The sequence below is a fragment of the Puntigrus tetrazona genome, chromosome 25 (assembly GCF_018831695.1).
Source record: "Puntigrus tetrazona isolate hp1 chromosome 25, ASM1883169v1, whole genome shotgun sequence".
Classification (NCBI taxonomy): domain Eukaryota; kingdom Metazoa; phylum Chordata; class Actinopteri; order Cypriniformes; family Cyprinidae; genus Puntigrus; species Puntigrus tetrazona.
Window position 1 is genome coordinate 11,295,341 of NC_056723.1, and position 119,908 is coordinate 11,415,248.

Genomic DNA, 119,908 nt, shown 5'->3' on the forward strand with positions numbered 1-119,908 from the left:
AACTATAGTTGCTATATTGAACTGCTGGGCTTCACAAGCATATATTTAAGCCTATGTTTCTCAGCGTTACCTTTAGGTGGCGTAAACGAGTCACATATTTCCTCATTGCTGCCGTTTGCAGTTTTACCCCACGTGCTTGTTTTACATATTTTGATCATACGTTTTGATATATGTGTCGAAACGTCAGTTCGTCTGTGTCACGTTTACAGCCTAATTACAGTCACGGGACCTGATTCCAGTAAAAACCGACTCTGGGAGATTCCCGTATCACTCCATCTGCTGGTATTACACGACACACAGATAACACTAAACACTAAAACACACGCTGGTCCTGCGGAAAGAGACGCGAGCGTGAAGAGGACTGCAGCTCACGCGACTCACGCGATTTAACGCTAACTCTGACCGTTAGCGGAAAGCCTGACACACTCCGTATCCGACGTTCAGCTGTGCGCACTTCGTCAAAGTGATGAAATATTAACTCTAACCGGCTAAACGGCGCGTTTCCACGCCGACGCGAACGTCTGCCGTTGCCATGGCTGCGTCTCGGTTTGATCGGAGATGAAAGCGCGCGAGGGAAACACTTTGTTTCCTGCGCTCTCTGAGCTTTCCTCAAAGTGACATCCGTCACGACCGACGCGGGCCAGGTTACCGTAACAAAGCGGCAAGAGAAACGGGACAGCGATTTAAACGTTTCTCATTTGGCATAAACAGTCCGTTCGCGGTATCACATTCACAACAAGAACGGTAACTATTACGACAACGCGCGATGGCTTTCCGGCCCTTCAGAGTAATGAGAAAGTAAATAAGAAAGTCGTGCAGAACAGCCTGTAACAAAACGCGACCAAGGACAAAACCAGTCAGAAGGCTCGCTTTTATACATCTGACAGTTGAATGAATAAGCTTTCCACTGATGTATGGTTTGTTAGGATATGACTATATTTGTCTGAAATACATCTAGCCTATTTGATCATCTGGAAACCGGTTAATAATAATAATTGCATTTAAAGTCGTCCAGATGAAGTTCTTTGCAGTACATATTACTAATCAAAAAGGAAATTTTGATACAATCGTGGTAGGAAATTTAGATCTTTACTTATTATCTCAATGATTTTTTACATTTAAGAAAAATAGATAATTTCGACTAGTGCAGTGTATTGTTGGCTATCGCTACAAATATATTCGCGCTGCTTATTATTGGTTTGTGGCCCAAAATTACAAATATACCCTAGCACGATGTATTTCTGTTTTTTAATGCATAATTTAATCTAATACCGAACTATTCTCGGCTTGTATTTCTCGTGATTGTCGTCTTAAAACGATTGCGATCTTTAAAAGCTGGCAAATCTTCAGCAAACAGACCTAACCGTCGCTCTGACATTCTCCGTAAACACACGTCTGTCTGACCTTTGAGAAATGTCACTGTCTGACTTTTATTCCTCCACAGTGTCTCAGAGATAAGTGTGAGTTTCCTTTTACCTACATGTCTCAACATCTGGCCTCTATCTGCGGAGGTTCAAGCACGCATGACCTTTTTGAGCTTTCTGACCCTGCATAAATGTTCAAAAAAACGTAACGTTAGTAAATACGTCGGTAAAACATGTCACATCAGTAGCTCAAATGGCTTTTGCCACACTACGAGAATACTTTTTTGAGCGTATACGTAATTTACTCTTGGTCTTCGGCCCCGAATTACGTCTTCCGCCATTTTGAAGTATCGCGACGCGACGCATACGCACGCTGTAACGCGTTTGACGTAATCTGCGGCCGTTTACGTCCATGGGAAAAGCGCGCGCGTGCGTTGTGATACTCTCAAAAATGGCTTAAGACGTAACTGGGGGAGGAGAATGATTGAGTGAATTCTGTTCTTTTTGTTTTCTTTGCGCAAGAAAAGTATTCTTGCAGAGTCGCAAAACTGAAGTTGAGCTATTGATGTCACATCCTGTTTGACCGATGGCTTTATTACTTCCTGGGCCCGGATTGTCAAGGTTACTGTCTCAAATTGCCTTTGAGTCGACTTTGAATCACTGAAACGAGTCATTTTTAAAACGAGTCCTAAACCGCTTCATATATGAAACGATAGCATATTGTGAAAAGACAATAAGACACATTGACATATTGTTTTTTCAAGTTTGTCTGAATGAAAGTGCACATTTATTCTTTGTCACTCTCGGAGCGTTAAAAGCTCACAAACGCTGCTTTAAATGAAATCGACCGAGCGTCGGAGGGTTTGGAAAAATGACTCGTTCAACGAATCGTTTGGGAGTCGTTGAACAAATAAGGTCAAAATAAATAAATAAATAAGTGTTTTGTGACCTCGCGTGCGTGTCAGCCTGTTGTTTGGGGCTGCCAAAACCAAGATTTGAACATTTCATAACCCACTTTAAATTATCAGCCATCTAAGGTTCAAAGTCGTGATGATTCACTAAACCGATTCGGCTGAAGACAGATTGTGTCAACAGAAAAATCCTTCAGAGCAACTCCTCCACAGCAGCTTTTTTTTTTGAAGCAGGGCTTATTAGTCACAAGAACAATTCCATTTTTTCAACATTACAGGAAGTTAGGAGGAATGTAGGTGTCTGCCGTCACACAAATCACAGTCTTAAAGCTAAAAACGAAAGGCCTTTTTCTCCTTGTGCCTCACGGAAGAAAGAAAACTGGGGCTGAAATGATACAAGGGTGAGTAAATGACTGGATTTTAATTTTTGGGCCATGGTGATTCACCGACACCAAACAAGGAGATTGAGTACAGTCCCTAAACTGTGACAGATCAGACAGCGCTGGAAGGAAGGTCTGAGGAAAACCCTGTCCACGTTATTTCTGAGGAGGCTGCTGTCCCACGTGTGAGGGGTGGGGAGAAGATCAGACCAAACCACAGCTACAGTACACCCTGACTCAGTTACCGATGCCGTCCTGCCACCCTCTTGACCTCTGTAACAGTACGGTATTGGTGACACTGATTTTCCCTCATACTGATTTCAAAAACTGATTTCAAGATTTAATTAATCACACAAAAATTTTGAAAATAAGTAGATAAAATATAGAGAAGTAAAATGATATTTAAATATTTTATTTTACTACAAACAACTGTATTATATACATTTTATAATTGTATTGTATACATATCTATACAAAATGTATTTTTACATTATGAAGTATTTTTTTATTTAATTTGTATTGTAACTATATGATAATTAATACATTTTAAGTAATTCATATATTGTTATACATTATATTAATTACTTATTATATGATAATTAGAAAAAAATATAGCAATATAAATAAATCTGAATTATATTGCAATTAATTTAGATCTGTATATTATTTTAGGTTTCTGAATTTATAAAGAATAAATATTTATAAATAATAGATTAAATCGATTAGATTTCAATTATGCAATGACTAATACATTTCTAATTTACATACTGTATATTATATTACTTTTCTGAATTTTAATTTTTCTATATTTTAAAAATATACTTTATATACACTTTTCCTATTATGAAACGATTTACTTTAAAATATATATTTTGTTTATATATTTGTTTTAACACTTTGCGCAAACACTTTAACACTTTGTAAAAGCTTAATTGTGCAAATGCGTTTCATGGCCACTGTATCATGTTATTATTACTTTTTTAAGACGTCTGCTACTATGCAGCTTCTTGAAGTCATGACTTCCTGCGTGTACATAACCCACCATACAAACAGAAAGTGTGTGTGTGTGTGTGTGTGTGTGTGTGTGTGTGTGCGCACTCAATGAGACCACATTTCTTTCCTCTGTGTGTTCCATTTCTCTTCAGGAAACTGTAAGCCGTGATCTGAGCGAGATTGTTTGTGTTTTTTTCCTCCCCTCCCTCGCGCCGTCATTCATACGTGAGCTGAGCGTCTTACCCTCTCTGCAACACTGTTTTTCCAAACCCTGCGTGGAACAACGTGCGAGGTGAACGTCTGCGAGGTATAACAGTCCACACACCTTCAGAACGTCCTCCTGCTCTTCAGAACTATATCAATCGCGTGAGAGGCCGAGGACACTTTTAATCTCGAGCAACATGACGCTCAAATCACACTGCGCTCATCAGCACACACCAACAGGTACGTATACGGCTTTCAGTGTCGCAGACGGTTTAAAGGATTTTTTTAATCAGCGTTTTTTTATTAATTGTTATAGTAACTAGGTATGATACTACATGTAATAGCTTTTGTTTGTGAATATAGGAATAAATTGTGCGGTAGCGTGAGAAAATCTTCTGAATTTTAATTATTAGTAAATAAATAAAAAGTAAAAGTAACAAAAAAATAAATATCGCTTAATCCGTTCTTGTAACGTTTAAATAAAATGAACAAACATTAAAAAGCATCCTCGTAACTTTAGGGTTTTAATTTAAATAAAAAATACAAGTTACTAAAACACTAAAATAGTTAATATATATAGAATTGTATTAATTGAGTTGAAACATTAATAAATGAAGACACTAAAAATCCACATAACATTAAGTTTGTAGTTAATTCAGTTAGGTTTAATTTAGTAATTTAATTTAATTAGTAAATAGATAAAAAGTAAAAGTCACTAAAAATCTTAACATACTGTTTAATTCAATTTAAGCATTAATAAATAAAGACACAAAAAAAAATCCACATAGCTTTAGGGTTTTATTTAATTCAATTTAACTTAATAGTTTAATTTAATTAGTAAATCAATGAAGTAAAAGTAAACCAAAAAAAATCTTAAATAAATAATATGACATGTACATGCAAATGTATTATTTAATTAAATGTAGATACTACAAAATACTCAAATGTATTAATATAATTTGAATGAATGTTAAAGTAGAAGTAAAACTACTTTATGGTTACTTAATGGTTACTTTACTTAATGGTTCATAAAAGTATATAAAATGTAATATGAGTATTGAACTAAAAAAATACTTAACATACTGAAAAAACACTTAACTTTAAGTACATTTACATATGATTTAAAACTGTTTGTACACAACAGTTTTTATTTTGTGTACATTTAATTTGTATACATTTTAATGCAATAATTTAACATAAATAAATACAAAAAAAAAAAAAAAACTGCTTATTTTCTGTGAATGTTATATTAAAAATATATTAATAAAAATATAAAAATATATTAAATGATTAAAAAGTCAAGTCAGTCAATTTATCCATCAGTCAATTAATAATAAGAAAATGTAAAAGAAATAAATAGAAAAGGAAAAATAGGATCTGTACTGTCAACAAAAAACTTGCAGAAAATAAACATTTTCTATGAATTGATTATGTTATAAATATGAAATAGGAAGTAAAAATAGAGAAAAGGAACCTAGAACAAAATAAGGTGAGCATATAAATTAGCTGACTTTTTACATTTTGTCCGTCTGTAGGATCTCTATGGACCAGCAGACACTGCAAAAGACAGCACAGCTCTAAACCGCAGCACAACTACCTTACAAGAACACATCTGATGGAGCAGAGGAGACCCAAACCTCACCGCTTCCACTCCTGCCTGATGTTTCGCCTAAAGGTACATGCGTGGAATTCACACACTTCCAAACGCAATGGAAACCAGCAGTCAAAGTGGCTTTTCCCATCAAGCTCAGCCTAATCGAAACTTCCGAGACGCTCTAAAATGCCAGTAGATGCGAGTTGGCGAGCGCAGACGTATCGATACGCGAAAATTCGCGGGAAATTTACATGACCTCAGGCCGTTTTGATTACCCTGCCAAAGGTACCTGGTACGGTAAAATGTAACCATGCCAAACTGACTCGGCTCTGGCATGATAAACACGAACAATGGCTCTGTTGAAACAGCCGCGGGCGTTTTATGACGTCGCTGGGGAAATAGGCAAATGAGACTGTTAGTGTGGACTTGTATGTAGTGTCAAAGCTGGTGGCGTCGTCTCATCTGCCCTTCTATATTGACACAGGAGCGTGTGAGGATGGACCACAGCCAGCCTGGAGGAGACGTCCAGGAAAGCACAGAGAGCAGACTCAGGGAACTGGCCCTCAAATGGTTTACAGAGACCCAGGCGCCTCTGATCCTCCACAACGGCAACTTCCCCGAATGGTTCCAGGGATTTATCAGCAGAAAGTAAGACATTCAGAGGCCAAATAGTGATAGCACCTGCTTTACTGCTGTCTCTTGAGTTTATTTGAGTCTGTGGATACTCAGGTTTGTTGTCGGCATCTGGTTCCGTAAAGAACTTTTTTGCATGAAACCTAGAAAGAGCTCGATTCTTCATACCGAAAAGTTCTTTGGGGAGCCAAAATCTTTGTGAAATCCTTTATTTTTGAAGTTTTGAAAGCGCTACGTTTGTACTTTTTGGTTTTATAATCTAAGCGATATTCAAAGTTGGACCGCTTTCATTATTGCCTGTGGTTTTGTGTTTCACAGGGACGCAGAGGAGCATCTGAAAGACAAGGAACTGGGCTGTTTCCTCATTCGGCTCAGTGATAAAGCCACTGGATACATTCTGTCATATAAGTAAGTGCGTCTTAGAAACAAAATAAGGGCTATGAAGGTCATCGGTAGCGTTTAGCATTGTTTTTTTTATGACAAATGACCCTGTAGACTTATTTGCGTTTCCTTCGAGCCCAGATGGGAGCTTTTAAAATGCAAAATTTTTGGTTGAACGCCAGTGTTCCTGAGGTTAATATTTAGCTTGTGATGTTGATGCTTCTTAAAAGTATTTATTGTGTTTTTGAATCCATTTTAACGGTTTAAATCATTGATTTTTTTCCAGAGGGCGCGATCGATGCCGCCACTTTGTCATCAACCAGAATAAAGACGGCCGTTTTATTGTGACGGGCGACACAGAGATGCATGATACTCTCACCAGTCTCATCGAATATTACAAGACCAGACCCATTGAGCCATTTGGAGAATATCTGACACTCTCGTGTTTTGAGGTGAATTTATGAAAATCGTATTTTACAGTATATTACTGTTTTTACCATTTAAAAAAAAAAAGAAAAAGAAAGAAAGCAATTAACCATTTTAATGTCAAGCATCAATGATGCGTAAAATTGATGAAAAGTGACAATAAATATATTTATAATGTTACAAAATGTAAAAATAAAAAATAAATGCTATTCTTTTGAACTTTCTACTAATCAGTAAATCCTCAAAACTATATCACAGTTTGCACAAAATGTTAAGCAGAAACTATTTTAAACATTAACTATAATAATAATAGTTTCTTGAGAAGCAAAACATCATATTAGAATGATTGTGTGACACTGAAGTAATGAAGTAATGGAAATGGAAAACAGTTATAAATTATAAAACTGTCACAATATGTATGTTTTTACTATACTTTTATTTAAATAAATGCATCCTTGGTTTGCATTAGTTTTTTTTTTCAAAACTTTTAAAGAACCATACATGTATTTAACTAATGCTATGCTTATATTAATTTTATAAAATGGATAGTTCCGGTCCTTAATTCTGATTGGCTTAATTCAAACATACACCTTTGTTAAGTCTTCGTGTTGCTCGGCAACCACTGTGTTCCAACCACAACCGTTTCTGAGGGACTTGTTTTGCAGAAGAATAACTTTATTTGCCGTTTTATTTTATTTTATGAAACTTGAAACACTCTTACTATTATTATTATTTATTTATTTATTTTTGTCTGTGTCATATCTGATCTCAAATGTGCTGTGTTGCAGTCATCCACAAGCGAGCTCTACGATGTGATTCATTTTGACCTGAGGGAGAAGCCAGGAGTGAGTGTTAAAGCTGTGAAGGATATTTGGGACGATCAGAGGAAAAAACCCCACGAGACACTGCAACCTCCCGCCCTGCCGCCCAAAGGACACAGAAACACACCCGTATGTCACCGCTGCCATTTAATTTAAATTATTTAAAAAAATAAATCAATTATCATCAATTTATTAAGCATTATTTATTTATAGTTTGCATATTGCACATTGTTTTTATTTTTTTTTCTATGAAATACTCTTATTTATTTAACAGGGGCCAGTTTTACTAAGCAGGGCAAATCGATAAACACAATATACCAAGCGCAGTGCAAATTATTATAGTCAGAAATAAAGAAATAAAGAAGCCACAGTACATTGAAAACAACTCTGAATACTCTCCTCTTATGAATTTTGCCTGAAACTCCTACATATTCATATTCAATAAGCACAAAAATAACTGTGCCCACCCCTTTTCGGCGCTAGTCCGTCACGGCGCGTCTTTAGTAGAAACCTGACAGTGCTCTTTTAACAAGCTGTTAGTAAAGCTGCCCCCACGTGTTTAAGATCTGCCCATGGCCTCACATCTGCATAATTATGATTGCTTTCCACAGGCAGTGCCACCAGTGCCAAGAAAGTGTCCTCCTCTGAAAACCTTCTCCTTAGAAGTAAAGCGCAGCCCGGAAAACGTGCTGTACACTCCAATAGACCTGCAGAAGCCCAAAGAAAGGGCCAGAACGCCCACAGAGGGCAAAGACATTTCACTTACAGCTTCCCGAGGGGAACCCCGAGCCCCGAGACTACACAAAGGTCCCGCCTCGCACCAAGGGACCATTTACTCCGAGCTCTTAGTGCACAACTGCAGAAGCCAATCCCTGCCCTTCCTGGATGACAGCAGCGAAGAAGAAGGACACTTTAATAAAAGAAGCCAGCCGCAGATCTCTTCCCTACACGCAGAGGGAACAGCTCGGCAATCCAGGCATCAGCAACAGCCTGGAAGTACTGTGCAATTCGCCGGTTTATCAATTAGCCGGAACACACGGCAGCCAAAACGCGCAGGAAAGCGATGTTACGTACGCCGAGGTGCCTCTCGAACCCGTTTCTAATCACTTCCCGGTTGACAACACGTACGAGCAGATTCCCGATTCACGGCCCGCGGCGAGAGCAGAGGAGACGTCGCACACTAATACTTACGAAACGCTAACAGACTTAAAACCCAAGCAGATTTTACCTGCCCGGCCCCTTAAGGTGAGTTTTGATGAAACCGTCGAGCATAAATGTGTCATTTTTCCATCGTTACGTTTCGAAATGCTTTAGGAACATAATATTTTATATTAAGAAACACTGATGATTATGACAGGTTATGTGATAACTTTAATGACCCACCTTGTTTCCTGTAGACTGAGAAATGGAAATGGCTCTCCCCCGAATACTGGAAAAAATAACCACTTCAGACGAACATCATCATCATCATCATCATCATCATCGCTGACATGAATCATAGCATTACACTAATGAAGAACAGGCTACTTCCGATCACTGAATACTAGAATAGCACAGCTTTATTTTTCACTGCATTTTTGTATGTCCAATTGTGAAACTTTGTTGCGTTTAAAACACTTTTGCGTGTAACAAAAATATTTATTAACTTAATTAAAATATGTATTATGTATTGATTTCAGCAACAAGCTATAATCACAGTAGTTTATTGAAAATGTTCTTTTAAGATAATTAATTTCATGTATATGTAAAAAAAAAACAAAAAACATGCATACTGCACAATTTTTGTTTCATCTCGACTTCATTGACTGTGAATTAATTAATTAATTAATTAAGACACAGAGCGGGAATTAAGCTGTTAAACTTTACAGCCTTCAAAATGACATAACCTGCCAGTAACGGAGACCATCTTGATGAGATTCGGTGCAACTTATAAAAGAAATGATATAATCGTGTCCTGCTTTTATGGTCTTTCATATCATAGTGCCAAACAACAGATTTCCTACATCTTCGAAACATGTAAATAAATGCTATTTAAAAGAGGATTCAATGGTAAAACTAAACAAATTGAACACATAACTGATTTCAGAGTAATTATGATTCGTGCGTAAGCTAATAAAAGTAGTAACAGTGCAAATATAAGGTGATGACGAGATATTATTTGTAGTGAAGTTTAATGTTGTTTGCTAAGCTAATCTCATAGGCCTATCACAATATGAGTAGATGGTAGCTCTGGTCAGCAAAGACCAGAGCTACCTTCTTAAACTCTTTTCAGGCTCAAATTAGCTATTAAAAAAACAAGGCTAGCTATTATATGTCACATCCTGTAGAAAAATAAAATTGGCTAACATGAAACAACAATGACTAGTCAATCAGAGATAAGCAACATTAAAGCTCTGCTTCGCCTGGCTACAAAAATGTATTAAAAACAAACAATAAAAACTAAAGAGTCTATAGTGTATCTATGGATTTAAATCGTATGAATACTGGTCATAGCAATGAAGCGCTACAACTACCAATTAGTTGTGTTCAAGAAACTTCCACACATCACAAAGAAACTTCCCGGCTCCCTACAGAAAGCAGGGGTGATATCCCCCGCATGTGATTTATGCCTGGAGGAAATTTATAGCGGCCTTTCTGACTCCTTGGAGAAGCAAGACTGTGATTTGCACGCCTACGCACAAACTAGAGGGACCAAGTGGTGTCGGACAAGATCTTCATGTAAAAGGGGACAATAAAGCTGTCAGCAGTGACTGATCTGGTTTTTGTGGGCTGCAGAAATCGTAAATAAGAGAGTCATCACACAGACAGCGGAACTTCAGGCAGATTTGAGCAAAGAAGAGAGAAAACGTGAACTTCTCTATATGACGCATCATAGAGAAGCAGAGCTATTGTGGCTAAATTAAAGTATTCATAAAACAGGTGCTGTAAAATACCCAGATAATCTCATTCTGCTAAACACATTAATACTACTAAACTAACTAAACAAACAATCACGCTATATAGAACAGTTTGGTCCAGTTTGTTTTGAGGCAAGTGGATTTTAAATGCAGCTTACAAAACATTATAACCAATCATATTAACGACCAATCAGAGGCGTCCCAATAAATCTTCTTCACTTCTCTAGCTGAAAACCTCATTCTGGTAAATTCTCTCGTGAGAAACAACATGTGCTGTGGTGGATACTGTAAGTCACATGGCCATGATATGAAAATGAAGAGTAATTTGTAGTGGTGTCTGAAAACAGTGGACATTACTGAGTGTACTCAATCAATCCATGAAAATGCACTGCAATAAAAACCACTTTAGACTCAATGGCTAGAAAATTCCCATAATGCACCATTAGATTTAAAAAAATTCCCACATTTTGGCAGTAGATGGCATCCATAGTTCAGATGTATAGTAAAAGTTCAGCAATAACTATGAAGATGATAATAACCAATGAATGCTAATGCTGTTTATTATTAAGTTTTTTCAATGCTGTCAATGTTTTTATCATCAGTTATCAACTATCATTAACATTTAAAACTAAACATCCTTTGCATAAACAGGCCTAGAGTTCCTTTTTAACTGATTATCAATTGTTTAACCGCACTTCATACAAGCATTTGCGCACTCACTATTGTTTCTTTCAGCGACTGGTTAATAAGAGGGCGATTTCAGATGCTAAAACTCCCAAATTGGATGTAAAAGCACTGCGTAAAACCTGGCATGTTGCGTTTGCAGACTCGAACAAACGTATTGTCTTTCCTTGTTTATCGTTATTGATCGGGAGATTAGCTTAGTGTTCGCCTGACAAAAAAGCCATTACTTGAACACATCCAGTAATACTGACACATACCCTGCCTTTGCTATCGACCGCCCCTAAAAAAAAACACTAAAATGGATTGTTTTGAAACTCTTGGGATGCCATACTGGCAAACATCACCGGGCTAATAAGATTAGAGGGCAGCCAAGGCCGGCACAGCGAGTGTGTGCGCGAAATGTGTGCGTCACCCACGTCCCGTTTTATGCCCAGCGTCCAGAAGAATCAATGCTCTAATGCCTACATTACTGTCAGCAGCCTGAGTGGCTGTATCAGACTGGAACAGAAGCACAACTAAATCAGCAGATGCTCAGGGTGAGAGGCGTAATTAACGGAGGTGCATCATCAGCACTTACATCCCACTGGAGTTTTTAATACAGTCCTCATAAAGGGAGTTGGAGGTAACGGGATGAGGAATTAACTGCATATTAGCGCAGGCTGCCTTATCCCTAATGACTGCACTTCATCCAGGCATGCCTTGTTTTATGTCTGAAAAGCATTTTCATGGCTTACGTAAGCCCCGCTAACGGGACCTTTTGACCATTAACAAGCGCATTTGTATTTATTTTAAAGTGCATTTTAGTTGTTTCTGTTTTGTGTCAAAATACTGATGAACACAGTGTGAGAAAACGTAACTGTTTCAGATGTGGGATGCTTTTTTTGTCATTCAAAGGCACCGTTTACCACCAAGATGATATTTTTTTTTACACCGGCCCTGTTGACTTTAATTGAATGGGCAAAAAACTAAATAAAACAAATACATCATAAAGGTTTAGAATAACATAATGGATAATTTTGTTGCTGTATGGGTGTTTATATTAAAATTATACCTCTAAATTATGCGGTTTGTTGAGGTAAGGTGGTCTATAACTTCAGATTATCTTTAATTCAGATTTTCCTTTAGAAGATGATATAATGGATCTAATATGTTAAACTTATATTATGACGTTTTCATTAAAACTAATAAAAAAAAATCTTAATTGAGAGATAAAAACAACAAATCAACGATGAAAGTTTCAATTATGAGGAAAAGGTCATAGTCAAAAGTTATGACAATTATAACTATAAGTCAAGACAATCATGATGACAAGTCAATTATGGCAAATTTGAAATTGAGATGCAAAGTGATGAAAAAGTCTGAATTAAGATAACCAATTATGATATGTCCAGTTATAATTATGAGATAACATCAATGACCGTAAAAAATTGAAATTAGGAGATTAATTGGGACACATCAAAATTATAAAAAGCATTCGTTACATAAGATAAAGGGACAGATTTACTAAATAGGGCAAATTAATGCCATAATGTCATTCTAAAACAGCATTGATGGGCGTGGAAATTTCTGAAGGTGACTTAAGGACATTTACAACACGACATAATTTACAACCAACGCAACTTTGATATCAGATATCAGCTACGTCTATTGACTTGAGGTGAAACTCTGACCTAGCAACCCCCCAAAACAGCCTAGCAACGTCATAGCAAACTCACAGAATATCGCTGCAACCCAACCCCATATGAAAATAATAAAACAAAACAAAGCATTATAAAACTTAGACGTGTCAGTGTATCACTGGACATCATGAATTGCATTACAAGACCAGCAGGATCACGTACCAACCCTGTCGTTCCCAAAAAAGAAGCACTGCATATACATTTTCATCTTTAACATTCCCTTGAAAAACAATCTAAAGCACCCGAATCAACGCTGAACTCTCTTAAAAGGACAGAAATGTCTAAGCCAGTAAATCATCAGCTGAACTAATATGGCCAAGGACGGCTCTGCGCATCTCTGGGTGGAGATTTAGCGAGCGGTGTATAATCATACGAGTGCTGAGGCAGCACTGCTCCTAACGATCTCATTCAGCTTAAAAAGTCATTAAAGTGGAGTACGACAGGATAGGCTGAAGAATCATTGTTGGCCCATCTTTATTGTTAAGTCTTGGTGGTTCGCAGCTGCACGGGGAAGAGGACAAAGAAACAGACAGGGCCATGATTGGAGAAACAAAAATCTAGCTGAAATTATATTCAGATATGCAACAACATGAAGCATGAAGGAAGACTTGAGAAATACCTGTGTGGTGTTTTTGTCCCTTTAAAGTTATGTTTTTTCCAAAATATGTACTTTAAATGAAAGTAAATGATGACAGAATGTTCAGCTATCCCTTGAACTCTCAAAATTAAGCACAAATTATATTTAAAGGGATAGTTTACCCAGAAATGTTATTAATTGCAGTAATCACCTGTTATGCCATTAATTAAGACCTTTGTTCATCTTCAGAACACAAATGAATATAAGAGCTTTCTGACCCCGCGTGAACAGCAATGCAACTGTTCGAGGCCCACACTTTTATGTGCATAATATATTCAGCAGTTTCTTCTCCTCAGTGTCTATTTTTCCATTTCTGGACCACGAACATGTCGGTTACGTTGCTGTCACAAAATCGAGCATTAACCCCAAAATATCAACAGATGCGCTCAGTCAACAATCAACAGAAAACCTTTATTAAAAGTGAAGTCAAATGCCCTCTATCACATCAAATACTGAAAAAGGTAAGAGACAGTTTGACGCTAACACCTCAAGTTAGGACAGAAGGGATAGAGGGATCTGCGGGTGGAACAAATACTTGGAGAGCGAATGACAGAGAAGACAGTTAGAGAATATATGATGACAGAGCCCTTCATTCAACTGGAGAACATTTAGATATGATTGTCGTCATGCTCCAGTTCTATAAGCAATTAGATTGTGAAATGGCAAAGCTGTAGGGACATTAGGGAATGGGAAAAGGTAGGGAACGTAATCTAATTCATGCATTTTATGGAGAAAGATTGCATAGCTGTAGAAAACACTTCTCTCGGTGGCGCTGATGCCAATAATGTGCTTGTAGCCCTCGCTCTCACTCTCTTGTCCAGCTTGTTTGTCCCTTCCTGAATGAAAACTGTCTCATGATTTATTTGATCCCAAATAAGAGTCTTAGAAGTGGGAGAGTGAGTTAAATTTGTGTCCAGTGTGCCACGGACATTGGTAGAAGCCCATAAAAGTGGTTTACAATCCACATTAGTTTTACTCCAAGACGAGGTGTGTGGGTCAAACCCACAAAAGGCCTCAACTTTCCATTTCCTTTCTCTGAAAACCCAAGGAATTTCTGATCCAAACTTTTCGAAACAGCCCCGAATTTGCCAGCAATCCTGTCCAGTGTGCTTCCAAAAATGAAAGGAAAACAACAGTAGACATTTATCCTCCGACGTGGACTTGTCTGTTCGAGGAACATCAGTATTGGTGTCTTCCACTGAAGCCGTTTTAGATTCGTATATGGAAGGTGCTGCGGTATAGAAAGATGGCAGACAGAAAGAGCATATTAGACGAAAGATAAAAACTCGAATTATGTCTTTTCATGTCCCTAAAACGATGGCATTATTTCAAAATCCAAAAAAATCCAAAAAGCCCAGGATATAGTTTAGGATTTGCGTTTTGTGGTCTTGAGTCGATTTTTGCTGTCTCACTGGTAACTGTTGAACATTGTTCAAAGAGTGATATTAAAAGGTATTCGAGAAGAACCAGGATGAGGAGCAGATGGCTTCTGATGGCATTTTGATAATAAAATCGATTCTAAAATGAATTTGGAATTCCACCAGATCAAATAGCAGAAAGAATTGAGTTCCAAACCTTTGTTATAGATCTTCAACAGTAGACATTAAGCACCTGTGCACACGACACTTGGGGAAAGTGCTGTGTCTTTTTGCTAAAAGCAGAGTTTTTAGCATATGTCACCCTTCACTGTGAAGAACAGTGAAGAAGCAATTTACAAAAATTTAATTGTACAAAATGTTTGTTTTTTTTCCTCCCCACAACAATTCGCTAAAGAAACATGCATAATCAGGTAAATGGCACAAAACTGGCCAAAAGTGTTTAATTAAAAAATAATAAATCACTGAATTACGTTTTCTTCACAGAGGCTGCATTACTCTGATAAAAAATATTTTTTTTCATTTTTTTTTATTTAGTTTCCTACTGTAATTTGTATTTTAAAATGCAATTTATTCATGTGATTGTAACATGATTACTATTCGTTTCCTTGATTCTTGTTTCCTTTTTGCTAATTAGGTCCCTCAATTTGCTAAATCGCACACACAGTTTCCCTTGATTTATAAATCATGTGCACAATTTATAATTCGAGGAAATAAAGTGGTAAATTGTACACACAAGAAGTAAGATATAAATATATATATATATATATATATATATATATATATATATATATATATATATATATATATATAAAATAAACTTAAAAGCGTCTCTTATAGCACTGTTTATCCTTAAAATGTGTCTATAAGATCTGACTGATCTGGGGTATCTCTGTTTGACTAGATTTGTTTGCCATCCAAGTCTCCAAATGATGGTACAAAACCTTCCTGTCCCTCTCAATCGTGTGGTCACTGAGGCAAAAAGGCCTGTGAAAGCCAAGGAGAAGAGCTCTTGCTCTATAAAGCATTTTTAAGCGCACTGCAGCCAAATTCTAGCAGCGTGCCTCCAGAGAAGAAAGCTAAACAGGACTTTAGCCACTAGCATAAATTGCTTTACACTGATTTAGTTTATCTGATGTGAACACATGTAAAATGATGAGCATCATTTCTGTGAAGTACAAACTAGTAAATAGCGCATAAGTGTAAATACATATGGCTTCATGCTATCCAAATAAAAAGCTAATAAGCAAATGATTTTGGGAAATTCGACACAGGCGGTAAATGTATATACATCATACAAATTGTGACTAAACTAGCAGTTTATTTTAGAAGATTCAATACATTCAAACGAATCTGATTTTAGCATGTTGCTATGCTAACACTACAGAACACTGTTGTGAATGAAATTACATGAATTGTGCCCGCATTCTCCACCATTCGGGAAAGCTTGACATATACCAATACCGTAACCTTAAAAAAAACCCTAATTTAAAGAAAAACCTAAACTCTAGTTAGAATAAATCTGTAGAAAAAAAATATTTTATTGCATTTATTGTTTGTACCTTAAAAAGTCAGGAGCCCTGGAGATCATGTTCTCAAAGTCGGCATAGGAGAGCTTGTTGTCTCCATCCAGGTCGGCCTCTTCAATGGCCTTCTCACACACCAGATTTACCTCCTCTGGTGTTAGCTCCTCCTTCGTTAACTTGTTTAGAGTCTTTTCCAAGTCCTCCTTGCAGATGTAATTATCCACATTGAAGTCTAAGGACAAGAAGATAAGAATTAGCTACAAAAGGCGTTCATATTATAAAACTGCTGCAGCGTTTATGAAAGTTGCAATATAAATGTTTATTACAAACCCTAAAACTGAGCACTGCGACAATAAGATTGTAAAAAAAATATCTTTGTTCTTATGGACTACATGAGCTAATAAAAAATGACTTTTACCGTATATTTTAAAAGCGTAAATGGCTTTCAGTTCTCTGGGAGCCATTTCGCTGAGAACTGAAAACATGTCCACGAAGTCGTTGAAGCTGAGGTTCCCCTGGCCGTCTTCAGAGAATGATTTCACAATCTGATCCCTGAACGGATTCTCCTAGAAAACAGAAATTTCATATGTTATTAGAATAACACTATAAAAAGAACTAGAGAGGCTGCAATATTAGTTTACTTTTAGCTTGTTCTATCTATTTGCAATTACAGTGTTTGTGTCACCACAACTCTCCGAGAGTTTAGCATGGTAACGTACACGGCAAGGTAAATGTTATTTGGTCTTGTTGAAATAGATCTACTAAAGCAAATACTGACTTGCTACTGCCCATATATCCACAGACATCTTACTTGAGAGCACGAAGAAGATAACATACATAACATACATGAAATAATCTCCATATATAACATACATGAAATTATCTTGTAACAGATCTATACAGGTGGAGCTGGGGAAGGAGGAGGGTTTCTGAAGTGTCTGCTGATGCAAAAAGCAACCAATCAGTAATAATGTGATCATAGGAGAAGTAAAAGATCGGTCTGAGCCATGTAGAGTTTTATGACAGAAATGTGTGTTTACTAATATTTTATTTATGTGTCAGTTTTAGCTAATTTGTTATGTGATTTCTTTATTATTTTTTTATTTCAATTCAACTTAAATTTTTATGTTCATTGTAGTTTTAGTATTCTCAGTATTTCAACTTTTTTCCATCATTTCAGTGACCGTAATCGTTTCCGTTAACAGTGACAACACTGTGCAGAATTTATCTGGATATTTTTAGATATTTAACGATTAATGGTGTGGTGGTGCAACCATAAAAATACCATGGAAACCATATAATACAGCACGTGACTTGTGGCTATGGTGTCATATATTCAGAACTTGTGCTTTTCTCCTATCTATGTGCTCATAAACAGCAGTAAGTAGTGAACACACACACACACACACACACACACAGAGCAGTATAGATTATTAAGTCGATATATTTTCCTTTAAAAATCAACGTAGATGCAAATAACATCAACACAAGATTGTATCTTGGCTATAGAGTGCAAATGTATGGCTGTACATAAGCATGTGTCGGGGTTTTGCTGAGTGAGTCATGTATAAAATGTAAAAAGGCTGACTCCCCGAACTAGTGCCTATATATTTCTTACTGGCTATTGGCCTAAAGGAATTTTTATGCCCTGTGCTACCCGCTGACTCAACAGCTCTGGGAACAGTAGCATGAACACAGAAGAGCAAGATCAACCCTGATGTCTGTGCTCTATTCTAAACAACTCAACAAATCCTGTGCACAATCAGAACTACAGCATGCCAGGTGATATTTTTGTGCCGTGTTACCAGTTGCAAGGTCAAAATAGCAAGCTTTACACATAAGATTCAAGTTATGAGTATAAGACATAGCACGCACCACAGTTCACCTCGAAGGAACTTCAGGCATGATTTCAGAGTAGCTACATTTACATGCAACCAAATAATCTATTGTTGTAATAAATTGTTGTCTATGTCAAAAAATGAATGAGGCTTTTGTATTGGCAGATGTCAAGTAAACAGCCCTCTAGTGCTCTGGTTTTGTAAATATTTCTACTTCTGCACAAAAAAAGCTAATTATCAGACTGAAGATTTACGTTTACAAATGCTGAGAGGATCTTTGCAAACTGGAAGCTGTCGTAGCCCCATCAATCCCAGCTTGAGTGGTCTCCATCAGTATCTTCCACCTCCTAGGGTTGGGTTTATAGCTCCTTCATCCATCTGACGGCTTTAGAGGGTGGTAAAATTATGTCTCCAGCAAGGGGGACATAATGGGGCTCATTCTGGAGCCATAACATCCAGCAAATTTTGACTGACTGAGGGTTGGGCTAACTGAGCTATTTTTTTTTTATTACATTTAACATTTCATGAAAAGGTGAATATGTCTTATTTATATCAAATAACTTGTATAATGTAAATCAATGTGATCTTTATAACTGTAGTCTACAGAAGATTACATAAAATCACTTTAACAACCTGAAGGATGTACTTACAGTTATATTAAAAGTAGCTTAACTTCGTAAAAAAAGCATAACCTATACATCAGTTGACATACAGTAGATTAAAAAAACAGGGTTTTCATTTTTGATCATTCTGATACTTTAGAAGCCTCTGTTATTTGCATATCAAATATGATGCAGTAGGCTAGAGATCATCTTTGAAAGGAGATAATCTGAAAGCCTTGTACTATAATCAGCTCAAGAATGGCACTAATAATGTGTTACCTCTTTAACATAATTATTACTTTAATACTAGCATAATGCTAATGCTCTTATTGGCTAATCCTATAAACCATCTCTTGACGCTGTAGCCCGATCAAACGTATGCGTCTTTACAACCATGGAATATCTAAAGCGCTAACATAATTTGCTGAAACTGCATCATCTCATGGAGCGTTAACTTTCACAAGCATAGTGGTGTTATATTCCTCGCTCCCACCGCTTGTGCTTTGTCATATAAACAGCCCAGCCAGCGTAGCCATTAAAAAACAATTTTGTCCTATAAAAACTAGTGTCTATTATATCCGATAAAAACTAAAAGTGCGGAGAGGACATCACGAACAAACATCATGTTGCTTAAACATGATTTCTGCCCCCAGGAATGCTGCTGTGTGCAGAGTGGAAGGAGAGTAGGTAGTTAGCATTACCTTCAGTTCTGGCATGTTGACTATGAGGGCTAAAGGGACTTTAACATCAGGGTCGTTGGTGTAGTCCATCGGAACCAAATGTGGAGCCAGCTCGTGGTATCTTCCATGCAAGCTGCAATGCAGAAAAAAAAGTAAGAACTTGTTACTGCAGTTCATCGCTGTGCCTTGACTTCTTCTTAGATCACCTTAAGAATCAGACCTCATTGTTTTATTCAAACAAAATGGCTCTTGAAATGTAATAGAGAAGAGCACAGATGGTATTCCAAATCTTCTGATTTACTGAGAAACAACGTGAGTATGAGTCAAATAGAATGCTATTTTAATATCCTTTTATAGTTATTTTTGTTCTTGTCATTTTAATAGTTTACAGTTTTTATTATTTTATGTACTAGTTTTAAAGTATTTAGTTTTAGTTACCTCAAGTAATATATATAAATATACATATACATATACTGACTTTATTCTGTATACATATGATTTATTTGTATATATTATTAACCTTTTTGTTCATTTTAAGAATTTATTTTTTTTTTTTTAGTTAACTACGATATTTCTGGTCAAATAGCAAGTTAAATAAATAGTTTACCCAAAAATGAAAACTACCACATATTTTACTCACCCCCAAGCCATCCTAGGTGTATATGGCTTTCTTCTTTCAGACGAACACAGAATTTAAAAAAAAGTATCCTTCCAAGCTTGATAACGCTGATTGATAGCGGCCATTATTTTGAAGCTTCGTAAATCAGATATATCCTCAATAATGCAATGTAAAACCAACCTATACACCTTCGGGGGGTTATTACAGATCCTCTAAAGCAGATCAAAGGGTTTTTGTAACAAATATATTTCTAGCTTCTAAATTACTGTTCATCCGAAAGAAGAAAGCCATATACAGCTATAATGTCTTTGGGGGGAGTAAAATATGTGTTAATTTTAATTTTTGGGTAAACTATTATTTTCAGATGAAATATTTGGTGAAGAACTATAATCTATAATCTATAAAACTATAAAAGTAATGAAAAAAAGCAAAAACAACATGAAAACAAAAGAAAAAACAAAAATAGAAAAGTTTTTATATATTGTTTAATGATAAAATGAGAAAAAAACTAACAAAAAAAACCCAATCCATTTATTGTTTTTTTCTTTGTTGATGCAATGACAGCAAAAATCAAATAAAACAAAAACTAATGTAAAAGGCAAGTTGACAATTTGCACAAAATAACATTTAGTGCAGCATTTAACCCTGAAATCACCAAGTGGTTAAAACTAAATGCATTTCCCACATTCTGTGAAACTCAGTTGTTAATTACGCCAACTCATCATAATTAAGCACTCAGTATGAGAGGAATTAGTAATGCTCTTGACTAAGCAGGCAGATTTCACAAGGCTGCTCTGTCTATTTGTTCTGCACAAAGAGTTCTGGAGGCTTGCCAGCAATCGGTGAACTGATGACTCATTCTGAGCATGGCAACAAGACAGAGGGAAACGGACACTGTAATAGGCTTTTGCAGCAGTAATAAAAAATAAAAAACTTGCAGAGATGATAACAGATGTTCAGTAAAAATCAGGGCCGCAGAGACACAGGACGATATAAAAAGTGGATGAAGCTTTGTGTAGGAAAGAAAACATTTAATATTTTGCATTGACAGTCATATACAAGTATAAAAACAGCTTTTTTGTTTGCTGAACACCCATCAAAATGAAAACAAACAAATTAATAAAACACATCCATATCTATACAGAGATAGAGAAGTAAACGTAGACTGCTAAAGTGACCTACTGCAAAAAAACAAGAAGTACATCTCTATTCATGACTGTGAAAACATGTTTCATATTATATAGTACTTTAGTAAACTACAATGAGGTAATTAAACACGCGATTACTGATTGCTTAAGCTTGAAGGAGTTGCAGAATAACACACACATTACAATAACCTGCAGCTTCAAGAAAAGAGACAAATCTCATGTTGCACCACAGGAATCCAATCAGGATGCAGGGAAATACAAGCCAATTCATAACGATTGCCGATAACCCTACGCTAACCTTGCATAACAGCCTGGCGGATTGTGAGGGTGCGTGCGGGGAATAGGAGAAACTGAGTGTTTTATGAAGGTGATAAAGTACAAGACTCCATTAGGTTTGCCAGTGATTGTCCATTTTGTTTCTCGTGCTCCACTGGCCCTGTTATCAAAACCAATCTCAGTGTCATTGCAGCGGGACAGTCCATCCGCATGAATCAAACCGGGCTGACGCATCTTATGTAAGAGCTGGAAGTGCTTACGAAACATTGGATGACAGCACGGAACTAGAGAAATGAAAAACAACGTCTCTGAACGAGCCATTGGAAGTAGGAGTTCTTATGCAAATGTTCGTTTGCAAGCTGTCTGACAAAACGGAACTCAAGTGGTAGACATAATTCAAGTTGTGCATTATATACTTGAGTGAGCTATAAAGAAAGTACATGACTGAAAAAGCAAAGAATGTGGAGGAGAGATTCATGTTGTTTTTTTCTAATTCATCGGGTGTACAATTTTGTCTGTTGAGCAATAAAACAGCCAACAATTCCCTATGCTAGAACCCCTATACTAACAGAACGTAAACAACTAATAGAATACACCTTAGCAGCCATATATTAGCAACACTAACAACACAAAACATACAATGAGGTAAACACTCTAAGCACCTTAGCAACCACATGGCAACACACCTAAACACTAAAAATACCTTATCAACCACTGGCAACCCTGTTGAAAAAAAACAGCAAATGCTGTTTAGGTATGTTTTGAAGCTGAAATGCTGGTTCGAGCTGGTTTATGCTGGTCCTTTTGCCAGCACATGACCAGCATAAACCAACAAAGAAGCTGCAAAAGGACCAGCTTATACCAGCATCCCAGCTTCAAAACATGCCTAAGCAGCATATTCAGATTTTTTTTCAGCAGGGAACACACCTTAACACTCCAAACACCTTAGCAACCACATGGCGACACACCTAAACACTCCAAACACCTTAGCAACCACATGGCGACACACCTAAACAATCAAAACACCTTAGCAACCACATGGCAACAAACTTAAACACTCTAATAATTTAACAACCACATTGCAACACACATAAACACTCAAAAAATCCAGAAAGCACATTGCAACACTCAAAATACCATAGTAACAGCGTGGTAACACATATATACACTCAAATTATTTAACAACAACATGGCAACACACCTAAACAATTAAATAACCTTAAAGGCTTAAACCACACTCAAAATGGCAAAACTGTCACTTTAATAATCATGCAGCAACACACCTTAACACAAACAGCAACCACATAGCATAGGACACCTTAGCAACAAGAAAGAAACACCTTTAACCAATCAGAATATCCCCTAAACCTTGGTAAGCAGACAATACTAGCATACTAACACCTTTGAGAGCACATGGCAACACTCAAACCATTCAAAGCACCCTAGCAACCTCACAGCAACGTGCTAAACCATTCAAAACAGCTTGAAAACAACACAGAAACAACTATCAACTACTTATCAACATGCTAAACCACCCAGAATACCCCAGCAATCACATGGCAACACACTAAATCATTAAGAACACCGCAGCAACCAAAATATCTAGTAACTAACAACACCTTAGCAACCAATTAAGCCACTAAATTATTCACAACACCTTCAGTACACTATAGCCACACACCTAAACAGTCAGAACACCTTAGCAACCAAAAGCAACACACTAAGAACACCTTAGCAACTACATAGAAACACTCTTAACCACTTCAAACACCTTAGATACCACACATGAACACCATAAAACACCCAAAACACTTTAGCGACCTGGCAACGCTCAAACCATTCAAAACACCTTGACAACCAGAGAGCATCATCATAAATCCTCTCAGAATACCTCAGTAATCACACAGCGACACTCTAAATCAATTTAAAACACACAAAACAACACTAAAACATATAGAAAACCTTACTAAACACACAGTACCATGCTAAACCACTCAGAACCACGCAGCGACACTCTTAAACATTTAGAAACCATTACATACTGCATAACAAGGCACCGAACCACTAAGGACCCCTTAGCAACCACACAGCAACACTCTAAACCATTTACAACACCTTAGATACCACACATGGACACACTAAAACATCTTGAACTCCTTAGTGACCACACAACACCACTCAAACCATCTTAACAACCACACACCGACACGATAAACTACTCAAAACACCTTAGCGACCACATGGCAAAGCCTTAGTAACCACCCACAGCACTCCAGCTGTGGCACAAGTAAGCGCAATAAACACCAACAATCCCATTCTGATAAATGATGCATTGTCAGAGAGAGAAGGGTATAATATTTTACTTGACTTAAGCAGCAGTAGTGGCTCTAGCATGGCATCCAGAGACCCATGTGTTTAACACCATCAAGCTAATTTTTATGTGGAATATGTTGCCGTTTATTTCAAAACATCACGGTGCATTAAAGCACCCAGTGAATGGGTAATGGAAGCAAAGGGTTGCAAAGCGCTCTGGGGACACGAGATAAAAGCCAGTAATGGTTCATTGCTGAAGAATAAGCGGAGCCTATAATGGCCATTAGAAAGTAATGCATTAAACATCTCATTAACCCCTTTCATGGACGCAGCCACTATATTATGCTTCAGCCCAGTTAATAAATGCATCGATTTTTCATCCCCCCCCTACATGAAACATATACACGGGAACACAGATACTGTGCATCAGGAGAATTCATTACTTTCTCTGTTTGCAGTTTAGAAGGGCAACAACTTGTCAGTACCTTGACTATGTGCGATAGTGATTAGGTCACTTGATATGTTGATATGACAGGAGGATGTTTCTTCACCTGAGACATCACGGTGAGGCTTATTCACTCTTGCAGGAAAGTCCATGACCCATCATGAGTCACCAGGAGACCGTAGGATGGGTTTCATTATGATAACTGAGGCCTACCATCATTAGATGGGTATTACAGCCACAAAACAATACCAACCAGCACCGACCAAAAGAAAGATTTTCACCAGCTGATCATGTGATCTCAGCAAAATACCCTTAAAGAAGGTATCTGGGTAATATCATAAGGGATTTTCCATTAACACTGAATAAAAGAGGTTATGAAACACCAAAAAAAAGCCATTATTAAGATATCATTTAACTTTATACAGTCAAAATCCAAAAGTCCGTAATCATGCTTTTTCCAGTGAAAAAGCCCATCTCACGTTGTCCCTGTTTTTTTCTGATTCAGATTCAGATTTTGTCACTGATATTATTAATAGAGGACTATTCAGAAACCAGAAGCGATGGTTTTAAATTTAAAATGTAAAATCTCAACTATGTGTTTATGTCTTACAAACATGCAGATTTTTTCTCCACATTATTTTAACAGATGAAGTTGTCGATTACTTGTGATGTTTTTAATCGGGTGATTGATCAATTAGTGAGCAAGTGATGCAAAATTTCAGCAGATGTTCATGTTTGGATGAACTAATCCTTGAATTAACTTGAATTAAAACGAGTAATTAGACATATTAGAAACACTTTATTTTTTTAAATGTTGGATGCAGTTCAGGAGCAACATGTTAAGTGTTAATGTTGTTAATATTTTATATAACATACAGAACCTAAAAGGTCTCAAAGATTTACACTGCCAAGTTAACAAGTTACTGCCTTTTTATTATAGTCATTTTCATTATATTTTTAAAGTCTGCAATGCGCATGTTTTTAAAGACTTCATTATGGAGGAGCAATCCAATAAATGTCTATCAGAATGGTAATAAAACCTTTGTTAACTGTCACTGTCCACAACTAGGGACATGGACAGACTCGGCCAAGAAAACAGCAGTAAATCATTCATACATGATGCAGCGCAGCATCCTGAATCATATCTTATTATCCTTTCAAGCTTTACACACCAGAGCAACCATCACTAGGGGTCATCGGCTAATCTATCAATCTCACATCACACTGTACGCCCCAAAACGGCCGCTGGATTGAATATAATCCACTCTGAAGTGAAAGTGACTTATTTAGTGCGGCCTGACAGTCTCGTAAATGACAGAAGATAACATGCTATGAGTAACATGCAAGGAACTTCAAGAGAAACGGTGTGTTGATGATTAAAGAAAACACGTACTTCCCATAATCAGTAAGTCATAGCCAGTAATTTAAACATCAAAACACTGATGCTTTCATACCAAATAATAAAAATGAAAAAATCTGAAGGCTGAGTCACAAGTGAAAAACAAAGCAAAGGAGGAAGATACCTACTGAATTTCCTACACAGCAATATGACAGACAGAAAATGTAAGTCGTATATACAGCACTGGAAATGTCCTGGCTGTGAGTCAGACTGGGGGAAGTACACTAGTTACAGCTCAGCCAATCAGAGCCTGATGTTGGGCTTCTGTATTACCGTAATTGGGTCATTTGACTGTAAACTGACACTGTACCCCTTTCTCCTGTATCTGCTTTTAATTTCTTAAAGTAGACACTTGATCTTCAAACGACAGCGATTAACAGCATATCCTGAAACCCGAGAGCAATATGTCAATCCTATTAGAACAGAAAGCAGGCAATTTGTTTTATTTATACCTAATGCACATAGGGAATGGACGGCAGCCAGGTCGGATAACAAACGCAAGGCTTTATTTCTTTATGTTATCGTGGACAGGAAAGAACCAGACCAGACCTGATGCGACACTTTTCAAGTCTGTGCCCAATCAAGAGATTGGGTTCCAGGTCTTTTGCAAGGTTTGAAAAGCGATCCCACGCTGTGAGAGAAACGATGGTAACGGTGGTTACGCAGAAAGCCTAGGTTTCAAACATTTAAAGAACATTTTAGAAGCATCAAAAATTGTATTAAAGGATTTATCATTCTCAAAACATCGCATGCAGTTCGGATCTTGCTAGCGTTTGTAGGTATTTCATCACGTTCTTAAATTATAACATATCGTACATTTTCGAATAATGATAAAAACCCTGCTAACTAAGAGATGGATTTAGGAGGCAAGATTAAAGTTTCATTTTTGTATAAATCATACATTATGGTTTAACGCATGATTAAACCATAAAACCTAAAAACGTAAGATCACGTTGGGATTTGTTATGTCATGGTCATCTCAATGCAAACCCTTTAACAAATGAGCCTGTTGCCATTGTTTACTTTGTTTATATGATTAATAATTGCGATTACATAATATTTAACAGTATAAACAAAGATTTAATCGAAAGCTAACAGTCCCTAGAAGCTACGTTCAGAAAATTCTGGTTTTGGAGGGCAGCCACATTGTCTAATTGAGGCTGGCAGAGAAATTGAGTGATGGACTCTAGTTTTAGCCCCAAGCTCATGCTGATTAATTGTAGGAACAATCCTTTCTGATTGAAAGCCGATTAGTACGGCTACACTAAACGCTGCTGCATTGGGCCAACAGAACAGTGTTATATATGTATATACCAACGGCTTACAGCTGAGGCAATGCCGTGTTGGAGGCTAAAGACAATTACACGCTTTGCTGCTTGCTGCATGGCCTGTCGGGGAGAGATTCTGATAGAGCCACAAAAACCATGAAAGAAATCACATTCTTGCAGACAGAGCGAGGCTGTAAATCTCAGCTGGATGGGATGTAATCTCTCTCTCCCTTGTTTAGCAGGACAAATGTTTCTTGCCCAAGAACACAGGCTTCTGATTCGAAAAAGCGTGGTTTGTCGGTAGAAGGCAGAATATCGTGCTAATAACGAAAGACGTACTCTATCGCTGTTAAGTAAAATATAATTAAAAATGCTTTACGTAATATGTGCGCTATGTTTGTCTGCTATCACAGTAGGTGTATTTCCACTACAGATCTGCGCAAACACCTGCGATATTTTGTAAATGGCGTTAGCGAATTGTCGGCGTTTCCATTAGCAGATGTCATGCGACTAAAATGTAATTTCTTCCTCTCGCAATAAGGCGACAGACGTTGGTAGGTTTATGCATATCACAGCCGTACAGTATGTGAAGGTTTTTGGTGATATATGGGAGTTTTTGTGTTTCATATTTCCAATTCTCAATTTTGATTTGCGCAATGGAAATGCAGCTGCAGTTAGCTTAGCTACATGCTAATGTCAAACAGCTGAAATCAATCGTCAGTCGAATACTGAAAAAGAAGTGTTCGATTTAATTAAAATGTATCCTATTTTAAAGAATATTTTTTAAACAATAGCACACTGTTAGATTAGCTCTGCTGTCGACAAACGTGAAGTCGAGAAAAACGCTACTATAAATGCAATATAGAAAAATACTGCAATGATGAAAAGTGCAGTCTTATTAAAGATTGATTACTTTAGCCTATATTTGTGTACTATGAATTTTTGTACTATATGCTAAAATCAAATCAAGTACGCATCCTGGCCAGGATTTCTATATTGCCTTGCAGACCGATTGTTGTATGACATCGGTTTCTCATGTTACCGAAACGCTCTCTAGGTACTTTGAATCAAAGCAATATAAAAATACCGGCCAGGACGAAAACTAGCCAAGCTACACACTAGACATGTGCCGGTATTCAGTATGACAAAAACGTAAAGATATTTGGATTAAATATACTTTTATACAACATATATTTGATTTATATTATTGTTCAGTACCCAAAAGCAGAGACAAAAACACAATTTTACACAACGACAATTTTACTAAATATTTGCAAGGAAAGATGCCATTAGCTTAGCTAATCTCTTTGTGTTTTACATTCATTCGTTTACAGTGGTGCCCACAGAGCGAAGTCGAAAAATGACGTATACCCAATATTTGGTTTGTTGACGTAAAGACGTAAATTTTCAGTTTCTTAAAAGGCCTCTGTCCATGCAAAGCAGGTTTTGAAACAGAGATTTAGAGTTGAGTTTAGGAATCAGCTGGTCCTATATTTGCATAAATGGTGGCTCACATAAAGGACGATTCCCATAAAAAGAACCTTCATAATGGCCAGTTTCTCTTTATTAGATCTCAGGTCTCATCAGAGCAAGCGTATGAATTTCACTCAAACAAATGGTGCACAGCCTGTGAATGGAATACTAATGAAGCCAGCGGACTGTTAAATGCAGACTGGTCTGTATGAATGAGCATGGATGAACATCACTGGAGCTGAACTGCTGACAGGGGAAAAATGAGTTGTATGAATGGGGCGAGAGAGATTTATAGATCTTAGACATGCTTGGTAAGAGCCAGTGGAGTGCAGTAGAGTTGAATGAACTGCGATACCGTGACACAATAGATGCAAAAGGGAGAGCTTTTCTTATTCATATTGGACTTTTTTTTAACAAATTGCACCATGTTTAAAACCATTCCACTGAATACTACCTAAATACATTAAGAAAATGGCAAAAAGGTCTTTACTCACCGAAGAATTTCCTTTCGGGTGAAGAAGGTGCAGTCCTATGATCGAGGTAAAAAAAAAAAAAAAGACAAGAACGTTTCACTGAACACATATATAAAAGATAATTCTAGTTTCATTATAAAACATTAAAAAACAACATCTTGATTAAACTTCAAGCAAATTCTAGTGTCTTAGTGATGTGTAATGGGACGGTTTTTAGCCTAATGTTTAAAAAATATCACTTTCATTATTGTTTAAAAGGTTGGTTTTTTTTTTTTTTTTTTAAATGTCCATGAAAATATATATAAATATATATAAATAAATAAAAAAGCAAAATGATTTTATAATTTATACCACCATTCAAAAGTTTGGGCTATTTTATTGGGTTATAGCAATATTATTACAATTTCTATTTTTATATATTTTAAATGTTTACATAAATGTATATAATTACATACTCTGTGCACATGACCCTTCAGAAATCATTGTAATATACCGATTTGCTGCTCAGAAACGTTTTTTTAGGTTTCTTTAAACAACTGAAACTATTTATTTTAAAAATCTTGAAATCTTTAATAACGTTATTAATATTTTTACTAGCATTTTCAAGCAATTAATCGTGATTAAACGCATCCAAAATAAAAGTTTTGGTTCACATAATATATGTATGTGTACTGTGTATATATTTTGTATATGTGTATAAATGTTATGTAGGTGTATTTTATGTATGTATATATATATATATATATATATATATATATATATATATATATATATATATAATACACACACACACACACTACATATACAAAACAAACAAAATATATTTATACATATATTTATATGAATATAATTTATATTATATATAAATTTAATACATTAACGTAACATTGTTCTTAAATATATACATGTATGTGTGTGCATTTATTATTTATAAATATGCACAGCACACACAATTTTCTTATTTTAGATGTGATTAAATTAACTAATTTCATAGCACTAGATTTAACTGTCACTTTTGATTAAAGTGTCCTTTTAAATATTAATCTGCAATTATTAAATCCCCAGACATCTGAAAGGTAGTGTACAGCACCTCTGAGGTACTCTATTGTAAATTAAACAATAAAAGCATTTCAAACAATGTGCCGAAAGGAAGCGCTCCACCTCTCCGTGGCGTCAAACAAAGGTTTTGCGTTCACGCTGCATGACTGCACGTGGATCAACACCTGAGCTCCTTGTCGGCTTTTTCAGCACCTTTTTGTATTAGCACACAATGCCTCTTAGGTTTCACTGTGTTTGATAAGTGTTACCCGTCACAAAAAACAACACGCCAAATGAGGCCTGGCAATATGACCGCGGGGAACGACAACAGCTGTCGGCTGACTGTAGCACGAAACGCCTAAAAACCCAGACCTGGGCTTCTTTTACTTCACCGCACTCGCTGTATAGCCGACCTGAGCCGACAGATTTATTAGCCAATGATTAAGCTCTCTTTTATGATGTTTACCCGAACACCGGCCACTGTTACGCTAAAAATATCCATCCCCCAAATCAGCGGAGCAGGCCGGAAGACCGTCCCGTGATTTATGCGCATTAGCCTTTGAGTGCTGTTAATTGCTCATTAATTTGAAATATTGAGGCTTGAATCTGTGAGATGTGAGGTAAGGCCACAGCTGCGAGTTATTAGCACGGAGGATAGACGACCCGGTGTTAAATTATTACCAGAAACGTAAGCCCACATATCTAATAATGACATTACATGCTCGGAGAAAGAAATGGCTTCTTCATAACTTCTTATAATCACGTCATACAGACATAATATAAAGGTACGAGAGCAGCTGGGATTTGCTAAAATCATTCTCACCGCTTCAAATCAAACATGCCAAATAGTCCTGAACTTTACAAATATTTATTTATGTGAAAATAGATTGAAACAATTCATCAAAATTTCTAATTGCAATTCGAAACAATTATGAATGCCATATTTACGCAAAATTATATCGTTCAAAAAGCTCATAATCGAGTCTACTTATGTTGTTCTGAGTGCTTAAGATGTGTTTTTTATCTTTTCCACTGTTTATAGTTTTAGTTTAACATCATACCGTGCATATTTATTTATTTACATATTTTTAATTAAAAGAAGACACCAATTCAATGAATAGTTGGCATTTGAGGCTTAGCACTATAGAAAAGTTTAAATTTTCTTATAAAAGTATGACATGAAGTTGCTTCAAACGATGGTATAAACATCATTCGATGCGTTTAATAATCATAATTTCAATTTCAAGTGAATAACTGACAATTATGACTTTTGTCCTAATGGTGCAAAATAAAAGACATCTGGAAATATTTTACAGTCTAATTTTTGGCAGGGATAAAAGAAACTACAGCATGTCACCATTTTTTTGCTTCACATTAACAGAAATTATATTTTGCTTGAGTTATGAAGGTGAATGTGCAGTCTGTGTTGAAAGAGATGGAACAAAAAGACTATATTCAGCAAAATAATGGCACAAGATCGACCAATAAACCGGCTTGTTTTCAGTGAATGAAAAAGTGCTACAACAAGTGTAATCTTGAACGAATGATTCTTATGAACTGGTTCTTTTAATGATTCATTCACAAAAAACCCTTTGAAACCATTTAAAACACTGTCCTGTATCATTACAGAAGTTGAGAGGATGTCTTTTATACGCAAGAAAAACAATCATAACTGAAACATACCGAAATTAATCTAAACTGTTTTATTACGTTTTTTTGAGTGAATGAAGTGAATGAAAACATCCTGCGAAGTTTTGAATCTGTTAAGTTATTGTCTCTCAAAAGAAAAAGTCGACTTTTTCTCAAAATGAAACATTAGTATATTGCCCGGCCACTTGTTGGTCTTCGGCATTAGATGCTGCTTTTAAAGTTTGAAAAGTCAGAGTCGTCAAAAAAATAAGGTAAAATAAATGCATGAAAAGTGTTTTTTGACGTTGCATGCATGTTAACCTGTTATTTGGGACTCCCAAAATATGAACATTCATAACCCATAATAAGAGCGCTTTAAATTGGAATCGATTCTGCAAAAGACCCTCTTTTTTGTTTTACATAAAAGTCCTACAGATTTGGAAGCGAAAAGAAATAATGCCTAATCTTTGGATGAACTATACAATAAAACACAAGCTCATTTTTACGGCAAAACAAATGTGTCTCCAAAACAAACAACTACATTTCCCACTATACCCCCCCACCCCCCATGAGCCTGGCTCTGTTTTACGGCGTGAAGAATGACTTGATAAGACTTGGCCGCTGTAAGGAATGAGTCTATCAGCCAAATGGCCAAGCTCCACTGATCCAGGTAGACTACAACCCAGTGATTAAAGAGCACAGCGAGCGGCGGCCATTGTTGATAACAGTCATCCATCTTCATGATGCACTTTGTTGATTGGCAAGAGGGAAACTCAAATGCATATTATTCAAATTTCCTTAATAGCCAACTCAATGAATCTAATAATATAGATAGATAGACAGACAGATAGAGAGACAGATAGATAGATAGATAGATAGATAGATAGATAGATAGATAGATAGATAGATAGATAGATAGACAGACAGACAGATAGATAGATAGATAGTCAGATAGATAGATAGATAGACAGACAGATAGATAGATAGATAGATAGATAGATAGATAGATAGATAGATAGATAGATAGATAGATAGATAGATAGATAGATAGATAGATAGATAGATAGATAGATAGATAGATAGATAGATAGATAGATAGATAGATAGATAGAAAGATAGATAGATAGATAAATAGATAGATAGATAGACAGACAGACAGATAGATAGATAGATAAAGCTTCTGGGAAGTGCAACAGCTGACTAATCAGAAAGAGGTTTCTGGGTATCTTACACTGGTATTAATATTTAAGCCTCTCTGAATGAGATGATGTTTCGCAAAAGCCTGACCGACTGCCGTTATGGAAGACAAAAGCAAGACCTTCTCACATGTTCACGCGGGAGGAGGGTAAAGACCAGTATGATCAGATGTCCTCAGATGTGCCTCAATGCTCAGACCTCAAAGAACTAGTGCTACACGATAAAACTGTAAGAAATTGTGATTACTTCTGTGCCTTTGCCTCTGTGTGCACCGTGAAGATCTGTAGAGCTGAACTGAAGCGTCTGAAACAGCCTAAAAGCTCAAGCATGAAATCTAGGATCCATATCATTATATGACAAATTCTTTTTTTTTCTGAACCTTACAAACGTTGCACTGGGAAAGACAATAAAGTCCCTTGCATGCCGCAGACAATAAACTAAGACCAAGGTGAAGCTTCATAAAACCATACAGAGTATCACTGGATTTCATAGCATATACATTATATCTATATCTATATAGCCGTTTACATATATCTTAAGCAGTTTTCTTTAAGAATGCACATTAAAATTAACAAAATGAACAATTATTTAATTTATTGGACTACGAAACACAAATAGAAGTAAGAAAGAACCACATATCTGTTCATTATTGAAAGAAAACTTGATTTTGCTGCTGCTTGACGTTAAGCTGAAAACTAGAGTCTCTTACCTGATAGGCGTCTAGCTGTTCATCAGTAAATATCGTTTGCTTATTACCCATCTTACTCGAATGATTTTCCTCTCGTGCAGATGCATCACATTGGTCTTCTCTGTTCTAGGCATTTATGTCCAGGGTTCGGCCAGCCGAGAAAATTGGGAGGCAGCATGAAATTTCAGTCCTTCCTGAAGTAGCCTATGCGTGTCGGCGGTAAAGGCGACACTCTCCATAAATACTTTAACAGCTCCAGAAACGCTACACTTGTTCCTGACGCGCGCGGCATATAGCGTCCTGTCGCTGTTCGCTCTCGCTCCGACTGAACGGTCAATGAAACCGAGCCCGCTAACTCTTCGGTCCGGCAGGGGGCAGCGTTACACGCGGAGCGCTCCGGACACGCCGTATCAATCTGGCGCAAACGAGCGCGTTACTTTAACGCCATAAAAGCTTACGCCTTTTATCCAATAAGAACTGTAGCGGTATTGATGCAATTATTAGTTACTGGTAAAAGCGCCATTTTAAAACGACTGAAAAATAACTGAAATTATTTGAATGCTAAAACAGCATGTAGTCATTTTCATAATCTAAAAAACATATAAGATAAACAGGCTATAAACAGTTAAATTACGTTTTTTTTCTTGCCTAATGTTTCTTTCTTTTACTGTACTGTATAAACTGTAATTATACTGATATTTAGCATATATAAAACTATTAAAAAAAATGTACACACACACACACACACACATATATATATATATATATATATATATATATATATATATATATATATATATATATATATATACACACACACACACACCATATAAACTGTAATTATACTCATATTTATATATATATATATATATATATATATATATATATATATATATGTGTGTGTGTGTGTGTGTGTGTGTGTGTGTGTGTGTGTGTGTGTGTAAAAAATTATAAACTCTTGAATCATCGATGTCACTCGTGGCTAAAAACAAATAGACTAATAATATTTCGATTTTCAGTTAATTTTAGTTTTCCATAAAATGTACATCCTGGCAAAAATTGTAGGTTCCTTTCCCTGTTTCCATGACAACATCCTAGTAACCACTGCAAGCGCGCAAAAGCACCGAAAGGGCAACTTCCGGCTGCGCCGAACTTTAAATAATTAATTTATCCCGGCGTTAATTAAACCGAGGAAACGCTTGAAATGAATAAAACCGGAGCGATGAAACAGCAGGGGGGCAAATAACGCCCGCGTTAAAAGCGTGAGTATCTAGGGCAGACGCTAAGTCGAGGCTAGCCGCGGAGCTAGCGGTCACGCCTGCTCGGATCTGTCGTGAGCACCGCGTCCTGTACATGCCCCACCAGCGTTCATCAACCACGCACCCGTCCCGTGCTTTAATCGGCGAATGACTGCATGAACCTCAGCGACAATGGACTCGAAGAGGGAAAAGGACAACGGTGAGTTAACGTCAGTTAATAAAGCGGTGTTTTGACGTTAGCGCCTGCTAGCAGCGGCAGCTGTCCACGCGCCGTGGTGCTGATTCGGAAATACGCCTCTGTCGTTAAAACCCGCGTGCGGTTTTATTTCGAAGGATATTTATTTATTTTGTGCGGCAGTCTAATGAGTGCAGCCTTGCGTTATTGCTGGGGTAAAACAGCATGGCGTCTCCTTTAGGGCATCTCTCGCTTGTTGCTCGCGCGCTTACTTTGGTTCATTAAACGCGGGCTTTGATTGCGTTGATGAAACCAACTGTTGGGTTGCGACAACTTTTAGCGTGTCTACACAATGACGGCTGTTTTAGTTTAGTTTGCGAAACTCTTTCGAGCGGGTGCTGTGCGAGTTGTCATTGTCTTTATCGTAATTCAGCGAGTTTTATGATTCTTGACTTTTTTAGAAGAGCAGATTAAGAAACAACTCCCTTAACATTGCTTTATTATTGTTTATATACTGTTATGGTATTATTAATATTCTGAATTTCATTTATAATGATGATTCAGCTTTATTTCAATTAACACACACATACACAAACAATTTTACATTTAACATTAAATAGTCATGTTCATCCCTGCAATGTTTTCACAAAAGTTTAAGGACATGTTTTTTTTGTTTCTTTTAAATTAGAGGTTACCTAAATATACCAAATGATTCATAAATAAGGTATATAATGTTTAATCTAATACAATTTAGAATCTTTAAAAATAATAATAAATAAATAATAATTATATTATATATAATAATAATAAAATATATATATATATATATATATATATATATATATATATATATTGCATTAATAATAATCTGTAAAAGCATTATAAATTTAATCTAAATTTATCTACATTTAAAATGCAATCTGCATTAATTAGGTAGTTTATTTAGTAAGTAAATTTACTTCACTTTATTAAAGTAAAACAAAAACGAGACCAAAACAACTAATTATGGACGGACGCAGAGATGTTGTTTAATAGAGCGATAAAAATGTTTGATTATACCCTAGAGGAGATCTGCAGCTGTAATACGGTCTTTGAGAGGTCACGCGTAAAGCAAGATTAAAACTCTAATCACCGTTTGAACCTTTGGCAGCACGGAGAGCTGCGTTTATAATCTCCCCTCAGCCGCAGGAAGTGTAATGGCGCTCATTCTCCTCGTATTCCAGAAACGGAGTGCGCAAAGATCACCACTGTGCTTCTGAAGTCCCGCACCGGGGAGTTCGATTTGGAGTCCATCATGTTTCTTAAGCTTAGGAATTTAGGTAAGACCATGCTAATATTTTACTGTCTGCAGAAAACATTCCACAAATGCACAAAAATGCGTGTGTTTTTGCAGGAATTTACGATCTTGGATGTATAGGAGAGTGCGTAAACCTGGAGAGGCTGGACCTCTCTGGAAATAACATCACAAATCTGGGGCCTCTTTCACCTCTACGAAGACTTCTCGTTCTTAACTTGTCAGCCAACAGGATCTCGAATTTAGGTAATGGCTGCATCGATGCAGTTGTAACAAAAAAGGACATTTGCACAAGTTTTCTCGCCCGTGGCTCACGAAGCTAATTTCGAGAAATATAGTACTGCATCACTCGCTCACCAGATGCTCTGCAGTGAATGGGCGCCATCAGAATGAGAGTCTAAACGGATAATAAAAACATCCAGATGTCTCCAGTCCATCAGCTACCTTTACCTATCCAGAATATGAGTCCATAAAATATGCATAAGGACGCTTTCTCCAGTGAAAAAGTCCTTTTGTTGTTGTCCTCTAATATCAAAATCCGAAAACATGGTTGTTTGGAACTGTTGTTTTTTACAAGAGAAAGCAATATTACGGATGGAGGACTACAGAAGCTTTCCGAGATGTCAACTAATGGACTGGTGTGGATTACTGTGATGTTTTTATCAGCTGTTTGGACTCTCATTCCGACGGCACCCATTCACTGCAGAGGTACCATCGGTCAGTGTTCCAGTTTGTGTTCCAGTTTACATTTCCAATTTACATTTGTACATTAACTATTCCTTTAATGTGATTGCATATCTTTAAAAAAATCTGTGATATTATATCTGGCTTTCGGAGTTGAACATGAACGCGTTTCTTCTCAGAGCCTCTTTCCAGCTGTGAAAGTTTACAGAGTTTGAATGTTGCTGGCAATGTGATACCGAGGTAAGCAGTCTTTGTAGCCGCTCGCGTTCATCTGCATGTCTGTCCACCTTTTTTACGTCACACATGTTGCATTGCACCTACAGTGTGGAAAATCTTCATGCGATGAAGTCTTTAAAGAAGCTGGAGAGCATCAGACTGAAGGACAACACTTACAATTATACCAATCCAGGTTAGTGGTTTTCTGGGGGTTTTTTTTAATGAAGTGTTTTTGGAGATCTAAAACTAGTCCTTAAGACTTATTTATTTTGCTGCAGTCTGCAAGAATTCTTCATACCGGACTCTTATTCTTGAAATTTTCCCAAACATGAAAGTGTTGGATGGTGAGTTTTTACGTAGTATTTTGCTAATCACATTTCATTTGCAGTTGTGCGTGAAATGCTATACGTGTTATAACTGTTTTAAATGTTCTCGTTTAACGTTGCATTTCAGGCGAAAGGGTGGTGGGACGTGGAAGTGACTTATACCAACTATGCAAAGATATTGATGATACTATTAAAGGTATTTGCTAGATTTTAAGTAGTGCTGTCAAATGAATAATCATGATTAATTGCATCCCAAATAAAATTTTTGGTTTATGTAATATATGTTTGCGTGCTGTATATATTTATTATGTATATATAAATACACATGCATGCATATATTTAGGAAAAATGCTGTATATTATATATAATATTAATTACATATTAATTATATGAACATAAACGTGTGTGTATATATATATATATATATATATATATATACACACACACACACACACACAATATATATACACACACACACACAAATATTGTGTAAACAAAAACTTTTATGTCAGATGCAATTAATCGTTTGATGGCACTAAATTTTAAGAGAAAAAAAATATATGCAATTATATTATAGTCTACCATGCAATTTTCTGTACAATACTGTTGCTAAAAAACAAGTTTAATGATACGAACATTATGTTTGATTTACTACTGCATGTTGATTTTGACAGCTCTAAAAATATACTTCCATTCAACAGTTTAATTATCAGTAATTTGCTTTTATTTAAGATGCATTACATGGATTAAAAGTCCGATTTTTACGTTGTTACAAGCTGTTTTATTTCAGATAAATGCGTTGTTTTGACGTTTCTATCCGTAATACTAAAAAATTGACTGCAGTTTCCACAAAAACATAAAAACACTTTTTAACGGAGGTAATTTTGATAATAATAAGAAATATTTCTTGAATCATGTGACGTCGAAGACTGCTTAGCGTTACAGGAATGCGTTTTAAAATATATTAACAGATAAAGTTATTTTAATTTAATATTTAAAAGCTATTGTCTTATTAGGTAATATATTTTATCAGTGACATATTATTTAAATGCTTTTTTAAATTTATTTATTACTAACTAACTTATTTTTTGCAGCAGGCATGTATAAAAACGGCCAACTGTCTGAGTTGCCAGAGACCAAACCTTGGGTGGATGACGGTTTTTGGGAGATAAAGAGATCAAACAATGCCATAGTTGACGAAGCCTACAAACAATTCAGCGGTATGGACTAAAATCATCTTCATTAATCAAAAGCGCTTTCTTTCGGTCACATTTCCAAAGCCCTGATTTAGCCTCCTTTTTGGTAATCATCTCAACAGATGTCCTTCACGAGTGCAGGCTGCTGAACGGTCGGGCAGCCCACGTGATCTCGCAAAACGAACGGACCATCAGCCTCAAGAGCCAACCAAAGCAGTATGCCGTTTAAATCCGGGAATTTCTCGACCTCATTGCGTTTCCATAAGAATGCATACGTTTCTTTCTCCCGCAGCTTTTTCTATGTCTTTCTTAAAGTCCATAAGCTTGATGCATCGCCGGTGCCAGAAATCCGACATGCTCCGTGTTGCCTGCAGTGTGAGGGTTTCAGTTTTTTTGCAACTACGCTTGAGCTCTTTCTGATTTCCCACCGTTTAGAGAGACCGATGCTGTAGTTAGCCCTAATCCGATTTGATCACTGTCTCAGGATGTTCACAATCAAGACAATTCCTCTTTGCACTCCTAACACAATGCTGTATTTAACGTTATGCTTTAAATTACGCTTAAAATGCTGCTATTTGTATATTTCATAACGGTAAAGCACTAGTATTGTTTTTCAACCACTTCTGAAGCTTTCCCATGTTGCTCTTCTTGTTTACAATTTTTGGTGAATGCTTTTTGCCTTTTTATTGTACGCCTAACGTGGATGATTTTTAAATCGCTTGTTTCATACTATATTGTTTCTTTTTATTCGCTCAATCAGCCTGTTTGTTTCAGAATACATCTAAATTGTATGATACATGATCGGCTTTCCATCTTTGTATTTACATTTTGTTGGATAAAGTACATTCATGCCAGACGATTCCTATTAAATAAACATTTTGTCCTTGTTTACTCACCCACGTGTTGCTCCAATAGAAAGATATCCTTTCTTCCATTGAATGCAGCAGGCAGAATGACCTGAATTGGGTAAGAATTTCAGTTTTGAGTGAGTATACCTGATGTTGCACGAGTAAAGTATAAAATATTGTTCTGAACTCATTCAAGAAAAACAACTCCATCTTCTGGTCTTTACATGAATCGGTCTAGTAGTCGATACAAGTAACACATAAACAATTTACCCACCTCTTGAAAGCAAAAATTTAATTTTGAAGTTGAGAGGGTTAAGTCGTATCGCACAAAGGAGTATTTTCGTCGAAAATGTACTTTGGCATCCCGTGCTGTAGGGGAAGTGCAGCGCTCAGCCGAATGCAGAGAAGTGGGCTGGCAGTTGCCAAGTTCTTCTTTTCAAATCCCCCCTCTTTGGAATCTCGCATGTTGATAAAAGGCTAATCTAAGTTGTAACATGTTAAATAAAAAACCTACACCTGCATCTTCTAAATTTGCATCATTATTTTTTTTCTCGTAAAAATATATTTTGAAATAATTTTAATAATATATATATATATATATATATATATATATAAATAAATAAATAAATAGCGCGCTACACACACACACATATTATATATATATATATATATATATATATATATATATATATATATATATATATATATATATATATATATATATATATATATATATATATATATATATATGAGAGGTCCGTGAAAACGATTGCTGCTCTGCCTTAACGCAACGCTTAGCTTCCTAGTCGTGCCGTTACAATCTGGCAACCCCAGATGCTCATAGTAAATGATGAGACACCGGATAGCTGCGTTCACTCAGTAGTCGCCAGAACACGGTTAGCACAGGATGGCTGGAAACGCGTGGAGGTCAACGGTAAGGACTGCGCTACACGACAAACATCAGATCACAGCGGTCTGCGCAGTGTTTTGCCAAATATGACCGTATAGTATGAATGCGAGTATGTACTTAGCTTGCGCTGAAAACGCTGCGTTGCAACAGAGATGCCACGGCGGCCCTGTACTGCATGCCCTTCACACCGGCACTTGCGCGTTTGACACATTTAACAGCCCTCGGTCGACTCATCTACTAGTCTTTTGACAAGTATAAATGAAGTTAGTTCACCTCGTGAATGAATCACGCCGCAGATGTTCAACCTCTGCAGTCCCCATCGCCATCCACGCAGTGCCCCGCTTAATACCCCCCCAAGATAGCACGTAAGCGCAAAGAGGACGGTGTGAGGGCAGCTTGTGGAAGTTACAACGACGTTCTTGTTTTTTTCCAGCTCTTAAAACTTCTCGAGAGATGCGGCGTGCGGATAAATGACGCGAGCGGGACTCCGGAAGTAAGGCGCGCGTCTCGGTTAGCTTTAGCGCGCGGCGCCTTTTAGAGTTATTAAAGATGGCAAATCTGACATGGACATTAAAACAGACAGGGTCAAATAGAGTTGCGAAATGAGCTCAGTGAATCGGCTGATTTGGGTTTGAAAGGAGAACCGTGAACACCAGCTAACCAACCAGTCCGGTGGATGAAGGTCACCTCGACGCGCTGGATGATGTCCAGACTAAATTTAAATTATGGACTGAGTGATCTTTTGGAAAGAGGGGGAAATAAGTGATAAGACATTAGAAGATGCAGGAGAGCCTTTTGTGTCCTTGAGACTGTTTTACATGTAATCTCTGGTTTATGAAGTGGTTTTGATTTATCTTACTAGTATTGGAAGGATGAAATGGGAGGGGGTCATATATTTATGAATGATTTCCACGTAATGGCCCCCGAACGCTTTTGGACAATTAAAGACTGGGATGAAATGTGTGAGTGTCACTGGGGGGGAAATATAGGAGAAAAGGAAAATAATAAAAGATTTCAGCGAAACTGATGCATGAGTAAATGAGGTTAAAACCCGTTAAAGCACTTTTCGGGTTGAAAAGACAAAGATGTGCTGGGTTTCAAAAGTTTGGGTATTATTGGATATTTTGCTGTCTATTGAGGTGACACTCGTACATTAAGTGTCATTTGTGAATTTAAAATTTTTTAAATAATAATATTTTAGGCCACATATCTTGCTTTATGGAGCCGCTCTCACTGTACACATTGCTTTTTGAAGTAGTAGAAGTAGTAATGTCCCCATCAGATCTGCTGTCATCTTTGAGGGCTTTGTTTCAAAACATCCATCTTGTGTGTGACCTTTAGTGACCACATGACCGTAGCCTTAAGCGTCTAGGCTTATTTAAACTCCACTTTTTTGTTTGAAGCTACACCCCTCGTTTTACACCAGGGATAATCCTTACCTATTTAATCATTTGCATTTAATCGCATCTAATTGCTTTGCATTTGTTTAATCTTTTGACCGCAGGACGATCCCTGGAGTAAATCACCTTTTACATGCTTGTTGTTGCCTTATTTGCAGTTAACTGTCACATTAAACGCTTTTTAAAAGCATGTTTATTTGCTTGCATTTTAATAAACGGTTTGGGCTTTGTCTTTGTGTGTCAGCTTAAATTTGTCTTCCGGTGTTATTGATCTGTTTGCACCTTTGGAAATTGTTTCGGCAGGTGTCCCGCGTAATGGGAGCCATAAAGACTCAGAGTCCACAGCCCAGAACTTTCTCCAGAGGGGTAAGTTCAGACCGCGACGCTACAAAGTTATAACTCTACTCAACTAACATTTTTGTTGATGCTAAAGAAAACTGTAGTAATGGAATTATTACAATATATATGGAAGATGACACTTGCTGTCATAATGTGTATGTATGTATATGTATGTATGTATATGTAGAGAAAACAGCACTAATTTTAATGTTACAGATTTTAGGATAATGGGTTTTTCTACATAAAAGGTCAGTTTTATTTGCCCGAAAGGCAAGTACCTGGAAGAGCTTAATACTCAGCCTTGGATATTAAGCTTCAATCAAAAAATCATTCTTAAAAGCATTTATTTTGCTGCCTGCGGAAACTATGTAGTTGCGCAAGTTGAGTAGTAACTTCAGTCAAGATGGTTGACTTGAAGGCGTTGGTTTTTTGGCACTAGTAAAAGCAAAATGAGTCAGACCTACTCAAACAAAAACAAATGGACGTCTTTGTTGTTCTTGCTATTCTGGAGACTTTAGTTAAAGCAGACAGCGGTGTTCAGACTTCATGACCTTCTTGTACTGAAGTTCCTCGCCTTAACTTTATGTAGACAGCCTCAGGAAAGTGATGCTTGGGATCAATTTCCAGATTAAATGAATAGTTTACATAATTTAGTCTAGTAGTCAAATAGTTGTAAACCTGTATGAATCTCTTCATTCTGCCGAACCCAAAGGAAGGTATTTTGTAGAAAGTTTGTAACCAGGCTGCTTTGGGTCACCATTGACTTGCATAGTACTTTTTTTCCTACTATGGAAGTCAATGGTGATGAAGAACAGCCTGGTTACTTTCTACTTCCTCAAAATTCAATAAATGATGACAGAATTAAAAGATTTTTAAAAAACTTTTAAGTCTTAGTTTTCCATGCTTTATTCTGACAGATTCAAACTGTAACGTTAATTCCTGGAGATGGAATCGGTCCAGAGATCTCCACTGCTGTAATGAAGATATTTGAAGCGGCTAAGGTAAGTGTCTGTCATTTTACTCTTCGGGAATGCAGCATAGGCTGCAAGTTTCAACAAGTGCGTTATCCACTCTTTCTGCACGTGTCAGGCTTAAAATTGAGCCACTTTTATGTATGTTTTTCACCCTCTTGTGCATTTTTAAATCTAAGTTGTGATCTTTTTTTTCTTAACCAGGCCCCTATTCAATGGGAAGAGAGAAATGTTACGGCCATCAAAGGTCCTGGAGGCAGGTGGATGATCCCTCCTGAGGCCAAAGAGTCCATGGACAAAAACAAAATTGGATTAAAAGGTCAATTTTCTGACTGCGTCTCGCATCAGGCAGATTTTCATAGTATGTCTGAAGCTCACATGTTCAAATTTGAATTATATTTCAGGACCGTTGAAAACACCAATTGCTGCTGGACACCCGTCCATGAACCTGCTGCTAAGGAAGACCTTTGACCTGTACGCTAATGTGCGTCCTTGTGTGTCCATCGAGGGCTATAAGACGCCTTACACCGATGTGGATCTGGTCACCATCCGAGAAAACACAGAAGGAGAGTACAGTGGGATTGAACATCTGGTACGTATAAGTGCTTATTCTTTTGATTTCCATTTCAGAGATCTCCATTTGAAGGGGAAAAAAGTATGTGAACCCATTGAATTGAATGGATTTCTACATCGTATGGTCATCAAAGTTGTTCTGATTTTATAAAGATGTACTTTTTCATTGGACATCATTAATAACTAGTTTAGCAGTTTTTATGTTAGTGTGACACCAGGATTTAAGGGGTTCGCATTCTTTCTTTGCGCTCAGACCTTTAGTTCCAGTGTAGCACAATAGGATGACGTTTGACTTTCGGAGCCCTCGGCAGCTGATTGGCTCCTTCACAAATGTCAAAGGTCGTGCTATTGTCATCTAATGCTGTCTTAACCAGTTTCTCATGCAGCGCTAGCGGGAATTCAGTGGCACAGCTCATATTTCAGTGCTGTTTATTCTTTAGGTAGGTGCCACTTGGCTGCTGTAAATCAGTTGTCTCTGGTCCTAGTCCATAGTGTGTCTAAGCGTTATGTGAAATGACCTTCGGGTCGTCATGTTCCATTCATGCCATCTTCCCTTTGTCCGTTCACGCTATGAACTTGTACACTAGAGTTTAAGAGTTTGGGGTCAGTGAGATTTTTTTGATGGTGATTTAATGCTAAATTCAGCAAGGATGCATTAAATTGATCGAAACAGCAAAGGCATGTATAATTGAGATTTATCAGCAAATCAATATATTTGAATAATTTCTGAAGGTTCATGCAACACTGAAGACTGGAGTAGTGATGCTGGATTTTCAACTTTGCATCACAGGAATAAATGCATTAAAATAGAAGCTGTTGTATTAATATTTCACAGTATTATGATTTTTACTGTGATTTTGACCAAATAAATGTATTCTTTGTGAGAGACGACTTACAAAATACACTTAAAGAAATCATACCGACTCCAAACATTTGAACAGTGGTGTAAATTTAAAATAATTTCACTTTTCTCAAATTTTTGTGGACATTAAAAAAAAATGTTTCAGACCCCAGTGTTTTTGTGGTAATGTACGTGATGTGTTTCTGTACATGAAGCATTAAAGGCCAAGTCCACCCAAAAATGATAATTCTGTCATAGATTACTCACCCTCCTGTCGTACTAAACCCGTAAGAGCTTCGTTCATCTTCAGATGGACAGTGATGCTACGGACACATTGAAGTCCCAGAAAGGAAGCAAAGACATCGGTAAAATAATCCATGCGACCTCAGTGGTTCAACCTTCATTTTATGAAGCTATGATTTTAATGAAGCTACTTTTTGTGCACAAATAAAACAAAAATAATGACTTCATTCTTTAGTTGTTGTTTGTTTTTTTAAACACAAAAAGTATTTCCACAGCTTCGTTTAAATGTCACTATCATCATCTTTACGATCATTCTGGGTCTTGAACGTGTCAGTTGTGTTGCTGCCTATGGAGGGTCAGATCTCATCAAAAATATCTCCGTTTTCGTTCTGAAGTTAAACGGCGCTCTTACTGGTTTGGAACGAGGGTGAGTAATTAATGACAGAATTATCATTGTTGGGTGAACTATTTCTTTATGCTGTCTTAAAGTTAGATCAAGTCCACCATGTGAAACTTGCTGTGCAAACTTAAGTCTGAGTTTGTACAACAGTCATTATATTATATCCTGCCCTTGTTGTATGAGCTAACCTGACCCTGTTTTTTGAAACCTAAACATGGTTTGGTCAATATCTGGTTATCTCCGTTATATTTGTGCTATTTTGTACTAGATTGTGGATGGAGTTGTGCAGAGTATTAAACTGATCACAGAGGAGGCCAGCAGGCGCATCGCGGAGTATGCATTCGAGTACGCCAGGAACAACCAAAGAGCCAGTGTCACAGCCGTTCACAAAGCCAACATCATGTGAGAAAAACACACTAACTCTGTAGCTGTGAAGAATTTCTGCATAACAGGTTTTTACCGCTAACAAATGGTTTGTTGGATCTAATCACAAAGATGCTAATTTCAGCCATGTCTTCTAGGCGAATGTCTGACGGTCTGTTCCTGAGGAAGTGCAGAGAGGTTGCTGAGAATTTCAAGGATGTCAAATTCACCGAGATGTATCTGGATACAGTCTGTCTTAATGTATGTTTGCGAGAACTACATCACTGTTCATCTGTGTAATTCGTTCACTTTATTAGCGCTATTTATGGCTTTATAGATCCATTTTAAATTCATTTTAGCTTATTTAACCTTTAAATTAGACACTTTTCATAAAAGGTCATCTATTTAATACATTGCTTATTACATATACATTATATATGTAGTTAACAATTACTGCATGTGAATATAGTTACAGTTTAGCCTTATACTGCTAATATGGAAACACAGAAATCTTGTGCACTGTGTTCATACCTAATCTACTAATAGGTTTATATAATAAACATAGCATTTTTCTTCAGTATTAGCTAGCTCACATAAGTCTCAATAGTAGCCTCACAGGACAATAACACTCAGCACCTAATCACTCGCAAGATGTTGTAAGATACAGATCTTAAACTGTGAAGATATGATATAGTTCATTATAGAGTAGCACATATAAGTAAATATTATAATTGTTTTTATAATTGTGATGTTATAACGCATTCTAAATTGTATTCATTATAACGCCTTAAGAATACCTGCTCAGTATGGTCAGCATTTTACTTTTATACAGTCTTTACAATACTTTGTTGTGATTTATCCACTAGATGGTGCAAGACCCTTCTCAGTTTGACGTACTGGTCATGCCTAATCTTTATGGCGACATCTTGAGGTGAGACTGTATGAAGCATCGTATAATGATAATATATGTGATATGATTTATCTACAAAGTGCAAGTCTCACCAGGCTTTGATTTGGGTTTCAGTGATCTGTGTGCCGGATTGATTGGGGGTCTTGGAGTCACTCCCAGCGGGAACATCGGAGCCAATGGTGTCGCCATATTTGAATCAGTATGTATTGAACTCTTGAGGCTGATGCAGTAGCTTTACAATGGAGCGATTGATCAAATTGCATATACCATAATGCATTTTTTTTAATGTGTCAGGTACACGGAACCGCCCCCGACATCGCAGGCAAAGACCTGGCGAACCCCACTGCCCTTTTGCTGAGTGCTGTCATGATGCTGCGCCACATGGGACTGCATGGGCACGCTAAAAAGATTGAGACCGCCTGCTTCGACACCATACGCGAAAAAAAGGTAGGATCAGTCATTGAATATGAATTTAGCTTCTATCGTCAAGGCAGAACTTATTTTTATGTCTTTTACCCATCTAATATTTCAGGTTCTGACCAAAGACCTCGGTGGAAACTCTAAGTGCTCAGAGTTCACAGCTGATATCTGCCGAAGAGTGCAGGACATGGATTGAGGATTTTCTAGTGTCTATGTTTGGATCTGATGCCTAAAGAACTCACAGTCAAAAAAAAAAAAAAAAAAAAAGAAATTAATCTTCGTATCATTCTGATATCTGCGCACAATTCTACTAAGTGTCTGCATTTTCGTTTCTCCAGAACCGCAAAGCACTGTCTTAAATTCTTGTTCTTCAGTGACTGTATTTGTGAGCTGTTTTAATCTGTCAAAAAGGAACTACATAATCTAAGATAAACTGTATTTATTGACTGGACACTTTCTCTGGTTTGATGTGTTTTGACAATTTGCCATTCTGTCATATGACAGGAATAATCTTGTCCAAATTGTAAGGGCCTAAATACATAAAGGGTATTTTCAATTTATATTTTTTTTCTTTTTGTTTTGCTTCAGAGTGTGGTAAATCCATTAAAGTGAATATATATGTTTCACTTTTTTATGCTAAAGCTTTTACTTCAGCTATGAACTTTACATTATGGTTAACAATTAATATAATTCAAACAGTTCTTGACCTTTGCTGTGTCAATTGTGAAATGACTGTACTATCAAGACATGACTGTGGATGGAATATATACGTCTATTTTTATGGACAAGACAACCCATGTCTTTATTTTTACAGAGCACTATTATATGATCATTATAATACTGCATAAACTAGCATTACCATATACAGTAAATACATAGACAATATTTATTTGTAAGATCTGGTCAAAACAGGAATATTAAACATCCAGCATATCCAGACGATTAAACTAAAATTAGGTGACTTAGTGTTTTTTTGCTTATAAAATAACTCTAAAATATGTTTGGCCAAAACAGCAGTATCTTTAACAGAGACACAGCCAGTCTGGAGGTTGCCTATTCTGTGTAAAAGCACTCTATTTCACCTTGATACATCTGCAACACCACTGGGCGACGTAGTTTCATTGTAGGACCTGAAAAGTTACATAATTCTGTTATCTTTTGGAAATCTCTATTCCAGTTCCAATAGAAGTAAAATTGTATCCCCATTGGACAAAGGATACGTGTTCACAGCACTCACCTAGTTCTCCTCCAACAATTGAGAAATCTTTCCTTAAAATGGTCCATTTCTGAATGCGCTGGGCATTTGAGGTTGCTTTAGAGTTGACACGAGCGATGCCCTCTTCGATGGACTGGTACACTATCTTGTCTTTTCCTCCAATGATGTCTGACACCTTTGTCGATTGGCTGCCGTGCCGCTGACAGAATTCCACAGCCTCCAAGCTAAGAATGTCAGTGGGTTCTGTAGTCTCTGGATTGATTGTGCACTATCCAAGGAAAGGGATAATAGATTAACCTAAATGGTTTTGGAGCCACCGAAGCCAGAGTCTTTCTCAAGACATAGTTTACCTTTAGTGTTAGCAGCATGGATAGAAATTTCCTCTTGTCTCCTATCAGCATGGCATTGCTGATGATTGGCAACTCTTGTTTAACAGCGTCCTCTATGAGAAGTGGTGGAACGTTCTCTCCTCCAGCTGTGATGATAAGCTCTGAATGGACAGAGATAGAATGGTAATACCATTTTTAGATAATATGAATCTAATTATAGCATCAAAGCTAGTAGAAAATATGTAGGATTCAAAATAGCATCCTTTACCTTTTATTCTTCCAGTGATGTAAAGAAAACCATCTTCATCAACCTTTCCCAAGTCTCCAGATCGGAGCCATCCATCTTCATCCAAAGCCTCCTTTGTTTTATCTTCCAGGTTGAGGAATCCCATGAAGACATTGCGGCCCCAGAAACACACCTCTCCAATGCCATTAGCATCTACATTCACTAGTTTGTATTGGCAGCCTGGAACCACCTTTCCACAGCTAGAAGAGTTTTGGGAATTGTTACATACACAGTGAACTTGTTAACTTAATCGTTAGCTTTCACATTGAAGGTACTCAACCTCTACGTTGAGGCACAGTTAGAAGGCTTGCCTTGAAAATCGGTACGCTTTCGGTCCAGACATAAAATGAGGTCCTGAGCTTTCACTCATGCCGTAGGCTTCATACAGACGAATGTTGAGGCCAAGGAAAAACTGAAGAGTTTCACTTCCAATAGGTGCTGCTCCAGAGAAGAACTTCACACAATTAGAGAAGCCCAGCTCAGCACGAAGCTTCTGCAAGACCAAACTGTCTGCAAGAGTGAAGAGGAATGACTTGTCCTCATCCCTAATTGAAAGAAAATGATCATAAAATCATAAGAAAAAATTTAATAACTTGAATTTAATGTGGGTAGTGATATACTGTAAAACAACTGACATACTTGGCAAGCCTTTGATTAGCCTCCAGACTAACAGACATGGCCCATGTCACCAGTTTCCTTTTCATGTATCCACACCGTGAAATGCCTTCTTTGATCTTTTCCATAACTTTCTCCCAAACACGAGGAACACCCATGTGGGCTGTAGGGGTTACCTCTCGAAGCGTGTCTACTAAAGTCCCCTAAAATGGAACATACAATTTCATGTAAACACCAGAGCAATGTAAAGCATAATTCGATCCTTTACAACATTTGACAGTGCTATAGTAGTCTGGTCTCAAGTCTGAGTCCAAGATCATTACCAGTGGCAACACTGTTGCCATGAATGGGTGCACTTGGTCCTTACTAATACAGTACCTCATAGCTGTCAGGAATTGTGCTATTGAGATAAATGGGCCTAAAGTGCCCCAAGAAAACATTTCCCACAGCATAACCAGAGCGGTGTCCACCCAACAGTGCATTCAGGTGCTATAGCCTCTGTTGGTAATCGCCATATTCGGCTATGATGTGATACACCAGGAATCTTGGTTGGAGGTTGATTATAATGTACATAATCAACAAAATGCAGGTCTCGGACTTGATTTGAATTGATCTACTTGTCCTGTGCTGGGGCCTCATTTATAAAGTGTCTATTCTTGCAGCTCGCTGCTGTAAATTATGATTGGTGATATTCTATGTTCATGACATTAATTAGGAGTCGTATACAAGACTGCGATCTATGAATCACACGTACGCATATTCAAGAAATGATTGTAAGATCAAATGTAGGATGGTTTCTGCTCAACATTTTATAAATGAGGCCCCTGGTCTTGACAACAACACTGATATTTGATGATGACCCCATTTACAGCATCTAAAGCAGGGTTTCAACTTCCAGTAGAGTGTGTAAGATTGGAGGAAAGTGGAGGCATACTGGAGCTAACTCTGCAGCAAGGTGGCCTTCCAGGAGTAAGACTGACTGGCCTAAAGCTGAACAAAAGTTCTGTTCTTACCTTTAGTGCATCTGGCTGAGCAAATGAAACTTGCTCCCCCCACTGGATCCCTGTCCAGAGATCATAGATCTGGGCGGCAATATGGCTGAGAGGAAGGTAGCTAACCAGAGACTCTTGTCTGATTTCAGCTGGCTGCATATCTCCAGCTCTGCTTGCATGGTGGGCTGTCCATGTGATCTATAAGATTCCAGAATTTAATATCATTAAAGGAACACTCCACTTTTTTTGAAAATAGGTTAATTCTCTAACTCCCCCAGAGTTAATAAATTGGGTTTTACCATTTTGGAATTTATTCAGCCGATCTCCAGGTCTGGTGATAGCACTTTTAACATAACTTATAATAGATCGTTGAATTCAATTAGACCAGTAGCATCACATTAAAAAATAACCTATTTAAAAAATGATTCTGTAGTTCTTCTGTAGTTACATTTAAAAGTTGCTATTTATGTATGATATCACTACACCTGTTGTGGCCATGGAACGACAGCAAACTTCCTTGATTATTAAGCCCGAAATGAGAGTATAGTTCCTAATCATATCAGCCTAGAAAATCGCAACTGTTTATTTTCCGCCGGTCTTAGTACACAATGTAACTACAGAAGTGTACTGGTTATTTTTAAATGTGATGCCACTGGTCTAATTGAATTCAATGATCTATACTAAGCTATGCTAAAAGTGTTATCGCCAGACCTGTGTTCCTTTAATCCAGTGGTAAACCACTGCTTTAATCTGCAGCAAAACATTGTGATTGTATGTAATTTTCCATAGCAGCTTACGTTATCATGGCTTAGCATCACTCCTTTCGGGGATCCAGTTGTTCCAGATGTGTAAATAAGTACACAGCACTGATTGGCTTTCTGATTACTGATGACTTCATCTAGCTCTTGATCGGAAACTTCCAGTCCTAGTCCCATGAACTCTTCCCACTGTTCAAAGACAAACATGTACGGTAACTCTTTGGGTAACTTTCGCCTACATGCTAACTGAGAGAGATCTCTAAATCATACACTCACCGAATAGAGATTGGGCAACTTCTCCTTCAAAGATCCAGAATACTGTACTATGGCTTTCAAGTGTGGAAGCTTATCTTTTATCTAAAAAGACACAAAGGAATATTAATTAGCTTGCTCTTTGAGTATATGAGGAGGTCCAGGTTGAGAACATAAAACACAATAAATGTTACCTGTAAAATCTTATCCAGCTGTTTTTGATTTTCCACAACAATGATATTGGCTCTTGAGTCTTTAGCAACATAGAGACAGGCATCTGGTGAGTTTGTGGTGTAGACACCTGCGATTATACCCCTATCACAAACGAAAATATAGATTTGATAGTTGATCTAATACTCCCTTCCCACCTTAATAATTGTTAAAGTTGTTTTTAGTGTTTAAGGCCCCTGCAACAGCTTGACCAATGTGTAAACAAGCTTTCTACCGTAAAGATTGTTAACTTAGGGTCCTTTTTAGTAATTCTGTTCTGTGTTTCACACTAAGTACATGTACTGAAAAAGTTAGATTTGTATGCTTTTGTGATATTTGGACAGGCCCAATTTAAATAATGCATTTTTCAATACGCTGGGCTTCATCCAGCATAAACCATGGGTCCTCAAGATCCACCTCCCTGCAGAGTTTAGGTCCAACCTGGATCAAGGAAGACTGATTAGCCTGTTTAAGTGAGTTTGGTTAGAGTTGGAGCTAAACTTTTCAGGAACGTGAAGGTCCAAGTTGAGGACCCCTGTTATAAACAGTATGTCAATTGTCATACAGCTGATCTCTGCATTGTGCCTTTTGATCCGAAAGACAAAAGGTGATGCATTTAATCCTTCAATTGGATTTAAGCATTCTGTCACATATTGGAAAGAGTAACTGATGCAGTTTGAGTACGCCATAAGCTGCACTTCGATTTTGTAGTACAAAGTGTGGAATTTTTAAGCTTGAAGTAAATAAAATCTATGGGTATTTCTCACCCTGCAAAGACAGCTCCAACTGCAGCGATAAACCACTCTGTAGAATTGAATCCCAGGATGGCTACACTGTGAAACCGCTCCAGACCAAGCTAGGACAATTTTCAAATATCACTGCATAAATTGCATGAGAATGAGCTGTGCAAGTTAAATTAGCGTAAAAAAAAAACGCTTTATGATCACCTTCAAATAGCCTTTGGCAGCAATTCGACTGAGGTGATAATATTCAGAGAAGGTAACTTTTTCCCATTTGTTTCCTCTTTTGCTTGCCAAAGCGGTCAGCTTCCCGTACTTCTGAACTGAGTTGGTAAACATCTGATGCACAGTGATGGGCTGTTCTGGACAAAGTTCATCCATTCTCAGCTGAACTGATCCGCTGGCCTCTGTAGTCCACAGGGATTGGGCTGGGGCCAATTCTGCACCTGCCAGAACCTCCTCAATGCTCTTTTCCTCCGCTGCATTGAATCAGAGAGCATCACAGTTCAATGACTACAGATTTGATGATGTGAACAACATGATTAGAAGGTCAGTATACAATCCTGATCTCTGAATGTACTCAACAAAATAACAATTACTCTACTTACACGATACAGTCCCAACATCCTGCTGCAAAACCTCTGTCATGGGTGAACAGTCCGAGCTGAAACACAGATTGCCGGTCTGTTAGATAGCATTGGACTCTGGCTCTCCCTGCAGTCAGACCCAGCTCTTGCTGCTGTACCCATGAATCACAAGCACTCAACAGCATTGTAGGCTCCCACAATGACACGTTTGGGTTACTAAGTACTAAAGCCCCAGCAGCTTTGTTGACATAAGGGAGCTCACAAAATGTGTGAATTTAGTTCCCATCAGTCATGGAAACTTCTACTCTCTCTTTCAATTCAGTTCTTGACGTAACAGCCACAAGTGAGAGGGCACATTAGGTTGCTTTAAAACTGGCATCCCTACAAAATGACAGATTTGATGCTCTTTGTGAGCTAGAATGCCAGCACTGCCAGCTGAGCTGATTTCATTTCCGCTGCTCATTTTGATTCAAAGAGCGCTTGGTCAAAAGCACAAGTTTTTTTTCCCAAGTAGCAATTCTGCCAAACTCTTTAGAAAAGACATCACAGCTCATTCTTATCTGTGGCAGCCATAGTTGAACATAACACAAATTCTCACAATTCTTTTAAGAACCAAAGGTGTCGCAATGTTAAAATAAAATTCCACTTTTCCATTTTTTTAGAGAATGAAATGGCAAACCTTAAAATTACTGGAAAAAATTGACAAAATAAGCATTACAAACTTTACTTTTTAAAATTGTAGGCTTCAAATAGAAATGACCCTTTTACTTAAACTGTATACGCATTGCCATAAAATTCAAATGATAATAAACACATCCACATACCTTTTTCCAAGCTGGTTATTGGTTGGATCGGTTTGCTGGTGTATTTGAGTGTCTGTGCTCATGCTGACCGCAGGACTGGTGTGAACTGCTCAAAGATTGTCCAGTTCTTGGCATAATGAGGACAGAATGACGCAATGAATAGCTCCACGAGGCTACCAGCACAACTCTCCAAACGAAAAACTCCAGCTACGTGCTTATTTTTATGATGCTCTGCATATGCTGAGTTTCTGGGACATGTTGGTCGTGAAGTTTTTGTCTTGAGTTAAGTTGGCAAAAATTTGCTCTGTGTGCAATGTCTTTGGGTGAAAACACATAGTGCATATTAATGAGTTTGTGGGCTTTCATATGCAAATGTCTTACAGTCTTTTCAAGAGGAAGAATCATAATTTGTTCCATGCGCAGAACTGCTCTTGTGTGAACTTTATATTTTCATACTTATTTTCAGGTTCTTTCTGTTCAGTGCTACAAAGCAAACAAGCTTGCAATTTATGGGTCAGTTACAAATAAGAGTGTCCGTGATAAAGAAAGGTCAAAAGTTCTTGGCAATGTTCTCTTTGTGTTTATGTTGGTGTACGTTTTTTGAAAAACAGTTATACATCATAATTACTCTAAATGCAGCTAAAATGCCATCGATAGAAAGATATTTATTTATTGTTTGTATTTTTTCAAGGTAACAGTATTACTTATATTGGGTTTTGGTCCTCTATTATTATGTAATATTACTACATTATGTGTTTTTTGCACTGCATGACTTTGATTGTGTTGACAAAAGTTTTTGCTTAATAAGGTTCTTTTTCTAAAACGTCTAATGCGTTTTTTATGATATCAGAATGCCAGCCTGGCATTTTATGTCATCTCACCAAAAAAACAAAATCACCACTTTAATTGCACTATTTATGTTTCATGAAGAAACGTATAGATCTAAAAATAATGGCCAGTTACAACATGACGTGACATAATGAGGTCATGTTATCCGACCAAAAGTCCTCTGCTTGCCAAACAATGCGACACTGTTTTTGTCAGTGTTTTCTCTCTTGAGAAGGAAGAACCTGTCTTACCTGTATTAAAGTGAATTGAGGTAAAGCTGCACGCGCGGGTGGTAAAGACCCCCTTCGCCTCTGGCAAACGACAGGACGCTTCCGAGGGTAAATTATAGGTAAACATCCACGTTATCAAACGGTTTGATTTCTGTGTTCCGAAGTAAAACCGTTAGAAAAGATCGCTACAAATGATTCAGTGGGCGAGCAACTCATTTGAACCTATTCATACAAAAGAACCGACTCAAAAGAGTGAATCTTTCATAAATCGGGCATGACTGATTCATCTGAAACATTGCATTTAGTAGTTTTTTTTTTTAGAAACAGGAATCCTGCATTACATATATTTGACGTAAATATGTATACGAATATAACAGACAAACCTACCATAACAATTAATAACTAGCTGTTTCAACGAAACTCTTTTTTCAATATCTAAATAGACAATGATAATGTCCAACATATAGGTATACAATAAATTCAGTGACCAGTTGTTTTGGACATTTGGACCGTCCACCATTGTATTTGATTTTTCAGTATTACTTTCATTTGATCATCTTCTGTACATTGAAAATAAATGAATAATAGGCTTTGTGCATTTCTTTAGAATGCATTTAAGGGTTGATTTTTTTTTCTATATGGCTTCATAAACAGCGTATTGTGGCTCTCTGGTGGCCAAAATGAGAAATGGATGGAAAACATAAATTCATATAATAATTGTCACGGTGTGGTTTAGCGTGAAGGAGCACTCGACGAAAATAAATGAACTTAAAGAGTTTAAATCCTCTTCTAAAGGACAAAACAATAACATGCAGGCAGGCAGGCAGAACAAAAACCAACACGTATAAACCTCGACGACCGAAACACACAGGACTTAAATATACGTAATTTGACTAAATTAACAAAAGACACAGCTGAAGACAATGATACAATTAACAAGAACCGAATGTAGGACACACAGAGCACATGGCACAAGACAAAAACAACAACACAGAGTCCAAAGACGTGACATTAATCAAATCTGCAATCTCTGTATTTTAATCTCGCTTTCGTCATTTCATATACGAACAATGGCAGATCCAAAAATATATATATATTTTTTAAAAAAGGTGCTGTCTGCCCGCTAGTTTGAAATAGATTAAAGATAAAGTAATTTTTTTTACCATGATGTAATGAGAATAATTTCCTACAGATTCTGAGAAGTAATGTAGTAATTAAAGCAATTTAACCAACAACCATCATACAAAATGTATTAATTTCTGGCCTATTATGTCCTGATACTTCATTACCCAAAGCTAACTTAAAAATATAATAGTAGATGTAGAATTACATCCTATTAATGAATGATCTAAGGATTATTAATTGTCAGTCCATTATGTAAAGTAGGAAGATCTAATTACACAGTTATCATGTCTTTACCTGAGTCGCTTCAATACACCAGCGTTTCAATGATTCACATGAGCATGTGATTACAGCAAGGTATTTTATATTCTTGGTGTAATGAAGTCTATGTTTATCTGCTGTCAGTTTAAATCTCTGGCTTATTATTGATGTTCAAATGTTGAGATGTAAGTTTGAGGTGTTGAGGTGGGGTTTTGGAGTACGGGTGTGGGAGTGATGGTGGGGTTTTGAGATACGGGTGTGGGGGTGATGGTGGGATCTTGGGGTACAGGTGTGGGAGTGATGGTGGGGTCTTGGGGTGCGGGTGTGGGGTGATGGTGGGGTCTTGGGGTACAGGTGTGGGGTGATGGTGGGGTCTTGGGGTACAGGTGTGGGGGTGATGGTGGGATCTTGGGGTACAGGTGTGGGGGTGATGGTGGGATCTTGGGGTACAGGTGTGGGGGTGATGGTGGGGTCTTGGGGTACAGGTGTGGGGGTGATGGTGGGATCTTGGGGTACAGGTGTGGGGGTGATGGTGGGGTCTTGGGGTACAGGTGTGGGGGTGATGGTGGGGTCTTGGGGTACAGGTGGTTGTTTAGGCTCTTGGGCATGGTGTTCAAACCAGGATGTCAAAAATTTCATCCCTCGTCTCGGGTCTTCAGTAATCCCAGCTTGGGTCTGCAGGTAGAAATCTTGGAAATTTCTGTCTATCGTCGTTTGAAATTAAACTATTAATGTTGGAAGTGCCAGGTGTATATACATAGCCTATTACCTTTGGAGAAGAAGTAAAACATTTCATAAGTCAACTTTTTTTTACAATACCTGAAGAAATTTTATTGTACACCATGAAGACCATCAATGGCAATGTTATAATAAACATGAATATAACTATTATGAATGATGAGAGTGTCCAAGCACAGTGCAATACAGGCACTCTCTTCCACTGGGTTCCAAGTCAGATAAACCTAAACCCAATCTTCACTGTGTTTCGCCGTGTGTACAAATGGCTGAGGATGCGCTGTATGTCTCGCTGAGACCAAAGAGCAATGTGACGCAATTAACGCTTTCGACAGAGAACAGCTTGAACCCTTTCACCATCACCCCATCCAGTGCTCCAGATATCAATCGAACGACACAAACATGTGGCAGCAGAAGAGATATTTACTTCCAACTAACAATTCTCTTAATTCAGCTTTTTTTTATACAATACCTGAAGAATTTTTTTTTACACAAGAATGGAACCAGACCTGACAGACAGTCTATAGACTTCAGTTACTGTTACCTGGACCAAGACAAGGAACCCACGGCAGATCTTCTGGACTTAACATCTTCCTGAATGCTGCTATTCTGTAAAACCTTTCATTTGTTAATTTTGTAACCTTTACAATTTCAGTATTTCCACCATCACGCTATCATGCCCTCTTGGCTATTAATGCACAAAGATATTTTCTTTGCGTGTCTATACATGTCTTGTTCACGATGTATTAGTCCTAAAACCTCAAACAACCAGATCTGTCTAACAACAAGGTTTGCACAACACATATGAATTATGGTTGGTTTTTGTTCTTAATGTATTACTTTTCATGACAGCTGATTGGAGTTGGTTTTAAGTCTCCTCCTCTACAGAATATAAATCTATGGTTTTCTCAGATTTTCTTCACTTGGAAGAAAGAAGAGCTCAGGATCACATGCAGAGGACCAGGAATGTTCTTAGTTTGTCCAAATTAGAAAACTAATTTTGCACCGGCTTGGGTCTGTTGGTAGAAATCTTGGAAATTTCTGTCTATCGTTGTTTGAAATTAAACTATTAATGTTGGAAGTGTCGGGTGTATATACATAGCCTATTACCTTTGGAGAAGAAGTCAATTTCATAAGTCAACTTTTTTTTACAATACCTGAAGAAATTTTATTGTACACCATGAAGACCATCAATGGCAACGTTATAATAAACATGAATATAACTATTATGAATGATGAGAGTGTCCAAGCACAGTGCAATACAGGCACTCTCTTCCACTGGGTTCCAAGTCAGATAAACCTAAGCCCAATCTTCACTGTGTTTCGCCGTGTGTACAAATGGCTGAGGATGCGCTGTATGTCTCGCTGAGACCAAAGAGGCAATTAATTGCAATTAATTAATGCAATTAATTAATGCAATTAACGCTTTCGACAGAGAACAGCTTGAACCCTTTCACCATCACCCCATCCAGTGCTCCAGATAACAATCGAACGAAACAAACATGTGGCAGCAGAAGAGATATTTACTTCCAACTAACAATTCTCTTAATTCAGCTTTTTTTTATACCTGAAGAATTTTTTTTACATAAGAATGGAACCAGACCTGACAGACAGTCTATAGACTTCAGTTACTGTTACCTGGACCAAGACAAGGAACCCACGGCAGATCTTCTGGACTTAACATCTTCCTGAATGCTGCTATTCTGTAAAACCTTTCATTTGTTAATTTTGTAACCTTTAACTTTTGTAACATGTAACTTTAAATCCTTTTTTTGTCAAAGATATGTTTTATTCTTTATTAAAAGACCATCTTTAAAATCCTAAAATTCTATGAGTTTTATTTTCAGATGAAAAATAATTTGTAGTTCATACATTACATTATAAATACATTTTACACTACAAATATTATACTTCTATAGCTTCTATAATTGCATAAAAATAATTATATATTTTATTTTAATCATATAGGCTATATTGATTGGTGTGGAAAGAAGCATACATAATTTTCTTGTCGTCAGATAACATCATTACATATTTGTTTGTTTGTGAAACAGGGTCTTATCAGAATTATACACAGGCTAAATATATACAAGAATTTAACAGACAAAGATTTCAGTATTTCCACCATCACGCTATCATGCCCTCTTGGCTATTAATGCACAAAGATGTTTTCTTTATGTGTCTATACATGTCTTGTTCACGGTGTATTAGTCCTAAAACCTCAAACAATCAGATCTGTCTAACAACAAGGTTTGCACAACACATATGAATTATGGTTGGTTTTTGTTCTTAATGTATTACTTTTCATGACAGCCGATTGGAGTTGGTTTTAAGTCTCCTCCTCTACAGAATATAAATCTATGGTTTTCTCAGATTTTCTTCACTTGGAAGAAAGAAGAGCTCAGGATCGCATGCAGAGGACCAGGAATGTTCTTAGTTTGTCCAAATTAGAAAACTACACCACAACATCAACTTTGATTTGAATGCACCGAAAACAGAGAGGTTTGTGAACGGAAAAAAGGAGATATGTTTAAAGATCCTTTAATATGCAAGACTTTTGTGGTTTTTGCATGAGACTTCTGTGAGTTCCATTAAAAAAATATTTGATGTGGTTCTTGTTTTGTGTTTTATGTATAGTAATAAGTCTGTGTTAGTAGTACTGTTTATGTGTAAAGCAAACAGCCGCCGAAAGGACCTGGAAATCCTAAGCTGAATGAAAAATGAATTTTGACATGCCAGTGAAACTTGGACTGTCACTCATTCAGCGGTCTGTATACATGCAGAGGATCAGAAGATCGTCAAACTTCAGCTGTTTTTCTAGTAGCTGAAAAAAAAGCAATTTTTTACACCATGGAGAGACATGAGAGGCAAAGTTACTTTGAACAGCTGCGTGATAAATATCATGAATGATGTGCTCAAGTACAGCGCAGCATAGCACTCTCTACAGCTGAGATTCAGCTCAGCCTAAGCGAGAAGAGCCGAGATATTCAAGGTATTCACTTTCAGTTTTGTTGTTCTTCATTGTAAGTGCCTCAATCTTAATTTGCCCGCAAATACTACATTTGTGTTAAGAAACTACATATAATGGCCAGGGAAAGCTTAAGAGCTTAGTCCATTTGACTCGAAGAACCTGAAAGAATCACTGAACTTTGGGAGCGAAGCATTTTTTGAGACGTCTTTTTAAACACGACATTAGAGATCATGAACACCATTACTCTGAATGGCGATGTAATTACACAAAACTGCACTGTGATAATATCAACACCTGATGACAGGAGAGACGCAGTGCTTTCTGCCACGAATGAGTGGAACATGCGAGCGATTTTTTGGCGAGTACACGTCTGTACATCATTACTGGACCACATAATACAAAATTTAAACATCTTTTAGACATCGCAAGAAAGAGATTTCTGTCAAAGAAGAGCTTTAACTCAATCACCAGCAATTCATCCATCTATGAAACACTGAGCCGAAGGCCGTTATTTAACAACTGCATGACCGCAGGAAAAGGCTGTTTTCTGGGCTGGACAAGACCTGACAAAAAAAACACTCATTGGAAAGTGTCCCACATCTTCTGTCTGACACACTCTTCATGTTATGTAATAGCTACAGGAGATGATTCTAGACTTCTGGAATCGCTGAAACTTGATCTTTCAATCACAAACTCACGTTCAGAAGTGTGTGCTTCACCTTCTTGACCAACATTCTTCAAAGATCAGGGTTTTGTTTTTTCTGTCATTGATGTTTTCTAACTCTTTAACACTGATGATGATTGAGGTTCAGCACTGATTTGCCCAAAATCTCTTATATAAGGATGATGTAGTAAAAGATTAATCTTCAGTTTGGGTGCCTTTGGATGGTGACAAAGTATAATGGTGCATCGTTTGAAGTTAAAGTTGTTTAACCATTTAAGCGGAGGCTTCAGAAATCTTGGTCTGCGGGGGTCTCTCAGTAGAGTCTACTTAGCTTTCAGTCATTGTTTCTGGACAAAGACAAACCCACAACAAATCTTCTGTGCTTAAACTCGGTCTTAACATTAATAAACATTAATGAACATTAATGAACATATCTATAAAAGCATTCATTTTTAATTGTGTAACTTTCCAGTGCTGATGATAATTGTTTTCTCTCTTCCTTTTTTTTAAAGCACGACTTTCTGAATGGTACGTTTGATTCTTTAATAAAAGATCTTTAAAACCCCATGCATTTCTCAGATTTTCAGTGATTTATTTTCAGTAACTTCTTTTTAGTTTATGGTAGTTTAACAGTATAATATGATAGCCTATTGTGGTTCTGTCATTCATAATAAAAAAAAACACACACACACACACAATATATATATATATATATATATAGATATATATATATTGTGACGGAGTGAAGAATTACACGACAAGGAGAGCTCAAACAAAAACTCCGGAGGGTGGACTTATTATCAAAAATAGTGAAAGATGTGAAAATTAGCTGAGGTGCTGTCTCCTACTCTCTCTCTCTCTGGTGCAGTCGGTTCATGTCATGGTAAGTTTCTAGGGGAATAAGAGGCAAAGGTTTTTCTTAGCTCTTCTGGAGGCATTGCTCAAAGATGTCTACAGCTCAAGCTCCCGCAGAATACAGCCAGTATTGAGATATATAAGTCTGGTAGAGCATCTAGGTGTCTTTTCACAAGAGGAGGAAAGCCTCATCAAAAGTCAGTGTGCCTTGCATTCGGTCTTTGTTACATCGCACAGGTCGAGAAACTCCTGGACTTCAACATCTTCTTTCTGGGCACTATGTTATTCTGTAAAAGCATGAATTGTTGATTCCTCTGTTTTGCATCTCCTCGACGCTGCTTTCTTAACATGTCTTTGTTAAATGAATAATTCTTTAAAATCCTGTGAATTACTCAGTGATTTATTTACAGTTGAAAACGTAGTTTGCAGTTTGTGTGATATAGCATAAAAATACACTCTCGTGTTTTGGGGAAAAACAACGAAAATGCCACTTGGTCTGAATCAGCAGCGTGTACGAGAAGACGTAATGGGAACAAACCTGTTGAACCTGTTGCGTTTACCGCAGCGACATACCCTTCGGCTGATATGCACTGCCTCAGACCGAACCTACACTATCTTTTCTTCATATATGAATCACTGCCAAGTGCACCAGCAGAAACATGTTGCGCTCAGTTGTAGCAGGTCAGATTCAGCACACCAGATTTCACAGCATGCCCAGCACAAATATTTCAGAGGATCATAAAGCCCTGTACTCTAGACCACCGATCGGCCATCAACAGACTTTTTTTGCATGGAAGAGTTTATAAGGACTTATAATATATATACCATAAGCAGCTGGAAGATCCTGCCAGACTGGCTGCATGACTACGAGATGACTACAGCCCGTCTGTAACAGTATATAACTTTTTCTCAGTTGCCTGAACAAACCAGAGACCGTGGTTAACTTTAACCTGAATGGGAATGTTGACCAGCCAGTATGTATATTAACCATTGCTTGCAGGAGAGATACTGCCTTGGCTGTCACAAATGATTTGAGCATAAGAATGACCCCTGTCTTTCACCAAGGGTTTCAGCATTTTTCTCTGGCTGTGGAATTGTGTGATTTTATTCCAACAAAAAGAGACATACAAAATATGCAGAGCATTGAGTGAAAATTTGATATGGTATTATTTCAGTTCTATAGACAAGGGCTTAATAAACACAGTAATGTGTTATTTGTTTTTATACACAAATTATTTGAAGGTCAGTGGAAAGAAAATAGCATTAGCTCAGTAAACAAAAGAAATAAAAAAATGCAGTCATTAAGCAATATTTAGACTCTGCCTGTTTATATTCGTCTGTTAATACATGTACTGAAATACTATATAAACAATTATTTATTATTTACATTATATAACAGATGAAGGGTCTTGTTATAGAACCATGGGTCAATATACCAGTTCTTATAATATGAACAACAATTTGTTTATATTATAAGAACTGGTATATTGACCTCATGGTCCTATAACAAGATCTTTCATCTATTATCTGCCTGAAAATGTGTTAAAGAGTGCCCTCTGTTGAGCGAGTGTCAGAACAGACAATCATTTCCCATACAAAGAGATCACATACATATTTGTTTGTTGATATAGTAATAATGCATAGTAGTTATATTTAATTGATTATAACTCACATCTCACATTTCTTCAAGAAACCACATGAGACACTATTTATGGACTGTTTTGTCATTTATGTAGTATATATACCGTATGTCTATATTGCATTACTTTCTCATGCAAAATGTCTGAAAATGAAAGTTATATTAAAGACAAACTATTAAAGCACACATCTAGAAGACCTTTGACAGATTCAGCAGAATTAAAAAAATAAAAGACATAAAACAGAAGAAAAGTGTCCAGGAAGCGGTTGTGGGCATCAAGTGAAATGTTTTATGGCTCCTTGTGTTAATACAATGAAAGTCCAGAAAGTCATAGCAGTTTAAGCGTTTGGCCTTGGTCTAGTCATAATTAACACACACAGGCAGCTCGGTCAAATAATAATCAAATAATCGTATTTATTGCAACTCAAAGTTAGCTCTGAGGAAGCTTAAAAGCAATTTAACATAACATTTGAGTGGAGCTTGGCTCTGGAGTTTATGAAGTCTGAACTCAACACTGAAGAGTCGAGAGGAGCCACGATCTTTCGGTCTGAAGAAGCAGAGGCTGATTTCTGTAGCGAGATGTAACTCAGATGAAGGAGGGACTCTGGTCCGTCTGCTACAGTTGAGCACAACCCTAGCATTTGAGCTCATGATACAAAGAGAAAGACTATAAACAGACTTCGGCAGACATGTTGATGTTCATTTATTAACATGCTCATTCTCTCAGAAATTTTTAAAAGAGACAGGACAGATATACATATACAAGTACATATATATACACACACACGTATATATTTATATACATACACACACACATCTCCATTTAATTTGGTTCTCACCCCTTGTACTTATCATATCCACCATCATCATTTAGCCTCCTGAAAAGTTTACCTTGTTAAAGAGCGACCTCTGCTGAGCAATTGTCAGAACAAACCTGAACGCAAATATATTTTTGTAACGACACCGAAGCGCTATACAAATAAAACGACAACTTCAATAACTTGCTGCGTTCTGCCTCTGATACGCCGATATCCGACATACATTTTTTTCTGCCTTCGTTTTGCCACGTTCGCGCACGCACCGCGTTTATTTTACAGAACGCAAACAAAACTACCCACTTTGCGCGTTTTAACTTTAATTAAAGCACCGCGCGATCCCATTCTGACACGCGTGAAGTTAGTCGCGATCGCTTTGGATACCGCGCAAACGGCTCAAACGCCACGTGCCCTTCTGTCCTATTCTTCTGGTGGAAGGTTCCGGTGCCGGAGCTCGAGAAGGTTCTGGAGCGCCGCGGTTTATATAAGAGCGACAGCGCGCGCTGCGTCCAGCGGCAGTACGACAGTCACGCGAGCGGAGACGAACCCGACGCGACGCGGCGAGCCGGCTTCTCCTCTTGCTTTACTCCTGTGAGTATTATCAAACTCATAACGTACACGAAGCTTTATTTGAAGCGCTCTCTCCAGAGCCGTTCACTCGTCATCTGACGGTTTGAGAGAGACGTTAGCTTTCAAATTAAACCTAATTCAAGCGTCCGCTCGTTTCGTGTGCGTTTATTAAACGGTGGATCGAGCTTTTTAACTGTGTCGTAGGCAGGGCTGTTGATTTGTTGTGTCCCTCCACTCTGTAGCTGATTCCGGTCAAAGATGGTTCGAGAAACCGGTTTCTACGACCTGCTCGGCGTCAGTCCCAAAGCCTCGGTGGACGAGATCAAGAAAGCGTATCGGAAGCTGGCGCTGAAATATCACCCGGATAAAAACCCGGACGAAGGCGAGAAAGTAAGTGGAGGCGCTGCGCCGCGAGCGGAAACCGTGTCGTGTTACGCGTCGCCTGATGAATGACAGCGACAGAAACGAGAGGAACTTTCTGGAAGTGTCCTGGGATTTGCCTGCATATATGGACGCAAAGCGTATTTTTAAGTGTTATTTTTATCTGATTTCTTTTCGTTGTTATTGTTTTGAATAAAGCAGTAAACACGCGAAGCCTTAGACAGTAAATGAAGAAACTAAAAATCACAATTTAGTTAAATTATTATATTTTACCTACTATTTTGTGTTGGCTACACTTTAGTATAGGCCCGAGACTCACTATTAACTAGTTTCTTATAAGAGTGCCTGTTATTAACATGCTAGCTATTTCTAACTTATAAAGCACATATTTTGCACGAGCATATTGCACACCACTTATCCTGCCCAGTGGACCCTTTTTCACATTCCCGGGTTTCTTAGCCGGAAGTCGTCATAGTTGGGTTCATTTCGAAAGAGCAGTGAATGGGAGAGGACTGCAAAAATGGGCCGTTTGTGCAAAAAGCTAAAGAAAAACTGAACAGTAGTGTTTTCATGGCTTTCAAAAAAGGAAAAGAGACTGATAACTGATATGCAGATCCGTTGGTTTCATTCAAATCAAAGAGAAAACAACATGGAAAATGTATTTGTGTTGTTGCAGATAACAAAATGGCCTTATGGTGATGCAGAGGAGACTAATTGTTGAATAAAGTTGTTGTTTTTGGGGGGGTTTGGGCAAAACTTACCTAAACTTAACACCCACTATTCATAAGCAGCAAACAGAAGCAGAAGTCACAGTAAACGGTTCGTTAATGTGAAGAATCAGGCCTTAAAATAATGTTTTATTTAGATATTTGTTGAGATTGAGAGAAAAAGACGAACTTGCCGGTTTTCAAAAATATATAAACACACATAAAATGATAAAACTAATAAAAAATTCATCCTAATACAAAGTGATGGAGGAAAAAGTAAAAAAGGAATGCAAAATAAATGGCCGACGTAATTTAAAAATGAACTGTTACAGAAAATAACAGAAACATGATAGCCTGTGTTTAGGCATGCATTATTAAAATGAACATCTTTTCTGTCCTCCAGTTTAAACTGATATCGCAAGCCTACGAGGTCCTGTCAGATCCAAAAAAGAGGGATTTGTATGACCAAGGAGGTGAACAAGCCATAAAGGAGGGAGGCATGGGAGGAGGAGGATCTCCCATGGACATTTTCAACATGTTTTTTGGCGGCGGAGGCAGAATGCAGAGAGAAAGGAGAGGTGAGTTTTTTTGCTACACTAGGTTCTGCAAAGTCTCCCCACATGAAAACCAAAAATAGTCTTTATGCAGTGTTCAGGCGGTTGGTAGCTAACACCGTGTTACCCGTCTTCCTTTATTCAGGTAAGAACGTGGTCCACCAGCTTGGAGTCACACTGGAGGAATTATACAACGGCTCAACGAGAAAACTCGGCCTTCAGAAGAACGTGATCTGCGAGAAATGCGAAGGTAAGAAGGTTGCTAGAAGGTTCCTTCAGTCGCAAAACCGTTACAATGCTATTGTAATTCAAGACCCAGCGGCGATTTTTAAAGATTTAAGGACCTGTCTTGCAGGTTACGGAGGCAAAAAGGGCACAATTGAAAAATGCTCCACCTGCAAAGGAAAAGGGGTTCAGGTCCAGGTGCAGCAGATCGGCCCGGGAATGATCCAGCAGATTCAGAGCATGTGCTCCGACTGCCAGGGACAGGGAGAGAGGTTCAGCTCCAAGGATCGCTGCAAGACCTGCAACGGACACAAAGTGGAGCGCAAGAAGAAGATTCTCGAAGTCCATATCGACAAAGGTAGAGGAACCTCGCTGAATACCAGGCCTTTGCGAAGTATTCTAGACGCGTGTGAATAATGGTCTTTGTCACAGGAATGAAGGACGGTCAGAAGATCACGTTCCACGGAGAAGGAGATCAAGAGCCCGGACTGGAGCCTGGGGATGTTATAATTGTACTTGACATTAAAGAACACCCCGTCTTCCAAAGACAAGATGACAACCTGGTCATGAAGATGAAGATCAAGCTGGTGGAGGCGCTGTGTGGCTTTAAAAAATCAGTTCATACGCTGGATAACCGATTGCTGCTCATCAACTCACCTCCAGGTATGCCCTATATACTATTTATATGCGAGTAATATTTGAGGGAGAGTTCCAGTGATATTTAGTACATCCAGTATTTAAATTTGGATTGATTTGAATTTGATTTTTTCTTGTTTTAGGTCAAGTAATAAAACCTAATGATGTAAAATGTATTCACAATGAGGGCATGCCTGTGTACAGAGACCCTTATGAGAAAGGGCTTCTTATCATAAAGTTTGAGGTAAGTCTCTACCTAATTTGATTATATCACTTTTATTATGTTTAGTTGCTTTTATTTTAATACTGTTTATTTGATTTAATGTTACTTTGCATCTTCTGGAAGCAAACCATAAGTAGATGGCCTACTACCACTAAAGTTATTAGTTACTAATATTAAATTAAAATTATTTACTTCATTTCTTGTTCTTATTTTTTTGTTTAATGTCTTAGTATAATATTATTATATTTGATCTATTTAATTTTATTTCTATTTGTATTTAAGTTTTGCTTATATACCTTAAATATATACAGCGCACACACATTAATCTTTTGACACTACTAATATACAAATAAATAATAGAGGGGGAAAAAACCCCAGTGATTTGTAAAAGCAAACAATGATTAAATTATAACTTGTGTTGGATCTGCCACATCTTACAGAAGTCTTTTCTATTCCCTTAGATCGAGTTCCCGGATAAACACTGGCTACCTGAGCACATGCTGCCCGACCTGGAGAGGTTACTTCCAGTCAGAGATCACTTCATGATGTCAGATGACATGGAAGAGGTCGACCTCTGTGAAGTAGACTATGAAAATCAAAAGAGAAACCGCAGCGGCGAAGCCTACAGTGAAGACGACGGCCCCAGGCAGAGCGTCCAGTGCCAGACTCAGTAAACGTCACATAGAGGAAACACTGGACTGCAGATATACACTCAACAATAGGCCGGTTAAATTTAGTTCTTGCTGCGTGATACATACAGCAGGAATGCCGCCACCAAGCCTTACGAAACGGACCATTTTCCCGCCAGCGTCGGAGGTCTTCTTTCCGAAGAGTCCGTGTCCTGAAGCACTCAGGAGTGGTTGGCGGTTACCACCATACATGAGCGTTAAGAGACATTTAAAGCAACTATTTTGGGTAAACGTTTCAGTCATTTACAGATGGAGTTTAATAGCGACTTAACGTGCATGCGTATGTTTGAGTGCGTTCCCTTTTGTATGTTAATCTTTAGATGTGCTTTTTCTGTTTGTTTTGGCCAGTGGAAAATCTGCATTTGTACGTTTTCTAAGAATGGGACACACCTTGTGTTTAATGTGTTGTTTCCTTCTTTAAAATGTTTTATTTTCACAAATTAAAAACGTCATTACAGCGCCTCCTTTTGCTTGAATATACATAATTGCAACTGAACGAAAGCAATCTCAAAAATATTTAATAAAGTTTAATACTCTAGCTAATTTTAGATTTAAAAACCCTCTTCTCTGGGGTCGGTGACTCTATTTTTAAGAGATCAGTGCCTTTAAATGAACAAGTGGGCATCAGTTTGATGCGATAAACACTTCTATTAAAAGAATGCTTTTCACATATTCTATAAAATATTAAGTGCACAGGTTTTAAATTTTTATAATGATAAACTCAAATCAGGACATTAGAATGATTATTGAGGGATCACGCGACACTGAAGACTGGAGTAATGATGCATCTTTACATCACAGGTTTTTTTTAATATAATATTTTATAAACACATAGCAGAATTTATTCTAAACACTGGAATCGTAGTAATGCAGATGGGTAGCGTTTAAAAACAAAATATAGATGTTAAATATTACATAACGTCACGTCAAGGCATCATTGCATGAGATGAGAAATTAAACCAAAAAAAAAAAAAAGTTTAGAATATGTTTGAATTAAAGGGCAGGATGCAGCTGTGTCATGCAGAAGAAACTTTATTCAGAAGCACTGAACTGATAGCATGGTAGAAAGAACCTGCCACGCACCATTCATAATCACATTATTCAAGTTCATTCATTGTAATCAATGAAAAGTAAGGCATTGGGAAGTCGCACAATTCTTTGTATTCAAAGCATCACTCCTTTTTCATCCTTCTCAGTGCTGCTTTCTTCTGAAAGAACAACCTATTAGAAGAAAAAGGTAGCTTGAGATACTCCCTCTCTCATATATATTTGTAATTATGGTTCAAAAGTACAACCCATAGAGGCTGGATGTTTTACAATCATTGAGCAAATACACACCCTCGGTCAGCCTTGCTTTTCCTCCTGTGGGCTGGCAGAGCACCGTCGAACAGCCAACGCACAACACAACCGTCTGCGCATGACTGAACACAGTCGTGATCTTATAACAGCCTGCGTGGAGAGAAGCAGCAAAGATTAGAGCTCCTGCAAGCGGCTGCATTTCTCCACAAGAACACAGACAGACGGTTCTTCTGAAAGATCTCAAACCTGGGCATTTCACATCCATGAAGTACGAGTTGGGACTCTGCACAAGCCTTTTCTTCTTATGTTGCCTTCTCTCAAAATCAAAGGACGGGTTCAGCAGATCTTTGGCCAGCTGGGGAAAAAAAAAGAGAGTTAAATATTACACATTTCTAATGATTTAAAATGTGTTTGTGTATAATAATAATATATATACACACATAATATATACATATATACATACACACACACACATATATATATATATATATATATATATACACACATACATAAAGTGTATAAAAATGTAAATATAGAAACTTTTGATTACATAATTTGTTTCATTCTTCATTAAATATAAATAATATATTTTAAATACTAATTAGTAATAATTTTGACATTTTAAATGTGACTTTTGGAAATTTTACATAAAAAAGGCTTACATAAAATTACATTTTAAATGCGTGTAATCCAAATATTAATGTTTAGACATTTATAATCGAATGCATTTCTCTCACACACCCTATAAACGTTAATATACCATCTCCGACGATACGACAATCAAAACCTAGTCGGCACTAGTTTGTATTTATACGTGCACTGCCGCAGTATCGTTATACATTAACACCACGCTGCTTTGCACACAAAAACAAACACTGTTTAACGGCAGTATTGATCACTCCCATCACTGCCAACCCGAAAGCTATGATACCGTACTTTCAAAATGACAAACAAAAGCTCACGTCTCGCGCTTAAACACGTCTCGCGCAAAGTGAAACATTAGGCCCCGTCTGAACCCGAGCAGCGCCACGTGAAATCACAAACTTTCCCGTGTTTGTCGCGCGGCTAAAATCACCAGCGACCGGATAAATATCAAAACGCCGGACGGCGGGGCGCGTGTCAACGACTGTCACGCGCGGGAATCGTTGTCCAGTCGAGCAAACCCACTCACAGGCATTGTCGGGAGCTGCTGATATTCGCATTCGTGTCTCTCGCTGCTGCTGCTGCTTTCCTCGAGTCTCTCGGGTAACTGCGGGGTTGCCAGGCGCAGCTTCATAAAGCGGATCGGGAGAGACATGCCCAGGCATGCTCCACAATAAAACACGCCTTTATACATTAGACCTTATAAAACCTGACAACATTACAGATATTTCCGAAATATTACATCAGCTCGACGACTGTAAGTGATGTAGCTATTCATCACCTCAAATCTCGACGAGGAACATCGATTGCCATCAGCTCTACGCAATATGTAAAGCCTATAGGGTGGATATATAGCGACATAATAATAATAATAATAATAATAATAATAATAATAATAATAATAATAATAATGATAAAGAAGAACATGTACAATTACAATTTGTAATTTAAAAAACAAGAAAGAAAGAAAAAAGTTAACCTTCTGGATTAATATCTCGCGTACTGGCAACCTTGATATCACTTCAAAATTTAATTTCGAAAGGCGCGGGGCTTAATGTTTTTTTAGCAGTAGTTCCTACGGGACACATTTACTTGTTCATTTTAATTGTTTGTGTTATTATGTGCTCTTATTTAAACGAATTGCAAACTTTGAGTAAGCCTGCATCTATTATTGATCTCATCTGGAGGATCTTGTGACTGCGCCCCCTAGCGGTTGTTCAATGACAGCACCGCTACCATTATGTTTAGTAGGCCTCCTGGACAGTAAACGAAGGAACTGTTGTCAAATAGACAAGCAAATAATCCGTTTGGATATAATTGTATTTATTATTATAGATTCACGAGTTATTCTGAGTAACACATATAACTATATTTGGAAATTGTCATTTGTGAGTCAGTTAGTGGTATTAATCATCTATTTTAGTCTGTTTTTTTAAAGGTCTTTTATTTAGGCACACACACATATCACAAAATTTAATAATTAAAAATAAATGAAGGGTATATACAAATAGTCTACATATCTGATGGGTATTATACATATCATATACCTGATCAAATACATAAAAGCCCTTATAATAAATAAATATAATAAAAAAATGTAGGGATGGTTTCACAGACAGGGCTATGGTTCAGTTAGGACGTTTAAGTAACCTTTATAAATGTGCCTTATTTTTGTAAACATGAAGGGAAAAAACATTACTGGTTTAGACCAGTAAACATAAGTTGCACAGGTTTATTTGTAGCAATAGCCAACAATATACTGTATGGGTCATAATTATAAATAAAGATCATGTTACAGTAAGATATTTTGTAATTTCCCACCAGAAATATATCAAAACAATTTTTGATTAGTGATAGGCTATGCAATTACGTCATTTGGAAAAAAAATGTATATATATATATATATATATATATATATATATATATATATATATATATATATATATATATATATATTATTATTATTATTATTATTATTTTCACCCAGGTTTCAAAATTTTCAAATCTTGTGCGATATCAAACCACACCAAAGCTTTCATATGATGTAAAAATCTAATTTTATTTGAATAAAATGACCCTTATCACTGGTTTTGGACCAGGGTCACATTTTAGTCTGTGAGACACACACACACACACACACACACACACACACACACACACGTTTTATGGGGACAATGCATAGAGTGTATGTGTTACTGTCCTACATCAACACTACACCTAAACAAGCCCCTTACAGGAAACTACTGGCACAAAATGTAATCCTGTATATTTTATAAAGTTGTTTCCTCACGAGGACCTAAAAAATAAATACCAGGCGCACACACAACATTTTTTTCAGTGAGATATATATTTAAAGATGTTTCAGTAATATTTAAATACCTTGCATGTGTGCAGTACAGTACGGCTCAGGGTTCCGTGTCACTGTCCTCCTAGAAACGACACTGACCAATCACAGGGGAGACGCGCGCCGACGTCACGCCACGAGGCTCCGCCCCCGCTCGAGACCCTGTGATTTTTGTGTCAATGCCACGAACAAGGGAAACCGCGCGCTGTCATTCATAAAGGAAACACCGGCTCGGTAAATGGCGAAGACCTACGACTACCTTTTCAAACTCTTGCTAATAGGAGACAGCGGAGTGGGGAAGACATGTCTCCTGTTCAGATTCAGCGAGGACGCGTTTAACACCACCTTCATCTCCACAATCGGTCAGTTCACCGGTGATCTGGGTGGAAGGTACCGGACGGTGTCCCGTTATCCGCGGGACAATAGGGGTCAGATGCAGCAGAGCTGTAATAATTCAGTTTCTAGTGCTAGTCGTGATGATCAAGTGGGTTTAAAATGCACCTGTGGGGTTTTTAATCAATCGTGTGATTGTGTGTAAAACTAAAACATCTGGATTCATTTAGAAATGCATAGGCCTTTGAGTACATACAGCTGCAGACAGATATTTTTAAAAGCTCGTACACGTATAGCCATAACACACATACACTTTGTTTATTTAAATGTACATTTTATTTAAATTTCTAAGCTTTTACTATGAAAAAACACAAGCTAGACGGTTTATTCCTGCATTTTGACAGTTTTTTTGTTTATCTGTATATATTGACGTACAGATATAGGTACAGCTGGAAACAATGCTGTCGGCTCTGTGAAGGTGTGAGGGTCATATTTTGCTGAGCAGAGCTGTATCTACTTTTATCCCGTGAAACCCGCTCACTAATGGCCTTACAAGTTCATACAGGAGTCTACACGAGGGAAACATAAACAGTGTATTGGGCTGTGTAGGCATTTTGTGTTCACGCTGATGGACTCAAGCCACTCAGAGCATTGCTGATAGATGTTTTGTTGCAGAATTTAGGTTTAAAGCCATAAGCAGACGCCGTTTCCCATATAATGAGTCGTTATTCTTTGACGGTGAGAAAAAGAAATGTGCTTCTTCACAATGCAGAAAACTTGTGATAAACTATGTTACATATCCAGAGTGAAGAAGCTCTTTTTTATTTTGATTTTAGAAATATTTACTCTGTTTTCTTCAATCAGCATAGACAAACAAGAAATGTAAAAAAAATAATATATATGTATTTATGTATATAAACATAAGTGTAAAGACTTAAGTGTAAACTTTTTCCAGTTTAAAGAACCATTTAATGAATGATAAGGATGCATCGATGTGCCTTTTTTTAATGGAACCATAGATGCTGATAAAGAACCTTCATGTATATATGATTCAGATGATCCATTTTTACATAAAACAACAAAATACATTTTTTAATATCTTAAATATCTGTACAATTTCAAGTGCATTTACAAGATTTTTAGACAAAATACTGCATGAGAAAAGGATTTTCTCAGCTGTGTGTTTGTGTGTTTGTGTGTGTGTGTGTCTGAATGTTGCACATTTGTCTTTCGTCTGCCTGCACAGAGAGTTTAGTCATTTCCTTTGTCAGTTTTTCCATCTGATTAAAACGTCACCGCCCCCTCCGCCTTTGTTTGCGATGCTGTCTTGCAATGGGGTCTCTGAGCCTTGACTTTCTTTCAGACTTTAGTTGTATTTGCAGCCCATTTATCTGCAGCGTTCCCCTGTGAAAAGCAGCGATTTCGCTGAAAATGTTGACGTTGTGGTGTTCGAAACCATCACGGCCGGTCTGCACGAACAGCGTTTTGGTGACAGCATCAGGACTGGGGAAAGTACGGCTCCTTTGTGCGGGTCATCGTAGACTTGACCGTGAACAGAGGGCTGTACTGTTTGAATCCCCATCATGCTCTCGTGATGTTCACTCAGCCCATCTCAGCATTCTTCCGCCAATGCAGCCGAGCATTTGACTGGCATCTGCTTTCTTGTGCCAGGACGTCCACGACCCCATGCAGTTGTGGCCGCTCTGCATACTTCCCCATACTTCTCTGAGTGTCCCACCTCTGCTTCCTGTGACCGTGTGTGTTTCTTTCAGGGCTGTGTAAATGAAATTATGCTTCTCGTCATAGTTGTTGCTTAAAGCTTTTGCTATACATAACTGAATGTACATGGCATAAACATTTGTATCATTAGCTGGGTTTCTATCCACATGTTTTTGTGCCCATTTTGGGATATAGCATAACAAAAGAACATTGGATGTAAATGCCAATATGCAAATAAATATTAAAAATGCACATAAAAACCATATGCACTCAACTAAAACAACATATGTTGGTTAGGTATGTTTTGAAGAATGACTGATGGTTTTTGGCTGGTCTTTAGATGGTGTTTAGCTGGTCATGTAATGGTTTAAGCTGGTCCAGCTGGTCTTGTGCTGGTCCTAAGCAATTAGTTCCTGTTCAGGACCGGCTGAGGACCGGCTCAAACCAGCAGCCATGCTTCAAGATATACCTAACTACCGAATGCTGTTTTTTTTCAACATGAAAATAGGATAAATGTCACATAGGAAAACGTGATAGAAACACTTTTACCAAATAAATTCCTTAATGCACACCAAAAAGACCCGTCTTTGCAACGGGATAGCTTATTTGGATCTCATTGATGTATTTCATTAGCAGGCATCTGAAATGATAGTTTTCAAAAATGAGCAACGTCTCGTCAAAGTACTTTGTTATAATTATTTCCCAGGACTGCTTTCCTAAACAGCATGCTGGGGAAATAAGATAACATTACCACATTTCATCTGCACGCTCTGAAGCTCGTAATTTATTGCATGCAAACAGTATTATATACAGTGCCTTCTTCTACTGCAGCAATTTATTATTTTCTTTGTGATATTTAGCGCAAGTTAATCAGGAAGTGACTCATTAGATGGAAACAGTGTTTTATTCACAAATGCCTGGTAGCCGGTAAGCGTTTGGCCAATCGGTGGACCTTTATTTGCCTGAAAAACTAATATGATCACACCTTTTGTTGGACAGTATGACATTAGATAGTTAAAAGATGAAATGAGTTCAAACGGGAAAACCAAAATACAGAGTCACTCATTTGACGAGTTGTATCGAGTGTAAGACATATCATGTAATTGGTTTGTCTAGGTGTCTACTAAATGCCACATTTTGCATCATAAATAAGCTTTGAATCCTCCATCTTGATCGCAAACCAATCATCTCTCAAAGCATTAATAGGCTCGGGAAGCCATGCAGTATATGCAGAATAAAACCAAACATCTTATTGATGCGTGACACACAGCATTTTTGTGAGGCAAACTGGAAAACAGAAAAGCAAGCAATTTTATACAACCAGCAGGGTGAAAAATGGCAAGAGGAGCATTTAACCCCAGGAACTGGAAACATCTCATTATATCTTCACCACTGCAGAGAAACATTGATTGTACCATTGATTGCATGTGGTGCCAGTCATTGAAGATCTGACGATGTTTCTCTTTTTCTCTGTTGCCAGGAATTGATTTCAAAATCAGAACTATTGAGCTGAATGGGAAGAAAATCAAGCTGCAGATATGGTGAGTCGTTTTGTCGGCCTTGAATATGCAGCGCTAAGTCCTGTTTGATATACCTTATATCATTTACACTTCATCTTCAGAGATATTTGAAGCAGAGACGAATGAAAACATCATTAAACACGATGCAACTTGTTGAGTGTAAATGTTCATTTTCATTCAAAGTTTTAAATGGATGTCATAGTTGACACCCTTACTGGAGCAAAAAACGTTCTTAATCAGTCATCTGTGAAGAATGACGAGTAAGAAGGATGTCACAGTACACGTTGTGGCTGGTCTTCCTGTTAGCAGTCACAGTGCTCGCGCACCCTGTTCAGTGACTAATGAAGGATGAGACGTGCAGATAATAGTGTCATGGACAGGCTGCGCATCCGTACCTCTCTCTCTGTCTGCACACTTTACAGGATGTTTATATTAAGAGCAGGGTGGGATTCACTGTAAACGAATGCGAGCAGGGTGACAAAGGAAGGAAGGAACAAGGACGCATATAATATGTGTGTTTGTTTTACAGGGACACGGCAGGACAGGAAAGATTTAGGACGATCACCACGGCGTACTACAGAGGCGCTATGGTACAGCACCACTCGTGTGTATGTGAAAGTGAGGAGCGCTGAAGATGGATGTTTCATATCTCCGCTTGCTTTGTTTTCAGGGCATTATGTTGGTATATGACATCACCAGTGAAAAGTCGTTCGAGAACATTAAAAACTGGATACGCAACATCGAGGAGGTATATGAAGAAGAAAATGTTCGCATATTGTTTTGTGTAGCGTTATAATTGACATTATAAAACAGATTTGGTCCTGGTTTTTGATTGGTTAAGACACTGCTGTCTGATCATATTAGGGGCCATTGTATAATAGGCTTGATAAACGCTCTGTAAATTTACATCAAATATAATTTGTTTATTTGATACATTTGTTTGTGAATTTAATTTCTTCTGACTGTAACTTGCAGTGCTTGAACTTCTCAATTACTAATTTCAGCATGCATCATCTGACGTAGAGAAGATGATACTCGGAAACAAATGTGACATGAACGACAGGAGACAGGTGTCCAAAGAGAGAGGAGAGAAAGTGAGGCCTCTCATGTCTAATATGCTAATGATAGATCATTAAAAAAAGTATAATATAAGAAAATGTATTTAAAATAAGAAGAGCAAATAAAATGCATACATCTATTCTTGTAACACTACATTTTTATTATTATTTGTATTATTTATTATTACATTTTAATTTAGTTTTTTTATTTTCATCTTGTAGTTTGAATTTTTTTGTTTTTGGTTTATAACTGTGTTGTAATTTTTTTTACTTTTTGTCCAGCTGGCAATTGATTATGGGATCAAGTTTTTGGAAACAAGTGCAAAAACCAGCGTAAATGTCGAAGAGGCCTTTTTCACCCTTGCTAGAGACATTATGGCTCGACTTAGCAGAAAAATGGTGGGTGTTTTTTGAAGTTTTTTTTGTAAAACCGGAAAAGAAGTCATGAATCATTAAATCACTTTTTCAAATGATCACTGCTGTGGGTAAAAAAAAAGGTTTGTTTGATACTGGTTACGGATAGAACAATTGCACTTAATTCGATTACTATGGAAGCACGCTTCTGCCTCTAAATAAAAAATTAAAAAAATAGAATTGCGAGTTTATATCTAGCAGTTCTGACTATAACTGCTATATGTTTAAGAAAGCTAAATGTAAAATGTTTCTCTCTTTCTGTTGACTAGAATGATGGCGGTCAAGCAGATAGCGGAGGGCCTGTGAAGATTTCAGAGAAACGCTCTAAAAAGCACAGCATCTTCAAGTGTGCTCTGCTGTAACGCTTTTACGGCAAGTGTGTGCAGTACGTTCCCTCGCTGTGTGTCTGCGGCAGCCAGAAATGCTCTGCTGGTACGACATATCACACAAGCCTCTGCAAAGAGCTGGACTATCAGGCTCAAGAACAGATGAAGGTTCGTCTTTCCAAGCCCTTAAAGTCAAGAGAGGAATTATGCAGCTTTGAGAGATTTAGGCGGTAGAGTCACAATGGGAAACATTTCCTTTGTTGTGTGGTGATAATCGTGATGATTGTGTCAAAAAAATTAAATACGAATGTTTTTTTGTTTTTTTTTATGTTATTGTAAAATATTCTATATAGACACATCTTAAAACATTTGCTGCTGAAGGCTTAGATGTATAATTTACAGTATTTCTGAATTAGTCAGTTTGTCTTGTTGTGATATGTTCCTGGGTATCTTTTATACAGTATGTACACTGTGTTCTTGCACTGGTTAAAAAAAAAAAGTTTAATAGAGAAAACTTTGTAAAAGGCCATTTTTGGGACGCCAGTGGGTAAAAGCACTTTATGTGTGTTTTCAAAGAGCTCTCCTCACAGGCACGTCCATGTATAGCACAGACGGACATCAATCCATCTGCAGGAAGGTTGCAAAGATAGCACACGATGACTGTAGAGCACGATGGGCGAAGGAACATCTTCAGGTCAGGTATCAAAGGGAACACGTCTTACTTAGCAAAATCACAGTAGGAAGTGTGTGTCTGACACAGCTAAACCTGAGAAATTGTGCCTGTGTTGTACCGTAGATCCTTAGCCTTAGGGCGGTAAAATGTAGGGATTATATTCGAATTCAGTCTAGCACTGATTTGTGAAAATTGTGACATTTTTTTAAAATATGAAAATAATCATTAACTGTTCAATTAGCATTTCATGTTTTAATTTGAAAACGGGCTGCTTGGCCATGTGAAATCAAGTATAGAGACAACGGTCTTTGTGTCAGTGTTACAGTATGTTTTGTTAAACAGTAAAGCCACTAACGCATGTTTATGAAAATTCATTAACAAAGTTTTTTTTCTGTTCCAGCTTGATATTTCTAATTTTAGCAAATTTTTTGTTCAATTGCATCCAGTGCATAAGGTTATGTACTCAGTGTACAAGTAATCTTTTTTTTTACTGTTTACATATTTTTCACCATAGGCTCTTAAAAGAAACATACAATTGCCAAAAAGTGGTATTATGTGTTGTTGTTGTTTTTTGCTTGTAGTGTAATTATGTTTAGTTATTTAGTCAATGAATGCAGGGTGAAATCCAACTGGTTAAATCAGCACTTTTGTTTTCAAACCTGTGAGACATTTCAGTCTCCTGTTAAAACTGCACTAATAGTTGTGTCTAAAGAAATAGTACAGATTACAGCAATAAAACATCTCCATTTGGGAATTCTCTCTTCCGACTACTTGTGCTGATATTGGGGACCTTGATGCCTTGGAACTGGATCCATTACTTTGAGTTCATTTAATTTCCCTTTGACAAATGTAGCATTATCATGACCACTGATATTCAGATGGGACCATTGTTATGCATGTATTTTTGTTTTTCGTATTTGTGATTGTATGATTGAATTTTTAAGAGATGATGTGGTGTTATTGGACTCTATAATGCGACCTGTTTCCTGAAAATATACAGTATGCTTATTTAAACTTGTTGAAACCTTAACAAAGACAATGTGAACAAGAATTTGAAGTGTGGTTTTATTAACTGTAGACTTTTATACTACATATAACCAAAGTAAATACTGTATAAACATGTCTTGAGCTTATTTTTCTCTGGTCTAAAGTTGTCTTCTTATTCATCATCCAGAATAGCAGATGGTGCTATTACACAGTCTTATTCCCACAATAAACAGAATGCACTCATACAACATGCTAACTCCAAACATTTTGCATTGAGGTAGACTCATTTGTCCTTTGACTAGTTCAGTTTGCATAGCCTTACTTTTTAGCCCATAAATTGTCATAATACTGTCATTTTCCTAGTCAAAACATCTAAATCATAATATATAAATGGCATGATGAAAACCAGAGCAGTGAGCAGGAATACATACCGTCACATAATGTATTTGTACATTAAATACATATACTGATGGAAATACTTTAAGTGCAAGCACACAAATAATGGATAGAGATTTGCTACTTCGTTAAATTGATCATGACACCTGAGTGCATACTGTTAATGTAAGTATATAGCGTTACAGGTCGATATGCAGAATTTAATGTGTGTCATTTTGTTCTCCCTCTGGAGTGTCTGGTTACGGTTCGTTTGATGGTGTATTATCTGTGGTCTTCTGTGCTGGTTTATCTGGATCATCAGGAGAGTCCCCAAATGTCCCAGCAAGGTCTCTTTCACTGCTTGATCCATGAGCTCTTTTCAAGCTGTTTCCTAAGGACTTGCAAGGTTTTGTGGACCAGCTTTTAGATCTTCCAGGGAGGAACATTGTGTCTTCTGGCAGAAGCAGACAGCTACCATCAGCTTGGACTTCAGAATCACAGGGACTTACACCTGTTGGAATCTCTTCTGTTTGCTCTCCATCTTGCTTTTCTGAACTTTCCTCCTTTCCAAGACCTCCCTCAGGGTCATCTGTTTCTTCTGTCACCTCCTGCTCCCTATCTTTCAGGCATTTGTCCACATTGCCACTCCCTTCTTCCTTATTTACCTGAACTACATCAAGCGATGCCTGTCTTCCAGTCATCCCCGCAGATTGTAGCTCTTCGCCCTTTCTTATCCCGTCTTCAGTAACTGACTGACGTCTTTCATGATTCATTGATCCACCTGAACTGTCCATTGTCTTCACCCCATCTTGCATTCCCATCTCATCTATACTGTGTCTAGAAGAAGCTCTCAGCATTTGTTGCTCAGGTTGGTCAGGATGTTGCTCTACTTTAAAACTGTTGCTGAACTGGTCAATCTGTTCTACCAGGGGTCGTACCATTGATACCTTTGGTGTCTGACCAAAAAGACTAGGATGTACCTTATACTCATAGCCAGCGCTCCAACGTCTTGTAGCTGTAGACTCATCCATTCCTTCTTCTTGATTTGGTTCCCTTCCACTTGCTTGATCAAATGAGATTGTGCTCCAACACCTTCGTACAGTGGAGGGGCATGTGCTTTGTATTTCTCCAGGATAGTATTTAAAAGCTTTCACCTTTTCTAGAGGGTAGGAGGTAGTTGCTTGAAGTTTTGCTCTCTCCGTCATCACAGCTTCTTTCACTGTGGCTCTATCTGAAGAAGCCTGGTTGTCAGGAACTATAGATTTTGGTGATTCTGGCTTTGTTCCTTCAACCTCAAAATCCTTATCACAAGGGAAGATTCGGATGTCCACACATGAGCCAAGGCGTCTTTTTACCCCTGGAATATCCACCTCTAGATTCTGGCCATATTCCTTTGTGTTGAGGTTTGCAGTACTTATTGTTTTACTCAGATCTGCCTCTTTCTCCTCAGGTGGGCGGTCATCAACACCCAGGTAATAGCGGTAGAGGCTGTACCCATCAGCACTATTGATGCTACTGTGACGTTGGAGAGAGGAAGGGTCACAAATAGAGGAGGCAGATGAGCGTGTCCGGGTGAGTTCGGAGTGGTCGATCCCCACCAGTCTTTCCAAGGCATTCACCATTCGCCCATTAATGTCTTCCAGCTGGGACAAACGAAGGTCCACTGTCTGAAGGGAGGCCTTCATTGTGTTCTCCCTCTCATTCACCTCCTCAAGGCGCATGGACATGTTTTCCACCCTGAGCATGAACAAGAAGATTATGTAAATGTTATGACTAAATAGATATGAAGTTTGCAGAATGGCATCTAAGAGATTTACCCATATTTCTGTACTTAAATTACCTTTCATTTGTAACCCTGATACGCTCATCATTTGAGGACAGTTGCTCATCTTCTTTCTCCCTGAAATATTCCTCCACACATTGCTCCTCAAACTCGTAAAGCATCTTCAGCTCATCCGGGGTAAGAATAAGCTCTTCATTAGGTAAAGACATAGAATACAAGCAAATATATATCTCATCATTGTTTATTCCTCACTTGAACACCTGCATCTTGTTCATTTATAATTTGGTGTAATTAAACTCACTTAATCCTTTATCCTTTTCATCCAGTTCTCCCTCCTTTTTCTTGCTACATCGGCAGCAGAGTTTGCGAAAAAGGATGTAGAGATGGCTAAAGATAATCATAGGTGGAGGCAGCACAGGTCTGTCATGGAAGGTCATGATGAGCTGATATCTCTGAAACTTCCACACCTGGTTTGAAATGGACTTAACCTCAAAGAATGTGTTGCTTTAATGAGAGAAAACACATAGCAGTGAATCAACACCACTGAACAGTTACTAGATCTAAACCAATGAAGACATTTTTGTTGAGAACAATAGCCACAAATTGTTTGTATTTTACATGCTACATGTGAATAAGGTCATCAAAACCATGAAAAGGTTGCATACTTACTTGAAGACAGCAATGAGCAAATTCACAAGCAGGATGTTGGCCACTAACAAATAACAGGCCATGATGGCTGGAGTCAGCCAGGCTCCAGGGATGCAGGGTGGAAGCTTTTTTCCATCCTCATCATATAGGTTTTCTCCACAGGGGGCTGTTTAAAAAAGCTTTCTTGTTATATTATAGCACCAACAATCGATCTCTTCCTCATTCACAACAATTCCAACACAGTTATACCATTAGTAGGGTTATTTTCATGAAAACAGTGTTTATCATTGTGTCAAATGTTTATAGTTTTGCTTACGGTTTATTTCCATTGCGTAAACTTGAGCACATTCCAGGAGAGTAGATTAGACACGATAAGTCAGTTAGTGCAAGTGGAAACCAGAAACAAGAGCAAAATATGCAACAAGAATTAATCAAATCCAACATCTTAATCAACAGACAGGCAGGACAATCAACAATAAACTGCTGCAACGTGTATGGCAGAGTAATGGAAAACAGCCAACACAATTTTGCAACAAATTTTTCTGTCTCCAAGTTTGAAAGTAATAAAACTGAATTCTCAAAAGGTTCCTTACACAACAAGAAAGGCATTAGGTATGAAGTTATAGGGTAAACAGCAGGATCACATAGGTGATGGAGATATTAGTGAGGTGTTAGGAAGGTGGATCAGACAGTTAAAGGCCATCTATCTACCCTGGAGGCAGGAAACAAAATCTTACTATGAATTCTAGTCTTACGGTCTATCGAATCTGCAAACACCTCTCCATAGATCATCCAATAAGGCATGTAGAAGATGTTGCGAGCCAAGCGCCATGTGGGCTCCTCATCTGGGTGGAGGATAGCCTGCCGTGCCACGCCAAAACTCATCAGGACCACCAGCATGATCACCACAAAGTACAGCATGTCAATCATCTGCAAAGCAGGTGGAAGTTTAAGTCAAAAGTCCATACAGTTGATAATCGAGTGTACAAGGTCTAAAGGTATAATAGATTTAATTAAATAAATTACATTACCATTTTCCCAATCATCATGACGTAGGGTCCTAGGTACTTGTTGACTCCAAATATGTCCAGTACGCGGATATACCAGAAGATAATGTCTACGCAGTAGATCACACGACCGTAGCCCATGTAAGGTTCACTTTGCAGCCTAAGTAGTAGCCCAAGCAAGAAAGTCGAGATGGCAGCCAGGTCTGTGATGTTCCAGTACTCTTCCAACCACACATTTATCTTTTGCCTGAGCTTGCCTGGTTCCGACATCAAGATCTGGAGGAGATAGTACCAGATTTAGGCTACAAGCTGATTATTTTCTATTGGATTTGGGTTGATTGGCACTATTTTTATTTATTTTTAGAGTTGTTGCTGCAGTGGTGTTTTAAGGAGAGATTTACGCCTTTACCTGTCTGACTTTCTCAAACCCCAAAGTGATGATGTATGAAATGACGACCCACTCTTGTATAGATGGCCAGCGCTCCATCTTCACCAGCACTACGTAATTGTACAGCATGAGATAGCCAAGGTAGGCAATCTGTTCAAATGCAAACCGATTTTGGATTTCAATATAGTTTTATTTATAGTTTTAATAAGAATATATTAAAATAAAATATTCTATAATATATGCTACTCAATGCTTTCAGAGCAGTTCCCTGCCTATGAACCAAAACACTGGAATAGACTGCCCTAAGTAAGACAAGTAGTTTGGAAAATGGATGGATGGATTCATTTTTTACTCACAGTATTGAACCAAAATTTGGTGAAAGGGGCATTGTAGAACTCATAGATCTTCGTTCCAATAGGAATCCGTCTCATTTTCTTATTACCTTCCTCCTCGTCTCCTTTCTTAGAGGCTGCATCTGCATTGGCATCCTATATGTGCATGAGGTGTTTTTTTACAACAGGCAGAATTCATAGAAAGCATTGTCTCTAAAATCTAAATCACCAAATCATCCTTGATTTGTTTTAACCAGACCAAACATAAGATTAAGAAGCTGTTTGATGCAGAATTAACCTCTGTGCTAGAGTTCCCAGACTGTTTCCCCTTCATCCATAAATGCTGGGTTTTATGGACTGTAAAATAAGTGCAAACTACACACACTTTCTATTATTTAATCATTCCACTTTCTATCTACATCCTGTGTGGATGTGTCACGCGAGACCTTTGTTTACTGATGGATTAAGCTCATATTATGTTGGGTCAAGAGCTTTCAGTTACGTATGCTTCACTGATCTAATAAAGGAGAGGTTTGTTGAAACAGAAGGAGTGGTGCAGTTTTTACCCGGCCAGACTTATCATCATCCTTGGTCTTCCTGTCTTCACTATTTACAGTGACATGATGAGACACGTCATCACCAAGACGGAAATCCAACAGCAGGATAAAAGGTGGGAAAATGAGGCTGAGTATCACCTGAAATTTGCACAAACAGAAGAAAAAGGCAAATCACGAGAAAGAAACAACTTACCACAAATTATCTATATATGTGTATGTGAAAACAAGACAAAAATGATCAGGAAGATGTTCATTTATTGCAGTACATGTAACAATTAATGCAATGACTTTGTTAAGTGTAAGACCTCCTGCTCCAATCATTTTAATTAAAGGGTCTCCAGGAACCCTGGAAATATCAAAAGAAATTGCTTCACCTTCAGTCCTGGGTTTTTACCCATCCTCAGGCTACCCATCCACATGTCAGTGAGGAGCATCTGGCTGCAGGTGTGGGCTATGAAGTCTCTGTGCTTGGCAGCCACTGCCAACTTCAGACAGGTAGAGTTACTCCAGTTCTTTAACTCATAAGTCAGCAGTTTCATGGCTAGCTGCTCATCATGTTTGTAGGATTGATCCAGCAACTCATAGGCCAAGGTTCCAAACTCCCTAAAATTATACGAAGTATACAAGTGTAGAAATAGATTTACAGTGTAGAAATAGATTTTTGCCATATGACTGTCAATTAATGAACACTATCAATGTTCAAGATTTTTATTTGTCGCATACACGATTATATTATATTATTATATATATATAAGCAGCAGGGAAACATAGGTAAACTGCATACGGTCAAAGTTCAACCGTAACGTTATGAAGCTACGAGAATTATTTTTGTACAGACAGAAAACAAAAACAATGACTTTATTCAACATTTCGACATCGTATCGTCACCAAATAGAGTTTCTGCTGGACGCAAACTGCATATGTTGTTCTATGTCAGTGAAGACACGCAGATGGGCAGTTTTGATTAAAATCAAAGCATAAATAAGCATAGAAAACATATCCTTGTGTTGTGGCTGATACCAAAGAGTTTGCGCCGATGGTTTACAATGATGCTATGCTGCCGAATTGTTATTTTTGCTTCCTTTCTGTACAAAATGTATTTTTCTAGCTTCATAATGTTACGGTTGACCCACTGATGGTAGATGGACTATTCTTACTATGTCTTCCATACTTTTCTGGTCCTTAACAGTATTTATTAACTGGTAGTCAATGGTACAGTCACAAGTCTCCCGGTTTTCATCCAAAATATCTTAAATTGTGTTCCGAAGACGAACAAAGCTTTTACATGTTTGGAACGACATGGGGTAATGATTAATGACAAAATGTTAATTTTGGTGTGGAGTAACCCTTTAACTTTTCATTGCCCACCCCCTCCCAGATTCATACTTGCATATTTGTGAACCAGACATCAAAGGGATTTACGTTCACTTACTTGGAGTTGTTATCGAGATCCTGGGATATGTCATCCACCATCTCACTCTGAGAAGACTCATGAGCCATGGCTTTGAGGAGCTTACAGGCCACCAGAGCTTTAGCCATACCCTCCTCACCCCTCTGCCACAGGAACAGAGCCATCTTCTGCCTTTTCATCAGCACTGCCCAGACCATCAACTCGTGGAAAGGATAATGGAAGCGGCTGACCTCTGGGTCATCCACATCAATGTCCTCCTCTTCTTCTTTCTTCTTCTTTTGCTTTTTTTTGCCTTTTGGCCTGGGCTCATCATCCTAATGAAGTGATCAAGATATTTATATCTGCATCTATAGAGATATATGGTGATCTTTCTTAGAAAGTAATTCAAATATTTGACGTGTACCTCCATTCCAAGCAGCTTTAGGGCTTTTGGCTGGAAATAAAGGGACATTAGATTACTTAGCCTGTTTATGTGTACTTAAACCATTTAGCAGTTCACGTAATCTCTATGTCTTACCCTCTTTAGTCCATAAAGATTGTTATAAAGAGCTCTGAAGTTTTTCCTTGTGTAGTTACAGCGATAGGCTCCACCCATCAGGTACTCCACTACCAGTCCAATGTCGATCAGTGTGATTTGGTAATCTGGTGGGAGATTCCCCTGCAATCCAAAGAACAAAAGTTATCTATCCTGAGCTGTTTGTCAAGTTCATTTTTACATGCAAATTCAAATACATGCAATGCATAAAAGTTGGCATTGAAGTTGGATTAACCAGAATTCAAAATTCAGACAGCTTCACCTTTTTGACATCTCTCACGACAATATGTAGTGTGTTGGCAGGACCAAGTTTCTGATGAACACAAAACAACACAGATTGCGTATGATTGAGTAACAGAATTATGAGAAATAAAAAAAAATATGACAGCAGGTCTTTTTTTGTGGATTAATGAATTGCTCTCATGCTCTATTGTACTTCCTTTGTGATAAGCTCCAAAATGATAATGGTTACAGTGCTTACAGTGTTGTATAACTCCTCTAATCGAGGGATGGTTAGAAAATGGTGAATGTTTACACCGTTTTCTAGCAGGAGCTTGACAAAATCCACTCTGTCCAGAACCAAAGCGTCCATCATGGCCTGCTCGAGGGAGTTCACCTGAAGAGGGCGACAGCGAGCAAGAACTTAAAGGAAATGCAAAGATTGCTGAAACACTAAACTTAAAGGTAAGTACTTCATACATGTTGCATTAATCATCTACATTATTAATGTTGTCTTAGTTTTGAATTTAAAAAAGGGTGGACTATGAACAATCTCTCATATGTCTCACCTAATGTGTACTTAACATAAAATATGATAAGCAAACTACAAGAATTGCATAAATCAATTCATTAACAAACGATTCTTAAGACACATCTGTTTAGGGAATGAAAAACCTACAGCAAACAGTAAAATCCAATTTACAATCAAATGACTCTTATAAACTTTTTTTAATTAATTAGCATCAGTGACTCAAGAACTCTGGAGTTACTGGATGAAACTGGTTTGGTGAATCTGGTTTTAGGAACCACTCTCTTAAAAATAAAGGTGCTTCACAGTGCCTATAGAAGCACCTTTTTGTCTAAATGGTTCCAAAAAGAGCCATTAACATATAAAGAACCTTTCACAAGTTTCACAAGTTTATTTGTGGCAAAAGAAGGTTCTTCAAAAAGATACAAAAGAGATGGTTCTTTGAAGAAATTTTGACTGAATGGTTCTTTGTGGAGCCAAAAATGGCATTGCTGTAGAGAAACTTCTAAGCACCTTTATTTTTAAGAGTGCACTTTAGGAAACCAGTAAGAGTTCATATATAAATAAATTGTACATTATATAAAATATGAAGAGGGAATCTAAGCAAAAGAGTTACACTGTCTTACCCAGTTAAGTAGTTCTAACTTTCTGGGGTCAGTTTCCTCTGGTTGTTCTGGTTTGGCTTTGCCACCTTTACCCTTTTTTCCTCTAGCCTTTCCTTTGTTACGTTGAGTTGCTCCTTTCTGCTTTTCCTGAGATGGTGCTGCGCTGGTGGAGATGGCAGCGAGGGCGCTTACAGGCTACGAAAACAAACATTTTAAATGAACAAAGTCTCTGAAATAAATATGTTCTTATTTCTTTGATATTGTTTATTTCACATACCGGTAGATTGTGTCCATACACAAAGATTTGGTTGCGTGCTATATCCACTCTATTCCAAGCCAGAGCCAAGCTCAGCTGATCTGGAGCTGATGCGTTTGTTCCTGAATTACAACGAACAAACGTTATAGTTCATTTATAACCTTGAACCAAATCTGTGGTATTTCAGGACGTCTGTGTATTCATTATACCTTTTAATAACGCAGTGAGGATAGCCATTTCAATGTCATCTTGTCCCTCAGCGCCCATCCGAAACACTGTTATCTACACATACCAAGTTAGTAGGGGCAGCAAAACTTTAATATACATACATTTACTTGGTTGAGAATGAAGAATGAATTACTGTGGTGGAAATGAATGGAAATTTTGTTTTAAGGATGAATGCCTTAATTTTATTAGCATTAGCGGGACATTCTTATTCACACACTGCACAGCTAGCTTTTTTCCCTCTCAAATTAAGTAATACTGCTTTCCTTGTTTAGGATGTCTAGTATAAAATGCAATTACCTCGAAGTTGCAGTCACATGTATGTTAATCTTAAATGTAATCACGCTGGCAAGGACTGGCCCTGCTCCAAGAAATTCCTGGGTGTTAGCATGCATTGCTAATAAGAGACTTATGGTGGAGTCTGGGCAGTTAGATTAATACCTCGTGGCTGCAATGGGAGGGGTGACATCTTAAATTGAACTCTTTATAATATTTTGAGAATGAATGCTAGTTCATTTCATGTTTAATATCTTGGTTTAAGCAAACCATTCGGACACAGATGGCTTAGGGAAACACTAGCATGCTTGTTTTTATCTGTTAAGCTATAAAATTCATGTTTAATAGAAGGCTTGAAAGTTGTACATTTTCATACCTAATATCAACAGAAATGCTTATGTACGTACGTGGACATTCAAGCTCTAAACATACATTAGCATTGGCATTTAATGTAAAAACACTGTTGTGGAAGGCCATTACCCTATCTAATGCCAGACAACAAGATATGATGTCACTGAAATAAGTGGAGGAGATATTCGGTGTGGATTAGAGAGGAATGGATCCACCGTCCTTTCCCCCATCTGCTCATATTCAGGAATAGGGTGAATGAACGTAGTGGGTGGGCAAGAACAGGTGGCACTACACTGATCCTAGTCCAGATGTATAGAGCTACAGATTATCTCCTGTCCTGAGGCAGTATTACTAAATACTTAACACATCACTTAGCCTCAGTTAAAGCTGCACCGGCACAAATATTACCATTAACCAAGCTTCGTGTTCACTGGGTCATCCTATGGGTGATACATAGTCTATAGGAAAGTATGTAGCGTTTATGAAGTTCATTCTAACATATGAAGTCTGAAAGCACTTGCTAATCAAAACGGTCTTACATGTGAATCAAAAGAGACAGTCACTCCTGATATGTTTTGTACCGGTTAATACAACTAGGGAGTAAATGCAGATGGGTATATGAGAGAGAAACATGAATGAAGACACATGACAAAATGAATAATGAATGGAAATGTTTATTGATGAAAGGTTGCACAAACAGTTTTCATAAAATTTTCATTTTATTCTTAGTTGTTTTTACATGTATATTATTATGTTGTTTTAAATCTATTTGGAAAAAAAAATCTAAAACCAGCCCTAGCTGATTTGCTGGTTTTCGTTGGTTTAGTCTGGTCTAGCTGGTCTCCAGACCTGGCCAAATTGATCTTAAACTGGTCTCCAAACTGAAAAAGTATCCAAAGCCAATCTAAAACACGATTGCCTGACCAGAGGGACCCACTAAGGCTATCTTAGGCTGGTATTAGCAGTTTTCTTTATCAGGACATAAAATTAGAGTGGGATTTTCTTGATGGTTTTGGTCTGCAATTGTTACATGATCTTACATCACTGTAGACACTTACCAACTCTCTCTTCTTCATGCATTCAATGACCATGAGCAGAATTTGACCCGACTGCATTTTGTTGTAGTTAAAGGTTTTCTGGATGGTGACTAGTAGTTGCTCTTTTGCGTCCTCATTTACCAGTCTAAAAAATATAATTCAGTTGTGATAATCAATAGTTTATAGTCATTATCCTATTAGGTCAGATAGGTGCATCTAACTAGTAATTTCTAGTCATTTCAGGGTGAAGCGAAGGGTTCAACTACTCTTAAATTAATGATTTAATTATTTCTCAGTTATACCAATGTTTTGACCACAGAATGCGGTGATAGATAAATTAGAATCAAGTATTCCAGAGATTTGTGTAATAATGACTATTAATACTTACCCTTCAACCTCAGAATATTTGTGGGCGAAGGAAATGATGTCAGAGGCTCGACCACTGCCATCACAAACCACTACAGGCACAGGTGGTTCCTCACGCAGGCTTTCCAGGACAATCGAGATCACATTGGGACCCCCCTCCACAATCAGACAAACAACCGGTACACCCTGGCCCAGTCCTAACATGCACACATAGAAAAAAGCAATTCACTTACTTGAATGTTTTGACATTTTTAGTACAGGGATTGTGCACATATCAATATAATACTATTACAAAACATTAGCCTGAATGTTTGAGCCTTTCGGGTGTTTTGCACCGTAAATCTTATTTCAATTACTCGAAATGCATGCACATTAAAAATCAAAAAGCTCTTTTATGATTAACAAAAGGAGAGGTATTTAAAAGTCAGAGAAGTGGGGAGTACAATCATTTTAATTTGACTCTCCCGGGTCTGATCCCAGATGACGATGTGAGTGGTGACAGCTGAGCCTCCCTTTGCTGTCCCTGCCTTATCACGAGCTCCAGGCATAGGATGACAAAGGGAAACCCACAGGTCACAGACAGCAAAGCCTTGATCAAATCGAGAATGGCTTGAGCATATCTCCACTGGTCTCTGACCCCATGAACTCCATTACGGATAATCAGGATATATCTCGCGTCATTCAAACCCTTAGCATGCTTTCAAATATGCCCTCTTAGGATCAGAGGTACATTAGATGTAAATCAGATAAGATTTGCTGATGCTACCATACTTACGCGTGTTAATCTTCTGGAGGGAGATGTGTTTCTCCAACTGTCTGCGTAGTTTGACCTCCGCCCCGTATTTCCCACATGTGCCGTTATCGGATAGTATGAAGTGCGAATGGCTATTGTTGAGAACGGCAAGTTTGCTCAGAGGATTGGAGATGGCTTGGTATGGTTTGTTCACCTGAAGAGGAACATAATGCAGATGTCAGTGGACAAGTATGAAGCCTCTACTCTTGATGTAGCACAATGCCTTAGATGATTTTTATTAATAGGTTATTAAATATTATTAATTTATTAAGTATTATACACAGATAGTTTGTGCTTACATCTTTTCCAATTAGATCCTCTTTGCTTTCCAGGATTCCCCATGGAGCAATGCCTATAGCACACACCTTCCCTCTGGATTTAGAAGAGTGGTCCTTCAAAGCATCTCCAACGTGACGGATCACTCCTACATTATTAAAGTCATACAAAACAGGTTAGGAAACCTTCTTAACTATATTTGATACCAAACCAAATTGTATATGGATACAAATGTTTGATCTAAGTGATACATGTGGATTGGAATCCTACTTATCGACCAGGGATGAACAATTCCAGTCCTGGAGGACCACTGTCTTGCAGAAATGATGTCTATTTCCAATTAAACACACCTTTTCTAGTAATGAAGACTTTGGTTAATTTTTTTTATCTGGTATGTTTGACTGAAGATCTAAAGAGCTAAACTTTGCAGGACAGTGGCCCTCTAGAGCTGGAGTTACCAATCCGTATTGTAATCAAAAATTCTTACCAGTGCTCACGCCACCAGTGAAGATCCATGCTCCGGTGGTCACAGCAGCCTTAATCAGGCCTTTCCCAAAAACTTGCTTCAGTTTGGGCTGCAGGTCAAAGTTCTGTAGGCCACCATGAACTGATATGAGCAGTGTGGGCAACTCCAGCTGCCATTCCTTTACCATGAGATGCAGCAAGCTGTCCGGCTTAGTATCATATGACACCCGAATATACTATAGGAGATATTGAATTACAAGCTTAATGTCAGATTTAACTGTTGTTCTTGAATGAAATATGTTTATTTCCTAACTATGTGAACTATGCTAACATGGTTACAATAATATGACTACAATTACATGACTTACAATTATTGGACTATTCAGACTTCAAATCTCAAGAGGGAATTAACAGAGGAATTTTTGTGATTCGCTTTATAAAATATTACACTTGTAAATTCATCCCATAATGTTCAAAATACCATGGCTTTGTTGATGAATCCTCCTCCTTGAAATTCAATGGTGCCATAGGCGTCTGTAGGGATGGTCTGGGTATGTTTGACCACCAACCATTTCTCCTGAGGAGGGTCCACATGCACAAGCTGGTTCTCTTCAGGTTTGTTGGTGGCGGCGCCTGCTGCAATGGCCGTGTGCTGAGTCACTAGATAACCACAGGCGCACCTGAGGAAAATCACAGCAGAAGTAATGCTGAAGGTTTGTTTTATTGCACGCAAAAGGATGTTGTTTACGTAACTCAATTAGCTGACATTTCATCATGCAAATAATTTGGTTTGGGGGGCCTGTTTTTTTCTGTGCACGTAGACCACCAGTAAGGACTGTGTCTAAACTGCAGTCTGTGATCAATGGGTACATGCATCAGTGCACACCCTGGCATCCCTCCACCCACAGGAAGTGTGGTGGACTGAACTACATTGCCCCCCTCACATCTAGCCTTGAAACATGCCCACACAGTGATCTGTGAAAGGGCTTATGATGTCACACATCACCCCTTATTACATAAGAGTCTAAAAAGGCTCAAAACAGAATGAGTCATAGAGGTAATTTGTCTCGCACAATGGTGTCATTATATGTAGTTGCGTGTTTCTTTTGAATTTGTTCAAAATAGGAAAACTCACCGTGTTGGGTCCTTGGCTGGAAATATGTGAATACATTCTCTTTTGTGAAAAGTTTTCTCAATCCAAGCTTTCTGGCCCTAAGAAACAGAATATAAAAGACAGTAAATAAGCCAATAAGTATTAAACAAAACAGAACAAAAAACATGTTTCTAAAGAAGCAGAAAAATAAGTCAGTAAGTTCACAAGTCACATTATTGGGTCACATTATTTAAAATTCATTTAAATGAAATAAAATAGTAGTTTGGTTATACAACCGCAAACTTCCAATTTTACACATATACTCAATGTGCCATTCAACCATATTCATATATGTATAACATCAAAGTAAGAACTGCTTTTAGTCCCTTGAGTTTGCCTAGAGTGAACAGAGCAAATCCTCTTTGCGATGATAATCCTTAGTAAAGTATGAGTGGTACAGAATGCACAAGCGGTAGATATATAGAACACATGGAAGAGAAAATATGTAGTTTGCAGATGTCTGATTAACTATGGAGACTTCTGGTGAAATGCATTTGTTCACCATTACCACTGATAAGTGTGCTTTTAGGAATACACTAGTACACAGAAAATCCTGGTCTTTTACAGGTTCCATAGTCAGCTACTAAACTGCAAAGCAACTAACTGTTACTTCAAGATACGAATTGAATGCAAGAGTCATTGACCATATCCAGGCTGTAGCCTGTTTTGCCTGAAATTATTAGTGCATAGCAAATTAGAGTGCAAACTCTGCGCCAGACCATTTGTCTCTTTTTTTCCTGTTCTGAGAACGTGCCATGGAAACACACTAACATTTTTAGCTTTCGAAAAAGATTCTGTCGTGCCAGCTTTGTGCTCCAGCACTGGACGAAAATAACCTTTGGTTCAAAGCAATATCTGTCTGGGCTTTTGTTATTGGTTCAGCCCTAATTAAGACGAAAGCTTTTGAGGCAAATCTCCCTCGAAAAATCAGTCACAGAACATTAGAGAGAAGAAAGACAGAACACATTAGAAACCCACAAAACCACGGCTTTCCATTGCACAATTGTAAGTATAAATCAATAAATTCATAAAGTTTGTCACCCTTTAAATGTTTTTTAAACTTCAAAGAAATGCAAATTATAAAAAAATCACACATTGCTTAACAGTTGAATTAATGTTGTTGTTGCGTCAAGAGAAACAAGAAAGACCACAGATCCCTGGGTTCCTGCTAGTCACCCAGTGTTAGCTAGCAGGGGTCCTACCTGTAGAGCCTCTAATAGACATTAAGAAGGTGCCAAAGGGAAACTTTCGGCATCAGCGATCCATCCTGGAGCTCCGCTGGCGAGGGGTGCTCTTTCCCAGAGCGCCGGCACCCAATGAATCCCACAGGACATGAAACTTCATCACTTTATGAGGGGCTGTTCATATGATGAGCATGTGAGCAGGCTCTTTGTTCGGGCCACGTCCCATGACTCCAGTTCAAGGTAATCCTTTTGGGAGTCCCATGACCCCTCTCTCCTTGCCCACAGGGTATTTTCATCCCTCGCTGGAGCAAAGCACAACAAATCTACTTTGATAGCTTCACAACCCCCATGAAACACACTTCATAAGCTCAGAAAATCTTAGAGACAGCATTTCTACCTCAAACGCTTATCGCAAGTTGATGTAGAGATTCAGGTTCGTTTCAGAAACAGACAGGAATGGGAACTCAACGGAGCTTTTCATCTGAAAGTGTCACCCTCCTCCGACCACTTTGATTTCAAGCTCAATTTGCATAATTGAGAGAATTGGGTACAGGCATTCTTTTGAAAAGAGCCCAGTTAAGACATGACAGGACTCCAGTTGGGGGCAAGGTCATCCAATACTAATTGTTGTTAATCTCTATTTTCACCAACCATGTTGTGGGGGAAAAATGGTTCTGACAGACTAACAATCATGTCTGAGCATTGACCATGCTACTGACTTTTATACAAAAAAAGAGAGGTCTTTAACACAAACCCTACTCAATTGAAGGTGTTTCATCATTTGTTTGTGACAACTTACATTTGTAAATCAGTGCAGTATGGTGTTTGCTTGGATCTATTAGCATGAACAGTTTAAAATCTGTTACTGAGCAGGGCTGCTTGTTCAACCATTGTAAACATGGGCAGATTCCACAAAAAAATAAAGATGTCCATTTTTGCCCTTTATGGGTCAAATAGAAATGGTGAGATCATTGGTTTAAAGTGCTTTTCAGTGGGTTCTTTCGTCAACCATCTCACACTTTCAGCAGTTCAACGCACGTGGACAACTGGTAATTAAAGCTCTTGAAGACAAAGGGCTCTTGCCACCGCAGTAGTTCAGCCAGTGTGACGCACTTATTTCGGCTAGTTTAAACTCATTATCCACAGCAATTAAAACTCAAATCCGCTGAGAGCTCATCAGCTTTGTTCAGAAAATGCACAAAAGCTCTCTAGGAGGAAAAATCTGATTTTCTTGCTTAAATTAACAAGGCCTATAGCAAACCTGGCAACAATCAACACTATTGAGTCTTTCCACATAGCACGTTGTTGCTCAACTAAAAAAAAAGGCGTTTGTTCATAAATAGGATTGCAGCTGTGATTTGTGGGAGCCGAAAGAGGGAAATCAGATTAAATGTTTATGCAAATCTTTCCCATGCTTTTTGTACACGTCTGCATTTTATATTGTAAATGCAAAACCCACCAAAATGCGGTGATTACAGTAAATACGTACTTTATGAGATGTACATGTGGCATTGTGTGTTCACACACTTCATGAATTGTATGAGCCTCTCCAAAACTAGACACTGAAGATCACATGAGAAGGCAAGAGTCCAGTGACCCGTTCCTTACAACTAATGAGCAGTGTGGGATTTGATTTGTGCTCACAGTTCAACTCACAACCTTGTAAAAACACCTAATGTGTATTTAAAATTCTGTCTGTCTGCCTATCTATGTATCTATCTATCTATCTATCTATCTATCTATCTATCTATCTATCTATCTATCTATCTATCTATCTATCTATATAAAATTGACTATCATCTATCTTTGTCTAATTGTCTATCTATCTATAATATATCTATAAAAATGTCTATCTATAAAAATTGTCTAATATCTATCTATCTATCTGTCTGTCTATCTATAAAAATGTCTATCCCTGTATCTGTATATATAAAATTGCCTATCTGTCTATCTATCTTCTTTCGATCTATATAAAATTGCCTATTGATCTATCTACCTTTGTCTATCTAATTGTCTGTTTATCTAATTGTCTATCTGTATAAAATTCTCTATATCTATCTATCTGACTGTCTATATAAAATTGTCTATCTATCTATATAAAATTGATTATCTATCTATCTATCTATCTATCTATCTATCTATCTATCTATCTATCTATCTATCTATCTAATCATCTATCTATCTGTCTATCCATTTATCTATCTACATATCTTAAACGTCTAGCATAAGAGGGAGAATATCTTGAATGCAAAGATATGACGTTAGTTCTAAGTTTTAAGAAGTTATTCCAGGTGATGAGACAATAGGCATGTGGATTTCTGGGTAAGTTCAACATAACCTTTTTAAAACAGTGCTCTCCATTTCTTACTCTGCCTCTAAAAAGACCCATTGTCTCTGTGGGTTTGAAAATCCAGTTAGCCATCATCACATGAGACCAACATGTCACTGATTAGCCTTGAGATTTCCTAGTCATAAGACACATTTTTTTAGACAACTATGTTTGTGTGAGAGAGTGTTTTTGTGTGTTTTTGAGAGAGAGAGGGGGGGGATGCATGCAAATGTCAAAGGAAGTGTTTTAGTAACAATCATGTCCTTCTTTCCTCATTTACTCAGACTGAACACACATCCCTCAAATTTTGGTTTGCACGCCTCGTCTGTTTGCATGTGCTGCCATTTTTTTAAAGGAAGAAGCCTGGTTTTACTCTACAGACAATAATGAAGGCATTACTTATCATAACATGTATTCCCTAATCACTCATTTTTAAGGTTTGTAAATCTTTACAGCAATTGGATTAATGCGTTCTGACATCTTCCCCACTACTGGAAGATATCGAGTAAACTTGCTTACTTTGACAATTTCTACATGTATTACATCAGAAAGCGGGACCCTCAACACGGGTGAGAGTCTACCAGTGTAAAGATATTTGATGTGAAAGTAGGGAGGTGAAGTGTTTAATCTTGCCCAGCTGCTGGTGTTCAAAGGGATTAGAGGCAGCGGAGGAACATCAGACCACTGAGGTGCTGCTCTTTCTGCTGCTGCCGGAGAAAGTTGCATTGCTCGTGCTGGAACAGCCCTTTTACTTTCTCGCGATTAGGAGTCGGATTAGTAAGAGATTTAAATCAAGGATGCAAATTTGTTTTATATAATACGTCTCTAGCTTCATGTTTTGCAACACTGTAGCAAGTTAAACTTGTGTTTCCAATTAGCAGCAGTGGACGATGTTAAAGCTACAACTGCAAAGATAATCAGCACGTTCAAATTCATTTTTCACATTGTCCCTACTGGGTGTTTGGAAGATGTAAAGTGTAAAAAGGTGTAAATACAAGTAAAAGGCAAACGTGAGCTATTATATTATATTATTTCTAGTTAGAAAGCACACAAATATGTAAAGAAATAATAACAAGCAGCGCTGATTTTGCTTTAGAAGCACATTAATGAAGGTTGGTTGAAGTTGATTGGTCAGATCTTCTCCAATCTTTCACATTCTTAAAGCTGACCAGTGATTTCATGTTATTTTAATACCACTAATATATTATTTTTGTATTTAGAGATAGTAAAATAATTTTGTTCATATATATATATATATATATATGTGTTTGTTAATCAAAATGTTTTTTTAGTATTAGTAAGTTATAGTATTAGTTAACTAAAACACCTGGGAAGACCTGGTTCAGTATCATGCCACAAACACCTGACTTCAGTCATAAAGGAGAACATATTTTCAATCACAGAATCAGATTCAAGGCCCTAAACCTCCCTAAAGCAGCGGACACTCTTACCTTCTGAGAGCCTGATGTTGAGCGTTTGATGGAGGCCCGTTTGATGGAGCCGCTGGCTCTTCTTCCTCCCCGCTCCATGTGTCCGGTTCACCCCGCACCTCAAAGACTCATGACCACGTCGGACCCTCTAAGACCCTTTTTTAGCTCTGTCTCTAAAGCGGTCCCTGCACTATCAGCGCTCAAACTCATCTCCCGATGTTCTCTCTTTGGGTTCTCCCGCCCTTAACTGAAGATAGAAAGACGCAGATGAGGATAAAACATCTCTCGATGACACGCTTGACACATAGACCCCGTTTCCTCCGCTTGACAGCCTGTAATCAGGATTAATGCAGCCAGCTCTTGGAAGCTTGCGACTTTAATGGGGCAGAGATTTAATAAATGGTTATTGAAGGTAAATCTACTTTGGGACACTGTGGCCCAAAAAGGTTTTGAAAACATGCAAACTTTGTGAGGATGTTTCTCCTGGACTTTGAAGACTTGAGCTATGATAAGAAAACATGTAGGCCTAACCATGATATGGCTGACTTACTGTTGTGAAGTTTGAAAAAAAAAAAAAAAAAAAAAAAAAAAAAAAAAGCCTGATGGTTTTGCAAATCGTAACTTCACCTCATGGTGGACTTTTTCCAAACAAGCCGATATTCTTTTCGTTAAAGGTAAGTGAACCATCCAAAGAGTCAAACGCATGGAGATTAGTACTCTACAACCAAGGGATTATTTTAAACGAGGACATGAATTCAATTAATTTCTCTCTTAATGCACACAGAAATAAAAGAATCAATCAAATGAAACCTGAAACAGATGCGCACCCTCCAGACCTTTCAAATCAATTACAATGAGAGGAGCCTTTCTCTATTACAGTTTTTCCCAGTTGCTTTGGTGCATTTCTCAAATCTATCTTAATATTTGCCAAAAAAAAGTATGTGCATTTCTCAAAACAGTTTGTACTCAACAGTAGCCCTTATTTCATCTGATATGTGCCTCTGTCCTCTGTACACTTTCCCTATGAATCTTTACTCCTTTTGTTTCTGTCGACCGATCGTTTTCTGAATGTTCATCCAGAATTTGTAACTCTCGTGTTGTCCTCTATCTATATATGCTTTCCAATCCAAGATTCATGAGAATACCTTTGAGCTATTTAGAAAACTGGTTTATAATTAGTTGATCTAAATTCTTTTCATTAGCGAAAGTCAAAATTCAACTTGCACAGTTTATTTTTAAATTTTTAAAAAAAGTAATAGAAATGTGTAGCTCAACCATTTTGCACTTAATGGCTTATACGATGAACTAATGATTAGTTTTGAGGGGTATAACTATAGCACAGAGGAATATAGAAAACATTTTGAACAACAATTAGCGACCGAAAAATGTAAGAACCTGCAGACGAATGTAATCAGCTGCTTGAATATAGAAAAGTGTAAAAATTGCAATTTGCTCCAAAGACTTTTTTGGTGTGCATAAGTGACTAGATGATGTAGAGGTTGAACAAGTAGTTTTGACAATTTCATTTCTGATCAAAAACTGTTTTGTGTGAACACTTGAAAAGTAGAATACTGTCCTCTTGTGGTTACTGTTGTAATTGCATGTGTTCATAGTTACACTTCATAGCATACCTCATAACTATACCACATCTACTAATATCTCCATATTTGAACATTTCTAGCTTAAATCTTAAGCACTAAAGCTTTAACGATAACATAATTATTACTATTATTGTATACAATATCAATTACTAGTAAATTACTAACGAGTTTTAGTTTGTTTTCGTCATCTTTATAACTGTATACCTAGCCCTATCCCTTACAGGAAACATTCTGCATTCATAATTTCTCAAAATACAAACAAACAACATAAACAACAAAAAAAAATATTTTGTATGATTTATATGCTTTTGTATTCATGGGGACCTCAATTTAGGCCCCCACCGTGAGTCCCCATGAGTCTGTGTGTATTCAGTCCCCACAAGTATATATAAATCAAACACACACACACACACACACACACAGTATTCCCTACATTATGGGGACACACAAGAAAGTTTGTACCTGTAAATTTTGACGTTGAAGGGACTTTGACCTTTTTTGTCATTCTACTTAAATTGTATTTCAAATGAAAATGAAAATAATTTTAAATTCAGGTAGATTTTTTGCAACTGTGCTGCATTTTTGTCATGTACTTGCAGATGATCTTTCTGTGATGGCTAGAGTAAGGATAACGGGATGGAAAATACAGTTTGCACAGTATAAAAACCATTACGCCTCTTTTATTTGATACAATGGCTGAAGACGTCACTATAACAAGGGCATGTCAACCCGGTGAACAAACACCCAGCTCCTCATCTCATTATAAGAGGATGAAAAGTAAAGTAATCCATGTCAAGTCAAGAACAATAGTGTGTCTGCTCGTCCAAAGACGAAAAAGTTAAACGTATCTCAAATGCGGAGTTCAGTTTGTCCGTTGGTCAGAAATGAAGTTTCTAGCATTGCATATGAGCAGCAACCCACTCTGTTTTCTATTATTTATGAGGCTTTGTGCATTCTAAAATGACAATATCATAATTCATAAAAATCAATCCAAAAAATGTCCTCATGCACGAGGGGATTTAAAAACAAGCTAGGACAAACACTGATTTGTTTACAGGCTAAAATGAAAACATCTACTAATTCCTCCAACACTCTTGATTAAATGCCACAGATGAGTACATTTGCTAATTGAATCCCTGACATACAACAAACTCACAACAATATCGTCTATGAGTCTATGGCGCATGCAAACACCAGACGTAAACGCACTCTTACCTATGACGAATTCTGTGAACTTCACAACAGCTGTCATTGTGCTCTAAACAATGAAGGTTCTCCTCAAGCCGAAGCGCTTGCCTTCCAGGAAAGGATACTCAAAGTGTTTCCATTGCTTTAAGAACAGATAATGCATAATTTCTCCTCGTAAGCAGACACAAATGAGCTTTATGGGCGCAGATGGCTCAGGCGCACATTCTAATTCCCTACAACTCATGAGCCTGTTGTGGTGACCAGAGCTCTCCACAAAACCCCGAGGGCTCCCATATATACAGCAGCACTATTGGCTTTTTAGCGCTGTTTTGTAGCATAAACACGTGTAACAAAGCGCTGTGAAAGCATGGGTTTGTTATTTGAAAGAGGTTTGATTTTATTATAAAATGTCTATTTGCTTTGACCAGGCACGGCTCATAAATATCAGAATGCACATGAGCTGGAGCGTATAATACACAGTATGCAGGAATATAGGACAGAGTTAAGTTAGAATATCTAATATGTGAAAACAAGTCAGTGAGGCAGCTGAGGGTTTGCACATGATCTCCCTTCTCAGGAATGTGCTGAAACTCAATCCATCGTCTTAAGCTGGATTTCCATACACTAACATTACCCACAGAGCTCAGCAGACCTTAATTGACAATGCAGGCTTATGAGCATGAACATAATTTCATCTGCGCTGGTGGGGATCGTATCAAGTGACATATCCGATTTCAAGACTGCAAAGTGATGAGTTGTTTGATACAAAGATTAGGAAAAGGTTACTTATTTGAATGCTTTTAAATATATATATATATATATATATATATATATATATATATATATATATATATATATATATATATATATATATATATATATATATTTCAAATTCAAATCAAATTCAAATTTTATTTGTCACATACACATACATACTTGGTACGACATGCAGTGAAATGTTTTTACAACCGTCCAGCATCGGAATAGAAAACAAAACAAAACAAAACAAAACAAAACAAAACAAAAAAAAAAAAAAATATATATATATATATATATATATATATATATATATATATATATATATATATATATATATGTATAAATATAAAATATAAAAAATATATATAAAGAAAAGTGTACAAAGTATATAAAATAAAAATAAAATAAAGTATAAAATATAAAGTGTAATGTGTAAAGTGGCTGTGTGTATGTCCAATGTAAAGTGACTAGTTAAATATTTAACAGATAGACAGGTGAATGGTGATGGATAGATGGATAAACAGACAGAGACAGATGGACAGACAGATAGATAGACAGCATACACAGACAGATAGAGAGACGGATGGACGGATGGACAGATAGATGGATAAACTTTTACTTTCTATTTTTAGATTTAAAAATATTTATTTACCCTATTGTTACGGTTGCTGCTAACAGGTGGTCATCAGTTTCTGAACTCATTACTTTTGAGTTTTAATATATTTCTTACCACTAGATAGCGCTCACACAGCATTGTTTCTGACATAGCTGACATATTCTGACTAGAAGGAGCTGGCACGGACTTTGACTTCCTGCTGTCTTTGTCTGTCTGATTTGCATAAGAGACAAGTTTTAGGTCAACAGTGCTGGCTCCCGACGATACTAATTTGCTTCCTGTTTGAACGTCTCCTCCTTTTGTACATCTTGTCAATAGACACTTTTTTGTGTTAGGAAAACTGTACGAAAATGACTCATATGTTTTAAAGCAATTACATCAGGTTAATTTACAGCCTGAACCAGCTATCACAAGTATCTGGTAGGTGGTCACGTCCATGAGTCAACATAACCTCTCTATTGACAAGGTCGACCCCAGAAGGTTTCTAGGAACTATGGACTACTCAACTCAACTCTACTCAAAAGCTCACATTTAGGTCCGTTAACCTTTCTGAATCATTGCTTGGTCCGCATGGAAAAAAAATTCATCCAACCAGACATTAAGCCGACTAAACAAACATACGCAGACACGGAGTTCATTGTGTCTTGTTGTAGATGGCCAACAGCTGTTATGAATGCATTGTTTTGTTTTCTACTTGTTAATTTCCAAATGTTTTTGCCCTGACATGCTTCCAAAAAGAGGGGAATATAGTAAACAGCTGGCCGGCAGGTTAACCCCCACCAAATTAGTTCCATATGTGCTAATCTATGGCAAGCACTTCTTAGAAATGCATTACAAGGTCAATTTAGCAACCTCCTCAAAAGTTAGAGAATAAAGGATGTGGGTTCAAAGAAAATGTGTAACTTCACAGTCCGGCGTTGAGGGATATTTGTTCCCGTGTAGTCAGATTACAGCCAGCTACGCATCGCAGAGATGAATAATGCAGCAGGTGTCTGTCTTACCTGGAAGCTGATGGCCCCACCTGGTTGCTATAGTGACAGACAACAGCCCCAGCAGGCACAAAGGTGTGTGGTTCCGCTCTTTACTCTCCCCACATGTGTTTGGAGGAGGGGAAGATGGGAACTTGATGGGCACGACCGGTGGATCACGTACACCTTGTGTTCTGAGAGAATAAGGTACAAGAGATGGACAGATCAGACCATTCATGTTTGTGTCTTGCAAAATTCATGCCTTTCCGCGAAAAGGGAAACGCAGGCTAGAGAAGCACAAGAGAGAAAGGAAAACTTTACACAGGGCTGATAGCGAGGCATGCCGAGGCATGTCGATTTCTCCCAGCAGAGACAGGAAGATCTGAACCAGTGGCTCTACTAGTTCAACTTGTCGATCTTGAATAAAGTGCAGCAGAACATACTGGATATGTCAAAACAGACACTGGAGAGACTGTAACGGACTTTGGAATCGCTAATCTAGTGCATTACACTGTTTTTATTTCCTCGCAGTAAAAAAAAAACAAGCTCTTTGTGAGAGCCTCTATACAATTGATCTTTTTACAGACAGTCATAACAAAGTATCATATGCAGTGAGGGACGCACCCGTTGATTACCACATTACTGCATGCTTTCAGTGTGAGACCATCACAGGCACGTGCCTCTCCTAATCACACTACACCCTCAGGTAAACATCACTCACAGTCGGGGAAATTGAAGCCAGTGACCTTTATTAAGAAGACCTGGAATTAGGGTTGCCAACTTCAGAAAATGAAAAAGAAATGGGACAATCATTAGTTCTTGACACTTTTTTATTAATGTCATTTTGTGTTGCAAGTGAACTGTAACACTTAAGGACGATTTCCCTTAGCCTACTGATAATGTCTTCTCCATGGCTGGATGTTGAACTCATTATAAAATCCATAATATATACAATAAGCATAGTCACGTTTATGGTATTCTCCAAAACAAATTTCAAACAAGAGTCAAAACACGAATAGAACTGGTGTAAGCACCATATTCAAGTTATTGTAAAGAGATAGTTCACCCAACAATGAAAATTCTGTCATTAATTACTTACCCTTCATGCTTTTCCAAACCAATAAGATCTTCATTCAGCTGAGCACAAATTAAGATATTTTTCTTGAAAACCTAAGATAGTTGTAAAAACAGTTTCAGGAATATTTTTTGTGTGCAAATAACATTAATGACAGAATTAATATTTTTTTGGTGAACTATTCCTAGGATTCCATCACTTTACCAACGATATGATGTGAAAAGTTGAAATGAATTAATATTTTGTAAATATTTAAACATCAATTATTGTTACGTTATACTTTTATACCAATTGAGTTTTTTAGATTATAGAATAGTGTTTAGGAGTGAAATTTATATTATATGTGTAATATAATGCATTTTTCCATATTATGTATATTATAGTGTAAATTTAATTTAAATACATGTACAGTTCTAAAGAACTTTACCCTTCTAAAACTGCCCATATGTAAACACTTTTTCATCTTATAAATATGGCCACTACTTCATAATGTGTTTTGCAAAACATGCAAAAAATTGCTAGTGTAAACATCATGTGCGAATACCTATGAATAGTTATGAGTTCAGGTTCGAATTACTTTGAAATGCTTTTTCCTTAGTTCAACAATAAAGGAGATTTTGAAAAATGTTCATACAATATTTGTGCAATAGAAGCTGTCAAACACCATAAAAAAACCTGGTCTAAGAAATCATTTAATTATTAATTGGCTCATTTAATGTTTTTACCAACTGATGCTCAATAGAGCATGCAAAATCAAGTTCTATAATGCCTCAAGAGATCTACCTGTTAGAATTTCAGTTTATCGCAATAGAAGGTGCTTGACTCATTCGTTGCCCAAACACTTCACTGGTGACTAAGTTGTGATGTGTACGGCAGCAGATTAGGAAAGATAGGTTAATTTTATAGGTCTTGTAATAAATCAAGATGTTGTTGTCAAGATGTTGTTAGGAAATACACCAAAAAATATATTCTGAATGCTCTTTAAATGGAAAAAGACTGCTTGCTAGAGGCTAATCTATTAGCACCGGCTAGCTCTGCACGCTAACCAGCCCTGCAGTGCGTCATACTGTTGTTTATGGTTCAGACTTGCTCACATTTCTCAAAGCATGTGGAAAGCATTAGGATTTACCACAGTTTTCATGTCATGTCATCAGGACACACAAAATTACTGATGGACAGGATTTCATTAATTTAAGAATGGAGTGATGGCAACGTTTTGTCAAAGAGTAGTGCTGAATGATATAAAACATTGTCTACTGGAACACAGACATGAAATACAAACCTTTCTCCTCCAACAAAATGTGAAATATGACAGTGCTTTGGATGCACTGTGGGATTTATAAAGTGGGCCACAGCCACCAAGTTGCCTTTCCCCCCTTTTCCTACAAGAAAAAGTGTTAACAATTTTAGATTTCTCTATAGGGCTGATGCAATCTTTTTTATTGCTGGATCTCATAATTACCCCTTTTAACTCAAATTAAACCAGTCTTTCCACATAGTTGTGTTTGTGTGTGTACTATTAGTGCGAAGACTCCCATTTTAATTGTCTGATGTTCAAAAAAGTGGTTGTGTTGACTGAGCACAACTCAGCAAGCCCTAACAAAGCAGTAAAAAACAACGGTAATGAGGATTACAGCTTGTTTCCTGTGTGGAATTGTGGGGGCTGGGATGGGTGGGAGGGAGCGAACACGAGAGACAGACCGGGAGAGGTGTCATATCACTCTCATGAGAGACCTACTGTAATTACACAGGATGTTTTGGGTAAACATATGAATAGTGCAGTTTCCATGCTGATCCTGGTGTTTTCCTGCTTTTTAAGTAGACTTTCTCCTGATACACAATGCATTGATGAATATTCATACACCAATATACCTTTCAATGAAAGTCAAGGTTTCCAGTATGATTTATGATGATGCCATTGCTCTAGACACTGATGACAAAGATGGCACATTGCTATCCATTATTCATTTATACCAGTTGGCATTGAAGAGTTTTATAAAGCCTATAAAATCTTAAGATGATGCTGCCAAGTAAAACATCTACTTCCTTCTTAGCTAGATTTTTACATTTTCTAAAGAAAACCTAAATCTCCCTGGTATTCTAGTCCTTAGATTTGGCCTCATTAGATCCCTTATTTCTGAAGAAAACCCCCAATTCTGCACGATATTAGTTCTTCTAGTTCGCAAATCCAGTCACTCTTTAAAAGTAATAGCACACCTTTCCTCAACATTTGAGGCTTACACTATTAAAAAGAAAAGTTCTTAAAAAGCTCTTCACAACGAAGCAATAGAAGAACCATTTTTGGTTCCACAAAGAACCATTCAGTCAAAGGTTCTTTAAAGAACCACCTCCCAAAAACGTTTCTTCAGATTATAAAAAGGTTAGATCTTTTTATAATCTAAAGAACCTTCTTTCACCACAAATAAGCTTTTGTGAAACAGAAAGGTTCTTTAGATGTTACAGATTCTTTATGGAACCCTGTGAAGAGTGTAATAGATGTTTGTAGCACAAACAGTATAAGAAAAGCAAAATTTTCGTCTAATCCGTAACCCATTTGAGTAATCAAAATCGTGATTCATGCTTAAGCAACCATGTCTGAGTTGAGAAGGAGAAAAAAAATCATATCCTTTAGATGATATACAGGTATTTTAACGACTCGCCTCTGTTCCCAACCCTTGCCGAGGGGGCTGAACTATCGAAACCATCGAGCAGGTGTTATGCATTGACAAGAAACATAAGAAATATGTGGTGTCCATTCTGTTCTGCTTCTAAGGTGTAGCCATCTACTTGTCCTGCCCCAGATTAGTTGGGGGCTGGTGGCACGAGAACAGAGGGGTGGTGGAGGAGGAGCAGCAGCAGCCCAGGGCACCGTCTGTCTCTGGGTCTCGGGAAAGAGGAGATTGGCCCCTGAAACCATGAAGCCTCATGGTTTGAACAACGTCAATGTTTCTCTCCAGGACCATCCTCCTTCCCTTTCTTTTGCTCTCTCCCCGCCTTCAGCACTGTGCAGAGCTCACGTTTAGGGTAAACACTTCTTAGAAATTCTCCCCGTGGGTTACCTCATTCCATGAATCCCCCTCTTCGAGTTTTTGGAGAGGGTGAAGGGGAACCCTAGTGAGCCGTGTAATTGTATGTCCAATCCTTTTCTACTTAGAGAACAGAGTTGGACAAAAGGTCATGCCCCCAAACAGGACACTCGGCTGAGTGAGGGGAAATCCCTCTGAAGAGGCTTCCTCTTGCTCACTAACTTGGAATTGATGAGTTGTGATAGATTGGACGGCCAGTCAGTTGTGGGAGCCCTTATATTTGGAACTGGACACACCCTTTGCGAACCCTAATAGCTATTATGTAAACAAAACTAATGTCAGAAATTTTTTTTGGGTGTAGGTGCCAATGGCTATTAACCTAGAAGTCACTCTGACCTGTCACCTGTCATCACTGTGTCCGATTTAACGTAAAAAGGAGTGGCGTCTCCCTTTAGTGTGAAGGTTTGCATTAAGCTCTTCTGTTTTCTTTCAGCAGTGGCCTCTTTGGTTTTAGATTTTATGCTAACTAAGTCTACTCCCAAGGTTCAATTCAGGGTGACGTGCCTTGACAAAATGGGAGGAGAAAACTCTCAGGCTTTTCATCTCCAAGTCTCAGCTGTGTAAACTTGTAGTATCAAACTAACGTCTCCAGTCATGAGAGCCAGATGTTATATCCAAGAGGGTTGGATTAAACACATTATTTTCATGTCTTTTTCCCCTTCGTGTTGTTTCTTTTTCAGCTCTGCGTGAAAGAGCTTTTGGAAACGGCCATTTCAGGATCTCTCAAATCATGCTAAAGAGATATTTCTGATAACTTCCTTTATCATTTACTATTCCTGTGTTGTTCCAAATCTGTAAGTGTTTATTTCTCCAGTGAAATGTGAAAGGAGCAATTTTGAATACTGCACTGGTTGCTCTTTTCCGTGCAATTATAATGAATGAGGACTGAATGAGTTAACCAACTCCAGTACTCAAATAGAACTGAAAATCGGCATAGAAGTAGTCGATATGTTTTATGTTGTGCACTACATTCACAATATGTTAATCAATCAGATTTGTTCACTTTGTTTGTGGTCTAGACAAGAAACCTTTATCACACCAGAGTTCCTACTCGACTGACATTCATATCACCACCAGTGAGGAACAACAAATCTGCTGTATGGGTCATTTCCAAGAGACTAAAATAGACATGTCTGCTGTCTGTTACTCATGAGACAGGCATATGGCATTACTACACACGTCTACATCGCACATGTTCACACTACCCAACATATAGTGTCCTATAACTAACCAAAATTGCTACGAGGCACGTGAATTTTACAGTACAAACTCTCTATTATATGACCATAATGTAAATGCACGTCAACAAGAGAATCTAATCACCAAAGATCTGTTTCAGTCTCTGTAATGCTTGACTGGCTCACAAGACAAAGACTGACTAGACTGGGAGTATTACAGAGTATAGCAAAGCATGAGCAGTCAATATTTGTTCCGCCTATGCCAAATGATGTTGTCAACTACTCAGCACTAGCCAAATTAAGCTTTGTCGTTATAGGATACAGAAGCTTTATCATTCTCAACATGGCATCTCAAAGTCCCATAAATATTACAGAACTGTACTCCAACTGAAGTACGATACCTTGAAACATTGTATATGCCATACGCAAATCATCAATTAAGATGTTTCCAGTTGAGTCAAGGATTCCATTTGCTAAATGGAGGAGACGAATGTGGGTCAACGTGTTGAGAATGTAAACCACATAGCTCAGCTCGAATTCTGGGTGATTTGTGGTGAGCCTCAGCGCCACTCTGTAGATTACACTGCATGTTAACAGAACAAATCTGAAATGTCTTGTGCTCACCCACACAATTCTTGTTTACAAGGGCCATTTTATTTTTCGCTGCTTGTTACGTCCCATAGTTGTCAACAAAGACGTGACCTGCAATTGAACCTTAAGGGTTGACGTGAACAGATTGCGACTGCAAGAGAAACCCAAGTAATTGTGGGCCCGCTGGAAAGCCCAAAACGCGAAACAAATCTGCCTGCTGTCAAGATGAATGCAGGAGGGTTATTATCTAGTTCTTAACAGAACATTTGGGTGGAGAAGACAGTGAAGACAATTGTTGTTTATCGTTGGAGCACCAGCACCGACTCGTCCAGCAACAGTTGAGATGGAATGATAAGAAACGAGGGACATAGAAAAAAAAATATCAGCTGAATATGCATCTCTGGTCCGATGACGACTGAATCTTAATCCTATTTTATTGTTTCCAATGTTGCTCTTGATCTGATTTGACATTTTAGCAGTATTTGCAGGTGGCATAGCTGGTAAAAGTATAGAATTCATATGGATTTTAAATGCTATGCAATAAAAAGACAGTGTACTGCAAAATAACGACAAGATTGCATTGTACTGCATCATCCTCATGGGCTGCAGGAATACAAAAAATACAAATAATAATACACATATTTAGTCCATTTCGTGAACTCATATCAACTGGTCAATTTTAGTGAATCACAGTGTGACTCTTATGAACTGTGTGTGTGTGTGTGTTTTCACAAGTTTATCACAACTACTTCTACCTCTCATTTTCATTCCCAAAAACCCCTGACTAAGGCCAGTTCCAAAACCAATTCATTTTTCGAGGCAGTTCTTTTAATGAATACTTCAAAAAGATGAAATACTGGTTTGTGTCAGTGTAAACAATGATGCTGTATCATTTACAGAATTAGCAGAATTTCGTAAGCAAACAAACTGTATATTACAAAATGTACTCAGATGAACTGGAATCAAATCCAAGCAATTTCAAGATCGAGAGCTTGTAAAGCAGAATCTAATTTAAACTGAAAATTTGTAACTATAGATATCCAGTCCTTGCAGATAAAATGCACTCATCAGATACTGAGGTGGATCAAAGGGTGAATATAACTGTGCAGTAAAAGAAACACTGTGCAGCAGCTAGGGACATTCATAAAACATGTCCATCTTTAAAGCTTAGACTTTGATTCTATGTTTCAAAAATAACAGTCAGCGTAAAAATTCAATACAGATTTCATCCAAGCCATGGATTGGAGTCGGTCTGTTAGCATCTGTTTAATCTTGCTGATGATAGCTGTCTTGCTTTGTATTTATGGGACCTTATCTGTGGATGTATTATCTGAAGCACAGATGGTGTGTGTGTGTGGGGGGGGATGGGGGTCACAACAAATGGGAAGGAAATGTCGTAATTGGCTATGCTTCAGTAGAGTGGACTGAATATACCTGCTCAAGTTGACTATGGGCAAAGGCTAAATGAGATTAGCGTGTGCCATGTGGTATCTATGGAGAGGAGACCCAATATACTTGGACGTTTTAGCCTTTAACTGAACCCTAAAGCTTGCATTCATGTTATCTAAAACATATATACTGTATTCAGGCAAAATAACACATTGAGATTTTGTTAGTCATCTGCATGACTAAAGGCTGTCCCTGTTCACAAATATTTGACCCACTTTCACAATGTCCTGAATGCTGCGCTCTTTAGAAGAACCTAGTAGAGAACTAACAGCAGCGTAATTCAGAAAGAGGAATTCCCAGTGACAACATTTACCCAGGGTTTAGTTGCTATGCAGCATAAAAGGTACAAGGATTTTCAGATAACATTTTGGATATTCCCATTACTCAGCAAATCAATTTACTCTAATATCTTTAATCTAAATATCTAAACAGTATATTAACGGTGTTATGCATTACTACATACTTGAACTGATTTGAACAAACTGACTAAGCATGTTAAAATATTTTATTGAGGAATTGATTGTATAAGACCAATACATGTAAATAAATAAAAACTAATTATAAATAATAAGTACTCCTAACCAGTGTTGGGAGTAATGAATAATGAGAGTTACGAAATAAGATATTTTTTCCCAAGTAACTGGTACCGCATTAGTTTTTAATTTACAAGAAAATAGTTTTCCCACGTATTGACTGACAAGTCAATCGGAAGTGCAGAGGTGTTGTAAATTATTTGTAAATTGTAAATTAATTCGCCACATTTGCAAAAACAGATTTACTATTCATCGGAATGAATTAAAACAGTGAAATGCTAAAAATGACGTAAACCTGCAATAAATACTTTAACGCAAATATCTAATCACATTTTATTGACTAATGTCTTTGCTGCAGACCTTTGATGATCCAGTTCAACCATACTAACTGTCACGGGTGTGGTTTAGCACAAAGGAGCACTCGACAAGTAAAATAAACTTAAACAGATTTAATCTTCTTAAACGGGCAAAATATTAATATACAAACAGGTAGGTAGGCAGGCAGGCAGAACATAAACCACACGTAAGGACCTCGACGATCAGAAAAACAGAATACAAACACACTGGACTTAAATATACAAGGTAATTGACTAAATAAACTAGACACAGCTGAAGACAATAATACAATTAATAGGAAGGGAAGGTAGGGCACACAGAGCACATGGCACAAGACAAAAACGACAACAAAAGAGTCCAAAAGACGTGACATAAGCAAAAAACTACCAATTGTGATTGCTGAAGAGAAGATTATTGAACTTTCTTCTCCTGCATTCTACTATACGGATGTGAATTTATTTTTCCTTCAGCCTGAGGTCTATTCATTCCACTTTTTGGCATGAAATGTTTTTTATATATAAATAGAACGTCTTATATTAAAAACAAACAATCAACCCCTGCTCATACTTAAAAAGTAACACAAAAGTAACGTCACACATTACTTTCCATAAAAAGCAACTAACATAATTAGTTACTTTTTTATGGAGTAACGCAATATTGTAATGCATTACTTTTAAAGGTAACTTCAGTAAAATCAGACTTATGATTTTCATAAAAATCCCCATAAAGACTGCGATAGGACTCTTTTAACTTCTGGGCATGTACACAAGCATCCAAAACACCCTAGCAACATACTAAAAACACCATACTATTATCATAGCAACCACCTACAGCTACCTAGCATTGTCGTACAAGTTCAGGATATTAAGCAGCGCTGTGTTTTCTTCAAAAAATTTCAACAGACGTCTTGTGCAATGCAGTCTCCTAATATTCAAGGACAGGAACTGAAAGTGTGCAGTTTCCATGAGAAAACAAAACAAAACAACAAAAAGGCAATCTAATCAGTATTGAGTCAAGCGAAGTGACTACTGTAGCACTGCTCAGCTATAAAAGATAGAAGCAGTTTCAGAGATCAATAGATTGAAACATCTTTATGACTTTACAACCATTGCTTTTTCATCTAACGCACATTCGGCCTGGGTTAATTTTATTTTGATATGACAAAACATTGCTCAGCTACGATCCAGAGTATCTAATGGCAGTACAAAATGGCCTCATGGGTAATAAAATGGCAGGGCCTCTACTTTCCGTGACTCAAAAGGCTCATCACAGAGTTGTCAGTCCTGTTCTACTATCTGTCTGGGTCTGCTTCTGAGGGACACGCTCCTTCCGTAGGGGCTGCTGTCTCACTGGTAATTGTAAGTGGGTGTGTGTTTGGGGTTGCGCTGTAATTTGCATGGTGCCTGCTGTCTGGGTGAGGCTCTGACTGAACCGACTGAACTGAGACCCAGTGATGTTGGTCACTTGCATGGGTCTCGTAATTGCCAGTTTCCTAGAAGAGAACCAAGATGGGATGTTTCTTTAGGTAGACATGGGGTTGTGAAAAATTGGAGGGTCTCTTCTACTTTTTTGTGATTTATAATGCTAAGGCGTGATAAACAATGACAGCTGACAGGCTTAATCAATGCACCGCCTGAAAAGGAAAACTTTAAATAGATTTGCACTGGAAATATATATACGGTTGAATGTCTGTTCATAAATATCCGCAGCAGAAATTCATCATAAAAAGATCTGCTGGGTCATGGACACAAAGGCAAAACATCTTCAGGGAACACAGAAACTAAAATAATGCTCTAAAAGCATGAATTAACAGGATTTACCAGGGACTTGGTATTTATGGTTTTCACTTTAAACTTATAAATGATAATGGTAATGAATGTAATTTTTTTACAATACATATAAAAACTAAAAATAACAAAAACGGACTTTTAGTATTTTTACAGTGACTCAGTTTAAAAAAGCATGTTACAGCATGACTATAAAAATGCCACTAAATTTAATTTGTAACATTAAAGGGTTACTTCACCGCCAAAATTAATTTTGTCACTTATTCCTATGTTGTTCTGTACCCATAAAGCATTGTTCATCAATTTAAAATATTTTGAATGAAACAGGGAGTCTTGTGGCTGTCAAGTCAAGGCCCAGAAAAGTATGAAAGACATTGTCAGAATATTCCATCTGCCATCGGTGGTTCAATTACATTTTTGTGAAGCAAAAAGTTTTTAATTTTCTTTGCATACAAAATGTATTCTTGTCACTTCATAAAATACAGATTGAACCATTGATGGACTATTTTGACGATGTCTTTCATACGTTAACTGTTTGGCAGTTAAAGGGGCAGTCACAAGCCCCCCGGTTTTCATCCAAAATATCTTAAATTGGGTTCTTAAGACAAAGTGATTAGTGATAAGTGATTAATGACAAAGCAAAACATCAATGGCGCACGATTATGGCTGTTCATTTTAATAGCCAGTGGAAGTTTAGAAACTCGTTTGAATGCAGTCTTTATTTTGCAGAACCTTTGAAGAAACACGCACTTGCGTACTCGCAGCGCATTCACACCGCTAACTCCCTACTGAAGTCAAACAACAACATCTAGGTGAGTTGTTTGTGACTGAATAGGTTTGTCTGTATGCAGTACACACAGGGGAGCTCGGTCAGGTTTGTCTCTATGCATCAACACCCCCATCTCCCCATAGACTACAACGCTGAACCCAGCAATTGAAAGATCCACCTCCCTCCTCTGTCTGTCTCTCTCTCCCTCCTCCTCTCTGTCTGTTATCCTCCCCCTTTCTCCGGGGCCGTGCCAAGATCCCACTGCACCCGAGCGTAAACTCCAGCAGAAGCTGGTGAAAGGCGATCACATCAGCATTACTTTGCATCGCGTTGTTATATTAGGCTAATGAATGATATCAGCGGCCGCTGTAATAATGTAACCAGATACACATTATGCAACGCTGCAACTGCAGGGCATGTTGGTGCGTAATTGCAAACTGCGTGTGGCATTATGGTTAAAGAGTTTCCTGAAAACAACAGGTGTGGATGCGAATCACACAAACTGCAGTATGTTTACAAAGATCAAGAGCAGTGCCAAAAAAGGCTTACAAAATCATTTATAATGACACGGGGATTTCTGAGCATCAAGTGTGGATTTAAACATTGGCTTTCACCTGGGGAGACACGTGAAATTAAACATAATATTTACCTTGGTGTATCTGGAGAGAAACGCGCTTGACCGACACGATTGTGTCGAAACAAATGGAAAATAAAACAGTACAAAATGAAATCATTTCACATGCTACAAGTGACTTTATGCACCACAGCAATAATATGTACAGCGTGGATCTTCTATTTGACATTTCCTAAAGATTGCATTTAATAGTACTGTTGAATCATCTGCTAAAATATTTATTTAGAACTGTTCACGCTTGTAAACAGAGCTTGATCTGTGCATATTTCTCTCCTGATTTATACCAGACGGTCTTTCCACCAGAGAAAGCAACATTATAGATAAAACACATATTTTAACCAGAATTATTAAATGTCCTATTTATTACAAGCATGCAGTTTTAGAAAATGCTTACTGCTGGACTGGAGCGGTGTGGGTTATCAGCTGTTTGGACTCTCATTCTGACGGCACCCATTCAGGACTAAATTTTCATACAAAATTTCTCGAAATCAGTTCAGAAGAAGAAACAGATCACATCTTGCGCGGTTTTAGCAAATGACCTTTTTGACCTTTTATGCTCAAGTGAGTTTTACATGACAGCGAAATAAAACAGTTCTGGAAATATAAATGTTACAGTGCTGCAGTGCAATCAAAAACAATCACAGATGATCAATAAAAACATGACACTGTCGTAAAGTTTAGTGTCGCCTCAGACAGTAAAACAAATGTTAATACCAGCTGGATAGAGGAATACCGCTTATTATTGCACTATTAACTAACTGTCTAACAGGTGCTGGTAATGTACTGTGACCTGTTGAATAGTCACAGTTCTCTACCCACTTGATAATTGTTCATGCCTGAATCAACCTAAGCAACTTTATACGTTTGGAAATGCAATATCGATTTAAAGTAGACTTTTGGATCAAACGAAATGGAATAAGCACTTCCTGGTAAGAGTTCCTTCTGTAGAACGAATGCATCACGTATGACGTCGTGCGCACGTTCCCACATCCGACCTAGACAGTCATCTGATGCCCGATAGATATCTGTTTTATAACGATGTTTGTTTGGCTCGCGAAAGCGTTGCTGCGCGTTCGGCTAGCATCGCGTGTCTAGCAAGAGCAGTCTAGCACAATTTGGTGACGCAAGGGAGCTATTAATATCACAGGGACGGGATGTACTCGCTTCTGCAGCGGGTCACTTGAGGACAAACACGGTGTACGGCGTTTCTGGAACGCTGCAGTTTTTTGGGTGAAAAAGATAGCGGCTTTCTCGCTGGAATAACGCGCGTCTCGTCGCGTGAGACAGCGCGCCGGGTTTGGGGAGAAAGAGTTGAACGCTGCGCAGCCCCGATGAGCCTCGCCCACTTTTGAACCCGTTGACTCGCTGCACTCCGATCAAAACAACCGTACAAAGAATGTGCACACAACGGGGAAGGGTTTTGTTTTCGGTCTGAGGGGTAGAATACATCTTTGTGGCCACCATTATGGAACTGTTTGAAACTAAGTGTTCGCGGACGGCGCCATTAAAAATCTATTTTAGTAATAGATAAATAATGCCTCTTAAATTAGAGGGATAGCTCACCCCCGAAATAAGCGTTTATCCTCTTGCTCACGTGACTTTCTTCCAAAGAAGGTTGTTTTGAGTATATTGAAAGTGGCTGGGGAACTGTAAAGATCTAAAACGACAAAATAAAACTAAGAAACGGGCAATAAAAGTTTATCTGACTCAGATATGAGGAAATTGTTGGGTCTGAATATATGAACTGGATGAGCAGTTCACCGACTAAGAGTGTTTAACGCAACTGAATAACAATTATTTCACAAATCATTGCTCTTCTTGTAGACCAAACTCAATTTGTCCAAAAGGTCATTAATTCTTTATGCCGTTCCTGTAAGACCTTTCAGCTTCAGAACTCAAATTAAGATATTTTTAATGAAATTCTTTCATTTCTTACCATGCAAATGCAACTGAAATGTTCGAGGCCCAGAAAGGTAATAAGGACATTGTTAAAATAGTCCATGTTGCACGCTGGCTTCTGCTTCGGCGCCATTACGTGCATTATGTGGTGAACGCGTGTTGATGACTGACACTGAAGAGAAAAAAAATTGTTCAATAAAGTTGCAATTTTTGTTTGCTGCATAAAAAATTATTCTCGTACCTTCATGAAGTTATGGTTAAAGCACTGATGTCACACTGTTTTAGCAATGTACTTACTACCTTTGCAGGTTTTAAATGCCATTGCATTGCTGTGTATGGAGGGTCAGAAACTAGTGGACTAGCCCTAATTTTATTTATTTATTTTTGCTTTACATACTTGTGCATCACAATATGTAAGAACGTATTGGTCGCTACTTCCATTTATTACGTTGTGAATTTAACTGAGTTACCTTAGTTATAATTTTAATTGCCACAATATGTTTTAAAAGTCTAAATTTCAAAGCTTAATGCTAAATATTATTTTTTTAAAATAAACAAACCAAAAAATTTCTACAATTATCTCTGCTTCATCCCTAATTCTCAAAGCTCTTGTTTAAGATAACACACATTATTGCCTGCCATTTTACATCACTGTGTTGTGCAACTCAATAACAGTGGTTTTGTGTAAAGCACGTGATTGTTTATATCTCCAAAGTCCAATTCTGAATGCAAAGAGCTTGTGTCAGATATAGTTGAGTGACTAATGAATTCCATTCAAGGCTGTAATAACAAGTATTTTACAACCTTAGCATGTGAGAACGTGCAATAATACCTATACCTCCTGCACTCTATAAAAATATATGTAATAAAAACCATGCATTACACAACAAGACTATGGTCAGCTAAATAATTGTGTAATTAAAGCCAAAGTACTGCTTGTTTATTGAAAAATATATCATTGTATGCATATATATCCCATATTCACTATTATTTCACATGGCTACTCAGAAAGACTCTTTATTACAGCCCTTTAAGGTCATTGCTGGGCAAATTTAGCTTTGAAATCACTCGAAGAAGGCATTCACGTGCTATATAAAAACTGCATTTCTCATTTTGGTTTCTTAAGATCTCCTGACAAACAATGTGTTCGAAAGCACGAATGCTCTCCCACTGCATTGGCTTCAAATAATAGAATTCAAAATATAGATGTTTACTATGCAGACCTATGGAGTTAAAGTTTCCATAAAGATCCAGTGGTCACTTTGCGTTTAGTGTTGTTTTATTGTGGTCAGTTGGTCTGCCCTCAGAACATTTTCTTCCCTTAAAAACAAACCAACAATCAACAATCCACTTCTTTGTTGTGATTTTGAAACAATAATGAGTAAGGACGATATTAAATAAATATTGATCTAAATCTTAGATCTTAGAGATCAAAAGGACATTTAAAAGTCTTGACAGTGATTTTGGTGTTACATTGAATTTAAATCCAACCGGTGACCTCCCTGGATTTGTTCTCATTTAATGAGAGCCTTGTTAATCTGTACTTTCATTAGCTGCTAGAGGGCATGGCCTGTTTGGCTTTTCACATGTGCAGGGTATTGACATCCACTGCAAGGTTTGAATGTTCAATTTCCATGTAGACAATTCTGCATGACGTTTGTTGGGATAGATGCTATAAAGTATTTCAAAATTATGTGTCAATAGAGAGCAATATTGGGGTATTGGAAGAATAAAACTCTTTTTTGAATAGATTTGTAATGTAAACGTATAAATCTTTAATGATTCTCCATGAGCTGGTTTAGCTGTGCTGAAAGTCAGTGTGATTTAATCCACAAGTCAACATCATACAGATAAAGAGAAGAGAAACTGCCCACTCATGAAATCTATAAATTACACCTCAAAGTTATTTTAATATTTTTCTATAAACTTAAAAAATGTGTATGCACACTGGTACAAAAGTAGGTTATGATTTTTTTTGTTTATCTGAAAGAATTCTAAGTAACACATTACAGTAATGTTCCCTTTGTTGATTATATTTAGTGCATTAATTAAGCTTTTGAAATAGGCTCATTTTCCAACTCCCCCAGAGAGAGAAAGTAGAGTTTTACTGTTTTTGAATCCATTCAGCCGATAGACCTTCAGCACCTTTAGCATAGCTTAGCATAGATCATTGAATCCAATTAGACCAGTAGCGTGGGGTTCAAAGATGACCAGAGAGTTTTAATGTTTATTTTGGAATCAAGGATCTATGCTAAGTTATGCTTAGCACGTAAGTGCTATCGCCAGCCCCGGGGATCAGCTGAATGGATTCAAAAATGTTAAAATGCTGGAATTGCAAAAAGAGCACATTGAAAAAAATGCATTGGGAAAATCCAGTCACAAAAGCTGCTGTAAAAGTGGGTGGTCACTGTTGTTCTCCATTAGCAATGGTTACATCTTTTGAAAAAGAACAGGAAAAGCAATGTTCAAAGTCCTACCTTGAGTACATTAAATACGTGTACCCTAAGGCTGTGCCATTGTGTGATATAGGTTATATGAGCGTAGTGTTGGCATGAAAACGGGTCAGCTAGAGGCCCACTATACATGACGTCATCAAGGCGTGCTAATGCAGAGCCTCAGGGTCAAACTGTGTGGTTGAAGGGAGAGAAAAAGATAGATGTAGGTTTCCTCCTCTTCCTCCATCAGACATACCAGCCCACTGATTGATTCCTCACGAATAGAGCTGCTCTCACAGCCAGCTAGTTAAAATGTGTTTGTTACAATTTGTTCTTTTTAAGCTGTATTGTGTGAAACAGACAAAGCTGTACCCAGCACCATTGTTTCCGAGTGGATTACTGCTAGCTCCGGCAAGCATCAGCCTCATAAAATCAATTTACGCTTAGCATGTTACTGATTTGTGCTAATTAGCATAACTAATATGACCTTCTTGTGGTCTGTGGTCTATCTATCATGGCAGATTGTGTTTGTGGGTGGAACTTTATCTTTCTGAAAAGCCTTTGATTGGACAAAAACCTTTGGTGCAGGATGAGTCATCTTTTTTTTGTCTGTTTCCCTATAAAACTGTGACTATACATATAAAACTTTACATTTAAACACCTATTTATGCAACATGCAGGACTACACTGGCACATGGACTAAGGCATACAACTAAAACCTAGTATTTTCATTTAATAGGGTCGTTAAAGTGGATTTATTATATTTCTATATTTAACTGTTATAGTTCAAACTGTAAATGAAAATTCACTGCTTTACTGAGATAAATATATGAATTACTTGTGGCATGCGTAACCTAAATATCCAGCTGGACCAAATCCAAGCTCTGGACATTGATTCAATAAACTTTGGACTTGTTTTTGTCTCTCAGAAGCATGAAATCCTTAACTTGTCTTTGCATGATTTATAAATTATGTCCTTTTCTTTTCGACGTTTATGCTACGTTTAACTCATCGTCATTAGTTTGTTCAGAAGAACTGCTTTATATATTGAACTCGTTGGTTGATAGCTGAATGTTTCTCATTGTGCTCTAGTCTCCTTCAACAGACCAAACAAAAGGCATGCATCTGGTGGACGCTCAGTTCATTTACCTTTAAGTGAGATGTTTGTTCTGGGGTTTTTGGGACACAACAGAGCAGAACAGAGCGATCCACGGTAGTCATTGAGGTCGGGAATCTTGCCAAGGACATGGGCGGAAATTTCAACATGTGAAATGATTGACCAGTCAACTATATTATGCAAGAGCAC

General features: G+C 37.6%; 9 protein-coding genes across 15 annotated transcripts; 5 read left to right on the top strand and 4 right to left on the bottom strand.

The window, feature by feature from the left end:
• The first annotated feature begins 2,555 nt into the window (after positions 1-2,555).
• On the top strand, positions 2,556-9,659 carry LOC122330451 (hematopoietic SH2 domain-containing protein homolog). The gene is given in 11 exon segments (XM_043227470.1): positions 2,556-2,676; positions 2,767-2,941; positions 3,801-4,092; positions 5,388-5,527; positions 5,931-6,094; positions 6,398-6,487; positions 6,747-6,912; positions 7,675-7,836; positions 8,319-8,763; positions 8,765-8,952; positions 9,105-9,659. Coding segments are annotated over 9 exon segments (1,443 nt in total). The 5' UTR covers positions 2,556-2,676; positions 2,767-2,941; positions 3,801-4,049; the 3' UTR covers positions 9,150-9,659.
• A 4,337-nt stretch (positions 9,660-13,996) lies between these two features.
• cib2 (calcium and integrin binding family member 2) lies at positions 13,997-40,969 on the bottom strand. Of its 4 annotated transcripts, none has more exons than XM_043228236.1 (7): positions 40,774-40,969; positions 39,639-39,699; positions 29,062-29,096; positions 19,648-19,759; positions 16,925-17,072; positions 16,543-16,738; positions 13,997-14,835 (listed from the first exon to the last, which is right to left on the bottom strand). In XM_043228236.1, the coding sequence occupies exons 1-7, from the start codon at positions 40,824-40,826 to the stop codon at positions 14,814-14,816; spliced, it is 627 nt and encodes a 208-aa protein (XP_043084171.1). In that variant the 5' UTR covers positions 40,827-40,969; the 3' UTR covers positions 13,997-14,813. The 4 variants fall into 4 exon arrangements, with proteins under 4 accessions (XP_043084171.1, XP_043084174.1, XP_043084170.1 ...); XM_043228239.1 differs by lacking the exon at positions 40,774-40,969 and adding an exon at positions 39,865-40,115; XM_043228235.1 differs by lacking the exon at positions 40,774-40,969 and having other exon boundaries at positions 39,639-40,115.
• Positions 34,687-39,637, top strand: lrrc61 (leucine rich repeat containing 61). Of its 2 annotated transcripts, none has more exons than XM_043228233.1 (9): positions 34,687-35,050; positions 36,250-36,345; positions 36,420-36,566; positions 37,184-37,244; positions 37,328-37,413; positions 37,499-37,564; positions 37,674-37,742; positions 38,641-38,766; positions 38,865-39,637. In XM_043228233.1, the coding sequence occupies exons 1-9, from the start codon at positions 35,023-35,025 to the stop codon at positions 38,969-38,971; spliced, it is 786 nt and encodes a 261-aa protein (XP_043084168.1). In that variant the 5' UTR covers positions 34,687-35,022; the 3' UTR covers positions 38,972-39,637. The 2 variants fall into 2 exon arrangements, with proteins under 2 accessions (XP_043084168.1, XP_043084169.1); XM_043228234.1 differs by having other exon boundaries at positions 38,644-38,766.
• Positions 40,392-47,520, top strand: idh3a (isocitrate dehydrogenase (NAD(+)) 3 catalytic subunit alpha). Its single transcript, XM_043228232.1, has 11 exons — positions 40,392-40,524; positions 42,204-42,266; positions 43,157-43,240; positions 43,415-43,529; positions 43,615-43,802; positions 45,536-45,669; positions 45,789-45,891; positions 46,497-46,561; positions 46,655-46,739; positions 46,835-46,987; positions 47,073-47,520. The coding sequence occupies exons 1-11, from the start codon at positions 40,498-40,500 to the stop codon at positions 47,154-47,156; spliced, it is 1,101 nt and encodes a 366-aa protein (XP_043084167.1). The 5' UTR covers positions 40,392-40,497; the 3' UTR covers positions 47,157-47,520.
• A 307-nt stretch (positions 47,521-47,827) lies between these two features.
• acsbg1 (acyl-CoA synthetase bubblegum family member 1) lies at positions 47,828-54,969 on the bottom strand. 3 transcript variants are annotated; one of them, XM_043228230.1, is made up of 15 exons: positions 54,828-54,969; positions 53,770-53,875; positions 52,967-53,022; positions 52,566-52,837; positions 52,386-52,474; positions 51,603-51,723; positions 51,433-51,513; positions 51,196-51,345; positions 50,420-50,596; positions 49,431-49,609; positions 49,103-49,336; positions 48,774-48,991; positions 48,527-48,666; positions 48,198-48,444; positions 47,828-48,090 (listed from the first exon to the last, which is right to left on the bottom strand). In XM_043228230.1, exons 2-15 carry the CDS (start codon positions 53,829-53,831, stop codon positions 48,014-48,016), a joined length of 2,103 nt encoding a protein of 700 aa, XP_043084165.1. In that variant the 5' UTR covers positions 53,832-53,875; positions 54,828-54,969; the 3' UTR covers positions 47,828-48,013. The 3 variants fall into 3 exon arrangements, with proteins under 3 accessions (XP_043084165.1, XP_043084164.1, XP_043084166.1); XM_043228229.1 differs by having other exon boundaries at positions 53,770-54,065; positions 54,828-54,967; XM_043228231.1 differs by lacking the exon at positions 53,770-53,875 and having other exon boundaries at positions 54,828-54,965.
• Positions 54,970-63,657: 8,688 nt separating this feature from the next.
• Positions 63,658-68,314, top strand: dnaja (DnaJ heat shock protein family (Hsp40) member A). The gene is made up of 8 exons (XM_043227697.1): positions 63,658-64,459; positions 64,681-64,828; positions 65,930-66,104; positions 66,226-66,330; positions 66,436-66,663; positions 66,738-66,968; positions 67,085-67,185; positions 67,626-68,314. The coding sequence occupies exons 2-8, from the start codon at positions 64,697-64,699 to the stop codon at positions 67,836-67,838; spliced, it is 1,185 nt and encodes a 394-aa protein (XP_043083632.1). The 5' UTR covers positions 63,658-64,459; positions 64,681-64,696; the 3' UTR covers positions 67,839-68,314.
• A 553-nt stretch (positions 68,315-68,867) lies between these two features.
• Positions 68,868-70,476, bottom strand: rps27l (ribosomal protein S27 like). Its single transcript, XM_043227699.1, has 4 exons — positions 70,324-70,476; positions 69,399-69,507; positions 69,192-69,302; positions 68,868-69,074 (listed from the first exon to the last, which is right to left on the bottom strand). Exons 1-4 carry the CDS (start codon positions 70,447-70,449, stop codon positions 69,046-69,048), a joined length of 375 nt encoding a protein of 124 aa, XP_043083634.1. The 5' UTR covers positions 70,450-70,476; the 3' UTR covers positions 68,868-69,045.
• Positions 70,477-72,279: 1,803 nt separating this feature from the next.
• Positions 72,280-79,314, top strand: LOC122330565 (ras-related protein Rab-8B-like). Its single transcript, XM_043227698.1, has 7 exons — positions 72,280-72,500; positions 75,671-75,731; positions 76,240-76,300; positions 76,381-76,458; positions 76,715-76,804; positions 77,051-77,167; positions 77,452-79,314. The coding sequence occupies exons 1-7, from the start codon at positions 72,377-72,379 to the stop codon at positions 77,542-77,544; spliced, it is 624 nt and encodes a 207-aa protein (XP_043083633.1). The 5' UTR covers positions 72,280-72,376; the 3' UTR covers positions 77,545-79,314.
• Positions 79,315-79,443: 129 nt separating this feature from the next.
• On the bottom strand, positions 79,444-98,024 carry LOC122330567 (transient receptor potential cation channel subfamily M member 1). The gene is made up of 26 exons (XM_043227700.1): positions 97,720-98,024; positions 92,738-92,814; positions 92,084-92,282; positions 91,625-91,838; positions 91,161-91,285; positions 90,844-91,015; positions 90,091-90,265; positions 89,724-89,847; positions 88,023-88,095; positions 87,835-87,935; positions 87,579-87,752; positions 86,686-86,820; positions 86,467-86,517; positions 86,187-86,327; positions 86,073-86,102; positions 85,691-85,983; positions 84,633-84,861; positions 84,268-84,396; positions 83,726-83,857; positions 83,391-83,519; positions 83,006-83,257; positions 82,730-82,904; positions 81,996-82,140; positions 81,628-81,830; positions 81,384-81,516; positions 79,444-81,280 (listed from the first exon to the last, which is right to left on the bottom strand). Exons 1-26 carry the CDS (start codon positions 97,795-97,797, stop codon positions 79,804-79,806), a joined length of 5,166 nt encoding a protein of 1,721 aa, XP_043083635.1. The 5' UTR covers positions 97,798-98,024; the 3' UTR covers positions 79,444-79,803.
• Between the last annotated feature and the right edge of the window lie 21,884 nt (positions 98,025-119,908).

Excerpts from the sequence above, each read along its gene's own strand:
- lrrc61 (XM_043228233.1), top strand. The coding sequence starts at position 35,023 with ATGGACTCGAAGAGGGAAAAGGACAACG. Across the intron at positions 36,346-36,419 it reads TCTTAAGCTTAGGAATTTAG|GAATTTACGATCTTGGATGT; the intron begins GTAAGACCATGC and ends GTGTTTTTGCAG. Across the intron at positions 37,743-38,640 it reads TATTGATGATACTATTAAAG|CAGGCATGTATAAAAACGGC; the intron begins GTATTTGCTAGA and ends TATTTTTTGCAG.
- cib2 (XM_043228235.1), bottom strand. The coding sequence starts at position 39,800 with ATGGAGTTGTTTTTCTTGAATGAGTTCAGAACAATATTTTATACTTTA. Across the intron at positions 19,760-29,061 it reads ACCCGAAAGGAAATTCTTCG|CTTGCATGGAAGATACCACG; the intron begins GTGAGTAAAGAC and ends TCTGCATTGCAG. Across the intron at positions 14,836-16,542 it reads AGGGCTCCTGACTTTTTAAG|CACCTTCCATATACGAATCT; the intron begins GTACAAACAATA and ends TCTATACCGCAG.
- idh3a (XM_043228232.1), top strand. The coding sequence starts at position 40,498 with ATGGCTGGAAACGCGTGGAGGTCAACG. Across the intron at positions 45,670-45,788 it reads GTTCACAAAGCCAACATCAT|GCGAATGTCTGACGGTCTGT; the intron begins GTGAGAAAAACA and ends CATGTCTTCTAG. Across the intron at positions 46,988-47,072 it reads ACACCATACGCGAAAAAAAG|GTTCTGACCAAAGACCTCGG; the intron begins GTAGGATCAGTC and ends CTAATATTTCAG.
- acsbg1 (XM_043228230.1), bottom strand. The coding sequence starts at position 53,831 with ATGAGCACAGACACTCAAATACACCAGCAAACCGATCCAACCAATAAC. Across the intron at positions 51,346-51,432 it reads AGTTGCCCAATCTCTATTCG|TGGGAAGAGTTCATGGGACT; the intron begins GTGAGTGTATGA and ends GTCTTTGAACAG. Across the intron at positions 49,337-49,430 it reads GCTAATCAAAGGCTTGCCAA|GGATGAGGACAAGTCATTCC; the intron begins GTATGTCAGTTG and ends TCTTTCAATTAG.
- dnaja (XM_043227697.1), top strand. The coding sequence starts at position 64,697 with ATGGTTCGAGAAACCGGTTTCTACGACCTGCTCGGCGTCAGTCCCAAA. Across the intron at positions 66,331-66,435 it reads GATCTGCGAGAAATGCGAAG|GTTACGGAGGCAAAAAGGGC; the intron begins GTAAGAAGGTTG and ends CCTGTCTTGCAG. Across the intron at positions 67,186-67,625 it reads TTCTTATCATAAAGTTTGAG|ATCGAGTTCCCGGATAAACA; the intron begins GTAAGTCTCTAC and ends CTATTCCCTTAG.
- rps27l (XM_043227699.1), bottom strand. The coding sequence starts at position 70,449 with ATGTCTCTCCCGATCCGCTTTATGAAGCTGCGCCTGGCAACCCCGCAG. Across the intron at positions 69,508-70,323 it reads AGCAGCTCCCGACAATGCCT|CTGGCCAAAGATCTGCTGAA; the intron begins GTGAGTGGGTTT and ends TTTTTTCCCCAG. Across the intron at positions 69,303-69,398 it reads CATGGATGTGAAATGCCCAG|GCTGTTATAAGATCACGACT; the intron begins GTTTGAGATCTT and ends CTCTCCACGCAG.
- LOC122330565 (XM_043227698.1), top strand. The coding sequence starts at position 72,377 with ATGGCGAAGACCTACGACTACCTTTTCAAACTCTTGCTAATAGGAGAC. Across the intron at positions 75,732-76,239 it reads AAAATCAAGCTGCAGATATG|GGACACGGCAGGACAGGAAA; the intron begins GTGAGTCGTTTT and ends TTTGTTTTACAG. Across the intron at positions 77,168-77,451 it reads CTCGACTTAGCAGAAAAATG|AATGATGGCGGTCAAGCAGA; the intron begins GTGGGTGTTTTT and ends TCTGTTGACTAG.
- LOC122330567 (XM_043227700.1), bottom strand. The coding sequence starts at position 97,797 with ATGGAGCGGGGAGGAAGAAGAGCCAGCGGCTCCATCAAACGGGCCTCC. Across the intron at positions 91,016-91,160 it reads AGGATCTAATTGGAAAAGAT|GTGAACAAACCATACCAAGC; the intron begins GTAAGCACAAAC and ends GTTCCTCTTCAG. Across the intron at positions 81,831-81,995 it reads TTGCTCATTGCTGTCTTCAA|CAACACATTCTTTGAGGTTA; the intron begins GTAAGTATGCAA and ends CTCTCATTAAAG.